The sequence below is a fragment of the Lemur catta genome, chromosome 19 (genome assembly GCF_020740605.2).
Source record: "Lemur catta isolate mLemCat1 chromosome 19, mLemCat1.pri, whole genome shotgun sequence".
NCBI lineage: Eukaryota > Metazoa > Chordata > Mammalia > Primates > Lemuridae > Lemur > Lemur catta.
In genome coordinates this window covers 21,899,531-22,036,498 of record NC_059146.1, presented here as the reverse complement: position 1 = coordinate 22,036,498, position 136,968 = coordinate 21,899,531, and the positions used below count along the sequence as shown (strand labels likewise).

Here is a 136,968-nt window from a genome sequence, read left to right as displayed (position 1 = left end):
TATATTCCTTTGGAGGTGGTCAGTAGCTAGGTAGATGAAAAACAAGAAAGCAAATACACAGGCAACAATGTTCTGGAAAGGGAGAAGTACTGGAAAGAAAATTAAAGAAATCAATATGGAGAAATAAAGAGAGGAGAGGTATGTGCTACTTCAGACAGGGTAGGGAGGGTCAGGGCAGTGTGATAATCCAGCTGAGACCTGAAGTGTGAGCAGGAGTTCCAGGCAGAGGGAACAGCATGTCCAAAGGCCGTGAGGTGGGAAGGAGCTTGGTGTGTTCAAGAAAGTGATGGGAGACTGACCATGTGGTTGGGTGGAGTGAGCTTGGAACAGCATGGAAGGCAGGGATGGGCTGGGTCACACCATGTCTATGTGCCAGACACTCACACAACGAGAGTAAGTAGTAAAACCTGATGTGTATCAATGGTCTTGTCCCCTCCGCTCTGTCCCCATGGCATCTGCCTTGGTTCAGAACCTCACTTCCTGGATGTTGGCCCCAACTTTCTAAGTGGTCTTCCTACCTCCTGTCTCTCTCCCTCATGTCCAGCCTCTGCATCCATCACAGAGTGACCCGGTACCCACTGCTTAAAACCCTTGATCATTAGGATGACAGGGGTGCCAGATTTGGTTCAAAACCACTTCTCTGCCCTAATACCCCCCAGGGCTGTTAGCAACTGGCTTATGATAGCAGGGCTTGGGAATGGGGAGATACCCCTCCCAGGGCTGGCTTCCCTGGACTCTAGATCTGCACTGTCTGGTATGGTAGCCATTAGCTACGGGTGGTGATTTCGATTTAAATATATTAAGTCTAAAACTCAGTTATTTTTTTGTTTGTTTGTTTGTTTAGACAGAGCCTCACTCTGTTGCCTGGGCTAGAGTGCCGTGGCGTCAGCCTAGCTCACAGCAACCTCAAACTCCTGGGCTCAAGTGATCCTACTGCCTCAGCCTCCCGAGTAGCTGGGGCTACAGGCATGCACCACCATGCCCGGCTAATTTTTTCTATGTATTTTTAGTTGTCCAACTAATTTCTTTCTTTCTTTTCTTTTCTTTTTTTTTTAAGTAGAGACGGGGTCTCACTCTTGCTCAGGCTGGTCTCAAACTCCTGAGCTCAAACAATCCGCCCACCTTAGCCTCCCAGAGTGCTAGGATTACAGGCGGTGAGCCACCGCGCCCAGCCAAAAACTCAGTTCTTTAGTCACACTAGCCACATTTCAGGTGCTCCATAGCCGCAGGTGGCTAGTGGCTACCCAATTGAACAGTGCAGATAGGGACCATTCGCATCACTGCAGAAGTTCTTTTGGACAGTTTTGCTCTAAATGGTTCAACATTGACTTTGAAAAGCCACTTTCCACTCCAGGGGATTATGAAAGCTCCTCTCCACCTCCCCCAATATACACTGGTTTAGAGGACAACAGTCAGACACCACAGAAATATTGGTTAATAGCAATTTTAATTTCCATGAATTGAGTAGTTATTTTGTGATGGTTTCCACCCTATTCCCACAGCAATACTGTGGGATGGCCCATCTTATTGTGCCCATTTTGCAGAGAAGAAAAGCAGAGGCCAGAGACGCAAAGTCACTTGCCCAGGCTTTCACAAAGAGTAGAAGGCAGAGCTGGGATTTGAACCCAGGTCTGCCAGTGCCCAGAGCCCTTGTCTTTAACTACTCTCCCAGTGAGTCACAGTCCCCAGGCAGACTTGTTGAAAATGAGTGTTAGCCAGGAAGAGTGGGAGGAAGAGTTTCCCAGCCTGAGGGAACAGCATTTGCAAAGGTTCTCAGGCTGGCAGGGACTTGGCCTTTTTGAGAACTGAGAGGATGCCAGTGTGGCCCAAAACAGAGAGCCAGAGTGTGAGGGTTTCAGCCAGATCATGGCCCTGTCACTGGGACCGCATCCCTTTGGGAGTACAGTAATCTGTTGTGTAGGCTCGATGCTCACCCCTGATGCTGTCTCTTCCTCCCGCACTCCCAGGTCGTCCACACTGGCGAGAAGCCCTACTGCTGCCTGGTCTGTGAGCTCCGCTTCTCCTCGCGCTCCAGCCTGGGCCGCCACCTCAAGCGTCAGCACCGCGGGGTGCTCCCGTCTCCGCTGCAGCCCGGCCCGGGCCTGCCCGCCTTGAGCGCACCCTGCTCAGTCTGCTGCAACGTAGGGCCCTGCTCGGTGTGCGGGGGCGCGGGGACCGGCGGTGGAGAGGGTCCAGAGGGGGCAGGCGCTGGCCCGGGCAGCTGGGGGCTGGCAGAGGCTGCAGCTGCAGCGGCGGCCTCATTGCCCCCGTTTGCCTGCGGCGCCTGCGCACGGCGCTTCGACCACGGCCGGGAGCTGGCAGCCCACTGGGCCGCGCACACCGACGTGAAGCCCTTCAAGTGCCCGCGCTGCGAGCGCGACTTCAACGCGCCGGCACTGCTGGAGCGGCACAAGCTGACGCACGATCTGCAGGGCGCGGGCGCGCCCCCAGCGCAGGCCTGGGTCCCTGGGGCAGGCGCTGGGCCCGAGTCGGCCCGCGACGCTGGCGCTGCGGAGGCCGGCGACGATCCACCGCCTTGGGACGGCGGGCTGCTCCTGGGCCCCACGGGGGGCGGTGTGCCCGAGCTGGGGGGGCTGCTCCCCGAGGGCGGCGGGGAGGCCCCTGCGCCTGCGGCGGCGGCCGAACCGTCGGAAGACACCCTGTACCAGTGCGACTGCGGGACCTTCTTCGCGTCGGCAGCGGCCCTGGCCAGCCACCTGGAAGCGCATTCGGGGCCTGCCACCTATGGCTGCGGCCACTGCGGAGCGCTGTACGCGGCGCTGGCGGCCCTGGAGGAGCACCGGCGGGTCAGCCACGGTGAGGGTGGCGGGGAGGAGGCGGCCGCCGCGGCCCCGGAGGGGGAACCGGCGTCCGGGGAGCCCGCGTCTGGCTCGGGCCGCGGCAAGAAGATCTTCGGCTGCTCCGAGTGCGAGAAGCTGTTCCGCTCGCCACGCGACCTGGAGCGGCACGTGCTCGTGCACACCGGCGAGAAGCCGTTCCCGTGCCTCGAGTGCGGCAAGTTCTTCCGCCACGAGTGCTACCTCAAGCGCCACCGGCTGCTGCACGGCACCGAGCGGCCCTTCCCCTGCCACATCTGTGGCAAGGGCTTCATCACGCTCAGCAACCTCTCGCGGCACCTGAAGCTGCACCGGGGCATGGACTGACAGAGCCGGGCCGCACCCTGCCCTCCACCCGACGCCTGGACTCAGGGCCTGGGCCAAGGGACCTCAGGCCTCCAAATCCAGACACAGGCCCTGAAATGAGGGGATCCTGACTGGAGAGATGGGGGCCACCAAAAACCCACACAGGCCCCTGAGCTGGGGGACCACAAACAAACGGAGAGACTCCTCAGCTGGGGGGGTGTCCAAGAATAAAATAGTTGGAGGTCCCAAATCTAGGGAGAGACTTCAGAGCTTGGGGCCCCTGGAATAGTATGGGCACCCCCCAAATCAACAGGCCCCTAAGATGCTGGGACCTAGGAATGAGAAATGGGTCTCACAAGTACCTCTCATTTTGAGGGCCCCAATAATAAAAGATGGGCACCCCCCCAAGGGAAGACTGCCCCACTCCCTGAGAGCCATCATTCCCTCCCATCTGGAGGATGTAGAGGGACCATGTCCCTGAATTTTCCTAGATCCCCTCCAAATGCTACCCAGCAGAGTCACTGGTGCCCCCAGAAATGGATATAACCGATATCTGCCTTTCCCCCATTTCATTCCCTATGCTGAAAGAGGACCAGGGTAGATGCCCCCTGCCCTCAACTACCCCCCCCAATTAGGTCTTTCTCCCCTACTGCAGAATGGATAGACCCTAATGATCTTCCCCACCCCCAAACACTAGAATAGACTGGTCTGAAATCCCCCTGCCCAGTAGGATGGACTGATCCATATGCGCACACCCCTGTCCACACGGAATGGGCTGGTCCAGGTTGTGGATGCACCCCACCCTCCTTAGAGTGAATAGGGCAGACACTCCTCCTTCTTCCTGTAGAGTGGACTGGTCCACCTCATACCCCATCCTGTGAATTCAGTGGAAGGTGGTGGACACTGGGGCTTCCCTCCCCCTCTACTGTAGCACCTGTTGGTCTTTCTCTCCATCTCTGTTGGTTTGTCTGTCTCTGTGTTCCAACCCCAAAGGGAAGGGGGGACTTGGCTAGGGGGTTCTCCCCCTTAAGCCTCGACCTCACCCCCTCATCTCACTCCCCAACGTCTCCAGGACCCCAATAAACCTCGTCCTGTCAGTCACTGCCGTCTCATTTTCTGATCCTTGGTTCCAGGGATGGGGTGGGGATCTCTTCCACAGAGACTTAGGACAGGCCTCCTAAATAGAGACACATCCTTGCTCCTTCCTGAGTTTTGAATCCTTTAGATCTGCAGTCCCCAATCCCCAGGCCACCAGCCAGTATGGGTCTGCAGGGCTGTTAGAGACTGGGCCACAGAGCTCCGCCGTCCCCACCCCCAATGGTGGAAAAATTGTCTTCCATGAAACTTAGAAAATGGGGACAGCACAGCAGGAGGTGAGCAGGGAGCGAAGCTTCATCTGCATTTACAGCTGCTCCCCATCACTGGCATCTCCACCTGTGCTCCACATCCCTCACTCCTTCCTCTGGAAAAACCGTCTTCCATGCTACTGGTCCTTGGTGCCAAAAAGGCTGGGGATCACTGCTTTAGATAGTACACAACCCTGTCCCTTAAATGTCAGATCCACCTCCAACAGACAGACAAACCCCCTAGAAACAAGACACCCTTTGGAAGCCTTCAGTCTCATAGGACACACCCTTTGGAAACAAAATTGTCTCCTTAAGGACACATGTAGGAAGAGGCCCTGCCCCTTAGACTCTGCCCCTGCCACCCCCAACCAAATTTGTGCCTTAGACCAGGGTATGCCCTTCAAATAGTCTTCTACAAAGTTCATGCCTGTAATCCTAGCACTTTGGGAGGCCCAGGCAGGAGGATTACTTGAGGCCAGAAGTTCCTTCAAGATCAGCCTGAGCAAGAGCGAGACCCGTCTCTACAAAAAAATAAAAAATTAGCTGGGCATGGTGGCACATGCCTGTAGTCCCAGCTACTCAGGAGGCTGAGGCAGGTGGATCACTTGAGCCCAGGAGTTTGAGGTTGCAGTGAACTGTGATGACACCACTGCACTCTAGCCCTGGCAACAGAGCAAGACCCTGTCTAAAATAAAATAATCCCAAACAAAAACATTGGAAATCACCAGCGAGGAAAAGAGACCTAAGAGCTTGGGATGAGGAAAAGGGGTAAAAACCTCTCAGTGAGATGCTTTGATCACTACCCATGATCAATCATCATTTCCTTAACTACAGAATGCCGCCGGTAGAACCTGCTAGACACCTGGGACAGAGTGGAGGACAAAGAGCAAGGGGGGTAGTGAAAATCAGAAACTTAGACTTTGGGGCAAGAATTTCACCCTTTTATAAGTAATCTAGAAATAAAACAAATTGTCTCCTACACACTAGATTACTTTCCTGTGCCCAGTGCTCATTCTGTGCCAGGCCAACGTAACCAGCCCCCTCAGAGGATCCAACAGCCAACAGAATAGATAATCCCGGCCTTCATGGAGTTTATATTCTAGTATGTGGGCGATGGCGGTGGGGAAAAGAGGCATCAGAGAAATGAAGAAGGCAGTTTCGTTCAGATGGATATGAGTACTCTGAAAGCAATAGGGAAGAGTTAAGAAAGTGAGTGGCTAGGCTACACCACCTCAGATGGGGTGGTCCAGGTGGGCAGAGGTGACATTTGATCTGATCATAGCCCAGAAGGATACCTGAGAGGGAGCCCGGGGTGGGAAGGATGAGATGAGGTTGAGACGTCGGCAGGGGTCAGATCATGCAGAGCCAGGTAAGCCAAGATGAGCATTTGACTGTGTTCTCTGGCAATGGGAAGCAAGGTCTCAAGCAGGGAGGGATGCGACCACCTTGGGCTTTTCCAAGATCTGACTGCTGAGTGGGGAAGACACTGGAGGATGCAGTGTCAAAGCAGTACAGGGTCCTTGCAGTCTGCCAGGAGAGAGGTGTGGGGACCTGGACCAGAGCGGTGAAGAGAAATGGGTGGATTTGAGATGAATTCTGGAGGTCAAATGCGCAGGACTGGTTGTGTGCACGTGTGTGTTGAATGTGTGTAAGTGGGGTGGGGGTGGGGTGTAAATCAAGAGTAAATTGTTGGGTGGGGGCACTTTGTATTAAGACCAGGAAACTGGGGGGAGGAGACACCTTTAGGCAGGTGTTTAGGGGAATCAAGGGTTCCTCTTGAGCTGCTTAGAATCAATATGCTAAATAATAGGTTGCATTCATACGTATATCTTCCCATGCAGTAATTCTGGTAGGCACAAATCCTAACTCACATCCACTTGCACCAGGAGGCATATAAGACCGCTCACAGCAGCAACATTTTCAGCCCCAAACTCAGGAACCAAAATGCCCATCAACAATACAATCGATAAATATTGATGGTATATTACACAATTGAATACTATACAGTAATGGAGAATGAAACACAATATCATGAATGAAAATTACAAAGATACCGGATGCAAGAAGCCAGATACATAGAGCGTGATTCCATTTATGTAACCTTCAAAACCAAACAAAACAAAACTGTAATATTGTTTAGGATGCATTTTGGGTAGTAAAGCAAGGAAAACACTTTTCTGTGAAACTCAGATTGGTGGATTAGACGATTTAAGCTCAGGAGGGGACATCTGGAAAGCTTCTTTGCTGACAGCTGACAATGTTCTATTTCTTAATCTAGTGATCGTTTCATAACTATTTCTTCAATTGTGCACTTTTTACCTGTGTATCTTACATTTCACCAGGAAACGTAATTAAAGGGGGGAAGACCTATTCTGGGGGCAGAAAACAAGTAAAAGTTTAGCACTCAAGGAAGACTTCTTGACTGGAGATCCACAATTGCCACTTGGAAAAGGCTTCGCCCCCTTGGGAACAAAGTCAGCTCCCCAGGACGCTAAACCTTAGAGATATTCCTCTCCACTCCGCAACTGCCACACCCAGGAACCAGACACTCCTTCGGGCGAAAAGAAAAGAAAGAAAGAAATCATCTCCCTTTGGGAAAACAGGCCCGCCCCCTCCGCTACGGGCACCGCCCCCAGGGACAAGACCAGTCCACTCTGAGACCAGCTCGACCTGGAAAGGCGCCAGGGTTGTCATGGAGATGGCCACAGGCTGGGGACTAATGAATACGGACCTCAGGAGACTGGGGCTCCCACTCACCTCACCTCCACCGCAATCCCTTTTCTGAGACTGTAGCGAAAGGGACTCACCCCATTTTTTGAGTGTCTCCCAAAGGCCACGTGCTGGATGGACGCTGTACCTAATTCGTCTTACTGTGACCCCATTTTATAGATGAGCTAATTGAAGAGGGGGCGCGAGGGGTGGAGAAGTTTACCCTGAGGAGGATCTCAACGGATCCAAAGCATTAATTACCAGCCAGACGCTGGCGACTCCCACGCCTCTGTTGGAGGCGCTGACTCCTGCCCGCGAACCGCTGGAGCCAGCCACCTGCCGCTCACCTGACCTCCGCACCTCCCCGCCCCCACCTCAGCCTGCTCCCTTCCAGGGGCGGCTTCTCTTCCCCTCCCATCCGAGTACCCAAAACTGAGTCCGCCTCATCCTCCCCACCCTTCATCCTTCTTTATTCACCCACAAATATTTGTTGAGCCCGTTATCTGTGCGAGGCACGGTGCTACCTACGGACAGAGCAGTTAAGCAAACAGGTAAAACAAGCCCCTGCCCTCGTGGAGTTTTTATTCTGGTGGAAGGAGAGATAGGCAATCAATGGGTAATTCCCAAGTTGTCTAATGTTTGTTCAAGACAAGTACAATGTCGAAAATTAAGTCAGGGTAAGGACTGGAGAAGGCAAGGGGGAGTTATTTTAGCTACGGAGGACAGGACCTGAGTCTCTGGGGGGTATCAAAGGAGGGAGGGACGGAAGGGGAAGTTGTATGGAAATCTAGGGAAGGGCATTCCAGGCAAGGTGAACAGCAAGTGCAAAGGCCCTGTTGAGTCCGGAAATACATGGCCGTGTGAAGCAGAAGGGAGGAAAAACATGAGGTGAAGGAGGCCCCAGGGGCCTAGACAAATGGAGCCTTGTGGGCGGGGTCAGGGGTGGGTGTAGGGGTTAGAGGAGGAAGGTTTGGTTTTTATTCCCATGAAGATGGAGAGCCAACGGAGGGTGTTCAGCTCAGGGGTGACATAATGTGATTTCTGGGAGCTGGAGACTGAACAGGAGGGAGGGGGGCTGAGAGCGGAAGAGCCAATGAGGAGGCGTTTGCAGTGGGACTGGCATCCAGGAGTAGAGCCCTGAGCCAATCAGGGCCAGGTCCCGTCCCCCTGCCTGGGGCCCCGCCTTCCCAGCCAGAGGTCGGTGGGGCCCAGGCCCCCTCTCACCTGGGCGGGCGCCCCGCCTCCTCCCTGCTCCGCGCTTCGGTCTCCCTCGCATCCGGCTCGGCCTCCGCGCAGGTCCCACAGGAATTTCTCTAAAACACTAATCGGATCATGTGACTCTCCTGCTTAAAACCTTTTCAATGGCTTCTCAGTGCACTCGGAAAGAGTCCAAGTTCAGCCTGGACTAGAAGGCCTGCCACGGTTGCTCCGTGCGGCTCTCTGGTCTCTCTCCGCCACACTGGCCGCCTTTGATGCCCCAGTCCAAGACCCCCCCCAAGTCACAACCCCTCTTCCACGTGCTGTTCCCTCTGCTTAAAATTTTCTTTCTTGTCACCTACACTGCCGGATTCGTTTTTTCTTTAAAAAACAAAACAAAACAAAAAAGGCTTTCAGGACTTCAAAATATAAATGATAAAATAACACACACATCCCAGATACATACCCAAAAGAATTGAAAACAGCTCTTCAAACAAAAACTTATACACGAATGCTATAACAACACTACTCACAATAGCCTAAAGATAGAAACAACCCACATGTCCATCCACAGATGAATACATAAACAAAATGTAGTGTACAGGGGCCCCTTCCTATCTGTGGGTTCTGCATTCGTGGATACAGAGGGCTTACTGTAAGGGACTAGAGCATCCAAGGATTTGGTGTCCGTGGGGGTCCTGGATTAATCCCCTGTGGATACCGAGGGCAGGCTGTACTCCTACAATGGAATATTATTCAGTCACAAAAAGGAATGAAGCACTGATACATCCTAAACATGGATGAACCTTAAAATCATTATGCTAAGTGAAAGAACTAGTCACAAAAGACCACACATTGTATGATTCCATTGATATGAAATGTCCACAAGAGGCAGATCCATAGAGACAGAAAGCTGATTATTGGTTGACGGGGGCTGAAGGGAAAGGGAGTGGGGAGTGACTGCTAATGGGGACAGGGTTTCTGTTTCTGCTGATGAAAAGGTCTGGAACTAGATAGTGGGGACAGTTGTAAAATATCACGATGTACTTAATGCTACTGAATTGTATGCCTCAAAATTGTAAATTTTGTTACGTGTGTTTTACCAAATAAAAATAAAGTTAAAGCGCACACACCCATATTCTGACTGTCAGCTTTGAAATATTAGAGATACACCTGACTCCTCACGGACCCACCTCTGAGATCTGGCTTTTTCCCATCTCAGACATCACCCCTACCCTAAATTTGGCGCCTGTTATTTCCGTGGATGTTTTTAGACTTCTATTCCACATCTATATATCCCTTAAAATATAGTATCCAACCACATGTTTTTAAAAATCATGCTCCTGATCTACTATAATTTTTCCTCTCCCTTTGTAAAATCACAATTCTTACCTAAGATTCACGAACTTTGAGACCTCTGGTACCTCACTTTCATCCTATTTAAGAGGGAAAAATAATAAGTTACCTGCTTCATAAGGTAAGGAGGAGTAAATGGGTTCTTATTTGTAAAACACAAGAGCAAGCTATTATTTATTTTTATTATCCCCGTTTGTTTCTTTTTCCTTTACTTTTTTGAGCATATAATACATTCACATGCTTTCAAATTCAAAAGTATAGAAGGCTAGAGTATGGTAAGTTTCAGTCCTGGAAGTGAGACTATGTTGCCAGTTTCTTCTTTCAGTTTTTCAGACACAATCCGCTGATAAACAAGAACAGATTTTTAGAACAGGCTGCAGGCTGTTCTCCACCTTCCTCCCCGCTCCCCCACCTTCACATTATCACTTGGAGACTTTCCATATTTTTACACAGTGAACTTCTTGGTTCTTTTTTGCGGACACATAGTATTCCACTGGGTGAAGCAATCATGATTTATTACTCAAATCTCCTACTGACGGGCATTTAGATTGTTTTCAGCCATTTGCGGTGATGTGCAAGGCTGGACCGGTTAACCTGGTACAGACGTCGTTTTGCGCATTTCTGAGTAGATCTCTCTGAAGGAGAAATTCCTAGAATTGCTGGCTCGTTAAGACCGCTCCAGATTCTTTGTACACCCCAGCCATGGACAAAAGGACCTGTTTGCCCACACTCCAACCAACAATGTTTGGCATGAATTTAACCTTAAACAAACAGCGTCAAGCTGCATTTACACTCCTGTGAAATGCCTTTTCTGCTCCATATAGGTTTTTGAGATGTTGCTTTCACCCTGCAGGTTTCAGCTGAAACATTGTTGCCTCCAGGAAGACTTCAGGGATCACCCCCCTCCCAGTGTGACGGCAGCTCAGTGCCTTCTCTATGTTCTGCATTCCCACAACACTTTCCTGCACAGGAGCACACATTCCTCCTCCCCCACCCAGCGTAATTGATCCCTGTCTGCTTCCCTCATCACAGCGTGAGCTCCGTGGGGACAGGGAAACAATGGCCTCTGTTTTTGCCACACTCGTTCCAGCACCAAGGACAGAGCTAGCCCATAGTAGGTGCTCAGTAAATATTGTTTGCGTAGGATCAAGTGAACGCACGTATACGTGGCAAAGTATATGCAGAGCTGGCCTGTCCTAGGTGTTCAGTAAATGTTGGTCGCTTAGGATGGAATGAATATATTCAGGGGTTTATCACAAAGTGGGAAACTGAGGCTCAAGAGTGGATGCGTCGCTTGCCCAGGCAGCCAAGTGAAGCCTGGAGCCAGGTTCTAATCCAGAGTGTCGGTACTTTCTGAAGCCTCTGTCACTGCTTCATTCATCTCCCTCCCCGGCCACCCCCTCACCCAACACAGTGCCTGGCACAGACAGGACTTGATAAATGTGTATTTGTTGAAGGAATGAATGAATATGTGTGTCTGCTGGGAAGCGGGGGAAGCGGGCAGCTGGACCCAGCGTCCCAGGCCCCCAACCCCCTCCTCCGTCTGGGAGCCCAGAGGACAGACCCCCCAGCCCCCTCGCCTTGCAGGACTCAGGAGTCCAGCCGCCCTCCCTCCCCGCCCCTGAGTCCCCCGGTCCTCCCGCTTCCGGCTTCCCAGCCAGTCTTTCCTCTTTCAGGCTCCGACGAAAGGCCGGGTTTCCGGGGGGAAGGCTTAGGCGGTGACACCGAGCCCAGCCTCCTCCTCCACCCCCCACCACGCTCGGGCCCCCTCCCTCCCCGCCACCACCGTCCGCGTTCGGCCGGCCGCGGGGAAGGAAGAAAGGAGCGAAGGAGGCGGAGGTAAGAGCCCGGCGCCGGCGACAGGGCCGAGCCCCAGGCCGCGGGCTGAGAGAGCCCCAAGGCCTTGACCCGCGGCCCCAATTCTGCTGATCAAGACCGCGGGGAACCGCAGGCTCGCCCGGAGATCGACCCCCCTCGGGGACCCAGGCCCCCCGAACCCCGGCGGCCTTCCTCCCCGGCCCAGGGTCCGGCGCTCTGCCTCTCCTCCCTGGAGAGTTCTAGCAGCTGAGTCCCCAGCCCCCTCCTCTCCCTTGTCTTAGGAGCCCAGCCCCCTCCCCAGCCCCTTCGTCCTCTGGGACCCAGGAATCCACAGCTCCTACACGGCGGAGTCTAGCTTCCCCCATCCCGTCAAGTCCCAGACCCGCGGGTCCTAATCCCCAGCCCCCTCCTCCCTCAACCCCAGGGGCCCTGCCCGGCCCCCAGCCCCCTCCCCGCTCAGAACAGGAGTCTGAACCCTCCTGCTCCCTGGCCTCTCCCAGCCCCTGGCGTCTGGGCACACACTCCATTTCCCGGCCTCCCGGCTCCACTCCCACCCCCTCCGCTCGGGCCCCATGGGCTGGTTCCCAGCCTCTCCCAAACGTTCAACTCCGGGGGCCCTGGAGCAAAAGCACTTGGCTGACTTTGTCTCCCTCTGTCTCCTCCTCTGTTTGTATCTCTGTCCTGTTTCCTCCGTGTGTGTGCCTCTCCGTCTTTCTCTACTGCTACCCACCACGGTTTTCATTATCTCTGCCTCTGGGACTCTAAATCTCTGTCTCCTCCGTGTCTCTGTCTCTGCTGGGTGTTGCCCCCCTACCCTCCACCTTTCACCATCCTGTCATCATCCTGTTTCTCTGTCTCTGCATCTTACTTCTGTGTGTCTCTTCTCTCTGTCTTTTCCTGTCTCTGTTCCCTTCTATGTCTCTGATCTCTCTCTCTCCACTTGTCTCTCCATCTCTCATCTCTGCTTCTCTGTGTCTCTCATCTTTGTCTCTCATCTCTCTGTGTCCCCTTTCCCTGGTGGAGTATCTGACCCTCTGTCTCTCCATCCCTGCCTCTGTCTGTCTGTTTCTCTCTGCCACACCCAACACACCTCCCTTTATTTCTGCACGCCCCCATCTCTCCCCTTTCTCCCCACAGGCATGGATCCGCAGCCCCCTCCACCTGCCCAGGGCAGCCCACCGCACCGTGGGCGAGGCCGGGGCCGTGGGCGAGGCCGTGGGCGAGGCCGTGGCCGTGGCAGGGGGGGCGCTGGAGCCCCTCGGGCACCCCTGCCCTGCCCCACCTGTGGCCGCCTCTTCCGCTTCCCCTACTACCTCTCCCGGCACCGGCTGAGCCACTCGGGCCTGCGGCCCCACGCCTGCCCGCTGTGCCCCAAGGCTTTCCGCCGGCCTGCGCACCTTTCCCGCCACCTGCGTGGCCACGGGCCCCAGCCCCCGCTGCGCTGCGCTGCCTGCCCCCGAACCTTCCCGGAGCCAGCCCAGCTCAGGCGCCACCTGGCCCAGGAGCACGCAGGTGGAGAGGTGGAGTTGGCCATCGAGAGGGTGGCCAAGGAGACTGCCGAGTGCAGCTGGGGCTCGCAGAACGAGGGCGTGGAGCAGCCCACCACGGCAGCAGCAGGGGCAGCGGAGGAGGAGGGGGCAGCGTCGGCGTGGCCGGAGACGTGGCCTCCAGGGGAGCCGGCCGCGCTGGCTGCCCCCACAAGCGCCACCGAGCCCCGGGAGTCGGAGTCAGAGGAGGCCGAGGCCGGGGCGGCGGAGCTGAGGGCCGAGCTGGCGCTGGCCGCCGGGCGGCAGGAGGAGAAGCAGGTCTTGCTCCAGGCCGACTGGACGCTGCTGTGTCTCCGCTGCCGCGAAGCCTTCGCCACCAAAGGCGAGCTCAAAGCGCACCCGTGTCTGCGCCCCGAGGGCGAACAGGAGGGTGAAGGGGGGCCACCGCCACGCCCCAAGCGACACCAGTGCTCCATCTGCCTCAAGGCCTTCGCCAGGCCCTGGTCCCTGTCCCGCCATCGGCTGGTCCACTCGACGGACCGCCCTTTCGTGTGCCCGGACTGCGGCCTGGCCTTCCGCCTCGCCTCCTACCTCCGCCAGCACCGTCGCGTCCACGGCGCGCTCAGCCTGCTGGCTCCGCTGCCCACAGCGGGCAAGAAGGACGACAAAGCTTCGGGTGCACGGAACTCAGGGAAGGGGCCGGATGGGGGCGACGGGGCCGAATGTGGGGGTGCCTCGGAAGGGGGAGAAGGCGGGCAGAACGGAGGGGACAACGCCCCGGCCAGGCCCCCTGCCGGGGAGCCCCGCTTCTGGTGCCCCGAGTGCGGCAAAGGCTTCCGGCGCCGGGCACACCTGCGGCAGCACGGGGTCACCCACTCGGGGGCGCGCCCGTTCCAGTGCGTGCGCTGCCAGCGGGAGTTCAAGCGGCTGGCCGACCTGGCCCGCCATGCGCAGGTGCACGCCGGGGGCCCTGCCCCACACCCGTGTCCGCGCTGCCCGCGACGCTTCTCTCGCGCCTACAGCCTCCTGCGCCACCAGCGCTGCCACCGCGCCGAGCTGGAGAGGGCCGCAGCCCTACAGGCGCTCCAGGCCCAGGCCCAGCCGTCGCCGCCACCACCACCACCGCCCCAGCAGGCAGAGCAGGGGGAAGAAGGGCTTCCATTGCCTGTCCTACACATCAAGGAAGAGCCGCCCTCTCCGGGAACCCCACCCCAGTCCCCGCCTGCTCCCCCTGTCTTCCTCAGCGCCTCCTGTTTCGATAGCCAAGACCACTCAGCCTTCGAGATGGAGGAAGAAGAGGTAGACAGCAAAGCTCACCTGCGTGGTCTGGGGGGCCTGGCCTCCTGACCCTCCACCCACCCTCTGCCGCTATTTGAGACCCCCAGTTTCCAATATGGAGGAGGGAAGTTGAAGGAGAGGCACCTTCTCTGTCTACCCACCCCTCCCCTTCAAGCCCTTGACACTAAGGAGAGGGAGGCCCTGGGCCGCCCCTCCCTCCCCGTGGTCCCTCCCCTGACCCCCTGATGCTGGTTAGGAACCTCTCACCCCAACACGTGTCTTAAGGCAGGACGACTTGGAAAAGGAGGCACAGGACAGAGGGACAGAGCCTGGTGGGGGTTCCCCCACCTGCCTGTCCCCATTATACACACTGGACACCATCACCTCTTTGGAACTGCCAGACCCTGGGGGTCCCCAGTGAGCAAAGGTCTGTCCTTGTCCCTTTGTCTGTCTGTGAATAAATGTGAGTTCGTGAAACCTGAGAGAGTGGCTGTCTGTGGAGATGGGGGGGCTGGCTGAGGGGGTCTGGGGTGAGTCTGGATTTGTTCAACAGGCTCTGAGCTTGGGTTCAGAGAAGGAAGGGTGCAGTTCCCCACATTAGGGACCACAGGGCCCTCAACCAGGTGAGAAGCTAATGAACCTTGGGTTGAGAAGAAACAGGAGTGTGAGAAGATACATTACCTTTACCACTCTCCTGTGGAATCTGGGTGCGCTCATTGAGTACAGCCCACCATGCCCTTACTCTGTGTCCTGCGTGGTGCTGGGACCCCGCGAATACTGAGGAGAAGGAAGTCATTCCTTTTTCCCCTGGAGAAGCTGGAGTTCTGGCGCTGCACTGTCCAGCAGAACTTTTTGTGATGATGGAATGTTCTAGATCTTGGCTACCCAATTCGATATCCACCAGCCATACCTGGCTGTTTCCATGTAAATCTAGAATAAGTCAAAAAATTTCAAATAATTAAAAACAAAAGTTTGGTTCCTCGGTAATGCTGTTTCAAGGGCCTCACCTGGCTGGTGGCTGCCATATTGGACTGAAGATCTAGAACGTTGCATCAACAGTTGTGTGGGACAGTGCCGCCCCAGATAAACCACTATGCAACATGGCATCGGTATTGAAAGGGTTACCTAGAGAAAACCATGGGACACTATGATGGCAGAGCAAGAGTGGGAGGACAGGGTTTCTCTGGTGATGTGACATTTGACTTGAATGAAGACAGAAGAATCCAGATGTAAGAGGAGTACGCCAGGCAGAGGGAATAACAGGGGCAAAGACGGGGAGGCAGGAGGGTGCTACACATTTGAAAAACCACAAGCAATTGAGGGTAGCTTGGGAAGTTTCACTTTCTACAAATCGTCTGGGTGCTGGGTTTTGTTTTGTTTTGTTTTGACACATTTTTTAGTGGAGGGGGAAGGATATCTCCCAGCCAATCTTCCTTAAACCCTGTTCTCTCCTTTTGACATCCTGCCTTCCTGCCTTCCCCTAGTACCTTTCCTGGCTCTCTGTCACCCTAGGTAAGTAATGACATTGACCACTTAGATGTCTTTGCACCTGCAAGAATAGACAAGGGAAAGGTGAGAGCATCCCCGTTTTCCAGGGCAACAAGCTGAGGCTCAGAAAGGGAAGGTGGTTTCCCAGGTGTGACAACAACACCAGATGGATCAAAGGAGGGAGGGAGGCTGGGAAGATAGTGCTTGAGGGTCAAGGCCAGAGATGATGACCAGCCAGAGCTGCAGAGTATTCTCCCACTGATGAGTTAAGACGTCCTGGCTGAGTGCTTGGAACAGTGCCAGCAGGTAGTTAGGCGTCAATACGTGTTAGCTAATTTGATCATCACTGAGTATGATTCCGGCGCTAAATGTTGGGAATAGAGTGTGGAATGAGACCACCTGGGTACCTGCCCTTGTGAAGCTGACATACCAGCTCAGGAGATGGACTATAATCAAATATTGGCACAAATAAATCAGGGCTACCAAATGAGACGGGTTCCCCAAAGAACTAGGTCTTCTGAGAAGCTGTCACCAAACCTCGCATGTCAGGGAGATGGGAGGCTGCGGTATGCTTTTATTACTTCAAAGCCACTTCCTCTACAGGCACTTCCAGGGGTTCCCTATTAGCATGTCGAAATGTGGGCCCCTATTTTTTTTTTCTTTCTTTTTTTTTTTTTTTGAGACACAGTCTCGCTCTGTTGCCTGGGCTACAGTGCCGTGGCATCAGCCTAGCTCACAGCAACCTCAAACTCCTAGGCTCAAGCGATCCTTCTGCCTTAGCCTCCTGAGTAGCTGGGACTACAGGCATGTGCCACCATGCCCAGCTAATTTTTTCTATATATTTTTAGCTGTCCATATCATTTCTTTCTATTTTTAGTAGAGACGTGGTCTCACTCTTGCTCACGCTGGTCTCGAACTCTGGACCTCGAGCAATCCTCCTGCCTCGGCCTCCCAGAGTGCTCAGATTACAGGCGTGAGCCACTGCGCCCGGCCAGTGGGCCCCTATTTAATGAAAGCCAGACACCTGATCAGTACAATGTCAGGGACAAAACCTGTCAAGGGAGGGAATGATAAGGTCCCATTTATAGAAGGGACAAATGGAGGCTTAAAGTGAAGTTATTTGTCCTACTTCGGTATCACTACCACACATCGAGCCCTTCCTATTACAAGAGTTAGTTCGTGGAAAGAGCTAATGACAGAGTTTGGCATCGGTCAGAAGTTGTTGCTGTTGTTGCTCTGGTATTAGTCTCACAACACGGTATATACATGCTCTTGGCGACGCCTTGCTGCCTCCCCATTCTCCAGGGGCAGAAGTAGAACCCAGAGAGGTCTCTTGTTCCAGATCTCACAACTACGAAATGGCAGACCTGGGATTCAAACCCAGGCTCGACTGGCTCCACACCGAGTCCTTAGCCAGGCGATATAACCCTCACGATTAGCTCCCACCACACAACCCACCTTCAAGCTCCCTTCCTACACGCATCCTGGTCTCCAGGCCCAGAAGCCCCCACCCCTGCTCTGTGGGTTTGCCCACCGCCTTCCCCCTACTCTGTGTGACCTGCTGCCTTGGGAGAGAAACGTTCCCAGAACAAAATACGGAACTGACAAAAAGAAAAGGGCCTTAGAGATGGAGGCTGGCTCTCCCATGTGTAGGTGAAAAAACTGAGGCCCAGGTTCATGGGACAGACACAAGGACATGATAAAGTAATCAAACAATGATGATTATTGAATTGGCAGCAGTTGTGTATAGAACCCTATCATTTGTCTTCGATATATTTTACATATTGCCACCACATTTGTTAATAAAAAATACATTTCTTGAGTATTTACCCTATGTCTGTTTTTAAGGAGATCGCACGGATTAGCTCATTGAATCCCCACAACAGCCCCGTAAGATAGATACTATTATGGGCTCTGTTTTTTGTTTTCATTTTTGTTTTTCTTACACATTTTTATTGCGGTATCATTGACATACAGAATTCATCTGTTTTAAGTGTGCAATTAAATGATTTTTAACAAACAGAGTTGTGCAACTACCCCACAAACCAATTTTAGAACAGTTCTGTTACCCCAAAAAGGTATCTCATGCCCATTACTAATCATTTCCCATTCCCACCTCCTGCTGCAGGCAATCACTAATCTACTTTCTATCTCTACGGGTTTACCTCTTCTGGACAGTTTATGTAAATGGAATCATGCAATATGTGGCCTTGGTGACTGCCTTCTTTCACTTGGTATAATGTCTTCAAGGTTCATGCACACTGTAAAGTGTATCAGTACAGTATTTCATTCCTCTTTATAGCTGAATAATAGTCCAGTGTATGGACAGACCACATTCTGCTCATTCATTCATCAGTCGATGGGTGTTTGGATTGTTTCCACTCTTTGGCTGTTTGAGTAATGCTGCTATGAACATGCATGTACCAGTCTTTGTGTGGGCATATGTTTTCATTTCCTTGGGGAAGATTTCTAGGAGCGGAATTGTTGGGCTGTGTGGGAAGTCTGTGGTTCACATTTTAAGAAAGTGCCAGACTGTTTCCCAAAGTGGCTGTACCATTTACAGCCTCACTAACAATGAAGAGGGTTCCCTCCAGGCCCCGTTTTTCTCAGGAGGAAACTCAGGGGTGGAGATACGAACTGACTTGGCCAAGGCCACACAGCTGGTAAGCAGCATAGCTGGACATGACCCCAGGCGTCATGACGCCAAAGCCTGTGCTCTTAACCCTAACATGATTCATCCTTACCCCACTCATTCATTCACTCACTCACTCTCCCTAAAACTATTTACTGAGCCTCTACTATGTGCCGGGCACTGTCCTACGTGCTGCTCACTCATCGGTTAACAAAGCAGACAGATTCCTCCCCATGTGGGTCTTCCATTCTAGTGAGAGAAATCAGATGAGAAGACATCAAGCAAGTAACTTAGAAAGCATCTTACTAGGGGCTAAATGCTGGGGAGAAAGATGGTGCAGGACAAGGGAGGTGGAACTGCACATCTGCAGGAGAGAGCCTGAGTCCGAGGGGCAGGGCCCCGCTGGTGCAAAGATTCTGAGGCAGGGATGCCACCAGTGTGTTCAAGGAGCAGTGAAGCCAGCGAGGCTGGAGGGAAGCGAAAAAGGGAAGAAGGGAATGAGAGGAGAGGTGCCCAGGGAGGCGAGGGGTGCAAGGTCAGGTAGGGACTCCTAAGGACTGTGGTTGCTACTCCAAGGGCGATGGGGACCCTTGGAAGGGGTCCTGCAGAGGCTGCCAGAGAGACTGGAGGTGCAATTTCAGCCAGGGTGACTGCGGAGGGCCTCTGCACTGGGGGAGACTTGATCCCAATGAGTCATGGAGTTGAGCATGGGAAGTGCTGAGCTGGGGCACCCCTACTTTCCAGGGGGGATCTGAGGGGACCCTCACGTGCCCGCAGACACCCAGTGATGAAGAGCTGGGCCTGCAACCCCAGCGCCCAGCCATCCGCTCCGTGAGCCAGACCAGGAGGCCACCGCCTCCCACTGCCCTGCTTCCAGCCTCCCTCTGGGCTTGGAATTCAGCCTCAGAGGCCAAGTCCTGGCACCTCCTCCAGCTCCTTATCTCACCACGCCCAGCACTGTGCCTGGCACAGACCCGGGCTCCATAAATATTTGCTGCCACTCACCCGGCTGCTTCCAGCTTCCCCAGCCCCCACCACCCTCCCTTCGCACCGAGGGACCTTTGTCCAAGCTGTGCCCTGCCTTAGCAAATCAGCTCTGTGGTCTCAAGGAGGGAGGGGGATGTTCGTGGAAACAGATGTGGACCCAGGAAGAGGGAAGGGACCCACCTAAGGTCACCAGGAGATGGAGGGATTGGGAAGGAGAGAGAGAGGCAGAGAAGGAGGGGGGAGGAGAGAGAGAGGAGAGAGAGGAATCTGGGCCGCCTCCAGACTTCTAATAGTGGGATAATAACTATAGCCACTATTTATTATCTAACTCATTCGCCAGTGCCAGGCACTTCACACACATTATTAACTTGTTTAATCTCTACAACTCTGTCGGTTCCTAGCACAGGCCATGCTCTCTCCTCTCACGGCCTTGGCAGGTGATTCCCCTCACCCAGAATAACCCCTTAGCCTTCCCTTCAGGCCCCCCTTTAAATACCCAACCCAAGACCTTCCCCACTCTCTTCTTCTACACCTCATCCCTCTCTGTCAATCCCAGCTGTGGGCAGAATTCTAAAACGGCCCCCAAGGTCCCCGCTCCCGAGGTGGACACATCTCTTCTCCCAGTTCCTCAATCAGACGCTGACCTGGGTGCTGCTGTGCAGGGTTATGGCAGGTGGAGTTAGGATTGCAGATCAGCTGACTTTAGGATAGGGGAGAGGCTCTTTGGTGGGCCTGGACTAATCAGGTGACTCCTCAAAAGGAACAAGGCTTTTTCCTGATGTGTGTATGAGGCAGGACTCAACACAGAGGGATTCTCCATTGCTGGCGTTGAAGGTGGAGGGGACCACGTGGCAGGCCATGCAGGCAGCCTCTGAAAACCGAGTGGCTTTTGGCCAACAGACAGCAAGGAAATGGGAGCCTCGGTCCTATGGCCACAAGGAACTGAATGAATTTGGAAGAGGACTGTGGGCTCCAGAAGAGAGCGTAGCCCAGTCAGCACCTTCATTTCAGTCTGGTGAGACCCCAAACAGAGAACTGTCATGCCGTACCACTGCAGTCCCCAAGCCCCGGGCCGTGGACTGGTACCAGTCCGTGCCCTGTTAGGAACTGGCCAACACAGCAGGAGGTGAGCAGCGGCAGGTGAGTGAGCAAGGCTTCATCTGTATTTATAGCCGCTCCCCTTCGCTCACTATCCCGCCCCCCCACACACACCAGTCGGTGGAAAAATTATCTTCCATGAAACCGGTCCCTGATGCCAAAAAGGTTGGGGACTGCGGCCAGACCCCTGACCCACAAAAACTGTGAGCTAACAAATGGGTGCTGTTTGAAACTGCTACATTTGTGCAAATCTGTTATGCAGCATAGAAAATGAACGCAGTCTTCCTGTTTTGTTTCTTTCCTTCCTGGTGCATACCATCAAAGCTGGCTTCTTTATTTGTTTAAAGCGTTTCAAATCCATCAATCTGTGTTAGTTTCCTAGGGCTGCTACAACAAAGTAACACAAGTCAGGTGGCTTAGAACAACAGAAATCGTCTCACAGTTTTGGAAGCCAGAAGTCTGAGGTAGAGGTGTCCGTGGGGCTGCGCTCCCTCTGAAACCTGTAGGGAAATCCTTCCTTGCCTTGTCTGAGCTTCTGGTGGTTGCCAGCAATCTTTGGCCTGCGTGGGCTTGCAGCTGCCTCCCGTCAACCTCTGCCTTCGTCGTCACATGCATCCTCCCTGTGTGCATGTCTGTGTTCAAATTTCCCCTTCCTGTGTGCACACCAGTCATATTGGAGCGGGGCTCATCCTACTCCAGGATGACCTCATCTTAATTATATCTGCAACAGCACTATTTCAAACAAGGTCACATTCTGCAATACTGAGGGTTAGGCCTGCAACATATCTTTTGGGGGGTGGTGCAAAATTCAACCCATAACACCATCCTACCTGCACGTGCAACTTGCCAGGGTGCAAACATTGGCAGAGTTTTACCACTGGGTTCCCAGAGCCTGGAACATAACAGATGTTCAAAAAAAAATTTTTTTTGGTTACATTATTTGATGAATTATTTATCTGGGCTGCTTTCCTCACTGTCTCCTTCTCATTTGCTCTTCATTTTAGTTTATCCACTGGCCATCCCTCAGCCCCCACCAGAGCGTAAGGGTCACCATCGTGTCCCCAGCACCTGATGCTTGGGAAATACACAGCACAACATTGTTCAACAAATGAGTGGGGTGAGAATTATAACCTATCCCACCCCCATTTTACAGAGGAGGAAACTGAGGTTCAGAAAGGTCAAGTGACTTGTTCAAGGTCACAAAGGGAAGTAGCAGAGAAGCTTTCAGTCAAGACTGACTTAATTATCAGTGCCTGTTCCAATAATAATAATAATGCCCAATAGCTAACACTTACATAGTACTTATTATGTCAAAGTCCTTTATATGCTGCGGTGGGCAGCGTCTGACACAGCCCCAATGACCCCTGCCTCCTGGTGTTCACACTCTTGAGTAATCCCTTTCCCCTGAACGTGGGCTGGACCCAGTGACTCCTAATAAATAGAATAGGGGAAAAGCAATGGATGTCACTCTCAAGATTAGGTTATAAAGGACTGTGACTTCTGTCTCTTGCTTCTCTCTCCCACCCCGAACCCCTCCCTCTCACCTGTTTGGCTTCCTTGCTTTGATGGAACCAGCTGCCATGCTGTGGGCTGCCCTATGGAGAAGCCCTTGTGGCACAGAACCAAGGGCAGCCTCCATCCAACAGCCAGAGAGGAAGTGAGACCCTCAGTACAACAGCCTGTTAGAAGCTGACTCTAGACATGAGTGAGCTTGGAAGCAGATCTCTCCCCAATCGAGCCTTCAGATGAGACCTCAGCCCTGCTGCTACCTTGATGGCAGGCTTGTGAGAATCCCTGAAGCACAGGACCCAGCTAAGCTGTGCCCAGCCTCCTGACCCAGAGAAATCATGAGATGCAAAATGTGTGTTGTTTTGAGTCACTAAGTTTTGGGCATAAATGAATACTCATATATTAAACCCATTTAATTTCCATAGCAAGCCTATGTAATTTATACTATTATTATCTTCATTTTACAGAGAAGGAAACTGAGGCACAGAGAGGCATAAATGTTTGTCCAAGGGTAGTAAGTGGCAGGGCTGGGGTGTAAAAGCAGCTAGCCTGGCTCCAGGGTTCACATTCTTAGTCACTGCACTGTTGTTGTTAAATAATGACTGCCGTTTGTTAAAGGCTTTCCCTTAACTAGTTCCTTTGCAAGGTTCTCTCCATGTGTCTAGTCTTCATAGTCGCTCAGTGTGATATATCTTCATTTTCCTAGAATTATTTATATTTTTGAATGTCAGTTACAGAGGGTGGTGTTGATGGCACATTGACATCATTGGTCCTTGCCGCTGCCAAACTGCAGCCTGGCCAGGAGAGAGCTGGACCACCTGATACCTGCCCTTTCACATCTTCAGATGTGAGAAATTCTCACGGGGGTGTGTGCCCAGAAGAGGAATCAGACTCAGGGGTCAGGTCTCACTTCCACTGAATCTTCCATCTCATTCACCGGTCTATGCTCCCCCAGCAATGCCTCTGGGTCCCCATTTTCCCATGCCCCCAACCACTTCCTAATGTCTGCCTATCAGATGAGTATCGAATGGAATCTCCCCGCAGTGGCTTACCAGGTTGCGGGCAAAGGTGGGCGCGGTCTGCCCCAGATGCAAGCAATGAAGGAGACATTGACAGAGGATGTAACAACAGCAATTAAACTGACCAAAACTTTGGGCTGCTTTGCACTTTCACCAAGTGCTGGCAACTGTAAACAACGTCCGTGATACAATATTCCTCCCTGAAAAACACCCTTGTTGGTCTAAAAACACCCTTGTTGGTCTAAACATTTGCTACTGCCTCTGCTGCTGTTATCATGAAGTTTTAAATATATACAGATATGTTTGCATGTATATATGTGCACATATACACAAATATACATATACACGAATGTGAATATATACATAATTAGTACATTTTTATTATTTTTAATTACTTATCCTTTAATAAGCATTTTATTACACATGGAAGTTAATTCAGATTCCAGTTTTACAGTTGGCCCCAACAGCAAGGACATGCATTCATTTTGGGAGGAAGTTCCTGATGGTTAGAATCATTCAAGTTCAATACATATGCAATTTTTGCCTCCAGTACTCATGGTGCTACACATTCCTGCTTTGTTGAAAATGGCCATTTTGAAATAAACATTGACAACACAGTGATTGTAAAGACAAAAACACAGTGATTGTAAAAACAAAGATACAGAGCTAGAGTAACTTCCATTCTGCCCTTCCACAAGGTCCCTGGAATTTGTATTTGTGTATAAAGTTTATAACATCAAAACAGAATGCCAACTGCAAGGTGCAATTTTTTTAATGTGATAAGTGAAAATGTTAGCTCATACCTGAGATATTTACTGAATTTGAGTTAATACCTCTAAAATTGAAAAATATTCTTCTTTTTCCATCTCTAATTGTTTCAAACTAAAAAACAAATCTGGACAAAGATGACAAATGATGACTGGAAATAGTTTTGTTACATGTAGGAGAGTTTTTTATGAAACTAAACATACTCTTAGCAAACAGTTCAACAATCGAATTTCTTAATATTGGCTCAAATGAGTTGAAAACTTATGTCCACACAAAATCCCACCTGTGAATGTTTATAGCAACCCTATTCATAATTGTCAAAACTTGGAAGTAACCCAGATGTCCTTCAACATGTGAATGCATGAATCAACTGGGACATGTCCATGCAATGGAATACTATCAAGCAATGCAAAGAAAGGAGTTATCAAGCCATGAAAGATATGGAAGAACCTTAAATGCATATGACTGCAAGAAAGAAGCCGACCTGAGGAGGCTACATACTGCATGATTCCAACTCTATGACATTCTAGAAAAGGCAAAACTATGGGGACAGTGAAAAGATCAGTGATTGATTACTGGGGGAGGGAAGGATGAAGACGGGGCGAACAGAGGATTTGGGGGCAGTGAAATATGACACTATAATAGTGGATGTATGTCATTAAACACTTGTCAAAAACCACAGCATGTACAACAGCAGGAGTGAACCCTCATGTAGACTATGCACTGTGGGTGGTAATGATGTGTCCATGTAGGTTGGCCGATTGTAACAAATGCACCGCTCTGGTGGGAAGGGAATGTTGACGGCAGGGGAGGCTGCACCTGTGTGTGTGGCAGAGTGGATGTGTAGGAACACTCTGTACCTTCTGCTCAATGGTGCTGTGAACCTACATCTGCTCTGAAAAATAAAGTCTGATAACTTGAAAGAAAGAAAAAGAAAACCCACAAGTCAAGAAAGAGATGCTATTGATTATTACATGATTATTACTGAAAATAGTTCTGTTATATACAGGAGGAGGGGTGTTAAAATTAAAAGCAATCTGGGTGTCCAACAGGCCGCCTTCGCCGTGGCCTCTCCCTTACTAGAATGCAGGCTCTGCCAGGCCAGGTACTTTTTTTCAGAGCTTTATTGAGATGTAATTCACATACCATACAATTTACCCACTTAAAGTGTACAAATCCGGCGGGGTGTGATGTGCACCTGTAGTCCCAGCTATAGGGAGACTGAGGCAGGAGGATTGCTTGAGCCCAGCAATTCCAGGCTGCAATGAGCTATGATTGATTTATTACTTATAAATATTAATAAAGTGTACAAATCAATGGTTTTTGGTGTAGTCACTGAGTTGTGCAACTCTCATCAATTTTAAAACATTTTCATCACCCCAAAAAGGAACATTGCACCCCTTAGCTGTCACCCCAATACCACACTCCCTGCCCCTCAAACCTGAAGCAGCCACCAATCTGCTTCCTGTCTCTATACATCTGCCTGCCAGAGCTGGGTGTTGTTAGCTTTGCTCTCTGCTCTGTCCCAGAACCTGCAACACCGCTTGATATATGGTAGCAGGGTAGGCGTTCAATGGTTATTTAATTAATCTCCTTGTTTTAATTGGAATCCCAGGCATGGCTGGACTGGCCTCTCTTGTTTACTCATCCGCTGGGTCTCTGTCCAGAGGCCCCTTCCTCTCCCCCACCCATTATCCCATCAAGACCATTGGGAGCCACTTCTGGGCTCCCCACTGTCACCTCTGTTCAAACAGGTACACCCCATTTTATAACTGCCTGCATCCCGGTCGGTGGTACCTTCCAGACGCGCCCAGGGCAGGGATAGATTCTGTCTGCCTGTCTCCCAGGGCCCAGCCCCAGCTCAGGAAATGTGTGTTGAATTTGAACTGAAACGAGAGAAGTCAGCAACCTTGACCTACTTCTGCCCCCAGCTCCTGGCCCACAAACATCGACAAATAGCAGAGAGGCCGAGGGTGTGAAAGGCAAGAGTCTGACTGAGCATGTGAGTTCCCTCCGCTGCTGACCTGCGGCAGGACCCTGGGAGGAGGCGTAATCTCCGCCAGTCTCCCTTTCCTCAACTATGAAACCGCGCTAATAATAGGACCACCTCCCTGGGGTGCTGTGAGGATTATCACCGGGGCTGGTATTACCCGGTGTTCAGTCAGTGCTCGATATAATTATTGTTAATCACATGGGATTTACCAAGCCATTACACACCCACTGCCTTTGGCCGGCCGGCCGGCCCCTCGTGCCTCGCACATTTCCCGAGAAAAGAATCCAGTGTGTGCTGGACACTCTGAGTCCTTCCGTGTGACCGAGGTTGGGGGGAGATGGGGTGGGTGGGAAATAAGGTGGAGCAGGCACCAGCTCCAGAAGGGCTCAGGGGCCCGGCTGGGGAGCTTGGACTCTATCCCGAGGGCAGTGGGGAGCCATGGGAGGCTGTTGAGAATCGGAGGGACCAGGTCAGAAGCCAAGTGTTATTAACAGAAAGATACCTTTAGGGTGGTGAGCGGGGCGCTCCAGGGGAGAGACTGGAGGCCGGGAAGCGGCCGGGGCAATGGTCCACACGGGAAAGGAGAGCATGAGGCCTGGAGAGCAGCTGCTGGGGGTGGAGAGTGAGATGATTCTTAGCCTGTGGTCTCCAGGCTTTCAGAGAGATCGATGATGGATGGACTTCAGCGGGGTCTTTAATCCCCAGTGTTGTCGGCCAAACTGAGTGTTTCCATTTCTACAAAAGTAAATAGAAACAAGGCAAAAATAGTCTTGATGACATGTTTTCTTTCGCTCAACACAGTTGATTCTCCTTGTTTATGGCAGTTGTGTTCCATAAAGTTGCTGATAACATCAAATTGCCAAATACAGAGCCTCTGCCCCTGGGGGAAGTACAGGGTTGTGTTCCCGAAAGTCTCTGGTCACAACATTTTCATCGACCAATCAATACATAACTTTGTTTATTTGTGTGTTTCTGTTTAAAGACAACTTTTAGGCTGGGCATGGTGGCTCATGCCTGTAATCGCAGTACTTTGGGAAGCTGAGGTAGGAGGATCCCTTGAGGCCAGGAAGGAGTTGGAGACCAGCCTGGGCAACATAGCAAGACTCCGTCTCTACAAAAAATTTAAAAAATTAGCCGGGTGTGGTGGTGGCACCTGTAGTCACAGCCACTTGGGAGGCTGAGGCAGGAGGATTGCTTGAGCCCGGGACTGAGGTTGCAGTGAGCTATGATCAGGCCACTGCACTCCAGCTGGGGTGACAGAGTGAGACCCTGTCTCTTGAAAAACAATTTAAAAAAAAGACACGTTTTAAATATGTATGTTGTTGATTCACTGACGTGGAACTCAGGGCCACCAGCAGTATAACTCACGCCCGAAAACAGCTCATTTAACACACACATTTTCTCTGTAAGGCACATCCCATCCTCCCTGGAGCACTCAAGGAAACTTTGACAGCACTTTGGCACTAAGCTTAAACTACAGAATCACCAAAAATGAGAACATCATGGCACTAACATGAAAATGACCCTTGTTTATAGGATGGGCTGAAATAAGAAGCCAGAATGTCACCTTGTTCACCTCAGCTAGGGACGTGTACATCCTCAGATTTTTTCACAGTTCTGTGAATGCCACAAAAGCACTATGCTTTTGTTGTTGTTGTTTCCCCTTATTATTGTTTATTTTAAATTGGCAAATAAAGATCATATATATTTATCATGTACAGCATGATTTCTTTTTAGAGATAGGGTCTCGCTCTGGCTGGAGTGCAGTGAGCTATTAATATGGTGGCACAATCACAGCTCACTGCAGCCTTGAACTGCTGGGCTCACCATCCCAAGTACCTGGGACTACAGGCTCGCATCACTGCACCCCAATAACATGATTTTATGTATATGTATGTATATGTACACACACACATACACACACCGTGGATTGGCTAAATCAAGCCAATTAACATCCATTACCTCACGTACATATCATTTGTCTGCAGTGAGAACACTTGAAATCTACTCTCTTAGCAATTTTTAAGTATATAATACATTGTTATTCATTACAGCACCATATTGATTTGGGGGCTACCAATAAATTTTAGGGTGTGGTCAAATATGCACATAATGAGATCGACTGTATACCCCCAACGTTATCCTATCAACATGTAATTGGTATAAAGATTATCAAGGAGAAAGTCCACATTCTCTTTTCCAAACTTGGAGTCTATTTCATGCTGACAGCACATCTCAATTCAGAACAGCCGTGTTCCAAGTACGTAAGAGCCACACATGGCCAGGTTTCGGTAGGAGACAGTGCAGACTCTAGCTTTCCTAAGATACTCACAGGGTTCTATGAATTCAAACAAATAAAAATAAAAAACGGATGCCAGATGCAACCACCCTGGAGAGCCATGTGACCTCATCTAAGAAAGCTGCACATTCTCCTATCCTCTGACCCAGGAATTCCACTTTAAGGCCAATGCCCCAGAAAAAAAAAAAAAAATGTGCCACTTAGCACAAAGCAACATGTATAAGAATATTCTTTGCTCCCCTGCTCATAGGAATACAATACTGGAGAACCCTAAAGCCCAGCATCAGAAGAATGGATCCACTGAAGACCGTGTGTCCACACCCTAGAATCTTGTGAACATCTTTGCAAAGGAAATAACCTGAGCTACATGTAACAACCCCGGGGAAACTCACAAGCTCAGTGTGGAGCTGGAGAGGACAAAAGCAAGCTGCGGAAGGTCGCAGACGTGATACTATTTATACAACATTAAAAACATGCAAGGCGATACTCTCCAGCAATGATGGATTTATACATATGTAGCAAAAGTCTTTATTTATTTATTTATTTTTAATTTTTTTTTTTTTAAGGTGAAACAGTGGGAGTGGAGAAGGAACAAAGAAATCTGAAACTGGTTGTGATCAATTTGTTGTAAACAACACTGCCCGGACCAGCTGCAAAAAGTCTTTTTTATCAAAGAATAACAAACACCTCATTTGGGAGAGTGGTTACTTTGGGGAGGGAAGGGAAGGATTTGGGAAGGAGAGCTTTCACCAGGGATTTCAATTATCTTTGGAAAGTTATATTTCTTAATCAGGGTGGTGGATATGTGCACGGATGCTCGTTATATTTGGGGGGATATTTTTAGTGTGTGTATGCCTGAAATATTTCGTTGTATGGAGAATCACAGCGAGGTTTTGTGCTGTGTGTGAGCAGGTCAGAGATGATAACAGCCAGCCTGTGTGGCCTGTCTGTGCCTTGGAAAATAATAATTCCTATATCATAGGTAGATAGATGATGAGGATTAAATGAGATTATTGTACAGGTGTGTAAAGCTCCCAGGAAAGTGCCTGGCCCGTAGTGACAGCCATAAGAGGATTTGTTAATGGTAATAATAATAATATGGAGCACCCAGGTATACTCAGTGCTATGGTTTGTATTTTCATCCATTATTGTATTTAACAATATTTGTTCAAAGTGTGTATGGTGTAGTAGAGAGAAAACAGCATTACTGTCTTTTGTTTGTTTGTTTGTTTGTTTTTTGGGACAGAATCTCACTCTGTTGCCCAGGCTAGAATGAGTGCCATGGCGTCAGCCTAGCTCACAGCAATCTCAAACTCCTGGGCTCAAGCGATCCTACTGCCTCAGCCTCCAGAGTAACTGGGACTACAGGCATGTGCCACCATGCCCAGCTAATTTTTTCTACATATTTTTAGTTGTCCGACTAATTTCTTTCTATTTTTAGTAGAGATGGGGTCTTGCTCTTCCTCAGGCTGGTCTCAAACTCCTGACCTCGAGCGATCCTCCCGCCTAGGCCTCCCAGAGTGCTAGGATTACAGGCATGAGGCACCGTGCCTGGCCAGCATTGCTGTCTCAAAACGGGAGCAAAGGTTAACTGCACCACGATGATTGTTAAAGGCCAAGATTTTGATTTACTGGTTTATAATTGTATTTGTTCTAGCACAAAACAAATTAATTTAATGTTACAGCTTCTTTTCTCTTCTCTTTCTTTTTTTCTTTTTTGGCCTGAGGATGGGATGGGATGGTGGGTGGGGTAACTCAACAGGTTTTTGAACTGTAAATTAATTTTTTACGTGTTCTTTCAGTATATATTTTATTCATTGGATTTACTTGAAAATATATGTAATATATAACATATTATATATGAGATATACTACAGTTTATATAATTTACTATATATGGTAGTATATCTAATATGATTGTACTAAATATAATATTGTAATGTACATTATATTATGCATTATAAATATTAAATTTTTTTAACAGTATTGCTCTGGGTAGGAGCTGCGATTACCTTCACTTCATACAGGAGGAAACTGAGGCACAGAGGCAGTTGGACACTTGTCAGCATGCACTGGCCTGGCCAGGAGTAGGCAAAGTGGACAAAGCCCAGAGAGGGTCACAGAAGGAGCCCTTAGGGTCGGGGGGCAGGAGGGGTGGGGTGCGGGAGAGGTGTGAGCTGGAGGCCAGCTTTAAAGAGGGGTGTGTATGTGCCCTGAGGCCAGGACTGGAACCTCCCCCACCCACACCTGCACACTGAGGTCACTCCGGGTGACCCCGCAGAGTGGCGTTACTAAATGGAGAGGTGCAAAGCTCCCTGGATCATCGGTGAGCCTCTGGGGGAGGGCTGGGGAGGGCTGGAGGCCTGCAGCGTCCCCTCTCACTCTCCTCCCAGGGGACCCAGGTGGCCGGCCCTCCAGCCTGACCTTTCAGCTTCAGCGTAGCAGATGCCTCTGCAGTCGCTGCAGGCCCGTGCCGTGCACAGCCAACCCCAGGGCCAAGGGGGAGGACGTCAGCTGGAGTGGGCACCTGAGGTCTGTCTCCCAGAAGCTGACGGGCAGGGGGCAGAGAGGAGCCCTGAGACCCTAGACCCTCGCTGATCCCCAGCTCTGCCTCTCCCTGGCTGTATCTCTGTGGCCAGTGACTCTGTTTCTTCATGCCTCAAGTTTCCCAATCAGTACATTGGACACCACCATTCTACTCACCCAGGGCATTGGGAGGACTCCACGAAGTCTTGGATGAATGAGGGAGGGAGGAGCCCTGGCACCTCGCAGCCATCAAGTAAATAGTCATCACTGTATTATTCTATTTTAAATTTTTGAATAAGTAACACACACGCATGGGAAAAATTCAAATAATGCAAACGGCACAGTGATTAAAAAGTTCCCTGAAAGCCATGTAGGATATTGATTCCTAACTCAAGGAACGTAAATAAGGACTTAAAAAAAGGAGAGAGAAATTGAATACAGACTGGTTGTTAGCCAATTTTAATAAATTATTGTTAATGTCATTAAATATGATACCTGCAGTTGAGATGGAAATTTTCCTTACTTCTACGGAGAGATGTGCACCTAATGTCTTGGGACAATTTATCCTGATGCCTGCAGTTTATTTTATAACTTGCAGTTTTTTATGGGGGAAAATTTCAAACATAACCAAAAATAAAGACAGCAATGAAATGAGCCCCTGGTTCTCGAATAGTAACACTTACCTGCCCCCCCCCACCCCCAACACACTTTTATTTTCTTTTGCTGGAGTATTTAAAAGCAAATACATGTCATTTCCACCCAAGAAGATTTCAACAGGTTATAATTTCCTTTAAAATAATTTATGTCCCTCCCAGCATTCTTCCTACTTTTCTGTAGGTTTGCAACTTTTCCCAAGCTACGCTTGGAAAATCCAAAGAGCAAAGGAAGTTCCACCTCTGCCCCCACTCGAGCCCTGTCCAGCTCCCCCGCGGCTAGCGGCAGGGCCAGTTTCCTGTGGATCCTTCCAGAGCCTCCGCAAAGCTGTTGTTGCTGCGTCTTTATTAATAGCAGGGTTGTAGTAGTGGTGGAAACGCGAGTGGGGCAGGCGTCAGGCCTCTGAGTCACACAGACCTGGCCCGGGGCCTGCTCCCCTCTTGACCTGTGTAAGGCGATCGCCTCTCGGAACCTCAGTTTCCTGCTCTGTGAACTGGGGATGAATACTGACCCCTCAGGCAGCTGGGAGGATCCAGGGCGAAGCCCCCGAGTAGGGCCAGGCTCGGGCAGGTGCTGAGACATGAGAGTACCTCCGTTCCCAGTGCAGCTCACGGCTATCTGAGCTCCCAGGTCTGGGGGAGGAGGGGGCTGGGGGCCTGGATCCCTGGGTGTGAGGGAGGAGGCGCTGGGGGGCCGGACTGCCAGGTCTGAGGGAGGAGGCCCTGGGACCTGGCCCCTGGTGTTAAGGAGCAGGGCTTTGGGAACACTCCCCTGGTTCCTGGACACCAGCACTCCGGGCCCCTGAAGGAAGACAGAAGCGCTCAGCCCCAGGCCTGTCGTCCCAGCTCAGGTGTGTGAAGGGGTCTTTGCCACCTTTCTCCTCTGTCCTCAGGCCTGGACCTTGGGGGTTCACAATATGTTTTGTCCCCTCTGTCCTGGGACCAGAGCCCAGAGTCCAAGCCGGTCTAAGTTTGGAAGGGAGAGGGAGGGGGCAGCGGCCAGACTGGGTGAGGGAGGGGTGTGGGGGGACAGGATGTCTCTGTCTCTGAGCTGTCACACACACCCCTGTCCTGGGCCCAGAGAAAGGGAGGGACAAAGGCTTTGACAGAGTCGGGAACAAAGCAAGGAGGAGAGAGACACAGAGACACGGGGGACAGTGAGATGCCCAGAGGGAGGCAGAGAGAGGGGCAAACGCAGGCGGAAAGAGGGAAAGAGGGAGGCAGAAAACAGAGTGTGGGGACCCCCCCGATAGGCAGAGTCAGTGGTCAAAGAGTGGGCGGAGTGTGGGGGCAAGAGAGGGCTGGGAACCAACAGAGACAGGACAGGGAGAGGGAGTCCAGCCCGAGACCCACGGGTGGGCTGGAGACAGGGAAGGTGGAGAGAGAGATTCACGTAGAAGGAAAGAGATTGAGGCTGGTTAAAGAGGGGTGAGAGGGAGGAAGGGAAGTAAACAGGCAGTACAGAGAGGGACACGAACCCAGAGGGAGACAGAGTCGGAGAGACACGGGGCTTCCGGCCCTTGGCTCTGCGCAGCAAGGACCTGTGGGTGCGGGGAGCCCGGGGGGCTGCTTGCTTTCTGGGGAGCCCAGACAAGGGGTGACTGCCCAAGGGCCAGCCAACACCAGGCGACCCTGAGATGGAGCCCAGGGCCCCCGAGACCCCCAAGGATGGGGACCCAGAGGTGAGAGACGGGAGACAGGGGAGGAAGCGGGGGCAGGGAGGCCACACAGGGAGACAGACTGGGGGAAACGGGAAGATCTTAGAGACTCGACACAGGGAGGCAGAATAATGGAGACCCAAGGAGACGCAGCGAGACTGAGGCCCCAGAAAAATAGCCTCAGAAACAAATGACAGGATGCACCGGGGAGAAGACCATGGAGAGAGAGAGATGCGGGTGGAGGGGGAGGTGTGTAGGCTGAGGGTGCAGCCCCTGCTGGGGCTGGGGGCTTCTGACCCACTCCTACGGATGGGGACAGGCGGGGCCTCTGAGACAATGACCCCTAACCCTGCCAGGACACAAAAACAGGTGGCCTGAGGCTGGGTGAGTCATTGTGACTCATCCTCCTCTCTGGGGACAGTGACCCCTGTCTCCTGCCCCCACCCCCATCCCTGGGCTGGGCCTCCAACCTCCTCCCCTGCCACTCTCAGCAGACCCCAGACTCACCCCCTCCCCTCCCCTGCCCCTCTCCCGTAGGAGGACACAGCCACGGCCCTCCAACGGCTGGTGGAGCTGACGGCCACCAGGGTGACCCCGGTGAGGAGTCTGCAGGTCCAGTATCGCCTCATCCGAAAGCTGGGCTCCGGCTCCTACGGCCGTGTGCTCCTCGCCCAGCCCCGCCAAGGGGGTGAGTCCGGCCACCCAAGGGCAGACTCCCAAACTTCCCCTTAACAAGGGCTCCTGGAAGCCTCCCAGACAGGGGCCATTCCCAGGAGGAGCTGATGGGGACCCTTCTTGATGGGGACTCTCAGAAAACTAGGATCTCTGTGATCTTCTGGGAAACAGAGGTGACCCAGAGAGGGTAAGTGTCTGCTGCCTAGGGTCCACAGAGGGCAGGCACGCAACTTGGAACCCAAGTCACCACCATGTCCCTTACTTTATGCAAGAGGAAACAGGCCCAGACAGGGTGAGGCAGCTGTGCAAGGCCACACAGCAGTCAGAGGCAGAGCGGGAGGGACCCTCGGGGAAGGTCTCCTCCAACCCACACTTCACAGGTGAAGAAACTTGCTTTGCCCACAAGAAGCCCAAGGCTCAGAGGGGTTAAGCAGCTTGCCTGAGGTCTCACAGCAAGGCCAGAGCCGCCTGAGTTCCCCTCTGGCCCCATCTCCCCGGCAGGTCCAGCCGTGGCTCTGAAGCTCCTACGTCGGGACTCCGTCCTGAGAACCACCTTCCTGAGAGAGTTCTGCGTGGGCCGCTGCGTCTCCTCACATCCAGGCCTGCTGCAGACCCTGGCGGGACCCCTGCAGACCCCCCGATATTTTGCCTTTGCCCAGGAGTATGCGCCCTGTGGGGACCTCAGCGGGATGCTCCAGGAAAGGGTGAGGCGGGTGGGAGACAGAGGCTGGGACTGCTTCTCCCAGGTCCAGCTCTGTTCCAAACCCCAGTTCTAGCTCCAACCCTGACCCCAAATGACTTCCCCATTTCTAATTCTCAATGCAATTCCATGCCTGACCCCACCCTAATCCACCCAATCACCAAACACAAGCTGGATGAGCAGGGAGCTGGGGGTGGGATCGGATGGACTGGGGCTGATGCAGGAGGTGGGGATGGACACAGAGCTGGGATTTTAGTTGGCACTGGGATTAGGGATGTGGACGGAGGTGGGTGGGTTGGGTTTAGGGCTGATTATAGATTGGTAATTCATGGGTATGGAGAAAAGCATGAATAGGGTTGCCAAGGGAGGCAGAGATGGCTGAAGATGTTATACAGACTAAGTGCAGGTGGGCTGTAATGGGGTTTCCTCTGGAAAGGAGCGCAGGTCAGGACTGAAACCATGAAACTCTAGGGCCTCTTGACTTTGAAGATTAGGGGTGTGGATATTTCTAGAAATAGACTTTGGATTTCAGATAGGGTTGGGGGTAAACGGAAGGAAGGAAAGGACGAAGCTCGGGAGGAAGAAGTATCTATGGATGAATGGATGGATAATAGAGGGGTGGATGGGTGGGTGAGTGGATGGATGAATGGGTGGCTGGCTGGCTGGGTGGATGGGTGGCTGGATGGATGAATGGATGGATGTATAGGTGAATAATGAATGGATGGATGAAAGGAAGCAAGGAGGGATGAGTGGATGGATGGATGGGTAGCTGGCTGGTTGGATGGATGGGTGGGTGGATGGATGCATGTGTGCATGGATGGATGGAAGGATGGAGGGATAGGTGGATAGATGGGTGGATGAAAGGAAACAAGGAAGGATGAATGGATGGATGTTGGATATTAAACACTTGATTAAGTTATTGGATTGCTGACTGGTTGCATGTATGTTGAGCGGATGCATTGTTGAATATTGTTGGATGGATGGATGGTTTCATGGATGGATTGCTGGCAGCTGAGTGAATCAATTAATCAATCAATTGATGAAGTAAACTGGAGGGCTTTAGAACAGGCTCTGAGCTAGAGATGGGATCTAGATGAGTATGGGACTAGGATTAGGGTAAGTTTGGGATCAGAGTTCTTGGAGTTCTCACCAGAGATCTAGATGGTCATTTGAGAGGAGACATATAAAAAATGTTCAGAGTAGGTCTGAGTACTAGGGTTAGGAGAACCTTTGAAAGAAGCTCAAAGAAAGCGCTTCTGGTTAGAATTGGGGTTCCAGTAGGGAAAACAGCTGGGAGTTAGTCTGGGGGAGTACAGATATGGGTGCAGGCTGTGATCCATAGGAGAGTGATCCAGAGGAGGTCTTTGGGAGGGTGTGTGGAGACACTGCAGGGAGCCACTAGTTTGAGGCTCTAGATTCTCAAACCCTAAGAGTCAGAACCTTTAGGGCTCAGGAGTCTAGAGCCTCTTTCAAGGGCGATCAGGAAGAAGGAACCAAGACACCTTGACCTTTCTCCTCTCTCCTTGACCTCAGGGCCTCCCTGAGCTGCTGGTGAAGCGGGTGGTGGCCCAGCTGGCTGGAGCTCTGGACTTCCTCCACAGCCGGGGGCTGGTCCACGCAGATGTCAAGCCCGACAACGTGCTGGTCTTTGACCCCATGTGCAGCCGTGTAGCCCTAGGTGACCTGGGTCTGACCCGGCCAGAGGGCAGCCCAACCCCTGCACCCCCAGTCCCACTGCCCACCGCACCGCCCGAGCTCTGCCTCCTGCTGCCACCCGACACCCTGCCCCTGCGGCCGGCTGTGGACTCCTGGGGCCTGGGGGTGCTTCTCTTCTGTGCAGCTACTGCCTGTTTCCCTTGGGACGTGGCACTAGCCCCCGACCCCGAGTTCGAAGCCTTTGCTGGCTGGGTGACCACCAGGCCCCAGCCACCTCAGCCACCACCACCCTGGGACCAGTTTGCACCCCCAGCTCTGGCCTTGCTCCAGGGGCTTCTGGACCTGGATCCTGACACTAGGAGCCCTGCATTGGCTGTCCTTGAGTTCCTGGGGGACAACTGGGGGTTAGAGGGGAACAGAGAGGGACCCGGGGGATTGGGAAATGAGTCCTATGAGGGTGGTGAGGAGGGGGAAGAGGGAGGGTCGAGCTTGGAGGAGTGGACAGATGAGGAGGATGACGACAGAAGTGGCAGGAAGACAGGGACAGATGCGGGAGCGCCCTTACCAGGTGACTGAGACAGGTGGCCAGAGCCTGGGCCAAAGGCCCTTCCCCCAACCCCCATGGCCACCTGGATGGGGAGACAGCTGCTCCCAGGACAATGGAGGGAACACACTGCACCTCTCCCTACTGAGTGTTTCACTTGAATGTGCAATTCCCCTTCCAACTGAGGACCCAGGGGTCCCCCCGCCCCTCCTCCCTCAGACCCAGAGTCCAGCCCCAGCCCCTCCTCCCTCGAGGACCCTTCCTGTTCCGTCTGTCCTCATTGTGTGTTCTTGAATGTGGTTACCCCCCATAGATACATGTCTGTGCTCTGCGGACGTGCTGAATGCACAGCATGGAGTTCTAAAGGGATCACTCCTCTCCTCTAAGACCTTGGGTGACTCCCACTGTCCATGGCAGAAAGTCTGAACTTTCGGGATCCGACACCATGTGAATCTCAGCCTCCACCGCTCCCATTTCCCTGGGGTCTGGGTATTGCCATGTGAGTCACTCATCCATCTGGACCCGGCTACACACACACACGTTGCTGCTGGCACACACTGGCACATCCTGTCCCCTCCACCGAGAGCACCTTTCCCCCAGCCCACGGCTCCAGAAAGCGGCCCCCACCCCCAGCTCTCTCTCGCTTTCTGGGGAACTTATATCAGAGCAATCCCTTTTTCTTTTTCTGTCTCCCATCTCTGACTGTCCAGGATGGACCTCTTTCATTTCTAGATCCTTCCAAGTTTTGCTCCCTCAGAGCAAAACCACAGTTCGTGATTGTCCAAGCGCCGTCCCTCTTTCTCAGGCCCATCCATCCTAAGAGCCAGGCCTAGTTCTGACGGGCCTTGTCATTTCCCCCGGCCGGCCTGGGGCCCCCATTTTCCCGAACCACCTCCCTGATGGTACACGGACCTCTGGCTTGGTTCGTGCCTGCAGGACAGGGGCTGAAGAGATCCGATTCTGTGTCCCCAGCACCCAGTGGAGGCTCAGGAACAGGAAACTGTGTTTCCCCCATCAGAACGTATGCTTTCTGGATTGAAAAGTGAGTTCGCTAAGTGCAACATGGCACCCTGGGCTGGACCCTGGGACAGAAAAAGGATGTCCGTGGAAGCGCTGATGGGATAAGATCAGGCTGGTACTTGCCTAATCATTAAGTTTTTGGTTTCCACAAACATACCCTGGGTTGTGTTCATGTGCCAGTGTTGGGGAAGCTGAGTGAGGGGCACGTGGGAAGTGCACAATCTTTGCAACCGTACTGTAAATCCACAATTATTCCAGAATAAACAGTTTGTTTTAAAAAATAAAGTGAGTTCACGTTGGTCATGATGCTATCAACCTGAGGGGCAGGTGCAGTCGTCCCAGAAAAAGAAGGGAGCCCTCTGGAGCCCCACTGTCGACCAAGCGCTGGTGACTTCAGGGAGCGGCTGGATCACCCTGTGCTTAGAGCAGGGAAGCCGGCGCTCAGTGGCCCTTGTTCCTGTTGTACTATTTCAAATTATTTTTATTGTTACCTCTCTCTTTGGCATGGTGGGGGTGCCCAGCCCCTTCTCCCTCAGGCCCAGGGGTCCAGACCTGAGCTTCCCCCACCCATTTGAAGTGTTGAGGCACAGAGCACAGACCTCCCCCCATCCCCCCTCGGGGCCCCTCTCCTCCCAGTTGCTCCACCACCTGCTTCCCGCCCCCCTAGGCCTGAGGTCATCTCTCACTGCATCGTTCTGGAATCTCGTTGTCTCATTTTTTCCCCAAACAGCACCCTAGTGTCTGATCCCCGGGACACCCCTCTCCAAACACTTGTGTCTGACCTGTCAATGCAGCATTGATGGGGGCAGCTGGGATGGGGGTCAAGGCAGGGGTTGGTTGCAGAGATGGTTTCATTCTCTGTAGAGTCCTGGACCCCTGGGCCTAGGAGAGGAGGGCTGAGCCCGGCGGGGCATTTGTCTGACCACAGCCAGTTCTAGGAGTCAACGCACGATGTCGCTCTGCCCCCAGTGGGGGCAGAAGGGGCGGGGCTGGGGCAGAGCAGGGGCAGGGCTTTACAGACCCCCGAGGTGGGGGCGGGTCTTGCTCCAGGCAGGCCTCTGCTGGCATGGGTCCTGAGTGCCGGGCGCTGACCACAGCAGGCCGCAGAAGGGTCAGGCGGGCCTTGGAGAAGGTATGGTCTGGAGGTCTGCACCCAGGTCAGGAGGAGGGCGAGGTTGAATGGTGTGAGGTGGGCAGCACCTGAGAGCGAAAACAACCAGGTGGCCAGGGGCCTGGGTCCCTCAGGGGAGCGCAGGCTGCATCTGGCGCTGCAAAGTGGCCGAATGTCAGGGAAACAGATTTTGGGGGGCCCCAGCTGTGTGAGTTGCACACGTTTCCAGGAGAGGGGCGGGCTGGGAGCCTGGGTCTGAGAGAGGCAGGCTGGGCTGTGAGAGGTGGACCCAAGGCCTGCAAAGGTCTTAGGGACCCATCCCAAGTGCCTGCTCCCGCGCAGGACCCAGGCGTCCCAGGCCCTCCAGTGCAGCCCCGCCTCCCCGGCCCCTGGGGGCAGACAGCAGCTGTTTGTTCTCTCATCCACCCCCAGGGCCCAAGTCTGTTTGCTTTGGAAACAAGGTGGGGGTGTCTCCAGTTATGTGGTTCATCTTTCAACTTCAGGCCATCAGGTGGTGCAGGAGTGTGGGGGCAGGGGACATCTGTGACCTCGGGCTCGAATTCCCCTTACACGAGGGACTGCTGTCCCTGTTCCTCAGAGACCTCTCAGCAGGGGAAACTGAGTCACAATAAGAAGAGGCAATGAGCCCCTAGGCCCTCCTCTCTCAGACCCAGGGGTCCAGCCTGGCGAGACCTGAGCCTGGGTCACCCTCGCTGGGCCTGTCCTTGCAGAGATGCCGGGCAAACGGTCTGACGAGGAGCCGGTGGAGGCGGAGGCTGGGGAGGACGACGGTGAGCAGAGCCGGGGCGGCCTGACCGAGGAGGAGCTCCGGCAGGGCCAGGAGGCTGCCCTGGCGCTGGAGGACATGATGGCGCTGAGTGCCCAGACCCTGGTCCGAGCCGAGGTGGACGAGCTCTACCAGGAAGTGCGTCCCCTGGGCCAGGGCCGCTTCGGCCGCGTCCTGCTGGTCACCCATCGTCAGAAAGGTACCAGGTCCGGGGATGGGGGCGGTGGGGTGCAGCTGGGGGCAGGGCCACAGGCCCAGGCTTAGGTGTGTCTGGTAGACCTGAATCAAGTCTTACCTCCACCCCTCCCAAGCTGTGTGTTTTGGGGAACACCCTAGACCTCTCTGAGCCTCAGCTTCTTTCTTTGGAAATGTGGAGGATTTCCTATTTGAGAGAACTGTTGATTGCCTGAGCACATAGCTGTTGCTCTAGTTGCTGGGGACAGTGTTGACGAGACGGAGTCCCCACCCTCATGGATCTCACACATGGCTGGTTCAGTGGTTGTGTGGGATGATTCAGAGTGATGCTGTTAGCCAAGCGTGTAGTAAGGCCACCCCCGGCGTGTGCAGGACAGCTAGTACCAGGTCTTCTGGTACCTTTCTGCCAAGCATATGCCCAGCCCCTGTCCTTGCATGAAACGGATACCGTGGATGAAACTTGGAGTCAATCTCAGTTCAGGGCACACCTCCAGAGGCCACTGGGGGGGCTCAGCCCTGTGCCAGGTGGTTCTAGGGCCCCTGAGATGAATCAGAGCCAGCTGTCCCTTCAAGGAGCTCCCAGCACGGATGAGGAGTAAGAGTGTGTATCAGTCTGCTCCGGCCGCCGTAGCCAAGTACAACGGACCGGGCGGCTTCAACAACAGAACTGTATTTCCTCCTGGTTCCAGAGGCTGGAAGTTCGAGACCAGTGTCAGCAGGGGTGGCTTCTTTGTTTGGCTTGTGGACAGCCATCTTCTTTCTGTGTCACCACGTGTGTCTGTGTCCTAACCTCTTCTTCTTATAAGGACCCCAGTCGTATGGGGTTAGGGCCCACCCCAAAGCCCTCATTTTACCTCTTTAAAGACCCCCTGTCCAAATACAGTCACTTGCTGTGGTTCTGGGGGTTAGAACTCCAACATATGAATTTTGTGGGGACACATCAGCCCATAACAGAGAGAGATGCAGAGAGGAGGGACCCGGACCTGGATCCGTATGGAACAGGGAGACATGGGACACACCATGGGACGGAGGCATCGTAAATGAGGCTCCTGTACTTGGGGGCATTGAATGTCCACTGTGAGGCCTCCTGGTGGCCCACCCTGGGCTGGGTGATGCAGGGGACATGAACACGCAACCGTCATGGAGAAGCTCATGGCCCAGTGGGGAGCACGGACGGGCAGATGTGATCCAGGACACAGTGACCACGTACACACACTTTGCTGCGTCCAGCTGGGGAGTGGAAGGGGAGTGGTTGGCTGCTTAGTAGGGGGTAACCCACCTCGGTCACCCACTGCCTCCAGACGGGCCAGGCTGGGCCCTGGCAGCTGATGGCTATAAAAAAAAAAAAAAAAGAAGAAGAAGAAGAAACCAGAAGTTCCCGCCTTCAGGAGTTTCCATTCTAGGAAGTCGTTTCCATCTGTGACAAAGGCCGTGATTCCTAATTGGATCCACTCCCCAGGGCAGGCTATCTTTCCCCCAGTTGCCTCAAAAATGCCTTTTTGCCTCAAACATGGGTTTGCTCTTCTGAGAGTCCACAAGAGGTCACTGGAGGTATTTCACGGGGTCCTTCCATCTGCTCCGACAGCAGACTTGTAAGAGGGGAGAGTAGAAACTCGCCACGTGCTCATTCTTTTTTTATTTCTTTTTAGAGACGAGGTCTCACCATGTTGCCCAGGCTGGTCTCGAACTCCTGGGCTCAAAGAATCCTCCAACTTGCAGGGATTACAGGCGTGAGCCACCGTGCCCGGTCTTGTGTTGTCATTATTAGTACCGCCAGTGATATTCTGGTGGCCATGCCATTAGGGTGGGAACTGGAGGAGGCAGGGGTGGCACATGGCAAAGCGAGTCCGGGCTCAGGGGCCAGCAAGGGTGAGCACAGGGGGGGCTACTGGCTCCCGCACACTTGTCAAGCCTGTCCCTGCTTCCCCAGGCACGCCCTTGGCACTGAAGCAACTCCCGAAGCCCACCACCTCCCTCCGTGGCTTCCTGTATGAGTTCTGCGTGGGCCTCTCGCTGGGCGAGCATTCGGGAGTCGTAACCGCCTACGGCATCGGCCTCGAGTCAGCCGACTCCTACAGCTTCCTGACGGAGCCCATTTTGCACGGGGACCTCATGGCCTTCATCCAGCCTAAGGTGGGTAGGCGGACCTCGAGCGTGCCTGCGAGAGCCTCACCCCCCTCACAGAAATGCCCCTGAACAGCCTGGACCACGAGGAATCACATCGCTGCATTGGCCTCCCTGGCCTCACCTAGCGCCCCGGACGCCCTCATTGGGCCCAGGGGACTCATGGAACTGTTAGGCCTCCTTGGAGTTCATTGACATCACAGAAGTGCCACTATACCCTACTGAGTTCACCAGTCATCACGGGGCCACACTGTGCTTCACAGGGCCACATTAGGCCTCATGGGGCCACACTAGGCCTCGTGTGGCCATATTGAGCCTCATGGGGTCACATTGGGCCTCATGGGGCCACACTAGGCCTCGTGTGGCCATATTGAGCCTCATGGGGTCACATTGGGCCTCATAGGGCCACACTAGGCCTCATGTGGCCATACTGAGCCTCATGGGGTCACATTGGGCCTCATAGGGCCACACTAGGCTTCGTGTGGCCATATTGAGCCTCATGGGGTCACATTGGGCCTCATGGGGCCACACTAGGCTTCATGTGGCCATACTGAGCCTCATGGGGTCACATTGAGCCTCATAGGGTCACACTGAGCCTCACGGGGCCACACTGGGCCTCACGGGGCCCCGATAGGCCATCCTGGGGCCAACCTCTTTGAAGTCCTTCTTACAGCCTCCGTAGCTCTCCCTGGGCCTGCCTCCTGGGCCGAGGAGAAGCTCCATGGTCTCAGTCCCCTTCCTGACAGCCTCATCCCCGCAGGTGGGCCTCCCACAGCCAGCCGTCCAGCGCTGCGCAGCCCAGCTGGCCTCGGCCCTGGAACACATTCACTCCCTCGGCCTGGTGTACCGGGACCTCAAGCCGGAGAACGTGCTGGTGTGTGACCCCGACTGCCAGCACTTCAAGCTGACCGACTTCGGCCACACACGGCCCCGCGGGACCCTGCTCCGCCTGACGGGGCCGCCCATCCCCTACACGGCCCCCGAGCTCTGTGCGCCCCCGCCGCTCCCGGAGGGGCTGCCCATTCAGCCTGCCCTGGACGCCTGGGCGCTGGGGGTCCTGGTCTTCTGCCTCCTCACTGGCTACTTCCCCTGGGACCAGCCCCTGGCCGAGGCCGACCCCTTCTATGAGGACTTCCTCATCTGGCAGGCCTCGGGCCAGCCCCAGGACCGCCCTCAGCCCTGGTTCGGCCTGGCCCCCGAGGCGGACACTCTTCTGTGGGGGCTGCTGGACCCTCATCCCCGCAGGAGGAGCCCTGTGAGCGCTATCAGGGGCTACCTGGGGCGCCCCTGGAGGCAGCAGGCCGGGGAGGCTGGGGAGGAGGCAGGGGAGTGAGAGGGCGAGAGGCAGAGGGAGGCCGGTCCCAGACCCTGAGGCCGGCTCAGCCTGCGCTGGGCTGTTCTTGGTTTCTCCTCTGCCTGTGTCCATCCCTGTCTCTCGTGATTTCCCCACTGTGTCCTCCTGTCTCTCTTGTCTGTGGTGGTCTCTGAGCCCTCCCGTGTCTTTCTGTGTCTGTCCCCACTTCGATAGGGCCTTTGCACTGGCTGTGGCCTTTGCCTGTGACACTCTGGGCTCACCCCTCACCTCCTGCCCGCCTTGGCGTTCCAAATGCCACACTCTGCCCTGAGCCCCACCTTTTCTGTGACTCGCAACCTGTTCCTTTTTTTTTTTTTTGAGACAAAGTCTTGCTCTGTTGCCCAGGCTAGGGTGCAGTGGCCGTCATCATAGCTCACAGCAACCTCTAACTCCTGGGCTCAAGCGATCCTCCTGCCTCAGCCTCTGGAGTAACTGGGACTACAGGCCACACCACCATGCCTGGCTAATTGTTTCTATTTTTAGTAGAGATGGGGTCTCGCTCTTGCTCAGGCTGGTCTCGAACTCCTGACCTCAAGTGATCCTCCTGCCTCGGCCTCCCAGAGTGCTAGGATTACAGGAATGACCCACTGTACACGGCCATGCATCCTCTTCTAACCATGTCATTTATTTACTGGGGTTATTTTGTGAGCTCTTGGGGGGCAGGGGTCTTTGCCTGTCCTGTTTGCTGATGGCCCGTCATCATCGGGGGCCAGTAAACATGTGGTTTGGTGAGGCCTCCTCTCTAGGGCCTCCCACACTCTTCGTCCCTGTCCTCTTTGTCCCTGTTCTTCTGCCTTCGTCTCTCTCCTGCCCTTTTCTGGGTTTTCCTCCCTCCTGAATCCTGCCGACCATTCACTGGGGACACTGCCCTCCCCGTGGTGGGCTTTGCCTTCTCCCACCCCAGCCACCCTCTGCAAATAAAGTCCATCTGGCACTCAAATCCCAGTGATGCTGTGAGTGTGTCAGCCTGGGACAGCAGAGAGTGTGCACGTGAGTGCGCTGGAGAGCGTGTTGCAGAGGAGAGAGAAACAGAGACAGACAGAGAGAGAGAGAAACAGAGAGGGAGAGAGACAGAGAGACACACTCACAGAGACACAAGCACAGAGACAGAGAGAGGGGAGAGGCTGAGTGTCCGACTGTGCCAGTCCTGGGGGAGGCTCCCGCTGTCCATCTGTTGGAGCCGATCCTGCAGGGGGTTGCCAAGGGCGGATCTCTGAGCACCAGGGAGTGAACTGTTTACTGCTAAGAATCCTTCTTCACCAAACAAAGTTTGTGCGGCACACTTTGTGATGAAAAATACGATCCCCAAAGATTCTACCAAGGAATCCTATGTACGTGTGTGTGTGTGTGTGTGTGTGTGTGTGTGTGTAAGGGAGACAGAATGGGGGCTGGAACGTTCCTCACTACACGTGGGTGAGACTATGACTTTGTGCGTGTGTGTGTCCACGAGCATCTGACCCGTGCATGCCGACCTGTGTGTATGTGGGGTGGGGGTGAGAGTTTGAATGCAGCTCGCTCTGTGTGTGGACATCAGATCTGTGTGTGTGTGTGGCTGCGTATCCAGGGTAAGGAAGGTCATGCAGGCGTCGCAGGCTGTGGCCACCTGGCCCCCTCCCCTTCACACCTTCTCCTATCACCCGGCCCCTTCTTGGCAGCCGGCTTGTTTGCAGACACTCTCTCTTCCTCTCAGAGTCCTCCTTGGCTGCGGGCCCAGAGCAAGGCTACCACTCAGGGCTGGATCATGTGTCACGCGCCCTGCGGCCCCCCAGCCCCCCCCCCCAGGGCCCCTGCTGTGTCCACCGAGGTGTTGCCTGGGGAGGGGCAATGGTGGCAGAGCTTGTGCCCGTGTGGAGTGACCCCAAGGACCCTCTGGATCTAGGTTCAAACCAGAGAGCTGGGGACATGAGCCCCCATCCTGGTCCACCGTGTGAGCCTGCCGGAGTAGCAGGCTGCCGGAGAGAACAGGACGGGGCTGGTGCGGGGAGCACGTGTCAAGACCTCCCCCACCTCATGAATCTGAAACAGCCTGAGCAGTCAGGCCAAGAATGTGTCCCCACTAGCCGGAGGTGGCGGGGATGTGGGTGCTGGGTGGGGGTGGAGACCCCGCAGGGGCTGGGGGGGTGCACAGGTGTTGATGAGTGGCAGCAGCTGAGGATTAACCGAAAGGTGATAATGACCCAGGGGAGCAGAGCCCCAGGGGCGAGGACAGAAGATGCCCGGGAAGGGCCTGGCCCTGGCAGTGGGGACAGCACTAATGGAGCCGTGTTTGGCCCTAACGGTGATGCTGGATGCTGACCCAGCAGCTTGCAGGCTGCGGCTGCTCACGACCATCCCCAGAGCACACTGCATGGTCCCCAGGACTCTCCCCACTGCTCATAGTGGGCAGTGGTGGCTCAGGGCAGACCTGTCCCTGTAGAGCCCACAAGTGGGTCGGGGGGCCAGGCCGAGACTCGAGCCCAACCGTGCTCCTGTGTGGCAGGCGGGTGAGAGAGGGGGCTCGGGTGAGAATGGGTGTGCACGAACGTGCATGAGTGTGAAGTTGTGGGAGTGAACGTGTGAGTGTGAGAGTGAGAAAGCGTTAGTGATAGCATGTGAGTGCACGAGTGAGCATGAGTATGTGAGACTGTGGGTATGAATGGGTAAGAAAGTGTGCAAATGAGTGAGACGGGATGTGCCTGCGAGACCATGAGAGTGCATTAGGGAGTGGGTAAGTAGTGGATGAGTGTGAAAGCAGAGTATTATGAGGGTGAGTGTGACAGTGTGAGTGTGAGAGAGTGTGAGCGTGTATGAGGGAGGGAGGGGAGCGTGATCGTGTGAGTGAGCATCGTGAGTTTGTGGAAACGTGCTTGAGCATGTGGTATTTGTGAGTGTGTGCAAGAGTGTGTCTGTGTGTTGGTGAGGTGGTCGTCCCCCCTTGCACAAGAGAGCTGGGGTACCTGAATGGTGAAGGCAGAAAAGTGAGGTGGTGACAGCCTTCAGAGCCACCAAGAAGGCTATAATCAAAAGACAACAGCAGCCAGGCGCGGTGGCTCACGCCTGTAATCCTAGCACTATGGGAGGCCGAGGCGGGAGGATTGCTCGAGGTCAGGAGTTCGAGACCAGCCTGAGTAAGAGCGAGATCCCGTCTCTACTAAAAAAATAGAAATTATCTGGACAACTAAAAATATATAGAAAAAATTATTTGGGCATGATGGTACATGCCTGTAGTCCCAGCTACTTGGGAGGCTGAGGCAGAAGGATTGCTTGAGCCCAGGAAGGTTGCTGTGAGCTAGGCTGACGCCATGGTACTATAGCCTGGGAAAGAGAGCGAGACTCTCCCTCCAAAAAAAAAAAAAGACAACAGCAAGTGTTGGTGAGGATGTGGGAGTTTGGAACCCTCGCACGCAGCTTGGGGGACGCTCTGGCAGTTCCTCAACAACATTGTGTTACCACTCGATCCAGCAATTCCACTCCCAGGTATGTACCCAAGAGGAACAAAAACATACTTCTACACAGAAAGTTGCACACGAGTGTTCCCAGCAACACCGTTCCTGATAGCCAGAGAGTGCCGACGACTCACACGTCCGTCAGCAGATGAACAGAACAATAAAATGTGGCACCATCCCTACAATGCAATAAAAAAGAATGAAACACTGATATATGCTACAGCGTGGATGGCCCTTGAAGTCATTATGCCTGGTGAAAGATGCCAGTCAGCAAGAACCACTTGCTGTAGGATCTCGTGTGTATGAAGTGTCCGTACACACAGACAAATCTGTATAGACTGAAACATGTCAGCATGTGCCAGGGCCTGGGGCCACAGGGGGAACATGGGGAGCCACTCTTAGTGGGTATAGGTTTTCTTTTGGGGGAGTGGCAGTAAAAATGTTCTAGAATGCAGTGAATGTTACACAATCCTCTGAATATACTAAACACCATTGCATTCATTGTACACTTGAAACAGGTGAGTTTTACAGTATGTAAATTGCATCTTAATAAAGCTTTAAAAAAAAAAAAGGCTCCAGGACAGGCACTGGCAGCTCAGCATTTCCAACAGCTTTCTTCTCTGACCTTGGTCAAGCTCCTTTCCTTTTCCATCGGAGGAAAAGGAAGAGAAGAAAAGGAAAGGACAGGGAAGGACCTACCTCCCTTCTGACAGCTCTGAATTCAGGACCTATTCATCATAATCTAAGCTCTTAAATGCAGACACTCAAAATTCCTCTCCCTATTTTACAGCCGAGACCATCGAGACCCAGATAGGGAACCTGCTTTCCAAAGGTCATAATGCCAAAAGTGGGCAGAGGCTGGACTTGGACCCATCTCTGACCGGGTTCTCATGTATTTGCTCTTAGCCCCTGACTCAACACCTCTAAAATGTACCTGGGCCAGTGATCACCAAGGACGTTCTGGGTTCCCCCAGCTGAGGAACCCCGAGCTTGCACTCAGTACTGTGCAGAAAATTTGTGGGTGTCCACTGCAAGATGTAAATGTGGGTCTTTTGTTCAAAAAAAAGGACAAAACACTCTCACTTCTCTCTCTGTCTCTGTCTCTGTCTATACCCCACACCCACCAGAACCCATCCAGGGAAGCATGAGCCAAAGCTCAAACCTGCCCTGGGTCATGTTCCATTGGCCCATCGGACCTCACTTACAAAATGCAAAATAAAAAGCTACAAAATGCACTTACAAAATGAAAAGAAAAACGTCAAGATGGCCACAAAGAGCATTAAACCCGCACAGCTGCACTCAACCCTGCTCTGCTGGCAGGAAGGAGTTTGCCCAAGATCCAGTCAGGACTTGAAGGCCTCTGTAAACCATATCTTTGAAAAGAGTTCATTTGCAGTTTGGAGCTAGTATAGACAGACCTCACTTTATTGCACTTTGCTTTATTGCACTTTGCAGATATTGTGTTTTTTTACAAATTGAAAGTCTGTGGCAACCCTGTGTTGAGCAAGCCTGTTGGTTCCATTTTTCCAACAGCAGGTGCTCACTTCTGTGTCACATTTTGGTAATTTTCACAATATTTCAAATATTTTCATCATTGTTATACCTGTTACAATGATCTGTGATCAGTGATCTTTGATGTTACGATTGTAATTGTTTTATGATGCCACAAACTACCCACTGAAGACATCAAACTTAATTGATAAATGTGTGTGTTCTGACTGCTCAATTCTCCCATCTCTCTACCTCGCCTCAAGCCCCTATTCCCTGAGAGAGACACAAGAATATTGAAATTAGGCTAATTAATAATCCTACAATGGCTTCTAAGTGTTCAAGTGAAAGGAAGAGTCATACGTCTCTCCCTTTAAATCAAAAACTAGAAATACTTAAGCTTAGAGAGGAAGGCATGTCGAAAGCCAAGACAGGCCAAAAGCTCAGCCTCTTGCACCAAACAGTTAGCCAAGCTGTAATTGCAAAGGAAAAGTTCTTGGAGGAAATTGAAGTGCCATTCGAGAACACACAAATAAGAAGAAAGGGAAATGGCCTTATTGCTGAGACGGAGACAGTCTGAATGGTCTGGGTAGATCAAAGCAGCCACAACATTCCCTTAAGCCAAAGCTGATGAAGGTGGCTGCACTAAACAACAGATTTTCAATGTAGATAGAACAGTCTTCCATTGGAAGAAGATGCCATCTTGGACTTTCATAGCGAGAGAGGAGAAGACAATGCCTGGCTTCAAAGCTTCAAAGGACACGCTGACTCTCTTACTAGGGGCTAATGCAGCTGGTGACTTTACGTTGAAGCCAATGCTCATCCCCTAAATCCTAGGGCCCTTAGAAATGATGCTAAATCTACTCTGCCTGTGCTCTAGAAATGGAACAACAAAGCCTGGATGACAGCACATGTGTTTACAACATGATTTACTGAATATTTTAAGCCCAGGAAAAAAGATTCTTTTCAAAGTATTACTGCTCACTGACAATGCACCCGGCTACCCAAGAGCTCTGAGGAAGATGTACCAGGAGATGTTGTTTTCGTGTCTCCTAACAAAACATCCATTCTGCCGTCCATGGATCAAGCAGTAATTTCGATTTTCAAGTCTTATTATTTAAGAAATACGTTTTGTAAGGCCATAGCTGCCACAGATAATGGTTCTTCTGATGGTTTGGGGCAAAGCAAACAGAAATTTCTGGAAAGGATTCACCATTCTAAATGCCATTAAGAGCATTTGTGATTCATGGGAGGAGGTCAACATCTCAACATTAACAAGAGTTTGGAAGAAGGTGATTCCAACCCTCATGGATGACTTTGAGGGGTTCAAGACTTCGGTGGAGGAGGTAATTGCAGATGTTGTGGAAATAGCAAGAGAACTAGAATTAAAAGTGGAGCCTGAGGCTGTGACTGAATTGCAGCAATCTCGCGTTAAAACTTAAATAGATGAGAACTTGCTTCTTAAGGATGAGTGGAGAAAGTGGTTTCTTGAGATGAATCTATTCCTTGGGAAGATGCTGTGAACACTGTTGAAATGACAACAAGGGGTTTAGAACATTATATGAACTTAGTTGAGAAAGCAGCTGCAGGATTTGAGAGGACTGACTCCAATTTCGAAAGAGGTTCTACTGTGAGTAAAATGCTATCAAACAGCATTTCATGCTACAGAGAAATCCTCCGGGAAAGGAAGAATTAATCCATGCAGCAAACTTCATTGCTTTAGAAATTGCCACAGCCCACCGGGTGAAGTGGCTCACACCTGTAATCCTAGCACTCTGGGAGGCCGAGGGGGGTGGATTGTTTGAGCTCAGGAGTTCGAGACCAGCCTGAGCAAGAGTGAGACCCCCGTCTCTACTAAAAATAGAAAGAAATTATATGGACAACTAAAAGTATATATAGAAAAAATTAGCTGGCATGGTGATGCATGCCTGTAGTAGCAGCTACTTGGGAGGCTGAGGCAGGAGAATCGCTTGAGCCCAGGAGTTGGAGGTTGCTGTGAGCTAGGCTGACGCCATGGCATTGTAGCCCGGATAACAGAGTGAGACTCTGTCTCAAAAAAAAAAAAAAGAAAGAAATTGCCACAGCCACCCCACCTCGATCAGTCACTAGCCATCAACATCAAAACAAGACCCTCCACCAGCAAAAAAGATTATGACCTGAAGGCTCAGATGATTACTAGCATTTTTTAGCAAAAAAGTTTTTTTTTTTTTTTTTTGGTGGTTGTTGTTCAAGACAAGGTCTCACTCTGTTGCCCAGGCTGGAGTGCAGTGGTGTCATCATAGCTCACTGCAACCTCAAACTCCTCGGCTCAAGCAGTCCTCCCACCACAGCCTTCCAAGTAGCTGGCCACACACCACCACACTCAGCTAATTTTTATATTTTTTGTAGAGACAGGGTCTCGCTATGTAGCTCAGGCTGGTCTCGAACTCCTTGCCTCAAGGAATCCTCCCGCCTCAGCCTTAAAGTATTTTTTAATTAAGGTATGTCTATTTTTTTTTTTTTTTGGACATAATGCTATTGCACACTTAACAGACTACAGTGTAATGTAAACACAACTTTTTTTTTTTTTTGAGAGTCTCACTCTGTCACCCCTGGTAGAGTGCAGGTCATTGTAGCTCACTGCAACCGCAAACTCCTGGGCTCGAGTGATCCTGGCGCGTCAGCCTCCTGAGTAGCTAGAACTACATGCGTGCATCATGACACTCAGCTAATTTTTCTATTTTTAGTAAAGATAGGGTCTCACTTTTTGCTCAGGCTGGTCGGAACTCCTGAGCTCAAGCAATCGTCCAGCCTTGGCCTCCCAGAATGTTGGGATTACAGGTGTGAGCTACTGTGCATGGCCTGTAAACACAACTTTTATATGCACCAGGAACCCAAAAAGTTTGTGTGAGTTACTTTACTGCAATATAGGCTTATTTGAAGTGGTCTGGAAGTAACCTGGAAGTATCCACAAGGCATGCCTGTATATATAGATATGCAAATGGTCTGAGCACCGTTTCTCAGACTTGAAGAATTTTAACCAGATGGGCCGATGAATCACCAGTCCATCTTGGTAAAATGTCAATTCTGATTTGGCGGGTCTGGGGCGGGGCCTGAGATTCTGCATTCGCGTAGCCAGCTTCCAGGTAAGGCCAATGCCCTGGTCCATGGATCACGCTTTGAGGTGCAAGGACCGTGAGAACATGATTTTAGAGTACTGGTCCAGCATTCTGCCTAAACTCTCTTACTAATGCTAACCATTTATCTGCTCGGTTCTTCAGGGTTTTCTGTGTCAACAGTCACAGTACACAGCCCATAGATAACAATGGATACATGTCTTCCTTTGTACCCTTTAATCTGATTAAGAAAGTCCTCTCTGTGCCTACTTTGCTCCGTGTGTGCGCATGGGGTGTGTGTGTAAACTGCGAATGAGTGTTTTGTCAAATGTTTTGTTTTGGGTTTTTTTGCATCAGTTGCGCCTGCTGGGCCTGTGCAGCTACTGTTCTGGGCTTGTTGCAAGTTGGCAGGCGGAGGATCGAGCTCAGCTGTCCCGTGGGAGGTGTCCAGGGTCAGGGCCAGCAGCGGGAGGGGGCTGGCCACCCAGCCTGGCCGTGGGCTCTGGGGCCAGATGTTTGGGCTTAACTGCCTGGCCAAGCAGGGATAGAGTGACTGAGTAATTAAGCGCTCTCTTCTTCAGGGCTGGCAGAAGGTGGCAGGGGGTGGAGGAACCTGGGGCCAGAGTGCCCAACAGCCCCCCTTCACCTCTGGCTAGCAAAGGGGAGCCAAGAGCCTGAACCCCACGCTGGGCTCTCCATTACATTTAGAGGGGAGAACCCAGGGCCAGGCTTCACCTGCTCACACTTGGAAATAGAAAAGGAGCCTTTTTCTTCCAAGTTGGGGTGCCTTCCCGTGACCCCCAGGGCAGGAAGGGGAAGGCAGGCAGAAGCCCTCCCCTCAGCCCTCCCCAGGGTACCAGTCAGCAGTTATTTAAGTCTCGGGGCTTAAAGAGATCTGGGGAACAGAGAATTCTCCGCGTGCTCCTTCGCCTGTTGGCGGGAGCAGACAGTCCATGTATCAGGACCCCCAGACATTATCCCTCCCCCCCAAGCAAGTAACTGGACCCTGCTGGCCTTTGCAGTACTGTGGGGGCGCCAGCCTCCATCACCTTCCACGACCTCTGAGCCAGGGAGTGGAGGAGGAGGAGGGAATGGTTCCCAGACTGAGGCAGCAGGGACAAGAATCATAGTGGGGGGGATCTTCCGAGGCAGCCCATAATTTACAGACTGGCAAGCTAAACACAGAGACAGGACAGAGCCTGCCCAAGGTCACTCATAGAGGAGCGGTCATGGAAGCCCTAATCTGGAACCCCAGGCCATGGTCAAATCACAGGAATTGGCATCACATTATTCTGGGTTCAAATCTCAGCTCTGCTGTGTGGTCTTAGGCAAGGGGCCTGCCCTCTCTGAGTCTCAGAGTCCTTTCTGAAACAAGGATCAAAGTTTTTCCCTTGAAGGACTGTGGGGAAGACTGGATATATATTACGAGTCCCCACACTGTCAGGCACAGAGAAGGGCATTTAGGTGTGGTCATGGTCACTCTTGTTAACTGAGCACATACTATGTGCCCAGCTCTGTTCTTATTTGCACTACCTCATTTCATGCTCAAAACAACCCCATCAGGCAGGTGCTATGACTAGCCCCACTTTACAGGTAGAAAAACTGAGGCTCAGAGAAGGAAGAAAAACTGCCAGAGTTTCACAGCCAGGACACAGCCCAGCCAGGCCTTGAACTCAGGTCAGTCTTATGTGGGCATGTAATGTTTTCTTAATAGTAAGGGCCCTGGGAGCCAACCATGGCCCCACCAGATGTTCACTGAGTGATCTGGGGCACGTGACCAAACCTTCCTGTGCCTCAGTGCCCAGATCTGTAAAATGGGGGTAAATACAACAGTCACTCTCACATGAAGAGCACTTATCATTGCCAAGCCCCATCCTAAGCACACTTCTAGGTATTAACTTATCATTTAGTCATCACAGCAACCCCATGAGGTATGTGTACTATTATTATCCCCCTTTTATAGTGCGAGAAACTAGACCAAGAGGTTAAGTAACTCACTCATGTTCACTCCCAGTGAGAACTCTAACTCAGGAATCCGGTCTCCACAGCTCACCTCCTTATGTGCTGAGCTGTGGAAACAGTACCCTCCTCGGCAGGCACTCGCTAAGATAAAATGACATCATCCATGAAAAGCCCTTAAGACAGCCTGCCACATAGGAAGCACCCAACAAATATTAGTCATTATTATAATGATGGTACACTCATTCATTCAAAAGATATTTCATGAGTGAGTGCTCTGTATCAGCCTGTTCTAAATGCTGGGCATATAGTCACGAACAAGGCAGAGTTTTCTGTCCACATGAAACTTCATCATCATCACCACCACCATCATGATCATCACCACCATGATCATCTTTAACACCATCGTCGCCATCATATCACCACCATCACCACCATGTTCACCACAATCACCATCCTCATCACCATCACCACCATGATCACCATCCTCATCACACTATGATCACTACCATCACCACCATGATCACCACAATCACCATCCTCATCACCACCACCATGATCACCAGTCATGATCCTCATCACCACCACCACCATCATCACCATGATCACCACAATCACCATCCTCATCACCACCACCATCATCACCACCATGATCACCATCATCATCACCACCACCACCATCATTGCCTCATCACCATGACCATTCCCTCATGATCATCACCATCATAATCATCATGTTCACTATCATAATCACCATCACCATCATGATCATCACTATTATCATCGTCACCATCATGATCATCACCATACTCACCACTATCATCACCACCACCTTGCATGGCACCTGTGGTATTCAGAAATCAAGATCAATCTTGTGGTCCTATCTCTCCAGGGTTCCACTAGACCCCAAGAAACACCATTTACGCCTTGTTTTAATTAATAATCTGTTTGGTTTTGGTTTTGGTTGGGAGTGTCTTAAGCCCCCCAAATCCGGAAGAGGATCACACATCTCCTCTCAGAGGCCTCTCCTCCTCCTCTGGGGTGGTGGTGGTTGGCACAAGTGTGCTGGGGGGCCAGGCCACCTCTGCCAGTCTCTTTATAGCCTCGCCCAGCTGCCCTAGACCCTGGGCAGCTTCTACCAGCTGAGTCAGCCCCAGCCCCAGGGCTTGGCGCTCCTGCCGGTCCTGCTCCAGGACCTGGGTCAGCCTCTGCAGCTGACCACCCACATCCCTCATAGCAGCCACCAGCTCCACCAGGGCAGGTGGCTCACAAGCCATGACCCTTATAGGTGGGGTTGGAGCCACACATGGGCCAAGGGGGCCTGGGCTCTGACTAGGGGGTAGCCCTCGGTCAGGGGGAGGTTGATCCAAGGGGTGGGCCATGGAGGAGAGGTGGAGGTCAGGAATAACAGTGGGGTCAGAGGCTGAGTGTGGGGTCTGGGTAGGTGGAGGAGTTAGTTTGGGGCTCTGGCCTTTAGATGGTTTGAAATCCTCAGTGGACAGCGGGTCTGTGCTTGGAGTTCTGGAGGACCTGGAGGTGCTGGACTCCAAGGTTGGAGAGGGCTCTAGGGTTGGCATCTGAGATGTGGAGGTGTGAGGGGCAGATGCCATGAAGGTCACCTGGGGGTGCGGGCTGGGCTTGGCTGTTGGTGCTAGAGTGAGTGAGGAAAGTTCTGTCACCAAGGAGGTTGGAAGGGACTTAGCAGTGATGATAGGGGTTGAGGTGAGGTCAGGAGCTGTGATGAGGTGAGTAGCTGTGGTGGGTTGAGGGGTCGTGGTAGGTTGAAGAGTTGTGGGAGAGTCAGGAGTCACGGTGGGGTAAATGGTGGTGGTGGGTTGGGGGGTCGTGGTGGGTTGAGGGGTCATCATGGGGTGAGGAGTTGTGGAGGGACGAGGGGTTGTGGTGGGACGAGGGGTAGTGGTGGGGTGAGGGGTCGTGGTGGGTTGAAGGGTCGTCATAGGGTGAGGGGTTGTGGAGGGGCGAGGGGTCGTGGTGGGTTGAGGGGTAGTGGTGGGGTGAGGGGTCGTGGTGGGTTGAAGGGTTGTCATGGAGTGAGGGGTCGTGGTGGGTTGAGGGGTTATGGGGGGTTGAGGGGTAGTGGTGGGGTGAGGGGTCGTGGTGGGTTGAAGGGTCGTCGTGGGGCGAGGGGTTGTGGAGGGGTGAGGGGTCGTGGTGGGTTGAGGGGTCGTCATGGGGTGAGGGGTTGTGGTGGGTTGAGGAGTAGTGGCAGGATGAGGGGTTGTGGCAGGGTGAGGGGTTATGGTGGAGTGCGGGGTGGTAGTGTGACAAGGGGTTGTGGAAGGGTGTGGGGAGCCAGAAGATTCTGGGACTGTATTTGGGTATGGGGCTGTGTCCAAGTCTGGGGTTGTGTCAGATTCTGGGGTCAGCTCTGAGGTCGGGGGAAGGCTGGTCACCTCTGACTGTGCAGAGGAGTCAGAGGTCAGCCCTTTGGGCAGTGTGGGTGATAGAGGGGGTGAGAGTTCTGGAGTCAGCGTTGGAATCACACTGGAGTCAGGGGTGGACAAAGGACGGTCAGGGGTTGTGAAGACGAAGTCAGGGTTCCCCGGGTCTGGGGTGGGTGGCGAAGTGTCAGGAGGGCCAGAGGTCGTTGAAGCTGAGTCGGCGATGAGCTGTGGCCCAGAGGTCAGCAGTGGGCCTGGGGGCTCCACCGAGGCGGAGGGAGCTGGGGATGGGGTGGGGGGCGCTGTCCGGGTCGCAGTGGGTCGCAGCAGCCGGCGCTCGGGCCACGGTTTCCTCGGGGAACCTGGAGGAGGAGAAAGAGACAGACGGGCTGAGGTCAGTCTGCCCCACCCCTCCCCGCCCCCCGGGAGCCGACCAATGGGAAGGCGCAAGGCCTCGTGACGTCACGGATCACCAGCCAACTTCACCTGGCCCTAGTGCCCCTCCTCCGATGTTTCCGGGCGCCACCTGGCGGCCTGCGCCGCGGAGGACGCGGGGAGCGGGGCGCAGCGGGGTACTGGGATGCGGGAGGGGACCCGGATGGCGGCACCGGGATATGGGGGCAAGGCGGAGGCAGGGAGATGCGAGAGGGTGCCGGAGGGCAATCTTAGTAATCAAGACAAATATTTTTATGCAATGTTTTTAAACAATCAAAATTAATGCAAAATATCCACGATGAACGAAAAGTTATCATTTTACCAAAGACAGGATCCGACAGGGCTGGAACTAGGATGAGTCCAGTGATTCTGTCTTCAGTTGAAATTTTGATATTTAGTTCATCAGTGGATTTTTCTGCATTAATTTTGATTTTTAAAAATATTGTATTATGATTAACGTTACTGTCACTAACGTTGCCATACAACCCCCACCCCCACTGCTAAATTTGACTGGCTTTAAAAAAAATAAAACTATTTTATTATGATAGCATTTCTCTTGATTACTGCGTTTTTGGCACCCCCTTAAATTTGAGGTCTGACTGGAGTGAGGAGCCTCACCCTCTTCCTGGCCTGGCTTCCAGGTGAGTGCAAATTGTATCCCTTTTTACAGATGACAGAAATTAGGCCAAGAGGGTAGGTAACTTGCCCCAAGTGTTGCAGACACAGTTTGCAAGTTGCAGGGACGTGATCTGAACCCAAGTTGTTTGCATCCAGAGTTTAGGTGATTAAATACCACATGATGGAAATGTTCCATGATCTGCACAGTCTAATACGGTAGCCACTCACCACATGTGGCTACTGTGAATGAGGAACTGAATGCTTTGTTTTCCAATGTGTTGATTCATTTAAATTTAAATAATCACCTGTGTTAGTAGCTACCATATGGAACTGAAGGGCACAGCTCTAGAGATTTCCACTTGTTCCTGTAGGGTCCTTGCAGTGCATCCCTTTCTCCTGTCCTTTGTAGGGTTGAAGAAGCATTAAGTAAAAGGCTTGGCCTCAAGGCAGGCTGTTGGGGTGTAAGCCCCAGCTCTTCTTAGCTGGGTGACCATGGGCAAGTTACTTAACTGCTGGAATCACAGTTTCATCCCCACCTATAAACCATGATGATCAGTTTATCTCTCTTGTAGAGCTGTCACAGGATTCAAGGAGGTCACAGCTGTGCAAAGCACTTAGCACAATGTCTAGCATGTAATAAGCTCATGATTATTGATGTTGTCAAAGTCATTGATGTATGTGCCTCAATTTCTCTCATGTGTGAAATGGGCATAATTATAGACCTGCATGATGGGGCTCAGGTAGATATGAGGATTAAAGGACTAATATATATAAAGTGCTTAGAATAATGCCTGACATGGGGTAGTTGCTTGATAAATGTTTTGAGTTATTATTTCAAGAATCTCAACTTAATTGGATATTGTAGGAGCTCAGATACCTACAGTGGTGATGGTTTTTAATTTTTCAGACCCAAGGTGTAGAGACCTACAGTAATCATACTCCTTGGCACATTGTCATCAATAGCCTCTCTCTGCAATGTCTCCTCTTGTTTTATTTCATTTTAATTTGAATACTCTTTATCCTCAATCTCTGTCCTCACCACCCTCTCCCATAAATAACTCCATATGTTTGACATATGGCCTTAAACATGCATGTGTCCTTATAAAATATAATGTGCTTTATAAGTGTATGCACTTACTTGTGTGTGTGTGCTTTTAACTTTTGCAAATAACGTTGGGCTGGAAGTCTCATTCTGTTTCTGACTTTTCCACTCAATGTTATGTTGCTGTGTATACATCTAGTCACTGCTTCAGCTGTTGCATAGAATTCCATTGTGTGCGCCTATTGCATTTCTTTTATCCATTCCCCTAATGTTGGCCATTTAACTTGCCTACCACTCCCTGACATCCCAGAGTTCCAAAGAACATCCTCATATATGTTCTCTTATAAGCCTGTGTAAGAATTTCTTTGGAATATGTATCTAGGAGCATGTTTTGTGGGTCATAATTTAGAATCATACTTTACTAAATACTGCTAGATTGTTTTTATCAAACAGCTATACCCAGTGGGGATGCCTGTCTCCCCATATCCTCACGCACACTTGGTATTATCTACCTTTCTAATCCTTTTCCATGCTTGTCATTGTTTTAATTCGCGTTTTCTGATTCTGATGAATGTGAGAATTTCCACATAAAATTGGCCATTTGGGCTTCCCTTTCTGTGAATCACCTGTTTGTATCTTTTTTTCACTCTGATTTAGGGTTTCCCATCAGTTTCTTATTTGTCAGAGTGACTTGTGTAGTATAGATTAGGGTTTCTCAACCTCAACCTTTGGCATTTTGGGCTGGATGATTCTTTGTTGCGGGGGCCATAGCCTGTGCATTATACAGTGTTTAATGCCATCCCTGGCCTCTGCCCATTTAGGTGCCAATGGGTAGCCTCTCTGCTTCCAGTCAGGACAACCCAAAACATCTTCAGACATTGCCAAATGCCCCTTGGGAACAAAATCACCCCTAGTTGGGGACCATCAGTCTAGATAATAACTTTGTTTTAGGATATATTTCTGTTGGGTTTTTCTCGGGCAAGAGTTGGGAGTTTGAAGTCCATCTCTCTACCCTACCACACACACTCCCCCAGTCCCCTCACCCAGCCACATGCCTCACCTGTGTCCTCGTGGACCCTTGGAGCTAGAGGAGGGCTTCCTGGACTCCTGGTGGTGCCAGTGGCACGAGTGGGTGCAGGTCTGCCTGTGGTAGGGGCACCCTTAGCCAGGCCCCTTCTCATAGGTGTGTCCCACGTCCAGGGAGGCTCGTAACCATCCTTGTCACCTTGAGAGATATGGGGAAGAGGGTTGAGTCTACCACTGTCCTTTGAGAGTGATGCCCCTTCCTGCTCCCTGGGAATATAATTATAATATATATTTTATATATATATATACACACACACACACACCATTTTATTTAGGGAGAATAGAAAGATAATCGTCTTCTACCTTGGTTGATCAAAAAGCTTATTTTAACAACAGCTTTCTTGAGATATAACTCACATAACGTACAATCCAGCAACTTAGTGTGTGATTCAACAGTTTTTTAGTATATTCACAAGGTTGTGCGACCATCGCCACAATTAAAATGAAGAACATTTTCATCACCCCAACAAAACATTCCAGACCCATTACCATGGTCATTCTTACTCACCTGAATCATCAAACCAACTTCTTCTGTGACCCTGTCTCCCTACACTGATCTTAGAGGCCACTTTATAACCCAGAGACCTGGCCCTGCCCCTCCCCGACCCTAAACCTTCCCAGGAGTCCCCGCTGCCCTCGGTGTAAAGTCCACACGCCTGGTCCTCCTTCACGCGCTGCCCTGGCCACCTCCCCGGCATCCTCCATCCTCCACTGTCTCATCCACACGATGCTCTGCCCACGTCGGACCCCTAAACCTGGCGTATTCACAACACGTAGCCTTTCATACTTCTGAGCCTCTGCTGTGCTGTTGCCCTGCCTGGAATTCCCTGCCCCGCCATTTCCTTTCCAAGTGAGCTCCTAGGGTATTTTCTCATTCTGCACACAAAGCCAGGCAGAAGAAGGACAGTGTCCAAGACCTCAGGCAAGTTCTTCGAAGTCACCTTGAGCTCTGTGGCTAGCTGTCCCGATTACAGAAGTCCTTTGCTCTGTCATCTGCTAATGTATCACATACTCATAGAACAAGAATCGATTTCCACCCTGATGCCAGGCATTTCGGACACCTGAGTCATGCCTTCATACTATTAACCTTTCTTAATGAAATACCTTTCCCATTCCTATTAAATACCTTAAGAGGGTAGCCATAAAATCCTAATGGATAGCCATATTCAGAAACTTAAAACACCATTGGCAGTGCTATTAATTTGTTTAAAAACACAAAAAATGAGAAAAGCTTAGGGGGAAAACCCATTAGTGGTGCATCACTAAAGATTTCTTTCCAAGATGCTAGGTTTTAGGAAGACTCTACTAAGAACACAAATTTGGGGCAGGCACAGTGGCTCAAGCCTGTAATGTCAGCACTTTGGGAGGCCAAAGTGGGAGGATTGCTTGAGGCCAGGAGTTTGAGATCAGCCTGGACAACATGGCAAGACACTGTCTCTACCAAAAAAAAAATAAATAGATAAAAATAAAAAAAGATAACCAGGTGTGGTGGTGCGCATCTGTAGTCCCAGTTACTACTTGGGAGGCTGAGGCAGGAGGATCGTTTGAGCCCAGGAGTTTGATGCTCCAGTGAACTACGATTGTGCCACTGCAGTCCAGTCTGGGTGACAGAGTGAGACTCTGTCTCTAAAAAAATAAACACAAATTGAAGCTGTCTTCCTGTTAAAATGTCAGCCCACCAATTACAGATATATTCCTTTGTGTGCTCAAAACATACTGTCCAAAATTTGTCTTACCATTCCCACACATGTATTTACACCTTAACTACAAATGCATGACTCCTAAACACCATGTGTCTCCATGCTTTTGCTTCCTAAAGCTAGTTTAACACTGTGCACGGAGACCTAAGTGCTGTATACATCCTTTTGAAGCTTGCTTTTCTCATCTACCCTCATGTTTCTGAGCCTGTACGCCTGGCTCTATCCCTTCCTAGCTGGGTGAGCAACTAACTTAACTTCTCCATGACTCAGTTTCCTCATCTGTAAAATGGTAATCATTATGGCACCCACTTTGTGGGGTCACAGGCCCAGGCACATGATAAGCTATTCTTTGCATTAAAATACGTATAACTCTGCTCCATCCTTTTTAACCTCTGTATAATATGCCATGTGTGAATACACAACCAGGGATTTACTTACATTCCTGTTGCTGGGTGTTTAGATCGTTGCCAACGTTTTGCTGTTACAAGTACAGCTCCAATGAATTCTTTGTGCCTGTGCCCTCGGGCTTATGAGTGACGATTTCTCCACACCTAATTGTGGGGTGGCTGTGTGGGAGGCAGGTGTGTCTCCCTAGATATTGCCAAACTGCCCTCCTAAGTGGATGTAGATTCTCACTCCCACATTTATCTATGTCCTTGGTGCTGTCAGATATTGTAATTTTCCTTGGTTTTATTAGGAGAGGGTGGCTGAGGAAGCTGCTGATTTGCTACAATAACCAAACTGAAGACCAGAGAGGGCAAGGAACTTCCCTGAGGTAACACAGCTAAGGGGCAGCATCAAGCTCCAGACCCCAGCAGGTCTACCTGGTCCTAAATGGGGGCCTCTTTCCCTCTGGGTACAGATCCCTCCAAGTCTCACCCCATTCTTCCCTGGCAAGCTTTTGTTCATCCTTTAGGATTTGGTTCAAAGGCCACATGCTGAGGAGGTCTCCCCTGTCCCCTTCTGCATGAGGTCAATCCCTGCTCTATGTTCCCCGGATTCTTCATAGCTAATTCTGTCCTTCCCACTCTCCGCTGCTGGAGCGTTTAAGGGTGTGAATCTGGAGTATGAATCCAAGCCCTGCCTTTTGCTATCCTGACCTCAATGTCCTTATCTGTAAAATGGGGCTAAGGACAGTACTCATCTCACAAGGTTGCCTGGGGAAGAAAGGAGTTAAACCACGTGCTGTGCTTGCAACGGTGCCTGGGACGTGAAGAACATTCGCTAAATATTAGCCATTATTATTCTTATCCTCCTCATCATCTAACCTCTAAATGTAATTTCCCATTTAAGCTGGGATCCTCTTCTTTCTGCACGACCTCCTACAGTGGTAACCTCCAGCGATACCCCAAATGCATGCATCTCCCACCTTCCCAGCTGGGTGTGGTGGGAACTGCATTAGACACGGCTATCTGTCTGTCTGCATGGCCACATCCATCCCCACAGTTTCGGATTCCATCTCGCTAAGTTATGCCCCCAGCCCAGGCACTCCTCGGAGCTCCGAGATTGCACCGCTAACATCTTCTGATATTCCCACTCTGGTTCCTGTGCACACATCCCAGTGTTCCCTGACCCAGTGAAAGGTGGGTCCCTGCCCCCTGCCTCTCTCTCCTCATTGCCCCCAACCCATCACCCAACCCCATCAGCTCAACCCCTAGAATATGGCTTGAATATGTCCACATCTCTCTCAGTCTCCACTGTCACCGTGACTGGGGCCACTGTCACCTCCCCACTGGACCACCCAGTCTCCCTGCATTCACTCTTTCCCCTACAGTTCATTTCCCATCTCATCCCCTGCCATCATCCCACCTACTACTCCACTGCAGCCACCAACCTTATTGCTATTTCTCCAACCAGCTGAGCATGCTCCCTCCCACCCCAGGGCCTTTGCACATGCTGTTCTCTCTGCAGGGAACACTCTTCAAGTAGATATTTGGATGGGTTTCCCCTTGAAGTTTTCACTTAAATGGCACCATCTTAGTAAGATGATTCTTAATCATCCTGTTTTAAATTGCAACCCTCAGCCTCCTGTTCCCCTTCCCTTGCTTTGTTCTTTAGTGCTATGTCCCCAGTGGCTTGTGCACACGTCTGCCACATAGCAGGCATTGGACACGTGAATTGATGTCTGTGTCTCCAAATTCTATCATGTAGGAAGCCTCAAGAAATGTTGCTTCAATGAAGCGGAAAGTAAAACTCCAAACTCCATAAGCCTCTGTTCCATCTCCTGTACACTCTCTCTAGACTTACACTGTGGTCTTTCGTTCATTCGCTTACACATTCATTCATTCAACAAATATGTAAAAAGTCTCTACTGAGTTTCAAGCACTGTCCTAGACACTGGGCATACAAGACAGATCTGTGTTAGACAGAATAATGCCCTCCACAAAGATGTGCATGCCCTAATCCACAGAACGGATGTTACTTTACTTGGCAAAAGGGACTTTGCAGATGTGACCAAGAGTCCAGACCTTGAAATGGGGAAATTATCCTGGATTAGCCAAGTGGGCCCAATCTAATCACATATGTCCTTAAAAATCAGAGAACTTTTCACAGCTGCAGTGAGAGAAAAAAATTAAATTTAGAGAGAGGAGGGTCAGAGAGATGCAGTGTTGCTGGCTTTGAAGATGGATGAAGGGACTCCAAGCCAAGGAATGAAGGCAGCCTCTCCAAGCTGGAAAAAGCAAGGAAATGGATTCTCCCTTAGAGCCTTCAGAAGGGAACAGCGTGCTGACACCTTGATCTTAGCCCAGTGAGACCCATGTCTGACTTCTGACCTACAAAACTGCAAGACAGTAAGTTTGTGTTGTTTTCAGCCACTAAATTTGTGAAGATGTGTTATGGCAGCAATAGAAACTGATACAGATCATTCACAGGGCTTAAAGTCTAGCAGAGATTGACACATTCATTGCAGATTTCTGGCAATGCAAATTTCTTCCCTCCCTTGCTCCTCTGAGAACCCTCTTCTTCCTTGTGTCTGCTGGTGAAATAATACTATCTCCCCTGCGAGGTTTTCCTTGATTACTATAAATAATCACTCATTCCCTGGAAGCCTGCAGCTGTTGTCTTCAGCAAATAACTGGAGCAACCAATATTTTGTGGTTTTAAACAATTTCACACACATTGTGCTCGCTGGATTGGGACCTGAGGTTAGCCAGTTAGTTCTAATCCCCACGTGGTCACAATTGGAACCTGGTAAGGGTGTCAGACTCCAGAATTCGTGCTTCTAAATATTTCAGCATACATTGTTCCCAACCCAAGGAGCAAAATGTGTGTGAAATCGTTTCAAAGAGACTCCAATCATGGCTCCTGAGTTTAACTTCCCTGAGCCTCACATTTTCTGCCCATCTGAAACATAGGTATAGCAATAGGACCTATGGCACCCAGTTGCTGGAATCATGCATGCCTAGCACAGAGTAAGCGAGCGCTCCTTGAGTTTTTCCAACAGCCCTGGAGTCGCATTTCCCCCCGCCCCTCGCAGGGGAAGAAGCGGGGATTCAGAGGCGAAGTCATTTTTCAAGGTTACATTGCTACTGAAGATACGAATTCATGCCTGTCGTTTCTCTCATTCCCTCCCACCACCCGCACGCCTCCCCGCGAGTCTTCCTATTGTTAAGTTTGTACATACGACTGTCTTCAGATTTCCCCTGCACAGTTTGTAATTCTGCATTTATCTGTTCTCATTTACTGCTTTCTCTCCCACTGGGAGGGGTCTCCCAGGCGGGACCCGGCTGTCTCCTGGCTGCCGAGCCCAGTCTTTGCCCGTCTCCGCCGCGAGGGGGCGCTGTGGGATAGGGCGGTAGCGCAGGGCTGCAAGGCACAAAGGCTCTGGAACCCCGGCCACATATGAACAGGGAGCATCGCCTGTCGGAGCTCCAGTTCCCCGTTCTGTAAACTGGGGATGAGACTCACAACTTGAGTCCACCCACCCTAAGTCACAGTGCCCTCGGGGCCTGCTCCCACCCACCGTTTCCTCCCGGGGCAAGGCCGGCTCTAGAGACTCAGTGGCTCCGCTAGCTATTACCGCGGGAGATGAGCCAGCTGGCCAATCAGGAGGCGCAGCGCGCCCGTGACGTCACGAGGTGCAAGGCAGATGAATGCCTGCCACTCCCACCGCTCCGTCCCCGGCCCCGCCCTGCAGGCGCATGCGTGCTGAGCGCAAGAAAAAAACGCGGGAAAGGGCGCGAGCGGCGAGGGCCACCTGAGGGGACGAAAAGGGGTGAGCCTCTCAGGAGGGCACAGGCAGAGGGGCGCAAGGCGATAGGGGCAAAAACCGGTACAGCCCGAGAGGGCAAGCACGACGAGAGAGTGACATGGAGGCAGAGGACAGTGCGACGGGCAGAGAGGGAGGGCAGAAATGGCGACGCTCGCGGGACGGAGGGAAACCGCCCGTGAGGGAAACGGGCGGGGCGGCGGCAGCGGCGGGGAGAGTGAGCCCGCGGAGGAGCTGGAGAGAGGCAGGAACGAGGGAACGATGCGGACGGTGAGAGAAAAGCGACAGAGGGTGGGGACGAGAGACGAGAGCAGTGGGAGAGACAGGAGGCAGAGGAACAATGGTTAGGGACAGAAAGGAAGAAGCTAACGGAGACACGAGCCGGAGGATACAGTGAGAAATGGAGGTGACCAGTGTGGAAGTGATGACGAGGGTGAGAAACTGAACGTGAAAGAAAAGAGAAAGACACAGAGGGGAAAAGATAGAGAAACTGATCGTGAAAAACAGGAGTGAGAAATAGAGATGATGAGAGTGTGAAATTGATTAGGAAAGAAAAAAATACAGAAAGACACTGGAGAAAAGACAGACAGAAAAATGACCCATGAAAAATGGAGTGAGGAACAGATGTGGTGAGGGTGAGAAACTGAAAGAGAAAGACACCGAGGGAAAAAGAAATGATGGGAATGTGAAACTGACAGTGGAAGAAAAAATGGAAAAGATGGTGAAAGAACAAGGGAAATGACCATGGATGAAGAAGGAGTGAGAAATAGACACGATGAGGGGGAGAAATTGATAATGAAAGAAGAAAAAGCAACAGCGTGTGCAAAGAGGAGCAGAGTGGACCAAGGGAGGCCCTGAGACACAGGGACCGAGGAAGACAGAGGCAGAGAAGGGGGTGCGGAAGTGCCAGGCAGGGCAGCAACATGGGGGCCTGGCAGGTCAAGGCCCTGGGTGTGGTGGCAGAGGTGGAAGGAGACGGGACAATGAGACAGAGGCCCCAGAGCAGAGCGGGATAGAGTTGTGCTGGAGGCTGACCCGGCTGGCCAGTGTCAGGCCCAGGGCAGGAGACAGACAGGTAGGCTGAGCAACCCATGCTCCAGGGGTCCTCACCCTGTCTGAGCCATACCAGACACGGACCAGAGCAGGAGCTGTGACATCAGGTAAGGTTTCACTTGCTTTGGGGGAGCTGGGATGGGGATGATGACGTACGGGCCCTTGGCTAAGGGCTCTGGATCCAAGGACCCAGGCTCTTGTATTATGCAGTTTACATGAGGATTGCTGAGCCTGGCCTGATCTCTTACGTGGCCTCCTCTTCTAGGCTCTGGGGGAGAGTGTCACCATCGAGCCCAAGGAGGGAATGGTTTTAGGATCTCTGGAGCCAAGGAAAACCTGTCCAGGGTCCCTGAGATCTCGGCCAGCTCATTTAGAAGGGTCTAGTCTTTCTGGAAACCCTGCAATGAGGCTAATGGAGGTTTATGGAGGCCCTGATGGCCACCTCAGTCATGCCCCTCACCTGTGACCGGCAGGTGCCATGTTGCCAGGGAGGAGAGCCCTGGGCGCCTGGTGGTGCCCCAAGAGAGAGTGTGTCCAGGTACCCCTGCCGTGGTGGTCCCCTTGGCCAGGTCCTCTCCTGAGGTAGGATCCCAGGTCCAGGGGGGATAATCATCTTCGTCTGTGTAGCCTTGGGAGAAATTGGGGAAACGGTTGACCCTGTCTCAGAGGTCCTGGAATCTTCTGGAGCAATTCTCGGATCCCCCTGCCCTGACCCCCTCATGCCTAGTTCTACAGATTCCACCATGATGTAGTCACCTGCCCACCCCCCGACTCCATTCATTTTGCTGTTCTCCCCCACCCCCCACCCCCATCCCCTGGTACCAGTGCAGGTGAGCCCCACGTCTTCCTCATGGTCACAGTTGTGCTTCCCCCACGGCCCTGAGGGGCAGTCGCTCAGCGAGGCCTCGCTTCCCTTACAGCCCATGTCATCCAACCAGATGGGCCCAGTCCCGGGGCCATAGTGGGTTTTGCCCACCCGGGGCCGGACCTTTCCACAGCCCAGTTCCCAGCAGGCCACAGTGGCATCCCGCAGGTCCCAGTTGTCATCACACACTGTCCCCCAGCGTCCAGCGTGCCACACTTCTAGCCGGCCAGCACATCGGTTAGGCCCATCGGCCAGACGAACCCGGAACAAGCCTGTGTGGATGGCCTCAGGTCAGGAGGGAGGGGGCAGCCTCTCCCCTTCACTCCCCGCTTCCCTTCAAGGCCACTCACCTGGTTCCTCAGTGATGCCAGCAGTGGGGGAGGAGGATGGTTCTTTGGGTGACTCTGGAGACCCTTCTGCTGGGATCTCGGCAGATGGCTCCAGGGAAGCCTGAGGGATTCTCTTGATGGTGGCCTCAGAGGTCATTTCTTGGGGGCCTTGAGTGGTCAGCATTGCCATGGTCTTAGAAGTTCGTTCTCGGGGGGCCTGAGAAGTCAGTGTGGCAGTTGTGTGTGAGGTCTGTCTTCTGGAGGCTTCAGTGGTCAGGGTTGTAGTGGTCCTTGAGGTCAGTGCTGGGAGGCCTTGGGTGCCCAGGCCCCTGGAGTGTTTAGTGGTTGGTGTTACTAGGGGTTGAGTGGTTGGTCTCTTTGCATTTTTTGTCACCCACTTCTTAGTACTCTTAGGCATTTTCCCTGGGGCTTTCATGGTAGTTTTCTCTGGAACACTAGAGGTCAGACTTGCAGAGGGCTTGGTCACCATCTCTCCTGGGAGCCAGGCATCCCGATCTCTACCCAGTCCAGGGATCCAGCTCCAGCTGAAGGGGTCTGAGACAGAGTCCAGGCCAGGAGGGCCTAGAAGGTGGGTGGGGAAGAAAGAAGATGGAGACACCATAATGACAAGATCATCCATCTATCCAGGCTTCTCCTTCTATCTAGTCAGTCATCAAGTTCGCATTCGTTCATCATTTATTCATTCATTCATTCATGCCACAGATAGTTACTGAGCACCTCCTATGTGCCACCCTTTGTGTTAGACCCTGGGAATACTGTGGCAAGACAAACCTGACACTGCCCCCTGCCTCCTTGTCACTTTACAGTATAGATGTGACTGATCCCTTCCACCCCTTCACACCTGACCCCTCCTCTCCATTTCCTCAGCTTCTGCTTCAAATCAAGGCCTCACTTCCTGTACCTTCTAATTCTAACAGGTCTCCCTACCTCCTCAGCAATTCTCATTGACCATTAGATTGGTACCCAGGTCTGACAAGCCACTCCTCACCTCAAATCCCTTCTGTGGTTCCCCATGGCTCTTAGGAAGAGGGGGAAAGGGGAAAGGGCCTCAGCTTCAAGCAGAATTGATGACTCCATCCTTTGAGTCACCACTATTCATCTTACATCTTTCTCATGTAAGCTTAGCTTTTGTGTGCAGTAGAGGATTAACCTTGCCCAAAGAAAGGTTTGCCCATTTGCCCCTGGCTCCTGGGCAATGGCTTCTAAGCCTTTGGAATGTCTTGTCTGATAAAAGATTTTTGTCTACCTGCTGGATTTAGGCCATGCCAGATAGTCTATGCTAACAATATGATTTACGGACAGCCACATAGGTGGTCAACCACACCTAAGTGACCAAACCCCTATAAAAACTCTGGACACTAAGGCTTGGTGGAGCTTCTCTGGTTGGCAATACTTCAAGTGTGTTGTCACACATCACTGCAGGAAGAATTAAGTGCTGTCTGCACAACTTCACTGGAAGAGGACAATTGGAAGTGCACACCTGGCCTCTCCTGAATCCTGCCCCATGGGCCTCTCCCCTTGGCTGATTTCAGTCTGTAGGCTTTCACTATAATAGACCACAACCCTGAGTAGAACAGCTTCTCTGATTTCTGTGAGTCCTTCTAGCAAATTACTGAACCTGAGTGTGGTCTTGGTGACCTCCCAAATGATAACATGTCACATGGGTTTGCAATGATTTGTTTGTGCATCTCTTTCTCTCAATGAGCGATGGGCTCTTTGAAGACCAGGACCATGCTGATTCCATTGTGAGGTCCCAACACCTAGCTCAGTGTCTGGCACTTAATAATACGACTCAATAAATGGCAATGAATGAACAAACAAATGCATTGCCTGAGTTTATGTTAACTGGCCCTCAGTTTGGCTTATTTCCTTCTCCCAATGCCCTGTCTGCTTCCTTTCATCTTAGGGAGGATAAAGCTCCCTTCTTTCTGGGAGATTTCCTTGATTCCTGGAAGGAGGAGGAGGAGGAAGAAGCTTCTCTGCATGAGAATCCCAGCTCTGCCACTTTGTTGCTGTGTGACCTGTTGCTGGGTAAGTTACTTAACTTTTCTGTGCCTCAGCTTCTTCATCAGTAAAATGGGTATAACATCCACCAACCTAGACTTACTATGTGGTTTGAATTTGGTCACACGTGTGAAAACACCCAGCACAGGGGTGGGACTTAGGAGGCACTCAATCTATGTTAGTGTCAATGTTAGTTACTGTTCCCTCCTCCAGAAAGCCCTCCTGGAGTCAGCAGATGGCTAGGGCCTCCTTACCGGTGCAGGTGACGCCAACATCCTCATTGTGAGCACAGTTGTGCTTCCCCCAGGGAGCGGCAGGGCAGTCAGACAGCGAAGCCTCGGTCCCCACACAGCCCACATCGTCTAGCCAGATGGGGCCTGCACCCCAGCCAAAGCGGCCAGCAGCAGGGTCTGGCTGCCGAGGTCCACCACAGCCCAGCTCCCGGCAGACCACAGCTGAGTCCCGCATGTCCCAGCTATCATCACACACCGTCCCCCAGCGCCCATCATGCCACACCTCCAGCCGACCTGAGCACCTGCTGGGCCCAGCCACCAGGCGCAGCTGGGGGGACCCTGGGGTAGAAGAGACCCAAAGAATTAGAAAATCAGGGAAGCCATCCAGCCTCCTGACTCTTCATCCACCTTTCCCTCCCTCCGTCTTCCTTTCCATGCATCCATGCATTCCTTCATCTTCCTTTCCAACCATCCATGCATTCCTCTATCTAGGCTTTCCCTCATTCATCCATCCTTCCAGGGAGCAAGTATTTACTGAGCCCTTTTCTGTGCCATCTTCTGCATTAGGCACAAGAGATAAAGAGTCAGGCACAGTTTGGTGGTTCCTCAAAAAGCTAAGCACAGAATTAATATATGATTCTTAGGCTGGGCATGATGGCTCCTGCCTGTAATCCTAGCACTCTGGAAGGCCAAGGCGGGAGGACTGCTTGAGGTCAGGAGTTCAAGACCAGCCTGAGCAAGAGTGAGACCTCGTCTCTACTAAAAATAGAAAAAATTAGCCAGGCATAGTGGCATGTGCCTATCATCACAGCTACTCGGAAGGCTGAGGCAGGAGGATCGCTTGAGCCCAGAAGTTGGAGGCTACAGTGAGCTGTGGTTGTGCCACTGCACTCCAGCCTGGGTGACAGAGCGAGACCCTGTCTCTAAAAAGTAAATAAATAGATACAATTTAAAAGTTTTAAAAATAAAAATGAGCTAAGGACTTGAATAGACATTTTTCCAAAGATAATATACAAATGGCCAACATGTATATGAAAAATGATTGTCACTAACCATCAGGGACATTCAAATCAAAAGCCCAATGAGATATCACCTCACACCTGTCAGAATGTCTGTTACCAAAAATCAAAAGGCAACCAGTGTTGGTGAGGATGTGGAGAAATTGGAAACTTTGTACACTGTTGGTGGGAATCCAAAAGGGTGCAGTGGCTATGGAAAACAGCATGGAGGTTCCTCAAAAAATTAAAAATACAACTACCATATGATCCAGTAACCCCACTTCTGGATATATATCCAAAGGAATTGAAATCAGGATTTTTTTTATAAACAGGGTCTTGCTCTGTCTCTGCCATCCAGGCTGAAGTGTGCAGTGGCACAATCATAGCTCACTGCAGCCTCGGACACCTGGGCTCAAGCAATTCTCCTGCCTCAGCTTCCCAAGTAGTTGGGACTATAGGCACGTGCCACCATGCCCTGAAATCAGGATCTTGAAGAGATATTAGCAATTCTAGGTTCATTGCAGCACTATTCGCAATTGCAAAGATGTGGAAATAACCTTAGTGTCTGCTGACAGATGAATAGATAAAGGAAATGTGGTATTACACATACAATGAAATACTATTTAGCCTTAAAAAAGAAGGGAACTCTGAAATATACAACAATATAGATGAAACTTGAGGACATATGCTAAGTGAAATAAGCCAGACACAGAAAGACAAATACTGCATGATCCCACCTATACGAGATATCTGAAATAGTTAAATTCATGGAATCAAAGAGTAGGATGGTAGTTGCCAGGGGCTGGGGGGAGGAGAAAATGGGGAGTTACTGATCAGTGGATGTAAAGTTTCAGTCAAGCAAAATGAATAAGCTCTAGAGATCTGCTATATAACATTGTACCTATAGTCAACAATAATGTACTGTATGCTTTAAAATTTTTTAAGAGAGTAGATCTCATGTTAAGTGTTCTCACCACAAAAAAATTTTAAAAACTAAAAGTAGTCTACCTATACAATGGAATATTAAATATCCAGAATAGGTAAATCTGTAAAGGCAGAAAGCAGATTAGTGGTTGTCGGGGCTGAGGGGAAGGGAGAATGGGAGTGACTGCTTAATAGACACGGGTTTTCTCCTGGACTGATGAAAATGGTCTGGAACTAGATAGAGGTGGTTGTACAATATTCTGAATGTACTACATACCACTGAGTTGTACACTTTAAAATGGTTGATTTTATGTTATAGGAATTTCACCTCAATTAAAAGAAAAAAATTTTCTGGGTCCAGAGACTTTTTCCATGCATTTGTTCAACAGCTTTCATTTTCTCTTATAATTATTGGTTTAATCAGGTTTTTTGTTACTGTTGTAAGAGTCAGGCACAGCCTCTGCACTGAAAAGCTCATGGTTTTTAGGGAAAGGAGCATGCACACAATTACGACTCAGTCAACTAACTGGAGTAATGGAAGTATGGATAAGGCAAGGTAGAAACAGTGAAGAGGAGAGAAAAATTCTGGGTCTCTGGTTGGGATGTTGAATCCTGGCTTTTCCATTTTTGAGCTGTGCTGCCTTGTTTGTGACATGGAGACTAGTCAGTACCTACACATAAGTGGTTGCAAGCATTGCCTGGGTTTAGACCTGTAGAGAAGGTGGAACAGCATCAGTCACCATGAGCCAGGAAGTGCTCAATAAATGTTAGCTACGATTATTATTCACAAAGAGGGAGAGAGGCTGCCAGGCATAGTGATCATAGTGAAAACAAGTTGCCACTTATGTTCAACCTTTTCCAACCTTGAGGGGATAGCTGTATTAGCCAGGCCTTTTTATTTTCTGTGTGTCTAATGCTTTGACATCTTGGGGCTGATGCTGAAAGACTGCCAGGGTGAGCTAAGTTTCTAGAGATAGTGAATGACTTGAGTGTGCCTTTCATATGAAAACCAACCAGTCCAGCGCACCCCAACCACCTCCCCTATTGGGATCTTACACTCTGGGCCACTATCCACCTGCCCTTGTCCCCCTAGAGCCAGGTACCAGACAACTAAGGATAAGCCTTATGGCCCATGGCCTGCTGGAAGGATTCAGACTAGCCGATCCTAAGCCTGCCCACCTGCTCCCTCCCACAGACTCCACGGTAAGGGCTGCTGCACACACTCCCCCTTACTCCCTCTGCCCCCTGACCCGCCCTGGTGCTTCCCCGTGTGGCCCTGGGTGGCATTTGCCCCCATCTCAGGAACTGTGAGTAACCAACTATCTTTTCAGTGGCGTCTCTCCTGATCAGTTGGCCTCACCATACCTGAAAAATAATTAGACCTATATCTTAAAACGACAGCCATCACTGATCCAGTCCTTTCAGTACTCATGGGAGGGAAGCAAGTAGAACTATTAATCCCCATTTGCCTAAGAACCAGAGGCTCCAAAAGGACAGGGAATGCTTGAGCAGGGCTGTGACTCGGAGCTGGCCAGAGTACCCTGTGAAGGATCCCACAGCCATGCCGTGTGCCTTGGGAATAGAGTAGACTCTCAGCCCACCTTTCGTTTCTCCTATCCAGGACCAGCTACAGAATTTCTGGGTCCAGTAAATAATGAAAAGGTGGGGCCCCTTCTTCCAGATGTGCCAACAGAGCATGAAACCAAGCACAGTGTCCTTCAGAGCGAGGGCCCCCATGAGACAGTCTCAGAGCTTGGGGGAGGAAACAGAAGCAAGGACCCTGTTTTCTTAGGGGGTAGCAAGGGACTCACCGGCCTCTGGTCCAGGCTCCCGAGGCGCGGTAGGAGAGGCTGGAGGAGGTGAAATGCCTGCTGTCCCTGGGGCCTGGCTCACTGTGGGGGACAGAGGCCTGGAGACTGCCTGCCTGGACGTTGAGGTGTTGCTGTCCACTGCAGGGGCCGTGGGAGGGACATATCCGAGGGGCATGCCTGGCAGGGGGAGAAGTATAACCACCCACCCACCCCATGCCACTGGTCTGCCCCCACCTCCCACCTCATTGTGACTCAGCCTTCCCAGCTGCAGGTGGGAGTCCCTTCCTGCTGAACCCCTTCCCCAGACATAGCCAGAGCTTTCCACATCCCTGATCTGGGGAGGGGAGGGTGTGAATGGCGGGGAGGGAGGGAGTAGATAGAGCAGACAGTGGAGGTAGCTTGGGGGTGACAGACAAAAGGGGAGGTGTCCTTATACAGAGGAGAAGATTGGCTCCCCCTAGGTGAGGAGGCAGAGCCCAGGAGGGCAGCTCTGGGGCTGAGGCTCAACCTCTCACTTTTCCACTTGGGGCCATCCTGTGCATGCCAGGGTGTTGAGCAGCCTCCTTGGCCTCTACCCACAGGTTACCAGAAACTCCCCTACCCCCAGCTGTGACAACCAAAAAATGTCTCCAGATGTCACTTAATGTCCCCCTGAGGGGCAAAATCACCCAAGTTGAGAGCCCTGATGTAGGATGGGGTTTCACAGAGCAGGAGAAGATGGGGAAAGTAGGAAGTTTAGCCAGAGGGAGTGAAGGGCACATAGCGACACTCCCCTTCTTGACCCTCCACTCCAGGTGCCACCATGCCCACCCCCCTGCCCTGCCCCACACCCCTCACCATCACACACGGCCCCAGCGTCCTCGCGGTGGTGACAGTCATGCTGGCCCCAGGGCCGCGCTGGGCAGAATCGCAAGGCCGTCTCATTTCCGCGACACCGAAGATCGTCCAGGATGATGGGTCCAGACCCCTCCCCAAAGAAGGCGCCCCCAGGGGCGGCCAGCGCCCCCCCACAGCCCAGCTCCCGGCAGGCCACTGCGGCGTCACGCAGGTCCCAGGCGTCGTCGCACACTGACCCCCAGCGCCCACCATGCCAGACCTCCAGGCGGCCGGCACAGCCGTGGGGGCCATCGGCCAGGCGCAGCCTGGGGGCCGGGCCTGGACAGGGAGACAGAGAGGACAGAGCACCAGGCAGCTGGGTGGGTGAGCAGGGACTGAGCTACACTCGCAGGAAACTGGGACAGCCGGGCTGGGACTACGTTAAGCACAGGAAGGCTGCATCCCCAAGATGACGCTGGAAACAGATACTCCCTTCAGTTGGCAAATGAGGAAAAGGCTCTGAGATGGGAAGTCACTGGCTGAGCGTTCAACTCTGGTGCATCCCCCTGTGCGCCTGCCTCCCGGGGGCTGGGACCCTGACTCCGACCCTGGGTGCCCCTCCCGTGCCCGGCTCCCCTCTTCTCCCAACTCTCAGCTGTGGCTTCCCTGGTCCCGTAAAGCAGGGTTCCCAAACCTCAGCACCATGGACATTTGGGGACGCATCATTCTTTGTCATGGGGGACTGTCCTATGCAGCACCCACCAGATGCCAGTGGCACCCCCCAGTTGTGACAGCCAAAGAGGGGGGAGGTTGCTGGGTCCCAGGAAGCCCCGACGTACCGGTGCAGACCAGCCCAGCGTCCTCGCTGTGGTCGCAGTTGCTGCGGCCCCAGGGACTCCGGGGACAGTCCCGGAGGGCCTGCTCTCCTCCTCCGCACCCCACGTCGTCCATCCACACCGGCCCTGAACCTGGCCCAAATCGGGCACCCCCCGGGGCGGCCAGCGCCCCTCCGCAGCCCAGCTCCCGGCAGGCCACGGCAGCGTCGCGCAGGTCCCAGCCATCGTCGCAAACAGTGCCCCAGCGCCCACCGTGCCAGACCTCCAGGCGGCCGGCGCAGCCGTGAGGGCCTGAGACCAGGCGTAGCCGCTCTGGGGCAGGGAAGGAGGGAGGCAGTGCAGCTGGTGAGAGGCAGAATCAAACACCCCTTCCTCGGTTTTCACCTGGGGAAACTGAGGCCCAGGGGGAACAGGGGCCTGAGATCCACCTGCCAGTGGTCCATTAAGGGAAGAGAGCCACGACCTGAGTGGGGCAGGACACCTGGTTGTCCTGAGGGCTGGGGCAGGAAGAAGAGGGGGGACCAGGCCTGACTTTCTGAATCCCCAGGGAGGGATGTGGTGAATGCTGGGATCCTTCCAGGGCCCTGGGTGAAGGAGAGGGCACCCATGGGTCTCCAGTTTGGCCGGGCCTAGGATCGCACAACATCCAGACTTGGGGGTTGGGGGGAAGGCCGTAGTCACCTTGGCGGGGGGCTCCAGTAGTCAGCAAAGGAGCCCGGGTGGACTTGGGCTGCTTGGGCGGCCGGGGGCTCTTCTTCCGGGGGCTGTTCTGGGGGCTCCCCGCTGGGCGGGGAGCTGGGAGAGAAGACAGCCAGAGGTCAGGAGTTCATCCTTCCTCCCACCTGGGGGGCCAGGCTTCCCTCTCCAAGCGTCTGAAGTGGTGGAGAACACGCAGGTTGTAAAGGAGACAGTGTGGACACATCTGTCCCTAGGGGGTCTTAGTGCCACATGTCCCTCTCCACATGGCTGAAGCAGGAGGGAGAATTCTGGGCAAGGGGTGGGCAGCCAAGTCCTTTGGGCTCACCAGGAGTAACGGGGGGCTCCTCCGAGCTGGGGCTCAGCTCCCCAGACAGCCCTGGCCACAAATCCCCATCCAGCGGGGAAGTGGGATTGTCCCTCGAGTTAGCCACACGCTGACCTACAGGAGAGAACAGAAGCTAAGAAGAGGGTTCAGGGAGTAGAGAGGTCATTTGGGTCCCTGGGAGAGGCACAGGGCTGGGATACAGGGGCTCTGAGTGGTTGTAAATTGGGGGTCCCAGAGGGAAGGAGACACGTGGCTTTGGATGGGAGCAGAGGCAGGGTGTCTCTAGAGTGCTGGATGCTCAGATTTACTGGGGCTAAGGACTTTCAGTTGCCAAAGGAGCTGCCCCTGAAAGAGGGGTAGGGGTCCCCTCACCTGCACAGACGACGCCTGCGTCCTCCTCATGGGAGCAGATATGGGCCTTCCAGCCCCGGTGGGGACAGAGGCCCAGCTGCCCCTCGCTGCCCCGGCAGGCCAGCTCGCTGAGCCATACTGGCCCCGCGCCCTCCCCGAAGAAGGCGCCCCCTGGGGCAGCCAGCGCCCCCCCGCAGCCCAGCTGCCGGCAGGCCACAGCGGCATCACGCAGGTCCCATCCATCGTCGCACACGGTGCCCCAGCGCCCGCTGTGCCAGACCTCCAGGCGGCCGGCACACCCGTGGGGGCCGTCAGCCAGGCGCAGTCGCTCTGGGGGAGGGGGGCGGAGGAAAGGCTGTGACTCTGAGGCCCCAGGGCCAGGGTGACAGTAGGAGCTGGGGGCTGTCCCATAGGGTGCCATTAGGAGGCCAGCATCCTGGCCACTGGACCCTGGACCCAGATTCCTGGGTGCTCAGGATGTGGCTGGACTCCTGGGGGATTCTAGCGGGGAGCAGTGGCAGAGGCCATAGCCATAGCGGAATGGGGGGCGGCCAGGGACCCAGCAGGAGTAGGGCACAATGGGGCGGCTGGGGGCTGGGAGAGGCCAGACAGGAGGAGTGTCTGGGACACTTACCAACAGCCTGGATCCCCACCAGTGCCGCTGGAAGGGAGGTTGGAGGGTGGGACAGAGTGAGGGGCAGGCCCAAGGTGGGTCCCTTCTCCAGCACAGGCCCCTCATCTTGAATGCCCCAAGACACACACACACAGAATTCTCACACCTCTGAGCCAGAAACCCCATAGCTGGGAAGCAGGACTCCGGGCAGAGGGTCTGGGTGGGACACAGGTCCCTGAGATGGGTGGGGCTCCAGATGCCTGGCCCCTGAAGTCAGGGCTGGGACAGAGCCTTTGTGCTCCCACAGGGACTTGGCTAAAAGTCAGATGGCTGGGGACCCCCACAGGGGCAGGTGGGGTAGGGAGGCCAGGTCTGGGCTTCTACTGGGGGAGGGCTGGGTGTGCAGAAGGCTGGGTCCCTGAGGGGTCAGGCAGGGCCAGCCAGATGTCAGGATATCCTGGAGCACCAGGAACTGGGTCCTGGAAGTCTGAGTCCCTAAATTGGATGAGCTAAGGGGTCGGAGGTGGAGGCCTAGGCCCCTGAGTCCCCAAGGAGAAGGGATCACTCACCAAGGAGGCAGGCCAAGACCCTCATGTTTGCAGAGTCCAGGGCAGGGCCAGGGTGAAAGGGGAAGAGCAGGAGAGGGAGGCGGAGGCGCCCCGGAGGGAGGGAGGGAGGGAAGCGCCTGCCCGAGGCGCTCAGGGCCCAGGACAGAGAAGGAGCAGGCAGGGGCTGGATGCTTTGCCAGGAGGAAGAGAGAGGCTGCAGGGAGGCGGCAGGGGACCGGAGGGGGAGGGCTGGCCAGCGGCTAAGGCTGAGGCTGGGGAGGAGGGGGGTGGCAGGCAAGAGGGAGGGTGTCCAACTGCAAACACCCACACGGGAGGCGGCCAGGCAGGATCCAGCCAGCGGAGGAGCGCTGTGCTCACAGATGCTTGGGGGGGTGGCAGGCTGCAGAGAAGGGGCAGGATAGGGGTGGAGGGAAGCGTGTGTGGGGGCCTACCTCTTGCCTCCTCTGTTGTCCAGCCAGGGAAGCCTGGTCAGACCACTGCTGCGGTTGGGGGAAGGGCAGACCTGGGGCTCTTGGTGCAGCAGCAAGAGGGCTTGCAGCCAGACACCAGGAAGGACTTCCTGGATTAGGAAAAGACTATGCAACCCTTTTCTCCATTTCCCCCCTCACTGGTGGATTTCAGTGTGAAGCCCCAGTTCCTCATCTGTGGGGGAAGTGGTTGAACTTCAGTGTCCCCAGAGGGAAATGGGGTAAGGGGGATGGGAAGTCCAAGGGTCAAGGCTTGAAAAAGGGAGGGGGCTCTACACACACCCATTCACACACTCACACTCGCACACACACTCCCTCCACACCAGGCAGCTATGAGGCGGAAAAAATTCGGTAATGGGGAGTGTGACTCAGAGGGCTGGCAGGGGCTGGGGCTGCTGGAGCTCACTGCCTCCCCTTCTCCCAGTCCAGCACCCCCCCAACAATTAATGTCAACTTGGGGAAAGGAGGAGCCACACAGAAGCAGGCGGGAGTTGAGACAGACTGGAAAAGGCATCAGAGATGAAACAGGCACACAGCAGTTTCAGGCTTTATTAACAAACAGTGTAAAAAGGCAGATGGATCTGGAGGAAGGGACAGGGCTGCCCCTCAGCTCGGATCTTCCCAGACAGGCCAGGCCCAGCAGCCCTGTGCCCCACCCCCACCCCTGGCTCTCTCTAAGTGGTTAACCTAGACTCCTCCAAGGAAAGCATCCAACCCCGCTCCAGTCCCAGGGAGGCTGTGTCCCCTCAGGGGTGCCTCTGTGCAAATCCTAACTCAGCCCCCTTCCCCCCTCCCCTCTCCCAGGCCTGAAGTGCAAACAGCACAGCCCCTGCAGACAGACAGACCAGGGGGTTCTCAGTGCAGGAAGAATCTGAGGTAGGGGGTTGAACAGGCTGACTTCTGGCAGCCCCCAGAGCCAGGAAGGGAAAGAGGGATTCAATCCACTCGGAGAAATTCAAACACTACACACTTCACACTTCAGAAGGACAGACAGAGGTCAGGCTCCTGCCCTCTGCAGGCCTCCGGTTCCTGGCCCTGGCTGGGCTGGGGATTCACTGAGGAAGTGGACATGAGAGTGCCTGGCACACTGTGGGCACACAGGTGCTGGCCTCCCTCCCAGAGGGCTGTGGGAAAGGGACGCCCCCTTCCCTAGCTCAGGGGTTGCAGTCCTCACAGGTCTTTGCTGAACTCTCTCACCAGTGTGTAGCCCATGCAGCCCCAGCCCCCCTCGGCCTGATAGCCACAGCCCTCCAGCATCCCTGCCACCCCCCAAGCAGCCACAGCCACTGGGACCACAAGCCGGGCCCGCGGCTCCCCCATTCCCCCGGCCCAGGCTCGAGCCCGGGACTCTGCAAAGGCCAGCAGCCTCCTTCCCACGCCCTTGCGGCGGTGCCAGCGAGAGACAGAGAGGCGGGTGACCCGGGCCCCGTCCCCCACGTTCGTGCCGGGGGCCAGGGCCAGGATCCCACACACGTCACCAGAGCCACGCACGGCCACCCAGGGGCCCCCGAGGCCACCTGGTGGAGGCAGCGAGCCCCACCGGGCCCGCAGGCCCAGCTTTACAGCCGCCACAGCCAGAAACACAGGTAGAAGGAGGGCCAGGGCGAAGGAGGCCAGAACGAAGCGCAGGCCACTGCTGGCCGCTGCCAGGAGGAGCAGGGCTGGTGGCCGAGTCAGAGCATGGAGTGCCACACGGTTTTCCGTGTCCTTCACGCTGGCCTGTGGGCAGGAGGGGGGTCCTCAGCCATCCATCCTGCTAGGGCCCCTGCCCGGGGCAGCGGTGGGGGCTCCCAAGTGGGAAGGGAAGGCAGCAAGACCAGGTAGTCGCCAGTCTGGCACACTGGTCTTGAGTGAATGAGTCAATGACGGATAAATAAGCTAGGAGCTGTGAGGGGACCCAATTCAGTGGAGGTGCCACAGTGAGCCACTAGGGACATGGCCTTGAGGGTGAGGAGGTGGGAACAGGACGAGGAAAGTGGCCCCAGACCGGAGTGGGGGCTTGTTGGGGAGGGCAGGGCCAGGCTAAAGCACCAAGCTGTGTTTTGAAGAGTTTGAGCGGGATGCTGGCAGAGGGGGCAGATTTTGGAGGCAGGACACTAGGGAGGGGACTGGAGCTGAGAGATGAACACCCAGCCCCCACACCCCTCCCGCTGCTGAAAACCTGGCCTCCAGAGTGGCTGAGGCTCAGGTAGGGAGAAAGCATTAGAGAGAGAAGTGGCCAAGCAAGTAGCTTAGGAGGAAACGCTCCCCCTCCAGGGGCCCTGGCTGGCTCAGGTGTGTGGGAGGCCCCACTGTGACAGCCCCCAGGCTCACTGGGGCCCCGCTGCTCACCTTCAGCATCTCCAGCACCAGGGGCCTCTCATCTTCCCTCATCTCCCGCACTGACAGGTGGCTGGGGGCCATGGCAGCCCCCACGCCCCCGCCCCCCAGAAGGGAGCTGGTGTGGTGCACCTGGTGAAAACACAAGTAGGTCAGCGTCAGGTGGGCACCTCTATTCCCAAGGGCCCCCAATGGGTGGGGAGCAACAGCAGCATTTTCCAGATCAGGGCACTGAGGACCCTCGGGACACCCAAGCGAAGACCGTGGCATGACAGGCATCCCCTTCATACCCAGCGACCTTTCTGAAGTTTCCTGGGATCCCCCCACCCCGGCGGTATTCAGCCATCTGCCCCTAAACGCGCTGTGGACGCCAACACGCGGCAGCACCGGGAACCGTCCCAGGCGTCGGGGCTGCCCTGGGGGGGTCAACGAACCCCCTCCCCACATGCTGGAGAACATGTCACACTCCCTCCGCCCGTTCTCAGCGCCCCGTCCCCCGCAGTTGTCCCTCTCCCGCGTCACAAGAGCGAGGACCCGCAAGCACCTCCACGGGTCGTTTCGATCCTTTGACAAGGTGTTGGGGGGAGCAGGGTCGAGAAGGGGTCGCCGGCGGAAGTGACGCGCAGACTCGCGCAGGGGGTTGGGGCGGGGCGCGCCTGCTCTAGGCCGTAGCAACTGTTGCCATGGTTCCCCGCGCGGGAGGCGGGAGCAGGAACGGCGTGGGATGGAGACGGACGGAGGCAGGGAACTGTGACCCTGCTGGGGGGGTGACCTCTCCGATTCCTAGAGCAGAAGGAACAATGGGGAAAAGGGGCCTGAGGAAAAACGGGAGCAGACGCTGGCGGGGGAGGGGGCTGTGGGATGCTCAGGAGGGGCGGCTAGCGGGGCTTACCCGGCCCGCGGAGGGTTAGCGCAGGCTCCCTGCCCGACGTTCCCTCGTTGCTAAGCAACCTGAGCGCGGGGCGGGGCGGGGATGCGAGCGGATCGATTCTCATTGGCGCCGAGGCCTGGCGGGAGGAGCCGGGAGCGGAGCTCTGCGCCCTCAGCCCACGAGCACCACGCTCCCGTCACTAGGGCCCTCCGCCTCCACCCATGGGGGCCCGGGCTCGCCGTGCGCTTCGGCACAATGCTTTCCCCGTACCCATTTTTCAGATGAGGGCAGGGGTGGGGTGACTTGCAGGGAACAAGTGGCCGAAACTGGATTCTGATTCCAACGCCTCCCTGCGTCCTCCCTTGTCTTAAAGGATAGGGAAACAGCCCCACATAGGAGTAGCTGGCCCCAAGACGCAAAACAAGTCATCTGCGTGAGCTAGGACTCCGGGTTCCCAGGCAGGGGCTATGACCATGACATTGCCCCCCTTTTCCCCCACCCAACCACCTCCCATGAGAACAAAACAAAGGAGTGGAGATTCTGGGTCTTTATTAGCAAGCCCAGCCTGCAGCCCCCCCCACCCAAGGCTGACAGTGAGTCGGGGTCTCTGTGTGGGGCGGGAAGAGCGGCTCTCCTCAAAACGTGTGCACCAGCTGGACCGCGGGTAGAGTCTGGACAATCTGGATGGAGGGCAGACCCTGCGGGGTCATGACACCAGGCCCAGCTCCTGCAGGGACCACTTGCACCATCTGGGAGGTGGGAGCAGGGGGGAGTCCCGCGGGGACAGAGGCTGGGCCAAGTGGCGGTGGGGCCAGGAGCTGCAGCGTGGCGGCGCCTCCTCCTACGCTGCCGTTCTCCAGCAGCTCAGCGGCTGGGGCGCTGCGGATGATGAGGAGTTTCTGTCCCGGCGGGCCGGGGGCAGGCGGCTCGCTCAGCCCAGGGGGAAGGGTTTCTACCTCCTGCACACACAGCCTGGTCTGCTCCCCATCGGCCCCGCTCAGCACCAGCACACTCTGCAAGCCCTCGTCTGTCTGCAGGGTCTCAAAGAGGACGTCCTGGACCACACCAGTGCTGGCCTCACCTTCCCCCGCCGCCCCCCGACCCTGGGCCCGTGAGCAAATCCTCGGCTGCCCCACTCTGAACAACCAGCAGGCTGGGGGCCTCGGCAGTCACAGCTCCCCCGCTGGAATTGGAGAGCTGGCCTGCCACAGGCTGGAGCTGAACTGTGGCCACCTCCTGTGCCGGCTGGAGCTGGACCGCGGTCACCTCCTGTGCGGGCTGGAGCTGGACTGTGGTCACTTCCTGTGCGGGCTGCAGCTGGACCGTGGTCACTTCCGGGGCTGCCCGGAGGGGCTGGAGCTGAACCCCACTCACTTCCTGCGGTCCTGCCTCCCCGCCCCCCACATTCTGCAGAACAATGAGGCTCTGCCCTCCACCACTAGCCCCCGCGCTGCTTCCTCCCTGCACCCCCAGACCCCCAGGGCCTGGCAGCCATACTACTCCTGCCCCCTGACCGGCTTTCCCTGCAGCCCGAGGGCCCTGCCTTGCACTGCCGCCCCCACCCCCCAGCACTGGAGGGGGGCAGCAGAATGAGCTTGGGAGGAGCAGGTGGGGGAGGAGGTGTAGGGGGCTGGACGCTGCTGGGGATCAGCTGGAGGCCCTGGGCGGTCTGCACCAGGAGGAACGTCTGGGAGTTGGGGGCTGCTGGGCCCAAGGTCGGGGCCTGGGCCGTGCCCCCGGCCACCTCGAGGGAGAGCGTGGCCTGCAGGTGGGGGAGCACGTGGACGTCTTGGGTGGCTGGTGGAGCCGGGGCAACAGCCAGTGGGGCAGGGGGCTGGGGGCCGGCAGCGGGGGCTGCGGTGCTGGGGGCCGTGTTGGCTGGGGCGTGCGTCCTCAGGTGCCGCTGCAGGTAGGCGGCCATGACAAAGCCGCGACCACAGATAGGACAAGCGAAGGGACGCTCGGCCGAATGCGTGCGCTGGTGCAGCAGCAGGTTGGAGGAGTGGGTGAAGGTCTTGGGGCAGAGCGGGCAGCGGAAGGGCCGCTCGCCCCGTGTGCACGCGCTGGTGCTGCCGCAGGTTGGAGGTCTGGGCGAAGCTCTTGCCGCAGACGCCGCAGGCGTGGGGCCGCTCGCCGGTGTGCACATGGCGGTGGCGCCGCAGGCACGAAGTGTTGCGGAAGGCCTTGCCACACTCCCCACAGGCGTAGGGCCGCTCGCCCGAGTGCAGCCGCAGGTGGTACTGGTAGTGGGACGACCACTTGAAGGTGAGGCCGCACTGGCCGCAGGTGAAGGCGCGCAGGCCCGTGTGCACGCGCTGGTGGATGGCCAGCAGCGAGGAGCGCTTGAAGGCCTTGCCGCACTCGCCGCACTGGTAGGGCCGCTCGCACCGTGTGGTCCCGCAGGTGGTAGCGCAGCCCCGAGGAGCCCTTGAAGGCCTTGCCGCACTCGGCACATTTGTAGGGCCGCTCTGTAGAAGCGGGGGCTGGCGGGGGCGGCGGAGGTGCGGGGGGCAGCAGGTGCCAGCGGCTCCTGGGGGCAGGTGACCTCGGCAGCCTCAGCCTGGGGAGGTGGGCGCCCGGCCGCCGCCTCTTCTACGTGGCACTGCTGGTGTGCCAGGAGGCTGGCCAGCTGCGGGAAGGAGCCGTCGCAACTGCCGCAGCGGAACGCCTGCCCGCCGGCCGCCCCGTGGCTGTGCTGGTGCCGGGAGAGGCCGGCCACGGTCCGGAAGGACTTCCCGCACGGGAGGCAGGCAAAACCCTGGGCGGGTGTGGCGGTGGCAGGCGGGGGGCTGTGGCAGAGGGGATGGCGGGGGGTCGGCCTTGGGCGTTTCTGCGGGTGTGTCCTGTGGCTGGGGCGCCACCTCTGGCCCGGGGCATGGCTGGTGCTCCACGAGCAGCTCCTCGCTACCGAAGCCCTGCTCGCAGCCGTCGCAGCGGTACACCAGCTCCACGGTGGTCTCCGCCGCAGCCAAAAAGAGCTCGGGGACCACGGGCGGGGGAGGGGGGCGGCGGGGCCGGGGGCGCAGGCGGGCTGTGGGACTGGAGGTGCCGCTGCAGGTAGGCTTCAGAGACCAAGACCTTGCCGCCGCCGCAGGGCTCCCGCTGCTGGGGGGGCGGGGCCGCGGGGGCGGGGCCCGGGGCGGGGGCAGCGCCGTGGGTGCGCTGGTGCAGCAGCAGGTTGGAGGAGTGGGTGAAGGTCTTGGGGCAGAGCGGGCAGCGGAAGGGCCGCTCGCCCGTGTGCACGCGCTGGTGCTGCCGCAGGTTGGTGCTCTGCGTGAAGCTCTTGCCGCAGATGCCGCAGGTATAGGGCCGCTCACCACCGTGTGCACGTGGCGGTGGCGCCGGAGGCTGGACGAGTTCTTGAAGGCCTTGGGGCAGTCTGGGCACGGGTAGGGCCGCTCGCCCGTGTGCTGCCTTAGGTGGTACTGGTAGTGGGACGACCACTTGAAGGCCAGGCCACACTGGCCGCAGATAAAGGCTCGCAGGCCCGTGTGGACACTGCGGTGGATCTGCAGCAGAGAGGAGCGCTTGAAGGCCTTAGGGCAGTCGGGGCACTGGTAGGGCCGCTCGCCCCGTGTGGCCCCGCTGGTGGTAGAGCAGGGCCGAAGAACCCTTGAAGGCCTTGGGGCAGTCTGGGCACTTGTAGGGCCGCTCCCCTGTATGCGTGCGCTGGTGATGCAGGAGTCGGGACGACCACCGGAATGACTTGCCGCACTCCCCGCACTCATACTGGGCCGTCGGGGCAGGGGCCGCGGGGCCGGGCTTCTCCCCGGCCCCCTCAGCAGTGGAGGCAGGCGCCATGTCCCCGTGGGAGCCGACCATCACACCTGGCGGGGGGATTCTGGGTCAGAGGCAGTCAGGCACGCCCCTCTCCTTGCCCACGCACTGAATCATCCCAACCCCAAACCCACACTCTGGCCCTTTAAGGGGCAGAGGCCACCTCCCCAGGTCACCCCACTCTGCAGGGGACCTCCCTTAGGATTAGAGAGTCCAACGGTCCAGGTTTGCTCAGATTTGCTCGGGACTGAGCAGGGATGTGAGACTTTCCCAGCTAAAATGCAAACTTCCCAGCAAACTGGGACACGCTGGTCATCCTCCTTAGGAGGTCACCCTCCTGTTCATCTCCAGGAGGCTGGACAGGTCTGAGAAGGCTGGGCAAGGTCTTTAAGAGGCCAAGCACAGCCTTTAGGACTATGCTCATTTCCTCTAAAGACAGGCAGTGTCTTTGAAGGAGACATGCAGGGCATGGCTTCATTCTTTGCTGCTGTCCTGGGAAGACCTTATCTCCTACTCCCCCACCATAGTCCCCTCCCCTCAACAGTCCTCCCACTGCCACACCCTAAATCTTTATGCTCTAAAGCCTCTTCCTGATCTGAGCCTGAGTGTCCCACTCATCACCACACAGCCTTGATGCCCCAAGTCCCCAGATCCCCTAGGCTCCCCCAGATCTGCCATCCATGAGGGCTCTGCACTATCCGCCCCAGCCATGTCCTCACCTTGCCCAGCATAAACGCTGCAGGCAACCATTACAGTCACTCCTGCACACACACCCCTGAGCCTGCCTGTCCTCATCTCACTTTCCATTTGTGCCCAGGAATCCAAAGGCCCCTCACTGTGGCCCTGCGGGACTCCTGCACTTCTCTGGTTCATGCTCCCCCAGGTGACTACTTGGCACGTTTCTTTTCTCCTCAAACCTCCAGCTCCTCCTTTCCCTTTGTGTTCTTAGCAGATGACCTTGCCATTGATCATGTCACTAAGAAAATGAAAGCAATCAGAAGAGAATGCTCTCGAATTCCAACCACTACACCAGAGATTCTCAACTGGGGCAACTGTGCCTCCTTCCCTGGCAATGCCTGGAAACATTCTTGGTTGTATGATTGTCAACTAGAGAGGCAGGTGCTATTGGCATCTGGTCAGTGAAGGCCAGGGACGCTTCTCAATACCCTGCAATGCACAGGACAACCCCCCACAACAAAGAATGGTCTAGTCCTAGATGTTAGCAAGGCCAAGGTTGAGACACCCTGCACTGTCCCTTCCCACCTGCCTAGCCCTGTGCCCCCAGACTCTGTCCCACCCACATCCTCAATTTTCCCTGGCCCATTCCCATCAGCATACCAACAGCTATGTCTCCCATCTTTTAAAAATACAACTCTTTACTCCACTTCCCCCTCCTGCTATAGACTTGTTTCTCTCCACTCCTTTACAACAAAGCAACTCACAACTGTCAATCTGCCCTTTCCATCCCAAACCACTTCAATCACCCGCCCATGTCCTCCAGGGCGCTCAGTCCACAATGGCTCACTTAGTCACTCTCTTTAACCTACCTCCCTTTGGGTCGGGATACCTCAGCCACCTCATTTTCCCCTCCTCCACTGCCACTCTTTCTCAGTCTGCAGTCTGGTTCCTTCTCATCTCCCTGACTTCTGAACATGGGAGACAAGACTTCTGTTTACTGTTGTACCCCATCCCCAGCCTACAATAATGTCTGGCAGAGTGTGTGTTCAGCAAACATATTTTGAATGAACAAAAGCTGGGCATCCCCTCTGGACAAGCTGCAAGAATTTCCTTTTAAAAAGATGAGTGTCCCCTTTAAAATGTAAGTCCTTTTAAGAGACATGATCCCAAGAAGCTGCTTGTGCCTTTGAGAAAGCCAGGCATCACCTTGGTCCTCTTCTTTGCCTACACTCTCTCCCTGGGAGCTCTCACCCACTCTCAGGGCCTTACACCCTATGAACAGGCTGACCCCAGACATGTAGCTCTGCCTGAGACCTGTCGTTTGAACACCTAACCACCTGCTCGGCTGTGCCATTTGGACGCCTGACAGACACCTCAAACCTAACGTGCCCAAAACCTAACTCTGGTGTTATGCTCCTGCTCCTCATCCTCCTCGCCCCCCTCCCTCCTCCATGGATAGCTGTCTCCATCTCTGAAAAGGGCGGCTCTGTTCCTCAGGCCACAGGCCTCGGTGCTCCCCGCCCCCTGTCTTACTCTGTTACCAATCTGTCAGCAGATTCCCCGTTCCAGCAGGAACAGATCCAGAGTCTAGCCACTTCCCACAAGGCCCCCACCTTTGTCCCAGGCACCACCATCTCTCTCCTGGGCTGGGTGGCTGCAACAGCCTCCTAACAGATCTCTGTGTTTCCACCCCTTGTCCTTCCCACCCCAGTCTGTTCCCAACACAGTGGCTAAAGTGAACCTGTCAACAGAGAGGGCAGGGCACTTCATTCCTTTACTCAAAAGCCTTCCACAACTCCCATTTTGGAACCTGGTGACTTCCCACAGCCCTGCACCTTGTCCCCTCCCTGACTTGTCCTCCTGTTGGCCTCACTGGCCTCCCATCATCCTCAAACTCAAGGTCACCATCACTTTCGCAAAAAGAAAATCAAAGTCTCAGGGCTACTTCCTTATGCAAAAGAGAAAGTCAGAGCCTCTGGTACCTGTGAAGAATAGGCCCCACAGATTACTCATTAAGGAAATTTCTTGCTAACCTCCCATAACCAAGGACATGCAAATTATACCTATGTCTAGCACCCAAAACTAAAGCCTGTTCGATTCCACACTAATAATGAATTACATCTTATAGGCAACAGAACTGGAGACAAGACAGCATCAGACGTTCTCCCACCTACCCATGGGCGTCTACAGAATTGATGCTTCCTTCACTCCTTTATTTTATGTAAAATGTAGATTTCTTGGGCCTCACAAGAATGTAGCCACTACTTCACCAGCTCCCTCGCCTTTTTCCTTCTCTCTGGATGCCTTTAAAATGCTGAAGGTTCCAACCTCCCCTCCGCCCAGCTTGTCTGTGGTTCCTGTTTTTCCTGGGCATAACCTCAAAATCTTGGCTTAATAAACCTTCGTTGATTGAGATTTTTGCCTCTGTCATTTATTTGGGTTGACACCTTAAACTAGACATCAGAGCTTTGGAAGAGCGGGGACCCATTTGGCGAATAGCACCCCTTTAAAAGGCCAGACCACACCCTTCCCGCAGGCTGGACTTCCCCTTTAAGAGGATGCTCCTGCAGACCAAGCTCCACCTTCCCTGAGCTAACCTAGGGATCGCTTTGAAACCACCAAGATCCAGGAGTTTTTCCTTCAATGTCTGAGAAACTGTTACTGGCCTTTAATAAGATAATCACATTTTAGGACGGAAGGGTAAAAAAAAAAAAAAAAACAAAAACACCAGGAGGCAAAGCCTGCCCGCCTTCTAAATGCATCCTCCTTAAGAAGGCGGAGCCAGCCCAGTGAACAAAAGTCGGAGGTGAAATAGCTACCTCCCCTTTAAGGCATCCCTTCCGGTTTCACGCTCCTAAACGTCTCCGCCCTCCGGTCCCTCCCCCACCCCCACCCCTCCGGTCTCTCACCTGCGGCCCCGATCGGGGGAACGAGGAGGGGAGCCCCAGGACCTTCCCGCGGGGGCCGACGGGAAGGTGGGGCCTCGGCAGCGCCGGTGCAGGAGCGGGGACCAGGGAGGAGGGAGCGGGGGCGCGCTCCCTCCCAACGGCCCCCGGCGCGAGGCACCCAACCTTTATCGGCGGCCTCTCGCGCACACAAACCCCGACGTCGCCGTTGGCGCGTCGGGACGCACGTGCGCCGAGTCTCCGCCCCCGGCCCGTCCCACTGGCAGACCGAGGCTTCGGGGCGCGCGGGCGCTGTGGCGCGGGGCATGCTGGGAGTGGTAGTTCTCCGACGCGTCGCGTCCCGGCTGCCCGGGCCGAGTCGGCCCGAGGCTGGGACCACAGGGTGAAGAGGCGGGGTCGCTGTTCCCCCTTATTAGTCTCGATTCCCTCTCATCGGAAGAAAGACCCCTCCTGTGCAGCGCGGTTCAGAGCGGTCCCCGCCAACCAGGGAAACTGAGGCCTGTGGTGCTGCGCAGCCCAGCCCCCAGGACCCACGTGCTCGGGGTTCCGGGGAGTCTGCCGCGCGCACGCTCGTGCGGACGCCGCGGGAACCTGGTGCGGACGCCGCGGGAACCTGGTGCCGGCTGTGCAGGGTCCGCCCAGGGCACCCAGGATCCCGAGGCTCTTTGCAGGGGAAGACGCAGCCGCCCCAGATCCCTTTCCGCACTTGACCCGCGCCGACCTCGGCGTCCGAGCCACACTGGCTTTTCTGCGGTACCTCCCACCCAGAGTTTCTCAGCGGGAGCACTAGTGAGGATGGAGCATTCTTTGCTGCGGGGGCTGTTCTGTGCAGGGCAGGGTGGTCAGCAACATACCCACTAGATGCCAGCAGCACCACGCACACCCCCATACCCCTTATGAAAGCCCAGAATATCTCCAGACATTTCCAAATGTCCACTGCTGGAGAGCCACTATTTCAAGGCAATCCCCTCGACTTAAAGGCCATTGTGCATGCTGTTTCTCAGACCAAAAGGCCCTTCTACCCCTAACCCATCCCTGCCCAGCTCCTTCTGGAAAGCGTCCTGTGCTAGGTGGGTCCCTCTTACATGCTCCCCGGCATTTTCCATGACAGCAGGGACCCAGTCTGTCTTGCTACCCAAGTGTCCCAGACAACCATCGTGGGTCCTGATCCAGAAGCAGACGGTACTTTGATGAATGAGTGAATTTTTTACAGCCTCCCAGACAGTTTCTCAAGTCCCCCACAACAGCCCTCAAAATGGTGGGTGGAGGTGTAGATTTGGTCATTTATTGAGTACCTACTGTGTGCAAAGACTGAGGATGCAGCAGTGAGCAAGACAAGCAGAGTCTCCCTGCAGGAGCCTGGTAGGGAGATGCCCGGAAACAAATGAGAAAATAGCAGCCCTGCTATGACTAGACAGTAAGATGGAGGCTGGGCGGGCTGGGGCTGCTTCAGATGGGAAGCCCTCTCTGAGGTGACAATTGTTGCACAACCTGAATGGGAGAGGTGGTAGCCAGCGGCTCCCCAGCAGAGAGCACAGTGAAGAGGCATCAGCGAGCTGGAACGAAGTGGAGTGGGGTGAAGGAGGAGGTGAATCAGAGAAGTGGATGGAGGCCAGACAAGCAGGGCCCTGTGGGCCAGGCAGGAGTGAGGCTATGAGGGGAAGAGTAATGGGGAGCCATAGAGAGTTTGGGGCAAGGGTAGGGCCCAGACCTCAGTACCCGGCCTCCCACCTCCTTTGCAGGCCTTATTGCACCTGGAATGTGGAGACCCCACTCCTCAAGCCCCCTCCAGTCTTGGGAGGGGGTAACCGGCTTGTGGGCGATTCTTATCACAGAGGAGAAGGGCCACAAAGTCCAGGTCGCACACCTTGAGTGGGGCCTCCTGCACCAGTCAGGATATTGGCGCCCCCTGGTGGAGCATCCCGAGGCTGGAGCCTGCAGGCCCCTGCGTGTGCCCCCTGGCCTGGTTGGCCAGCACATGTTGCTCTTGGCTCCTGAGGTGTGGAATGCAAGTTTTGAAAGGAGGGCTACCAGCTGTGAAAACATATAATAAAGTGTGTATTGGGGCTAGCAAAGGCCATGCCCCAGCCATGCAATGGCAGCCCCTTGTCTGCCTGGCAGTAAGTCCTGCCCTCAAATCTTCCAGAGACCTTGGAGTCCAAGGCTTGCACCCTCCCCTCTGGGCCTGAGAACTGGAGGGGAATAAGACAGGAAAATCTCCAGACCATCCCCCAACCACAGGCACGTCCCAGACTCCAGGTCATCACACACACATGTGTGCGCTCAAACACACACCCACTCACTCAGGACCTGCCCTGGCCAAGACAGGTTGAAAAAGAGAAGCTGAGAGACAGAGGGTGATGAGCATTCAGAGCCCAAGAGACAAACACAAAGAGACTCCAGAGATGGTGACAGAGCTAGAGACGGTCGGTGAGAGGAGCAGAGAAGGGCACAAATGGTGGGAGATGGGCAGAGAGACGATAAGGAAGAGAGAATCATCAACAAAGCAGGGAGGGGCAGAGGAGGAGAAGGCGAGGGCCAGGGAGGTGGGGAGACAGCAGCGGAGCTCAAGAGAATCGAGCTGGCAGTGAGGGGGACCACGGGGCAGAGTGCATGAGGCCATCGAGGGGGCTGGAGACCCTTGGAGACACTCAAGAGAAACAGGGGAAGCCCGTGATGTCCCCAGCACGGATGCCTGCCACACCAGACCCCTAGCCCTGCCTGTGCCCAGTGCCACCCCTGCAGTGGCACTGGGCATGGGAAGGGTAGCAATCAGTGTGTGTGAGCTGTGGCTGGTGAGGAGGACGCCGGGCATCTGGCTGTCCTGCGGCAGCTGCTCTGACCAAGCTTTTCTGCCTGCCGCTTGCTCACGGGTGCCTGGACCTCTGGCAACACCACCAGCTGCACTCGGCACCGGCCACCAGTGTCTCCGCCTGCCTGCCGGCCCCCTTCCTGGGCCCAGCCAGGCCTCTGCTGCTGCCGCTGCCCGTGGCACTTAGTCCTTTCGGGCTGCCATAACAAAAATACCATAAGCAAGGAGGTCGTAAACCACAGACATTTATTCCTCGCAGTTCTGGAAGCTGGGAAATCCAAGATCAAGGCACCAGCAGATTCAGTGTCTGGTGAGGGCCACTTCTTGGTTCACAGATGGCACCTTTTCGCCGTCCTCGTGTGGTGGAAGAGGAGAGGGAGCTCTCCAGCCTCTCTTACAAAGGCACGAATCCCATTGACGAGGGCTCCACCCTCGCAGCCTAATCATCTCCCAAAGTCCTCGCCGCCTGATGCCGTCACCCTGAGGGTGAAGATTTTGACGTATGAATCTGGGAGAACACAAACACTGAGAACACAGGAGCCTGCGGTGACTCACACCTGTAATCCCAGCTACTCGGGAGGCTGAGGCAGGAAGATCCCTTCAGGCCAGGAGTTCCAGACCAGCCTGGGCAACATCATGAGACCCCCATCTCAAAAAAAACAAAAAAAAAAAAAACAAAAAAAACCCCCTGGAGCATAGTATTTCTTATCCTAATTTTTTCCAGTAAGGAAACTGATGCTCACATCAGGATACGGAATCTCACATATGGTGGCATTGCATTTCATAACATTACAGTTTATTGTGTGTATTCACATCTGGTAGCCCTCATTTCTAAAGAAATCAGCTGTGTACTCTCTTGTTCCAGCCAGATGGGATGGTCTGCCATCGTCTTTCATAATTCCTTGCTGCTGATTTTATCAGGGTATCATTTGGGGGAAAAAAAAGAAAATGTATTTATAAAGATTCTCAGAAATAATACCTTAATATTTAATGAGTGATTATAGCTTTTGGAAAGTTCTTAGTGTTTGTACTGTTTATTTTTTCTGCTTTTTTATCAACGTGAAATTCACATAACGTAAAATTAACCATTTTAAATACATTCAAAATGTTGTGCACCTATCGCTTCCGTCTGGTTCCAGAACATTTTCATCACCCCGAAAGACGACCCTGTGCCCATTAGGCAATTTGGATCTGGGATTTGAAACCGGGATTGTTCTGAGTCCCAGACTGAGAGATCAGACATGTGATAACTGCCCACACCTGCTAAGCGCTGTCTCTGTGGGAGTCACTGTTATATACCTTTTCCCATAGAAACTAATTTAATCACCACAACTAGCAGGGAATGCTTCTACTATTCCCACTTCACAGATGGGAAAACTGAGGCACAGAGAGGTGCCATTACTTGCCCAAGGTCACATAACCAGTGAGTAGCTGTATTAGTTTCCTACAGCTTCCCTAACAAATTACCTCAAACTCAGGGGCTTGACACAACAGAGATTATTCTTTCGCAGTCTGGAGGACACACGTGCAACATGGGTGTTCCTGGGCTAAATTCTTGGTGTTGGCAGGACCACGTGCCCCTGAGGGCTTCAGGGGAGAGCGCTTTCCTTGCCCTCCCAGCTTCTGGCGGCAACAGGAGTCCCTTGGCTTGTGGCTGCATCACTCCAATCTCTGCCTCTGTCTTCAGATGATCGCCTTCACTTCTCTCTGTGGCTTTTGTAAGGATACTGGACACAGTGGTGTTTACAACTCATTGATCACAACCGGTATGGGTGTCTTGTTCCTTCTCTACTCCCACTGTTTCACATGACTAGCCTTAAAAAAAAAAAAAAAGATACTTGTCATTGGATTTAGGGCCCACCCAGACAAGCCAGGTGCCCCCTGCCCAAATTCATATGTTGAAGCCCTAACCCCCAATGTGACTGTAACTGGAGATAAGGTCTTTAGGAAGTAATTAGGGTTAAATGAGGTCATAAGTGTGGGACCCTAATCCAATAGGACTGTGGCCTTAAAAGATGAGGAAGATCAATCTCTCTCCCTCCACCATGTGAGGGACAGTGAGAAGGTGGCTGTCTGCAAACCAAGAAGAGAGCCCTCACCAGGAACCAAATTGACTGGGACCTTGATCTTGGACATCCCAGCCTCCAGAACTGTGAGAAATAAATTGCTGTTGTTGAAGCCAGTCTATGGCATTTTGTTATGGCAGCCCCAAACTAATACACCAGGATAGTCTCATCTCGAGACCCTTCGTTTAATGATATCTGCAAAGAATATTGTCACAGGCTGGATTACACCCCCCTTACTCATATCATGAAGTCATAAACCCAAGTAGCTCAGAATGTGCCTGTAATTGGAGATGGGGTCTTGAAAGTATTAATAATTAAGTTAAAAATGAGGTCATATAGGTGGGCCCTCATTTAGTGCAACTAGCGTCCTTATAACAAGAGGCTATTATGACACAGACGTGCACAGAGAGATGACCCTGTTAGGTTGGGACAAGGAGGAAGGGGAACAGATGCTTTGTCTAGGGGGTTTCCATTGAGAAACAGATGGCACTAGGGGACGCTTTGTCTACAATAGGAGGAACAAATTGACCAGAGGGGGGTTCTAAGAAAGAACAGATGACATGTCAAGGGGACTTCCAAGGACTGAACAGATGTTTGGTCAGGACTGATCGACCAGAAGGAGGTAGAAAGGCCACAAAGTGGAGAATAACAAGGCCACAAATGAGGGTCTTTGGAGCATGCGTACAAGCAAGGTGACAGTATCCTCAAGTGACCTAGCCTCATTAACATAGTTACAAATCACACCCACCAGCACCATGACAGTTTACAAATACCATGGCAACCCCTGGAAATTGCCTTACAAGGTTAAATAGAGTGAGGGTTCCCAGTTCAAGGAATTTTCCACCCCTTTCCAAGAAAATTCATGAATATTCCACCCCCAACTTAACATATTCTTAGGGATTAGCATAAAAAGCAGACCGTAACCTTGGGGTGACATTGTTCCTCGTTGGAGCAGTCCACTGTCTACTGACTTTGAGAGTGAACTGTACTTTCCATACTGTCTATACTCTGTCTTTAAATTCAGGGTCTCCACTCACGGGGGCTGACCCATTCCTTCTCTGGAACCTACTGTGCTTTAATAAACGCTGGCACTTTGCTCGCATCTGGTTGGTCTGCTCATTTGCTCCATTGACTCGGTACCGGTAGCCATTCTTCAGTACTGGACACCAACAATCAGGGAACACAGACGTGACACCTGGTCCCCGCTCCTGAGAAGCCTGTGAGGACACAGGGGGAAGGTGGCATCTGCAAGCCAGGGACAGAGGCTCCAGGAGAACTCACCCTGCCAACACCTTGATCTCAACTTCCAGCCTCCAGAACTGTGACAAAACAATTTTCTGTGGGTAAAGCCCCCGGTCTGTGGAATTTTGTTATGGCCACCTGGCCAGGCCCACACCCTCATTTTTCCAAATAAGATCACACTCACGGGTTCCACCGTAGTAGCAGAGCCGGGGGTTGAACCCAGGCGCCTGGTTCCAGAGTCACACTGTTACCCACTAGGTCCAGACCCACTGTGTGCACGTAAACCCACACAGCAGGCCATCGAAAAGCAGGTGAGGAAACTGAGGCACAGGGCAGGGCCCAGCTGGCCAGCACCTGTCCGCAGTGACATTCACTAATCTGGTCCCATCTGTCCCCATTTCTCAGATGGGGAAGCCACAGCCCAGGGCGGAGGAGACCTTGTCTGGGCTCAGGCGGCAGAGACCCTCACCCTGCCCCTCTAAGAGCTGCCACCCTACGTTCCACTTCTGCCCCACACCGCCCTCCCTTCACAGAGCAGGACTGAGAACCGCTGGGGATTCAGCTGACGCAGGAGGTGCCCCAGTGACAGGAGGAAAGCCCCCCGAACTCGCCAACTGTCTTGCAGAAAGTTGATTGAGACAGAGGGCGGATCCTGCTGAGCAGACAGAGCAGGGGTCCTTTCCGGCAGGAGGGGGACCCTTATGGGACAATAGTAACATTTTTCTGTGTCCAAAATCCCCGTTAGGAAACAGCCGCACGTGACCAGCCTTGTCTCGTGGTCAGGCCATAAGTGTTAATCCAAAGCTATGGTCACAGAAAGATGACCGAAAGCAGATTGTAGGGCATGCAGCTTGGTGAATCATCCTGGGCTGGGGACGTCAGGGTGGTCAGGGTCCAGTATCGGCCAACGTGGCTGTGCGCAGGCTCCGTCGACCTTCCTTTCCTGCCTTGTGCCTACATTAAAATCCCAGCTCTGGCTGAGCACGTGCCCTGACTCCAGTTTAGTTCCTTCCTCTCAGCGCTGGGGTTGGGATGGGGACATCAGGGAGCTGGGCTCTGGGCAGGACGTCCTCACTGCTCTGTGTCCCTCCCTGCCCAGGTGCTGGGGGCCACCCTGGGAGCCCCAGGCCCTGCCTCAGTGAATGGTGCCCTTGAGGGAAGCCAGGAAGGATCCAGCGCCGGCCCGAGTCTCTGCTCAGCTGAGTGACGCCCCAAAGATGTCCAGGTCCTAGTCCCTGGACCCTGCGGCCATGGAACCCCACATGCCAAAAGGGACTCTGCAGAGGGGATTGAGGATCCTGAGATGGGGAGATGATCCTGGGTTACCTGGGGGGCCCCATGTAATTGTCGGTCTTTATAAAGGAGCCTGGAGGGCCAGAGCCGCAGCAGGAGCTGGGGAGAGGGAAGGGGAGGTGAGTGATGCCCAGAAAGGGGGAGACAGGGCCGGGCGGGGCTGCAGCGGCCACCCCAGGAGCTGGAGCAGGCAGGGGGTGGATTCCCCGCCGCCACCACCACCACCAGCACCCCGCCCCCGCCACCCCCCCCCCCCAACCTCCAGAAAGAACACCTTGATGTGAGCCTGGGAGACCCACTTTGAACTTCTCACCTCCAGGACAGCAAGAGAATAAACTCTGCTGTTTCTGGGGTCATTTGTTCCAGCAGTTCTGGGAACCTCGCGGCACCCGGGCTCAGTCCCAGGGGTGCAAGTGGAGCTGAGCTGGAGTCATGTACGCTGTCCAACGCCCTCCCAGAGACAATGGGACCCTGCCTGTTCTCTGCCCCGGACAATGCCCGGGACACTGAGTCCCTCAATAAAATGCCTTGGGGGAAACTGCCCCTGTCCTCCCCTCCTCTCCCGCCTCCCCACCACCTCTGCCCTCCCCTGCTCACTCCGCTGCTCCGTGACACCCAGGATAATGGGGTCGACCCCCCCACCAGGCAAGGCTTCCCATTGGCTGAAGGCCCCTCCCGGAGCCTCAGTTTCCCCTGAAGATGCTGGGCCTGGAGCAGAGGGGAGGGCAGGAGGCTTGGGCAGGTGTTGAGGGGGGTAGAGGTGGGCCCAGGCCTGTCTCCCCCCACTTCCCACCCTCCCCGACTCCAATTAAGGGTCCTCAACGCTAATCGCTGCGGTTGACTCGCTCCTGGCCTCGCCTCCCCAGCGCGGCCTTTGTCCCCTTAATTGGCTATCTCCAGGCGCTTTTCTCTGCTCCCACCTCCGTGCCCATCCCATATCCCAGGTCCAACTATGTGCTAATTGGGCACTTGGGGGGCTTGGAAAGCCCCCTCCGCTCCCTGCCTCCCTATATCAGCCCCCACCTGCCGCCCCCTCAAACCTCAGGTCCAGCGCCTGGGAGGTGGAGACAGCTCAGGGCCCAGAGGGAATCCTCGGCCTAATTCCGGGGCCACCACCCCCCACACAGCCCACAGCCCCTCCCTTCTCACAGATTTGGGGTCACTTTCTAGACCACCAGGCAATGCACCCTGGGGCCCCCACAGGCCCTGGGGTCTCCGAGCCCGGCCCCCAGGAGCTGTGTGCCTTCGTGAGCGGGGCGGCCGTGCACCTGCTGCGGGCCCTGCAGCCCCGGCGCACGCGGCCCCCCAAGAGGAGGCCCAACCACAGAAGGTTTCTGCACAACCAGATCTGCAGGTGAGGGGTTGGCGGGCCCATGGGCAGGGGGGCGGGGAGAGAAGCCAGAGCCCTTGGTTTGGGGGAGACCCGGCTCAGACAGAACAGAGAGGAGCAGACCCCAGGACAGGACACTAGCAACGTTCAACATGCATTTATGGAGCTCCTGCTGTGTGCCAGGCCTGTGCCAGGCCCTGGAGCTCCATCCTTGAGCAAAGCAGATAAAATTCCCGGCCTTCCTGGAGCTTGTATTCAGTGGGGGGGGGGAGGGGGGACAAACAGGAAGGAATGACCAAAATAAATAAGTAAACAGCACAGTGTGCAGCAGCCACGGTGGTGCCCCTTAAACACAAGATGCTAAGGGAAAGAAGCCAGACACGAAAGGCCACCCCGTGTAGGATTCCAAGTACTCAGAATTTCTAGAACAGGGAAATCCATAGAGACAAAAATTGATTAGAGGCTGCAGGGCTTCCTCACAAGGACCACTGTAAAAAAGAAAGAAAAAAAAAAAAAACACTTAAAGAAGAAAAAATTATAATATTTAAAAAAAAAAAGAGGTTGCAGGGCTGGGGAGGGGGAACGGGGAGTGGTTGTTAATAGGTGAGGGGTTTCCTTTGGGGGTGATGGAAAGTTCTGGAGTTGCGGGTGGTGGTCGCACAACATTGTGAATATTCTAAATGCCACTGAATCGCACACATTAAAATGGTAGATTTTATGCTATGTACGTTTTACCTCAATTTTTAAAAATTGTGTAGTACAATGGAAGGTGATGAGCGCTATGGAGAGAAAATAGAGCCGGGAGGGGGTGTCCAGGAGACACCCGGGAAGGCCTCATGGAGAAGGTGACCTCTGAGCAAAGACCCAAAGGAAGTGAGGGCAGTAGCCCCGTGGGAGTCTGAGGGAACAGCAAGCACAAAGGCCCTGAGGCACAGCATGCCTAGTGTGCTCGAGGACCATAAGGAAGCCGGCAGCATGGTTGGAGAAGGGTGAGACAGGGAAGGGGAGGCAATTAGATTCAAGAAGAAACGGGCCCAATCGTGGAGACCATGTGGGTCTCTGGAGGGACTTGGGCTCCGAGCGGGTTGGTGGTGGGATCTGAAGGGCTCTCTCTGGCTGCTCTGTGGAGCACAGGCTGTGAAGGGGCTGGGGTAGGATGTGAGACAGCAGGCAGGACACTACTGTAATAGTCCAGGCAAAGGACAAGGAAGGGGCAGACCAGGTTGCGGGGATGGGGGTGGGGAGCTGGGATCGACTCTGGGGCTTAACAGAGCCAGGGCTGGCAGTGGCTGCTCCCAGGCAGGCCTTTCTAACCCACACACCACACTAGGTCCCTCTCCTGCTCAAGTACTTCCCATGGCTCCCTATCGCCCTCAGGAGAAAGGCTTTGCCACATCAGCCCCTGTTCCCCTTGCCAGCCTCAGCTCCCCATCTAACACTTCACCACTCAGCGTCTGGGCCTTTGGATGTGCTGTTCCCTTTGCCTGACAATGCCCTTCCCCATCTCTGTCAGCCTGAAGACCTCTGTTTCTTCAAGTTAGGGCCCAATCCAGGACCGTACGTTGCATTTGGTTCTTATGAATTTTAAGTCAGTTTCTCTCTCTCCCTCCGCACCACCCCCCCAACATTTAACTTGACCTCCCAAGTCTGAAAGTTGTCCTTGGAGCACTCAAAGCAAACTTATCTTCCTTGGCATCAAAGATAGTATCAGCGTGTCAGGTTTCCCTGATTTATTTAAGAGCCAGAAATATATTTTTTATTATGGTAAAATACACATAGCATACGATTCACCATTTTAACCATTTTAAAGTGTACAATTCAGTGGCCTGTGATATTCACAATGTATTGCAGCCATCACCTCTATCTAGTTGCAGAAAATTGTCATCACCCCTAGAGGAGACCCAATATCCCTCAAGCAATCACTCCCCGTTTCCCCACACCCCCCCACCCCCAGCCCTGGGAAACCACTCATCTGCTGTCTCTAGGGATTTGCCTGTTCTGGATATTTCATACAAACAGAATCATATGATATTAGATATATTTTTAAATAAACCTTTTCGTGGATGTTTAACATACATACAGAAAAAAAAATACATACCCATCATCAATGTATTTGACCTTTAAAAGGGAGGAAAAAAAGAAAAGAAAAAAAAACATCGTCAATATAGAGCTCGATGAATTTTCCCAGTGGGAACCCCTTAGTGTAACTAACACTCACATCCAGATCAGAGCATTTCTTGTCCCCAGAGGCCCTCCTGGTAGCTCCTTCCCATCAACCACCATCCTGATTTCTCTCCCCAAAGATCGGTTCAGCCTGTTTTTGAACTTTAAATATTTAAACAGAGTCACGCAGCCAGTACTTGCAGGTGGCACCGCTTCCGATCAACCTTCGGTCTGTGTGTAAGTTTGCTCGGGCTGCCACAGCCAAGTTCCACTGGGAGCTTGGAACACAACAGACATTTATTTTCTCACCGTTCTGGAGCTAGAAGTTGAAGATCAAATTGTCGGAAGAGTTGGTTGCTTCTGAGGCCTCCCTCCTTGGCTTGCAGATGGCCATCTTCTCCCTGTGTCCGCATATGGTTGTCCCTCTGTGTGTGTGCCTGTGTCCTAACCTCCTCTTCTTATAAGGACACCAGTCAGACTGGATTAGGGCCCACCCTAATGACCTCATTTCAACTTCATCTCCTCTCTAAAGACCCCATGTCCAAATACAGCCACATTATTAGGTATGGGGGTGGGTAGGACATCAACATATGATGGGGGTGGGACACAGTTCCGCCCACAACAGTTTGTGAGATCTATCCATATTGTTAGTGAGGGGTTAAGAATACTAATGGGGAGACCAGTGTGGTGGCTATTGCAGTCATCCAGGTGGGGGATGCTGGACATTCCAACCAAGGGTTAGTGGAGACCCTGAAAGGTGGGCAGAGTCAAGGGCTGTTTCAGAAGTAGACTCCACAGGGCATCAATATATCATAGGTCCACCATTAGCCCATAGTGCACGTTTATGCAAATATTTTTTAAAAGGCATCCCTTCCTTAAGACATTTCTTACTTTTATATGTTGGAACATGGTCCTAATAAATCTAAAATGTCAAAAACGTGCCTAGAGCTGGGCTTGATGTGCTGCCTGCGCAGTGCACAACCTCAACAACTGTTCAGAGCTTCTCTATGAATGCAGTCAGAAAGACTGACTTGTCAAACTCAAGAAAATGGAGCTAGGGGCAGGGAGATCAGCGTAAAGAAGAAAGATGGGAAGGAATAGAAGGGACAATCCTCTCCTGGGATGGCAGACAGGAGACAAGTCCTTTGTGGTCACCCAGCTAATGTCTGTCTTGCAGGCAGTTCACCAAGATTGAGGCTGCCACCCAGCGCCTGGCCCTGTCCATCCTGTCCCAGGAGGCACCTCCCCAGAGACCACCACTGCAGAAGCCGCCCCTGCCACCACCATCCCCCTTCCTGGGGGTGGCCTGCGCTGTGGCCCCCACCGAGGCACCCCATGCCAGTGCCAGCCTGAGCCTCGCTGCCCTGGACGCCTCCACCCTCGACCTCTTTGATGACATTGCACCTCCCCCAGAGTGTTCCCCAATGCCATCTCACCCCTCCTTGTGTCCTCTGACCACTGGTGCACCCCTGCTAACATCAGATCTGTCCCATCTCGCTCTGGACCAGCCGGACCTGAGGCAGGCCCCATATTTCTGCGATCCCCTGTCCCTTCCCCAGCATGCCCTGGGCGGAGGGGCAGGGCTCCTGGCTCAGGACTGGGGCTGCGGGGACAGGCAGGAGGTGCCCTGTGCCTGGGATTCTCAGGGGATCCCTGAGGGCTGGGGGCCCTACTTCCTGTGACACTCAACCACAACCCAGCCCAGGCTCCAGACAGACCAGAGGCCCCTCCATGATGGCTCTCCAGCCCCCTCCCTGGGGGTCCCCTGACCCTTCCTGGTAGCCCCTGAGAAAATAAACCAAGCCCAGACCCCACCGCAGACCACCACCTCAGAGGTCTTCTCCCAGGGCCAGCGCCCCCACCTCTGCCTCTCCTGGGGCCCTTCGCTCTTGGCCCCCCCCCCCCCCCCCCCCCGCTTCTCCTTCCTTCTTCCCAGCCCGGTCCAGCATCTTTCTGTTCCTCTCCCTGGCCTATTCCTGCCTAACATCTGATCTCGACTAATTTATTCTCAAAGATTTATTGAACACTTACTGTGGGCCAGGCCTAGGTCTAGGGGTTGAGGATTCAGCAGTGAACAAGGCAGACAAGATTCCTGCTCTCACAGAACTCACTTTTGTGTGTGCATGTGTGTTGGGGGTACGGGGTGAGGGTTGACAATAAATGAGCACCCCCATACATTTTTTCAAAAAACAAGATAAATTTCCAATTTCAGATAGGAGTTAGTGCTGTGAAGAAAATAAAACAGTGGCCTGATCCAGTGGCTGCTTGACATCTGGTGGTCAGGGAAGGCCTTGAATGCCAGGAGCAGAGGCCATGGGAAGAGCTGGGGGGATGCGGGCCGCTGCAGTGGCACATGCAAAAGCCCTGAGGTAGGATGTCGGGGAACAGCAAGGGAGGCCAGCGTGGCTGCAGTGGGGTGAGCAGGGGGAGAGTAGTAATAGGTGAGATCTGAAGGGTCCACGGAGGCAGACCATGAATCGGGAGGAGTTTGGATTTTATTCCAAGGCAGAATTCTTTCAAGCCCCATTTCCAAGCGCAGAGTTACAAACACCACCTGAGCAGACCAGAGCTGTACGGACCGGAAACCAAGGGGGCGTCAAATTCTCACATAATCGCTCCCTTAACCCTTTCCTGGCAGGTGCCTGGATGTCTTGGTAAGCCTCTGACTCTTGACAAAAGGGCCAAGGTTCGAGCCCCAGGCCTGCCCCTGGTCTGGGCACGGCCTCTCGCTGTCTCCCTGGGCCTCACCGATCTAGCCTGCTTCACCGCGCCAGCGGAGACCCACTTTTTTCAGCTAGAATCTGAGGTCTCCACGACCCCCGCGCCGTTCCGCCCCGTCGCCCGCCACTCAGACACTCCGTGGCTCTCCATTGGTCACATATGCTGCCTCCCCGCCCCTGATGCGCTGTTGCGGGCCAATCATGCTCTCAGAACTGACAGCCTTGCTCGTGCAGTACCGCCACCAAGGGAAACAGCGGAGTGTGCGGATTGGTCGAATGGAGGGCGGGGCAAAATTCGTGAGCACCGATTGGGCTTCTTGGCCCGGGTGGGCGGGACGAGGTTGCTCGGAGAGGTGGGAGGGGCGCAAAGACAGCGGCGCGTGTGGATTGGCCGGAAGGAAGGCGGAGGGGAACGCAGAGCTGGGCGAGCATCGATTGGGTGGCTCGTCGCGGGTGAGCGGGACGGGGACGGTGCCAGGGACGGGCCACGTGCCGCGATAGAGCGAAACGGTGACTCTGCCTGGGAACCCGGCGAGAGGGCCTGACCGGAGGAAGTCCGAGCGCCGAGAGGTGAGTGACCCCCGGGCCCCACCTGCGGAGGGGCCGGCCTGGGCTCCAGCCTGCCACTTCCGGGTAAGTCCCCGTTGCTACCTGCGCTGCTTGGAGACCGATCTTCCCGTCTTACAAATGGGGAAACTGAGGCTCTGCCCAGGCGTCCTGGGCCAAGATCACACAGCCAGAATTGGCTGGCCAGGGACTCGAACCCTCCCCGGGGCGAACCCACCGCCTCTGTATCGTATCAGCCCCGTGGGGTAAGTGGGTTTAATCTCCATTTCTCTGAGGAGGAAACTGAGGCTCAAATACTGAGTTGCCCAAGGTCACACAGCCAGAAAGCCCGGGCTCCAGGTCTGGGTCCCCCCAGGCCAGGTGGGGAAATAACCAGTCCCACACCCCCTTCCCCAGGTTGCCGCCCACCTCCAGCCACGCCTCCTTTGGCCTTGGATACCCTCCACCCAGGGCTGAACTTTCTTTTCACTCCCTATGACGCCCCCAAACCGGTCTCCAGCCCAGACCTCCCTCCACATCTCGTACACACAGCCCCTCCCCCCCCACACACACTCTCGCTTAAGTTTTTCATGTTCTCCCCAAAACCAGTTCCCTCCCCAGGTTCCCCAGTCAGTCTTCATGTCATGCCCCTCACTGCACCAGAAGCCTGAGGGGCGTCCTCCTCCCCTTACCTCCGACCCCCCTACCCCCAGTCTCTCTGTCCTGCCCCCTCCCGTCTGTCTCCCCTGTCCCTGGGCCCTTAGGCCCAGCCTCCTCTCTGGACTCTGCCTCCAGGCCAGCCCCACCTGGGGCTATGGAGACCTCTGCATTGTATCTTCTATGTTGAAAACCTTTTATGGAAGGGTAGCACACATACAGAGGACACAGTGAAAATCATCTCCTTCACACTCTGTTCCCCAGCGATCTAGTTCACCCACTGGAGTCTCTGTTCCTGGCGTTTTTGCCAATGATAGCAGATATAGATATAAGCGATACACACTTTTTCCTTCCCCTTTTTTGGCACAAATGGGAGCATTTCATACACGCTGTTCTACTTTTTCACTTAACTTCTCTTGAAAATGGTTCCATGTTATTACTTAAAGAGCTTCCTGGTAATTTTTTCTGGCTGCAAGGAATTCCAGAGTATGGCTATACCACGATTTATATAACCAATACCCTAACCATGGACATTGAGATTTATTTTGGCTCCTTTGCTCTCCCGGAGTCCTGTAATGAATACTCTTGTGTCATTCACAGGAATATCTGAAGGAGAAATACTTAGGAATGAGTTTGCTGGGTCAGAGGGTTTGTGTATTTTTTTTTTTTTTTTTTTGAGACAGAGTCTCACTTTGTTGCCCGGGCTACAGTGAGTGCCGTGGCGTCAGCCTAGCTCACAGCAACCTCAAACTCCTGGGCTTAAGCGATCCTCCTGCCTCAGCCTCCCGAGTAGCTGGGACTACAGGCATGCACCACCATGCCCGGCTAATTTTTTCTATATATACTTTTAGTTGTCCAGATAATTTGTTTCTATTTTTAGTAGAGACGGGGTCTCGCTGAGGCTGGTCTCGAACTCCTGACCTCGAGCGATCCACCTGCCTCGGCCTCCCAGAGGCCTAGGATTACGGGCGTGAGCCACCTCGTCCCAGCCGAGTTTGTGTATTTTGAGAAATGTGGCCTCACAGCTCTCCCTGGGAGTTGTGACTGGGGGGCGGGCAGTGCGTCTTAGTCCTGAGGACAGAGAGAAGCCATGGGGGACTGGGAGTGGCATTTGAGACAGGGGAGTAGCAGAGTCAGCTTTGTGTTTTCACAAAGATCATTTTTCTCTCTTCGCTTCCTCCGGGAGAACTTTGCAGAACTGCCAAGACAGATCCAGCTCCCTTGAAATCTGGCACTTATCACAGTTGTAATTATGTGATTAATTAATTCACTGTGGTTTTGTTTTAGAGGGAGTTTCCATTCAATCTTTTTTTTTTAATTGAGATAAAATTTACTATTTTAACCATCTACTGGTTTTAAATTTTGAGGTACAGTACACACAGGAAATATTTTCTATGATAGCTGCTGGATTGCGTTTAAAAAATAATAATAAACAGCAAGTGCACTCACCACCAGCTTTCAAAATAGCAGTGCACCCTTTAGTGCCGCCTGCCTCAGCTTCAGACTTCGCTGGGCCCCCCAGGGTCTCCCGGTTCCAGAATGAATTAACAAGTGAATGAGTGAGCACGGACAGAGGCAGAGGGAGAGAGAGCTGCAGACAATAGCCCAGCCAGGATGCCCAGTTATACAACAACCTGGGGACCCAGAAACTCAAGCCTCCCAGGGACACAGGCTGGGACATGCCACTCAGGTGTCCTGGGTCGCTGTGGAGCCTTGCACAGGTTATGGGCCCCTCTTGGATCTCAGTTTCCTCCTCTGTGAAAGAATTGCTGTCCAGGTGGCCTCCAGCCAATTCCTTTCTTGTTCTTTTTCTTTTTTATTGTGGTAAGATACACACCTAAAACTTACCCTTTGAACCTTTTTTTGTTTTGTTTTGTTTTCGTGCTGTGGCACCATCATAGCTCACTGCAGCCTTGAACTCCTGGACTCAAGCAATCTCACCACCTTGCCAGCTTTTTTTTTTTCTTTTTTCAGGGTCTTACTCTGTTGCCCAGGCTGGTCTCAAGCTCCTGGCCTCAAGCAGTCCTCCTGCCTTGGCCTCCCAAAGTGCTGGGATTGCAGGTGTGAGCCACCTCACCCAGCCCCTTTTAACTATTTTAAAGTACATGGTTAAGTGGCACTTAGTACATTCATGGTGCTGTGTAACCATCACTACTGTCTAGTTCCAGAGCATTTCATCACCCCAAACAGAAACCGTATGACCATTTGCAGTCACCCCGAATTCCTCCCTCCTAAGCCCCTGGTAGCCACCAATCCACTTTCTGTCTCTGTGATTTTGCCTGTTCTGGACATTTCATACAAATGGAATCCTGCACTACGTGGCCTTTTGTGTCTGGCCTCTCCCTGAGCACCATGTTTTCCAGGTTCTTCATGTCACAGCATGTGTCAGGGCTTTGTTCCTTTCTATGGCTGAATGGTTACTCCATTGGATGGGATACCGTCCTTACTTTCCAAGACCTGGGAGGGGGTTCAGCCAGTTTTTATGTTTTTCACATGGGTAAACTGAGCTTCAGAGAGGAGTCAGTGGCCACGCTGGCCACGTGGGACTTGAAGAATCTCAAAGCGCTGCAGCTCCCACAGGCCGTGGAGGAAGGAGGTGGCAGAGCCCAGGATGACATCTGGGCTCCACGGTGCTGGCTCTGAGCCCTTGGGCTGGTCCCTTCACTGCTTGGGCCTCAGTTTCTTCTTGGGGTGGGGTGAGGATCAGAGTTGGACCCTCATCTGGGAGACCCTGGGCAGTGGGCTGGGTACACCACACAGAAGGATAGAGCCCCCGACAGGGGCACATAGTGACTGGGATCACAGAAGTACTCCTTGATGCTGCGCACAGTCTCCAGGAAGGAGAAGGCCGGGGCTGGGGGATGACACTGGGAGCCCCGTGTGGACATGGCCCAGAAGGCTTCCCAGGGAAGGGGCCTCCCCACTGACTGGGACAGAAATAAGCAAGAAGCATGTTCCAGGCCCAGGGAACAGCAGGCGCAGAGACCTGGAGGTGGGAAGAAGGTATGCAAAGTGCCCTGGAGCCCACAAGGCTCTGAGCCCATGGACGCTGGACACCCTGAGAGAACTCCCCTCTGGCCTGACCTGCCCCATGGCCCCTCTGCCCACCCCCAGGAAATGGCAGCTGCCAGGCTCAGCCTGGGCCGAGTATTCCCAGAATCATCTATCCTGTTCCTGTGCGACATGCAGGAGAGGTTTCGCCACCACATCGCCTACTTCCCGCAGATCGTCTCGGTGGCCGCTCGCATGCTCAGGGTATGATGCCAGTCCCTCTGCCCTCGAACCCAGGGGTCCCCACAGCCCCTCCTCCTTCAGACCCAGGGGTCCAGGCCCCCAATCCCTTTGCCCTCAGACCCAGGGGTCCCCCCCAGCCTTTCTTCCTTCAGACCCAGGGGTCCTGTCCCCAGCCCCTCCTCCCTTAGACCCAGGGGTCCCATCCCCTGTCCCTCCTCCCTCAGACCCTGGCCTCTCTTCCCCTTCCCTAACACAGGTGGCCCGGCTGCTGGAGGTGCCAGCCGTGCTGACGGAGCAGTACCCAGAAGGCCTGGGCCCCACAGTGGCTGAGCTGAGGGCTGAGGACCTGCAGCCGCTGGCCAAGACCTGCTTCAGCATGGTGCCCGCCCTGCAGCGGGAGCTGGACAGCCGGCCTCAGCTGCGCTCTGTGCTGCTCTGCGGCATCGAGACACAGGCCTGCATTTTGGTGAGATCCTGCCTGACCTCTGGGATGGGATCCCCATTCTCCCCTGGGATCCCCATCCTAAATAAAACATCCTTCCCTCACCCAGAACCCTCTCTCTCCCTGCAGGGCCCCCATCCTGACCCAGGCCCTTCATCCTTACTTGTGGGTCCCATCCTATCTTAGGACCCCATCCTGACCTGGGGTCCCCACTCTGATCTGAGCCCCCATCATCCCCATTCTGGGTCCCTAATCCTGACCTATGATCCCCAATCCCTCACCTGGGACCCCTGTTCTTGTCTGGGGTTAGGGCTGACCTCTCTGTGCCCCCAGAACACAGCCCTGGACCTCCTGGACCAGGGACTGCAGGTCCACCTGGTGGTGGACGCCTGCTCCTCACGCAGGTAAGAGGGCCTCTCCCAGGGGTGAGTGCAGGTTGGGGGCGACCAGGGGCACCCAGGAAGGGCCACAGGGCAGCATTCCTGCCAGGTGTGTCAAAGTGTCCGGGTGTCCCAGTGAGGCGTCCACACCTCCCTTCCCTCCCTCCTGCTTGCAGCCAGGTGGACCGGCTGGTGGCGCTGGCCCGATTGCGGCAGAGCGGTGTCTTCCTCTCCACCAGCGAGGGGCTCATTCTGCAGCTAGTGCAAGATGCCACCCACCCCCACTTCAAGGAGGTAATGCCCACCCCCCGGCCACCCACGCGGTGCATCCCACTGATGCCTAGTCTTTGGGCTCCCGGCTCGCTCACGCAGGCTGCTGCCTCCAGGGGGCGCTAAGTTCTTGCATGGGAGACTGCCCAGCACTGCCAGAAATCCGTGAGAGGAGCCGGCCGATGGCCATGAGGACTGTAGGGAAAGATAAAACAGGGAGGCAATCCTGGGAGTGTCAGGGTGCAGAGGAGAGGCTTGTACTGGGTGGCCTGGGAGGCTTCCTGGAGTGGGTGGCTTTAGAATGAAGTGAGGGAGGGAGCCAGGTGGCCCTGGGGCAGGACAGTCCAGCAGAGACCCTATGGGTGGAAGCCCCTGGACCCCCAATATCCCTCCCTCACTCTTCATCCCCTCAGCCTCTGCCCTGTCAGGCAATGTCGCCCCCTACTCCAGTTTCTCAGCCTCCACACCCACCACTGGAGTGGCCTTCCTAGTACTGGGGTCTCCCCAGGTACTAGGCCCCCCGCTTCCAACCCTTGGCTGTCAGGATGCTGGGGAAATGCCAGAACGTGACAGTCCTGGGTCCTCCAAGGTCTGCCCCTCGCCCTCCTCCTAGCTGAGTTCTGTGGGGCGTTCATCAGGCACCTACTGCAGCCACTGTGGCAACAGGAAGGTTTGCCTCTTGGAGTCTCTGTGACAGTGCAGAGATAAAAAGCCAGACCATGTTCGGTCACACATTGTGACCTGCAGCTGGGAAAGGAATGTGCAGAGGGAGTGAGCCAGAATGGGGGTGGCCCTGGAGCCGGAGCCTAGAGGGGAGGAGCAGCCGACATTCACAGACTGATCCCGGGAGAGATGGGACTGTGCTTGCCTTACTCAAGGACTCATAGCAGGGCGTGGTGAGTGTTGCGGGGCACAGGAGCCAGAGCCCCCTCTCCACAAGATTTGGGATTTCAGCTATGGGCAGCCATTGGGGTTTGTGCAGAGGAGCTGGCCACGTGGGCTCAGCAGCTTACAAGCTGTCTCTGGCGCTGTGTGGCCAGTGGATTAGGGAGGGTCACATGGAGGGTGGAGGGAGACTAGTGAAGAGCTACTTTGGGCATCCAGGCAAACAGTGATGGGGTGTGACCAGGGTGAAGGCAGTGAGGATGCAGGCTTTGGTTTTTTACTGTCCTTGTGTATCTTTTCTTTATTTTTTCGTATTTTCTGGAGATAAACTTGCTGAGACTTGCTGATGGATGGAATGTGGTTGGTTGCTCACGCCTATGTGAGAAGCAGTTGGATAAATGAGCCTGGAGTTCAGGGGCAAAGTCTAAGCTGGATGTAGGAGTTGGGGGTCCAGAAGAGGGATGGGAAAGATGAGGTTACTTAGGAAGAGGAAGGTGTCGACAAGAAGCCCCAGGACAGAGTCATTCACCCTTAGTGGCACAAGCCAGAAAAACAGACCAAGTTGGCGCAGTTAGGAGCTAAACCAGGCATGTGTGGTGGAAGGGAAGCCCTAGGAAAACTTTTGAGAAGAGGGAGAGGCTGGCTTGGTCAGCTGCTGCCAAGAGGGTCGTGGAGATGAAGATGGGGAAGTGTCCCTTAGATCTGTCATCATGGAGATGGGGACCCTTGACTCTTCCTAACCCACCCACTCCCTACCCCTGCAGATCATGAAGATCATCAAGGAGCCTGCCCCGGACAGCGGGCTGCTGGGCCTCTTCCAAGGCCAGAACCCCCTTTTCCACTGAACTCCCGCCTTCTTGAGGAAAGACCACCCTCCTATCACTCGGACCTCAGGGGAAGCGCTCCCCCCGCCCCCCAATCCCCCGTTCCTGGATCCCAAGAGTGGTGTAGTCCACCAGGAGTGCCGCCCTCTTGGGAGGGGAGGCCCGATGCCACGTTCCCATTGGGCGGCTGCTTCCGGAAATGCAAATGAGTCTCCTGGAAACTGGGCGGGAGTTGGCTGAGCGGAGATGAAGGCGGGGCTCGGCCCCTGGGCCACTTCACTAGGCGGGAAGGGGAGGGGGAAGGAGTGTCACAGACTGTGGGACACGGACTTGCGGAATAAACATTGATGTGACTGTGGACTGAACCATTCTTGGGTTTTGGGGGTGTCCCGGGGGCGACTGGGGGCTGCAGGCGGGAGAAAGCAGGGTCCCCAGCAGGTGGGGAGGGGGAGGGGCCTCTTCTCCGCGCAAAGCCGGCGCGAGGCAGCGGCGAGGGCTGGCCACAGCCACATCTGCGCGGAGCCGGCGCGCGTCTGCACGGAAGCGAGCCGCCGGCCCCGGGGTCGCCAACACGCCGCCGGCCGCCCCCAGCGCGCGCACGCCCAGCCCCGTCGGCCGGCAGACACGCGCTCGTTCGGCAGCCCCCCACGCGCCGCCGCCCCCGACTCCCCAAGGGTCCCGCATCCGGAACGCGAGGTGAGCATGACCGCACCCCGGTACGGAAGGGGAAACTGAGGCATGGGGGACATGGGAACGGGGAGGAAGGGAGAGACCGTCATGTGGATGGATGGATGAATGGATGGAAGGACGGACAGACAGCTTCAGCCTAGCGGTCCCTGCGCTCAGACGCAGGAGTTTGGGGTTTCCACATGGGGGCTCCAAGATTTCTGCAGCCCCCTTGGAGATCTGGGAGTTGGAACTCTACAGACCCCCTAGGGAGAGCCACCTCCCTCCCCAAGATTCGCAGCCATTACCTCCTCCCCAACCTTGGGGACCTAAGAAGGCAACCTCTGAGTCCTCCGGGGACACAGGCGTCAGAGCTCTCAGCCAGCCCGTCCCCCACCGCAGCCCCTGGGAGCCCAGACCCCTCCCAGCAGGCCCTGTCCCGGGACCCCGGTGTCAGAGCCCCCAGCACCCCCTCTCCCCAGGAACCTAGGAGGAGCCCCTGGTCCCAGGCGTCGGCGCCCCCGGCCCCCGCCTTCCGGATCCAGGTGTCCCCGCTCCTCACCCCCCAGCCCGAGGCTTCGCGTCTCGGAGGCCCCGCTCGCGTCGCCATGGCAACGAGAGTCTATTTTGCGCTGGGAACACACAGCTCCCGCCGCAGCGCCCCCCACCCCAGCCCGACCTGGGTGAGAGTGGGGGGACCAAGGAGAAGGCTCAGGGGTCCGGGGGTTCAGGGTCCTGGGGATCCAGGGGTCTGGGGTGGGGCGAGGGGGGACGCAGAGACGCTCATAGGGACAGTGATCTATAGACAGCAAACCCGGGACAGAGACATGGAGCCAGGGAGGCAGAGACAGTGGGAACGTGGAGACCGAGGGTGCAGACGGAGAAGGGATGTAGAGGCAGAGACCGGTCGGGGAAGGAGGGAAATGGAGGCCTGGAGAGGGGGACAGCTGAGACACAGACGCTGGGACGGACAGAAATAGAAGCCCGGCCAGTAGCAGAGACTCAAAGAGAGACGCTGGCTGACAGAGACCGTGACCCAAGGGCAGATCCCGCTAGAGACAGAGACGGGCGAGTGGCCCAGGGAGGAGACGGAGGGAGGCGGCTGTCCCTGGAGGAAGGAGTGACAGGGACGCCCCGGGACCCGGAGACGCAGAGACACCCGGAGACAGAGACACGTGAGACGGGGAGGCGCAGGGACTGGGCGGGGGTGCAGAGACCAGGTCCGGTCCTCCCTGGCTTGGTCCCTGTCGTCCCCGCCTTCCCGTGGCAAGCGAGGGACTGCGCCGTCTCGCAGCCTCCTAGGATCTCCCGCTCTGCCGCCCCGGGGCTCGGAACGGGGGTCCCCCCGCCCTCCACCCGGAACCCTCTCCTCCTCCCTCCGCTCTCCCCCACCTGCCCGGCCCGCCTCCTCCTGAACCCACGTCCCCGCCCCAAACCGACCTGGCAACCCCAGACGCTCCTAGAAGCCCTTCCCTTCGCCCTCGGACCCGCAGCCTCCCCTCCCACCACTGCGCCCCTGGGCCCCGCCCTGGCCCTGCGGCCGGCTCCAGCCCGGCTCCCTGAGAAGGCAGAGGCCTGACTTTTCCTGGATTGCTGCCCTCTCTATAGGTCACGACCTCCCCTCTCTGGCACTCTCTCCCTCCCTGGGCTCTGAACCCCACATCTCTAGGTCTCTGCCCACCTTCTTTATTTGCCTCCATGCCCCTCACTTGTCCCCCTCTGTGTCCCTGCTTGGCTCTCTCCAGGTCTCTCTCCCACCACCACCCACCCCGTCCTGCACCCCCCTTCTGTGGGTTTCTGTCTCCTCTCTGGGTCTCTCTCTTTGTCTTTGTCCCCCACCCCCAGCCTCTTTACATCCGCCTTTCGCTGGGTCCCAGTCCTCTCTGTGGGTATCTGTTCCCCTCCCCCCACCCTCCTCTGGTTCTCTGTCCCCCTGTCCCTGGGCCTGTGTTTCCCTTTCAGTATCCCTGTCCCTTTCTCTGGGTCTCTGGGCACCCCCTACATGTCCCCACCTCCACATGCTCTCTCTTCCTGTTCCTCTCCCCAAGTCCTGCCCCATCTCCTATACTCACCCTGACAGCACCCAGCCCACCCCCACTCCTGCCTTCCCAGCTCTGCCCCCACCCCCAGCTGGCAGGGCTGGGAGAGACAGAGGAGGGCGGATTGTGCAGCGGGATAGGCGTGGGTGGGGGGCTTCTCCAGGAGCCCAACAATATGGCCCAGCTCAGAGCCCCCTCCCCAGACTGTTCCTGACTGTGTCCCCACCTCTGTCTTTGAAGTCCTGAGCTGGGATGGAGCAGGGCATGCAAGGGGCAGGAATGGGGAGACTGGGGTTCGAGGTCCCCATTCCTCCCTGGCTGTGGCAGAGGAAAGTGCTCTGTGTGGGGGTGAGAACCAGGTGGGGGCACGAGTGGGCGTGTGTGTGGCTGTGGGGTAGAGGGTGTCACATGCCACTGGGGGAGGGTGTGTTTGCACACGTGTGTGTGTGCGCGCACCCATGGGGGTTGCATGGCTGTGATATGTGCAGGTGTGTGTCCACGTGTCACTGGGCTGGGCAGGTCCCTGGTCATGTTCTGGAGCTGTGTGTGGTCCAGTGTGTCATCATGTCTCGGTCTTATGTACTGTGGGTCAAAATGTGCAGAAATCCATGGTTGTGTGTGTCTATGCGTTGGGAGGAGGCTACAGGTGTGCCACCAGGATGACATTGGGTGTCCTTGCATGTGTGTCTGAGGCACTAAGTGTCCTGTGCTCTGTGTCATTGTTTTTGTATAAGTTCTGTTGTGTGTCTGCGGGGAAGGGAAGGGAAGTGTAAGGGAGGGAAGAACTAGTCCCCTGCGTCTGGACCAGCCGCTGCGTCTGCGGAGATGCATCCTCGCTCCACCCACCTATAGCTGCTGCCCTGCATCAGGAGGGCTAGAGAAGCCCTGTGTGCGCGTGTTGTGTTTGGGTGTGTCGCTGGGTTTGGGGGGGTTGTGCCGCTGCTCTCGCTCTCCCTCCCCCTCCTCCTGCTGGAGTTGTCAATGGCCTGGAGCTGCGTCTCCCAGGGTGCGTGCATGTGTGTGCAGTTGGAGGAGCCCGTGAGACTCTGTTCGCAAAGGGAGAAATCATGTCCATGGAGCCCAGCTGGAGGCTTGGCACAGAATGGGGAGTGAGCGAGAGAACTGCCAGCCCATACAGCTGCCTTTGTGCAGATGAGACAAAGGCGCATTGCCCCCTTCCCATGCCCAATCACTTCCCCAGTGTCTATGGCTTGGCAGGCAGATGGCACCTTTGTGTGAGTTTGAGAAGGGCACTCCCTACTCCAGGATGCAGCCCTGACAGTGCATACCTTGGGAAGGAGAGCTCGGCTAGATTTCAGCCTCTCAGCCAGACCCCCTTATGCAGTGCACAACCTGCCCACCTGTACATGGCAGCGCTCAGTGAATGAAGGAGTCCATATCACTTTGTTTTGTGCCACTCCCAGAAGGGGTGTGTCTGTATGTGTGTCAACCCACATCTCTGTGTATGAGATACAGGCATCCATGTTCTACAGGTTGCATTGCTCAGAGATGTGAGTTCAAACCCAGCCCCTCTACTTGGGCACTATGGGGCTCAGGCAAATGATGGGACCACTTGGAACCTTGACTTGATGTTCTCATCTGAGATGTGTATGTGCATGAGACAGAGAAGGAGACAGAGAAAACCCACCTCATACTTCTTTCAACATTTATCCACAAAATATTTATTGAGCACCTACTATGTGTCAGGCACTTGAGCTGGGTGCTGTAGACAGAATGGTGAACAACACAGGCAAAAATATCTGCCTTCATGGAGTCTATAGCCGAGTGGGGGAAAATGGACACTAAATCAATACACATATGTGGCAATCTGTGGCAGGTAGAGATCAGAGCCGTGAAAAGATGGGAAAGGAGTGAGGAAGCCAGAGTGTCTGGGCTGCTGTTACAGATCCGGCAGGGAGAGTGGCTGGGATGACATGTGAGGGACGCCCTGGAGGAAGGAAGAAAGGCGGCGGGCCAGACCAAGATCTGTGGGAAGCGGGGGTCCCCAGTGAAGGGGGAGGCAGGAAAGTGGGAATCTCTTGGGCATGAACCTGGAAAGACATGAAGGAAACAGGGAAGGGAGGAAAGGAGGAGCTCCTGGCGCAGAGTTAGGGTTTATTACCAGGGTGACAGGAAGCTAAAGCAGTCTCACCGGGGAAGCGGTTGACGGCATCTGACTGACCTACGCTGTTTTTTTAAATTGTGGCAAAATACACAATTTTAACGCAAAATTTAACCATTTAGCCATTTTTAAATGTACAATTCAGTGGCATTTAGTATATTCACTATGTTGTGCAACCATCACCACTATCCAGTTCCAGAACATTCTCATCACCCCAAAAGGAAGCCCAGTATCCAGTCACTCCCATTCTCCTCCTCCAGCTAGCGCCAAGCAGTTCCCCACCGGCTTTCTGTCTGTGTGGATCTGACTATTGTGGACGTTTCATATACGTGAAGTCATATACTGTGTGATGTTTATGTCTGGCTTTGTTCACTGAACATAATGTCTTCAAGGTTCATGCGTGCTGTAGCATGTAGCAGAGCTCTGTTCCTTTTATGGCTGAATAATATTCCATTGTATAGATGTGCCACGTTTTGTTTATCCATTCCAAGTGAAGGTCACTTCGGTTGTTTCCACTTTTTGCCCGTTGTGCAACATGCTCCTATGAACATTCACATGTAAGTTTTTGTGTGAACTTATGTTTTGAATTCTTTAGGATAGATACCTAGGAGTGGAATTGCTGGGTCGTGTGGTAATTCTGTTTAACTTTTTAAGGAACCACCAAACTCTCTTCCACAGTGTGGGCCAAACCACTTCTTCTTTTCTTTCCCTTTTTTTTTGAGAAAGAGTCTCACTTTGTCGCCCTGGCTGGAGTGCAGTGAAGTCATCATAGCTCACTGCAACCTCAAAGTCCTGGCCTCAAGCAATCCTCCTGCCTCAGCCTCCCCAGTAGCTGGGACTACAGGTGCATGCCAAGACGCCCGGCTAATTTTTTCTATTTTTAATAGAAACGGGGTCTCACTGTTGCTCAGGCTGGTCTCAAACTCCTGACTTCAGGTGATCCTCCAGCCTTGGCCTCCCAGAGTGCTAGGATTACAGGTGTGAGTCACTGTGCCCGGCCAAAATCACTTCTAATATGCCTATTAACCACCCAAGTGGAGGCATTGAATAGGCACTGGAGTATTGTACAACAAGTTCAGGGGAGAGGTCCAAGCTAGAACTGAAAGGGAGAGTTTAGACTCCTGCGGGAGGGGATGAGCTGAGGCTTCAGGAGGCTTGGGGCCCCCGTAAGCCTCCCCCATCCCAACTACTAGCAATTTTGTTGGCAGTGGTGTGCTCCCTAGACACACACAAATGGCAAGGGACAAATAATAAAAGTAATACTGAATTATAGTTAGCAAATTAATTCCATCCCGCATCCCTTTAGGTTGCTTTCATTTCTTCACAGCTTCCTTCATAATTGCTCAATATTTCTTCACAATCATCTTCAACATGTATCACATTCATTTGTGTCTGCTTGGTGACTCTCCCCTCACTAGAGCATAAAGCCCCCCAAAGGCAGGGACCTTGTGGGTTCACTCACCGCTGCATCCTCAGTGCGCACAACAGCTTTCAGTCCAGCAAAGATGCTCAGTAGACATTTATCAGGTGCATATTTGCAGAAGGAATCCGTGTCTCTCACTGCTGGCCCCTGGGCTAAGCTTCGTGGAAGTCCCCTTCAGGGCTATGCGAATCATCATCTTGCAGAGGGGAAAAGTGGGGCTTGGTGGGGGCTGTCACCCCAGAGCCTGCCTTTAACCCCTAGGTCATTCCTCCTGGGGGGGTCAGACCTCCCTATCCTTGACCCTGGCATCCTCCCCACTGCCATCATCCCTCTGTGTCCATCCGGTCTACTGGACGTGTCTGGGACATGGCTGGACTGCTGCCGTAGAAGCAGCTGAAAGACCTGTCCCATCTGGCCCCTGACTCCCACACCTCTCTTCTGCATCATCCCTCCTTACCCTGTATCTCCCTTCTGAAATAGTAGCAGCAGCACCAAACGCTTCCACCTGCAACATGCCAGGCATTGTTCTAGGCTCTTTACACATGTTCGCTCTCCCGACCACCAGTGATAAGGATAACCATCCTTACCCCATTTTACAGATGGGGAAACTGAGGGACGGGGGCTTAGGTAAAAGCCTGTCAGTGTCAGGCAGCTGGGAGATAAACCACTCTGCTACGCTGCCCGCCAGCTGTGGACGGAGACATTTCAGACCTGACGCTGTAAGAATGTGGGGTGTGTGTGTGTGTGAGAGAGGCCTGGGGTCCTTCGGTTACTAGCCCTAAATAAAGGAGAGACATGGGCACTGGGGGGTGGCTGAGGAGCATATGGTGTAAGCCAGTGGTTCTCAACGAGGCGAGGGCAATTGTGCCTGTCCCACCAGGGGGACATTTGACAGTGCCTGTCGCAAGCTGGGGGGATGTGGACGCTCCCAGCGTCCGGTGGATGCTGCTAAACATCCTGTGATGCACAGGACCGGCTCCCACAAAAGTGGGATTCTGCCCCAATCTCAGCAGCGCGCAGGCTGGAAACCCAGCGCTACCTCTTCCCGCTGCCTGGTCTCTACGCTCAAATTCTCAACTTCAATCTCTCTCTGCCTCCCTTCCTCCCCCCCTCCTCCTCCCTTTCTTTTCTCCCTTCTCCCACCCACCCCTCATCTGTCTCCCTTCCTGCCCTCCTCGGCCCCCACTTCCCCGCCCCCCCGCCCCTCCCGCACCGGTTCCGTCGCCTTCCGTCACGCGTCTCTGCTTTTTGCCCTTCCCTCTGATTTCTGCACACCCCCTGATGTCTCGTCGGTCCTCCCAATCTCTTTCCCCCATTCATCACCCGTCTGATCCTTTTTCCGTCCGCACATTGCCATTTTCCTCTCCTCCGGCGCGTCCGGGCGCGCCTCCTCCGCTCTCTCGCGCCGCCCGCCGCCGCGTGGGGCGCAACTCTGGCCCACGCGCCCCCATCCTTGCTGACGCTCTCCGCCCCTCTACCTCCCCTGGCCCGCCTCCCCCAGCCTCTCTGCCCACCCCGCTGCACGTCCCCTCCTCTGGCCATCTCTCTCCCGCCCACCGCTCCCACCTCTGCAGCCTGGCGGCCGGGTCCGACCTCCTGCGCGCCCCATGCCGGCCCTCCTGCTCCTCGCACTCCTGGCGGCCACCTCGGGCCTGGCCGGGGCGCGCCCGTCCAACACCACGAGCGCCGAGCCCCCGGGCCCGCTGCCCGCCCTGCTGGCGCACCTGCGGCGCCTGACCGGGGCGCTGACCGGCAGCGGGGGCGCGGCGGGCCCGGGCGCCAACGGCACCAGGACCGGCTCCGCAGGTGGGACGGGTGCCGCGGCGCGGGCGCCCCCTCCCGCCGAGCTCTGCCATGGCTACTACGATGTCATGGGCCAGTACGACGCCACCTTCAACTGCAGCACCGGCTCCTACCGCTTCTGCTGTGGCACCTGCCACTACCGCTTCTGCTGCGAGCACCGCCACATGCGCCTGGCTCAGGCTTCCTGCTCCAACTACGACACGCCACGCTGGGCCACCACGCCGCCGCCGCTGGCCGGGGGCGCCGGGGGCGCCGGGGGTGCGGGCGGGGGGCCAGGGCCCGGCCAGGCCGGGTGGCTGGAAGGCGGCCGGGCGGGGGGACCCGGGGGACGCGGGGGCGAAGGCCCCGGGGGCAGCACGGCCTATGTGGTGTGCGGGGTCATCAGCTTTGCCCTGGCCGTGGGTGTCGGCGCCAAAGTGGCCTTCAGCAAGGCGTCCCGTGCGCCCAGGGCGCACCGTGAGATCAACGTGCCCAGGTGGGTGTGTGCTCGAGTTGGACCGAAGGGAGCCTGGGGGCGGGGTCTGGACAGTGGAGGTGAGGCCATCTGAGGGGCGGGGCTACAGTGATGGGGGCGTGGTGAGAGGCCGAGGTGGCAGCCACCGGCAGCAGCGGAAGACGGGCAGGGCCTGAGGATAGATGTGTCAGAACCGACTGAGTGATGGCGGGAGCAGGGGAAGCTTGGGTCCTCATTCACTGGACAAATATTTCTTGAGCAACTCCTGTGGGCCAGAAGCTGGAGACACCACAGCGGACAAAATAAGGTCTCTGCCCTGATAAGCCAGGCTTCCAAACCCAGGTTCGCTGCCTGCAGGCCGTGTGACCCTGGACAATTTGCTTAACCTCTCTGTGCCTCAGTTTCCTGTCTATGCAATGAAGCAAATAGTCCGCACGTATTCAGATTGTAATGAATATTAACTGGGTTGATTCATGTAGAGTCCTGGCACATGGCAGGTGTTCACTACATGTTAGTGGTGGAGTCAGTACGTATATGCATATGCAATATAATTTTAGATCTTGGTAGTTGCTGTGAAGAAGATAAAACAGCACACAGTTTTGGAGGAGTGGGTGCTGGTTTATATCAAATGGTCAGAAAAGGCCTTTCAGAGCAGAGACCTGATGAATGGAGAAGCAGGTATCTGTGGGAGGGACATTCCCGGTGGAGGGAATGGCACCTGCAAAGCCCCCAGGTGACTTGTTTGCAGGACGGGAAAGGGGCCAGTGCAGCTGGAGTGCGGTGGGCGGGAGGAGGTGAGGAGAGGCAGGCAGGGTGTTTATGCTGAGTGTGATGGGGTGATGCCCTCTGACAATTTTTAAAAGTCACTGAGCTGTGCGTGTGTGACTGGACTGTAGAGGCAGGGGCGGACCTGGGCAGACCCGTGAGGAGGCCGTTGTGATGGTGCAGGTCAGAGAGGGTGCTGGGGGCAGCAGAGGTGGTGAGAAGTGGTTCGCTTCGGGCTGTACTTTGGAGGTTGAATCCACGGCATTGCTGAAAGGCGTGAAGGAAAAAAAGGGAGTCAAGGGTGATTCTAAGATTTGGGGTCCACATACCAGGGTGAATGGGGCACCCCTTAGTGTCATGGGGAAGGCTGCAACAGGAGCAGAAATAGGGCCCCAGATTCAGGATGGGGAGGGCCTACAGGGAGGAGGATATGGGAGGGACCACAGAAGGAGTGGGGTCCAAATGAATTGGGGAAGGCCCATGAAAATGGGCCAAAGTATCACATTGGGAGGTGGCGTGGCCAGTGAGGAGGGGGCGTGGCCAGTGAGGAGGGGGCGTGGCCAAAGGCGAGAAGCAAGTCTGAGTGGACTGATTCCCCCCCCCGCCCCCGCCCCCCCATCCCCAGGCCCCAGGCCGCTGACCGTCTCTCTACCACCTTTAGGGCTCTGGTGGACATTCTGAGGCATCAGGGAGGGCCTGGGACCCGCCCAGACCGGGCCCGAAGCAGCTCCCTGACCCCTGGGCTCGGGGGTTCCGACAGCATAGCCCCCAGGACGCCCAAGAGCCTCTACAATACCGTGAAGTCCTCCAACCTCGGTGAGTGGGACGTGGGTGTGGCGGCTGCAGCATCCGTCTCGGGCCACGCCCTTCGTCCCTGTAGCTCCGCCCCCCGGATGGCCCCACCCCCATTGCCCAGGCCCTGCCCCACCTCTGCCCGCCCTGAACCGTTCTGTCCTTCATCCTGGCGATGGGGGGCGGGGCTGGGGACTCCATAGTGAGTCAGGCCCCCTCCTTGCCCTCCGGTGGACGGCCTGGATGGGCGCCACGGACACCTCGGTTGGTGATTTAGATTTAGACATTCTCAGCCCCTGAGCTCGGTATCAGGCCACCCGACAGCCAGTTACACATAAGGACACTCTTAACTATTGAATTAGAATTCGTGGGGAGCCAGACTGCTTGGGTTTGAATCCTGGCTCTGCCACTGTGTGACCTGGGACAAGTGACTTCACCTCTCTGGGTCTCAGTTTTCTCATCTGTAAAATACGAAACACAACACCACTCACCTCATAGGGTTACTGTGAAGATCAAATGAGTTAATGAGTCAGATACTTAGATCAATGTGTAAGACAAGGAAAAGAAATACTACCTAAGTGTGAGCTCTTATAATTGTTAAATATAATTATTATGTATTCATTATATAACATTTTAAATATGCTATAATAAATGTAATATATTTATTATATAATTATTATCTAAAATATAATACAATATTTTTATATTATATTTCATGATGAGGGCATCAGTGGAGAAGTCCAAGGAGCTCTAAGTGGGAATTGAGAAAAGTCTTGTCTGGTTCGAGGGGCAGGAGGGCTTCCCCCAGGGAGTACTGTCTGAGCCAAGGCCTGAAGGATGAGGGGAATTACTGGGGCTAGGGGAGCTTGTGAGGCAGCCAGACCTAAGGCCAGGGAGAGGGTGGACAGAGACCTCAAGAAGGACCATGAGTGCCTGGCTGAGCTGAGGAGCTCTGCCTTTATCCTGGGGGTGATGGGGAGCCACAGAGAAGTTAGAGCAGGGGAGCAGCACAGTCAGAAGTGGGTGGAAGAACTATTTCTCTGAAGCCCATGTGAAGGGCAGAGATGAGAGGAAAGAGGCTCAGGAGGAGGCTGAGATGATGCCAGGCAGGAAGAGGATGAGGACTGAGCTGGAGCCAGGGGTGGAGGAGAAGAGACATTCAAGTTGGATCTTGAAGGATAAGTAGGAGTCTTCAGGCAAAGATGGGAAGAAGGAATTCAAGGCAGCAAGAAAAGCACAGTAGCACGTGCAAAGGGTCTGTGGCAGAACCATGCTGGGCTCATTTGAGAATCAGAGAGCAGTGTGGTTGAGGGAAGGGATGGTGGAAGAGGCTGCAGACATCAGCAAGTGGATGTGAGTGGGGAGGTGGAGGGAGGAGGCAAGGAGAGCCCCAGATCTCCAGACTTGGTATTGGGTTGGGCGGTAGAGACTGGGGATAGCCCACTTACCAAGCCATGAGCCTGTGCCCACACTTTCCACCCTCAAGTGCCCAGTCTCAGTTTCCCCCACGTGGCCAATAGCATGGGTTGATCTGTGGGGCTCTAACAAGCTTGGGCCAGGATCCTTCTGAGACAGCAGAGCAGCGGTGCCAGCTGGGAGCAGGCAATGGCAGTAATATCGGCTTCCTTCTCGGTCCTCCCAGATAATTTACACCACAACTACCTGCACCTCAACGTCGGCAGCCCCAAGCACCATGGCGGCACAATGGGTATGGATGAGGGCCTGGGCTGCGAGGAGGAGCAGGGCTCCTTCCCCTCCCACCCTTGTGTCGGGCCAGCCCGGGCCAGGTGCCCAGTAAAGAGCAGGAGTGAGACCCTGTGAGCCCGGCCCTCACGGCACTCACAGTCTGGCCAGGTCACCAAGTGAGCCTCAGGTTCCTTATATGGACACCAAAAGTGGTCATCTCACTCCCACCCAGTTGTGGAGAAAATGCATGGAGTGCACCCCCTAGCCTGGGGCCAGGCATTCAGTGGGTACTGACAAATGACAGGTGCTCCCTCCTGGGCCATGTCCCCTCCCCAGCAACAAGTCTGTCTCCTGTGGGGGGAGTGAGGGAGACTGAACTGCTGGAGTTTTGAGGGGCTGGAATCTGAGATTTCTAACACCCTGAGGATCAGCTGAGTCTGAGGGAGGAGGGGCTGGGGATGGGACCCCTGGGTCTGAGGGAGGAGGGGCTGGGGACCAGCCCCCTGGGTCTGAGGGAGGAGGGGCTGGGGATGGGACCCCTGGGCCTGAGGGAGGAGGGGCTGGGGACCGGCCCCCTGGGTCTGAGGGCAGAGGCGCTGACTGACCCTGGCCCTGCCCCCTTTGCCCCAGATTGGCGCGCCATGCCACCGCCCAGCCCCTCCTTGCACTACTCCACGCTGTCCTGCTCTCGGTCCTTCCACAACCTGTCGCATCTGCCCCCATCCTACGAAGCCGCTATGAAATCCGAGCTGAACCGCTACTCCTCCCTCAAGAGGCTGGGTGAGTTCTGGGAAGGGCAGCGGGGGTTGTGACCGGGCGGGAACAGGGACAGAGTCCAGGTTCAGAACCATGGATAGTGGCCTGCGCGCCCAGGCTTTACTACCAAGTTTGTTCCAGAATTACCTGGGGTGTTTTTTTTTTAATGCAAATTCACGGTCCCCCTCCATCTGCAAGACTTATTGTGTTCATTAGGACTTGTACTTGCACTTAACAGAAGTACAATTTAAGCGAACAACAACAACAACAACAACTAAACGTTGGCTTGATAATGGAAAGTCTACAGGGCACTTGCTTGCAGCATGGCTGGTCTGGGAGCTCAAAAGCTGTCTCCAGGATTCCACATCTCTCAGCTCTGCTGAGCAGTCAGCTGGCCTCATTTGCAGACACATTCTCCCCTTATTGGGGCAAAGATAGCCATGACAATTTTCAGACTGCCATTCTACCAGCTTAGCGACCCTGGCAGAAAAGAGCCTCTCCCAAGGATTCCAGCAAAAATCCCAGGCCTGGATCCCATTGGCCCAAATTGAGTTACATGCCCATCCCTGAACCAATCCCTGTGACTCTGACTGGACATTTCCCAGTCTGTGGCCCACCCCTGGCAGTGGAGCAGCCTTCAAACATTTTAAACTATGAGCCACACTCAGAAACACTTTTTATATCGTGACCCATGCGATTCACATATATACATTTTTTTTTAATTACAGGAAAGGTTTGAAACATATTGTGGACATTTTAAACATACACAGGAATAGAGAAAATTATAAAATGAGCCCCATGTTCCCATCACCCAGCCTTCACAGAGAGCACCATTTTGTTAATCTATACTCTGTCTGCCCCAACTTTTGGTAGATTCTTTTAAAATAAATCCCAGATATTATGTCATTTCATCCTTTAATGTTCCGATCGCACACATATCTGAAATAAAAATTTTATGAAACTGCACTTACCCTTATTCCCCTATTATATGGACACCTTCTGATAATTTTCTGTTCTGTCTTTCTTTCATTTTTCAAAATGCTGGTCATTACCCACAAAATTGTCTTCACAATCCACCCATGGGTCACAGCTCCAAGTTTGAAAATCACTGCTATAGGATAGAAAGGAAGGGACAGCAGTTCCCCCAAAGCAAGAGTTGCGTTGTACCCAAAAGAAGGGCTACTTGGAGGCCAGGAAAGAAAAAAGGAAGAGTCCCCCGCATCTACTGGCCCAGCACTGCGGGCTGGGCCCCGGGAACCTGCATGTTGGCCATATAGCTAGCCTGGCGGTTCTGATTGATTAAAATTTGGGGATCACTGCTCCATACCCAGGCTGATGACCAGGGCGTCCTGGGTGATGCCTGGGGTCCTTGCGGGGATGGTACAGGATGGGAGGAGGCATAAGGAAGTCAGGAGGGCAGGAAGGCTCTGGGCCGGCAGGGGACCCACTTCTGTGGCTTCTTCCCTTCTTCCCCCAGCCGAGAAGGATCTGGACGAGGCCTACCTCAAGCGCCGGCACCTGGCGGAGGGGCCCCGCGGAACCCTGCCCCTGCACACGCTGCGGCGACCCGGCACCGGGGGCGGCTACCGAATGGATGCCTGGGGCGGCCCGGAGGAGCTGGGCCTGACGCCCGCGCCCAACCCGCGGCGGGTCATGTCCCAGGAGCACCTGCTGGGCGACGGGGGCCGGGCCTCGCGCTACGAGTTCACGCTGCCGCGCGCGCGCCTGGTGTCGCAGGAGCACCTGCTGCTGTCCTCTCCTGAGGCCCTGCGCCAGAGTCGCGAGCACCTCCTGTCGCCCCCGCGCAGCCCTGCGCTGCCCCCCGAGCCCACCACCCGGGCCAGCCTGGCCGCCTCACATTCCAACCTGCTGCTGGGGCCCGGGGGGCCCCCCACGCCGCTGCACGGGCTGCCATCGTCCGGCCTGCACGCCCACCACCACCATGCCCTGCACGGCTCGCCGCAGCCCGCCTGGATGTCCGACGCCGGCGGGGGCGGGGGCACGCTGGCGCGCAGGCCGCCCTTCCAGCGCCAGGGCACGCTGGAGCAGCTGCAGTTCATCCCCGGCCACCACCTGCCCCAGCACCTGCGCACTGCCAGCAAGAACGAAGTGACGGTCTGAGGCCAGGGCCGGGGACTGGGGGGCTGCGGCCTCCCCGGGACCCCCATCCCAGCCTGGACCCCCCGACACAGGTTCACACGCCGCAGGGGCCTGAGACCAGATCCGCCCTTGGATGGGAGGCAAAGCCTCCTTCGGTATGTCACGGTGGACAAGATTCCTCTCCCATTATTCACTGTTTGAGCCAAGGCCTCCTTCCCGTGATGTCATTACAGAAGAGGCCCACCCATGAGGGCATCGCTAGCAGAAATGTCTGTGTTCTGTGATGTCATCACAGGGACAAAACCTCCTTCCCATGAGGTCATCACAGAGGAAGAGGTCTGCCTACAAGGTCATTGCTGAAGGCCATGTCTGTGTTCTCTGGCATTATCACAAAGACTTCCTTCCTGTGAGGTAACAGCAGAGATGATGCCTTGTCCCATGACATCATTCCTAGAGACAAAGATTCCTTCCCATGATGTCACTGAAGAGACAAGTCTCACCCCTGCGTTGTCTTCTTTAGCTCTAAGGCCTCTTTTGGCATCATAGTCATGGAGGAAATACTTTCTTCCTGTATCTTCACTGCAGAGAAGATGCATCTGTCCTATGATGTCATCGCTACAGAAAAAGCCATCTTGCTGGGACACACGCAGGGGAGAATACCTCATTGACTGTGTCCTCACTAGAGAGAAAGCCCTTTCCCCATCATTATCACGGGGACCCTGGCTCCCTCCTGTGATGCCATCACCAGAGAAGGTGCCTTGCCCTATGACGTCATCAGAGGGACCATGCCTCTTCTTGTGATGTCATCACCAGAGATGACAATCCCCTCTGGGACCTCCAGGATGAAACCCCTTCTGTGATGTCACCACCAGATGCCACATGCTCTGAGATGACACAAGGAGACATTTCCACTGCTGCTGCCATGTCCTAAGAAGACAGGGCGTCCCCACCCTGGGGAAGATGCCAGAGAGAGTGCCCTGGGCTGAGATGTCATCTGAGGGGTGCATCACTGAGGAGGCCACCCCCATGGAGAGGCCTACTCCAGAGATGAGGGTCTGTGTGTGGATTGGTGGTGGTGGTGCCTCTGCCCCCAGTACTATGACTTCATCACCAAGCGCTTCCTCCTCGGAGGCAGTGCCCATTCTGGCCACCATCACTGTCCGTGGTGTCCCAGTTTCTGCCTTGTCCCGCCATGACTCAGCTTTGTTGCTCCTTCCCCCGACCCCAGGGACAGGCCCAACAGAATCTCCATCAGACCCTCTGAAGGGGGATGGGGCCTTGGGTCCTGCCTCTGTGCAGCAATTCTGGAGGGACAGAACCCCCAGACAGGCTTCTGTTCCCAGGGGTCATGAGAGTCATGGGACTCCAGTTGGAGTCATGGGACTCATAGGTAGCCCAAAGCCTGGCCTCACTTCTTTCTGCCATATCTAGAGACAACATTGCCTCTGTCAACAAAGTCCTGGCCTCGTACTGGGGGGAGGGGGTTGGGGTGAGCCTGCTATTGACCTTGCTGATGGCATCAGTAGCACCATATTATGCCCACCACTCATGATGGCATTCCACCTGGGGTCAAATGTTACCCATGTCTGATGATGGCATCATTTCCAAGGATTCCCTATGACCCACCACAACTATGGTATCATCCTCTTCCAGCATAGACCATGACTAATATTGTCATAATCTCCCAACATTCCCCAAAGCCAATGTCACCATCTTCCATGATTCCCCATAGCCATGGTGTCATTGCCTCCCAGGATCCACCACAGCCATGGTGTCATCACCTCCCAGGATCCACCACAGCCATGGTGTCATCACCTCCCAGGATCTACCACAGCCATGGTGTCATCATCTCTCAGATTCTATCACAGCCTTGGTGTCATCACCTCCCAGGATCCACCACAGCCATGGTGTCATCATCTCTCAGATTCCTCCATGACCAATGATGTTATTATCTTTCAGAGTTCACTATGCCTGACGGTGACATCCTCTACTGAAATCCACTGGGACTGATGATGCTACCATTTTCCATAATCCCTCATGATTGTGGTGTCATCACCTGCCAAGATTGAACCATGCGTGATGTCATAACCTTCCAGGATACACTTCAACCATGGTGTCATCATCTCCCAAGATCCTCTTTAATCATGTGTCTCATGTCTCAGGATCTACCATAGCTTTGGTATCATAACTCCTAGGATCCACTTCAACCATGTGCCATCACCTGCCAGAATCCATGAGCGCCAATGATGTCTTCATCTCCTGGGACCCACTTCAACCATGGTGTCTTCATGTCCCAGGATCCATGAGAGCCATTGGTGTCATCACCTCTCAGAATCCACTTTAACCATGGTGTCATCATCTCCTGTGATCCATGAGAGCTGATGATGTCATCATCTACTAAGATTCACCATAACCATAGTGTCATCATCTCCCAGGGTCCACCGCAACCATGTGCCACCACCTTCCAGGATCCATCATCTTAGGGGCCAAGTATATCACGACAGGCTGTATGGCAGCTGTCGTCTGGGGTTGCAGTCGTCTGCCCTTACAGTTGTTCCCTTAGGGGCAGCCAGCACAACATGCCATTTTCTCATTTCTGCAAATGGACAGGGGAGGGCCCAGCTGTCCCCCTTTGATGACATCACCCCCACTCTGGCCCTTCTTGATTATGTCACTGCCTCACTCCCGACCTACAATGATGCCTGGATCAACCCCACCACAGACTTGGCCTCAGCCAGCCTCCTTCCCTCACCAGGTGAGGGCATCCAGATCCCTCCTGATAACATCACTGCCCCTCGCCCAGCCATCTGCTTGATGACAGGGTCAACCCATGACCTCCCATCATCACCAGAGGTGGGGCTTTCCAGTCCTTGGATGACATTACTGCCCCTTGCCCACTCCCTCTTAGCTGGACCCCTACCAGGATAAGCGCTGCCCCAGCTCAGGCCACACTCTCCTCGGAGATCCCTGAACGTTGCAGGAAGGGCCCACAGCTGGTGACTGATCTGGGGCCTTCAATGCTATTAATATCTTCTGCTGGTCTGATCCTGGGGCAGGCACACCTGGAGGGCAGTAGTCCCTTCCAGCACCCTCTGTGGGTGCCAGGGGTGCTCCTCATCTCTCTCCCTAACACCCTAACACACCAGGCACCTCCAGGGCCTTCGGGAGACCCTAACACACATTGTCCCCAATGCACAATCTGCCCTCAATTCTCTTTGTACATAGCCATGTTGCGGGGGGGCGGCCATTCCCCCACTCTTAAAGGGCTACGTGCCCCCCTCCCCCAGCCCCCAGGGCGAGGTGGGGGGGGGCCTCTTCTTCCTCCCCTGGGCCGTCCCCCTCCCTCTTATGTCTCCCCCAAAATACTAGCACCTCAGTTTATCCCTCCTTGTGCAGAGTCTGGGGCAGACAACTGGCTCCCACCACACTGAGGAAACTGGGGGGCTACCCCAGTCTACCTAGGCCCCGTGCCAGCTTTCTAACCCCATTGCTTCTAGCTGCTCTGAGGGGCTCCCCTCACCCCTTTTAGGGCCTCCCCGAGCCCAGCAGGGCTCAGGCAGACTGTGACATCCCTGAAAGGAGCCAGATCAAGCACCCACCCCCTCCTCTCTGCTCAACACCCCCAGGGAACACTCAGCTTTCTCCAGCCCCCGGAATGTGGAGGCTTGGGGCCTTTCAGCTTTTGTATGCCCCCCTCCACTTGCTCTCCCCGTCTGGATGCCAGGAGTACCCCACCCCACGCCACCCCCATTCACTTGGCACAGGCTGCCTGACCCTGGGGCCTTGATTTGATCTCAAATAAGCCATAGTGGGGTGAGGTCTCCAGTGGTGTGACAGCAGGCGTGTCCTGCCAGTCCCCCTCCATGTTTCCTGAGCTGGGATCTCGACATCTGAGTCTTCCTCTGCCCCCTCAGTAAATGCACACCCAGACATGCGTGCACACCCACACAGAAACACACACACGCTCGTGCAAGCATCTCCCCTTCATTTGGGGGCCGTGGGAGGGGGGCAGTTCTGAAAGAGAAGAGAAGCAGTTTGGGACCAGAAGACCCTCCACAGCTGTGCCTCCCCCTACAATCTCTCTCCGTCTCTCCAACACCAGCCCCTTCCCCCAATTCCCTGGTGAGGACAGCCGGAGGAGCTGCGACTTGGTATTTTTTGGAATAAATAGACGTTTTCCTGATCTGAAGTCTCAAGGTTTACTGCTGGGAGAGGACGGGTTTCCACCCTGCACATGTGGCTGAGTGTGGCAGGTGTTGCCAATGGCAGGTCTGTAGTTTGCCACAGGACGGGCTTCTAACTGTCTGTTCCCAGGTCAGGGTCCACCGCCAAGCTGAGGAGTTGGGGGTGGGGGTGTGCATTGTAAGGTGCTTTTAAATTCTGGGTTTCTTCCTAAGAAAGCCCTCCCCACTCCCAGCATGTAAGCATTTGTTTACAGATTCTAGAGGTCACCTCTGTATATTTGAATTCTTTGGTTGAATAATATTAAAGTGCCTGTGTCGGGGGTGGGGTGGGGTATATTGGTTTCTCAGGATTACAAATTGGGTGGCTTAAACTACAGAAATCTAGTGTCTCACAAGTCTGGAGGCCAGAAGTGGGAGATCAAGGTGTCAGCAAGATTGGTCCCTTCAGAGTTGGTCCCTCCTTCTTGTGAGGTGGTCTGTTCCAGGCCTCTCTCTCACTCCTGGTGGTTTGCTTGGCATTTCTTGGCTTGTAGATGTAGTCTTCCCTGTGTCTATATGTCGTCTTCCCTCTGTGTGTGTCCAAATCCCCCCTTTTTATAAAGAGATGGTTCATGTTATATTAGGGCCCTCCCTAATGACCTCATCTTAACTGCCCATCTGCAGAGACTCTCTTCCCAGACAAGCTCACAGGTCACGGCCACAGGTGGGTGGTTAGACTGGGTGATTAGGACTCCAACATCTTTTTTTTTTTTTTTTTTTTGAGAAGGAGTCTCCCTCTGTGGCCCAGGGTAGAGAGGGCAGTGGTATCATCATAGCTCACAGCAACCTCAAATTCCTGGGCTCAATCAATCCTCCTGCCTCAGCCTCTGGAGAAGCTGGGACTAGAGGCATGAACTATCATGCTCGGCTAATTTTTTTCTATTTTTAGTAGAGACGGGGGTCTCACTCTTGCTCAGGCTGGTCTCGAACTCCTGAGCTCAAGGGATCCTCCTGCCTTAGCCTCCCAGAGTGCTAGGATTACAGGCGTGAGCCACTGTACCTGGCCTCCAATATCTTTTTTGAGGGGCACTATTCAACCTATAACGGAGATGAGAAATGGTGCAGCCCACTTAAGTGTCAGTTTTTGTTTGTTTGTTTGTTTGTTTTTTTGAGACAGAGTCTCACTTTGTTGCCCAGGCTAGAATGAGTGCTGTGGCCTCAGCCTAGCTCACAGCAACCTCAAACTCCTGGGCTTAAGCGATCCTTCTGCCTCAGCCTCCCAAGTAGCTGGGACTACAGGCATGCGCCACCATGCCCGGCTAATTTTTTCTATATATATTTTTAGCTGTCCATATAATTTCTTTCTATTTTTAGTAGAGATGGGGTCTTGCTCTTGCTCAGGCTGGTCTCGAACTCCTGAGCTCAAACAATCCGCCCGCCTCGGCCTCCCAGAGTGCTAGGATTACAGGCGTGAGCCACCGCGCCTGGCCAAGTGTCAGTTTTACGATAATAGCAAGTGTTTTCCCTATTACTTCCCCCTCTGGCCCAGTGCATTAGAATATTCACACAGTTCTGGCTGGAGCGGCTTCCTGCCTTACTGCTTGGCAGGAAGAGAAGGGGCCTCTACCTATTCATTTTATGAACTTCAGGAAAGTTCTCCTCTAGATGCAACTAAGTGTTTGTCTCTTTCACCTAGCATCTAAATGTTCATTGCACATCACTCTGGAAAGACAATTGGAGAGATGGAAATAAAAGAGCTAGAGGTAGAAAAAGAACCACCGGGGCCTGGGTGACTGAGCGGCAGTGACTACTCATCCCTAGGTTGAGACTCCAAGGGGCCTGGTTGATTTTTTATTTTATGTTCATTTATTCAACAAAATAGAGTGAATGAATGGCACAAGCAAGGTCCCTGTTCTTGAGGCACAAATGGACCCACGGAAGTCTCCGGGTTCTCCCACAAACCTCTCTTGATTGGGCTTCTGTTCCCAGTAGCCAAATGCACCCTGACAATGACAGTGATAGTTATGAAAAAATTAGAAAACCCGAAGACGTGAGGACAGAGCAAAATGAAGATCCTCCCTGCTCAGAGTCAAATGCGATTCGGATTAGCTATGTTTTCTTCCAGAATTTTCTCACGCAAATAAATTTTTTTCACAAACAAGCCTTCCTATATATAGACTGCTCTCTAACTTGCTTTCTTCATCTAATTAATACAACGGTGTCACGTCATACATATTTTAACTTATGTGCACCCAACAGTATGTAGTTGCTGTAGAAAGAGAGAAATAGGAGTACTGCAAGTGAGCTGTTTGAAAGAGAACGAGCATGCCTTCGTGCTGTCCATATTGCCCGGTATGAAACAATCTCCAAGATTGATTAAGTAAGAAAGCAAGACACAGGACAGTGTGCATCCTGTATGCTATTGTTTGTGTAAAAGGAGGGAAGGGCAGACTCTGTATATAAATTTCCCGCACCAAGTATTTCTAGTTCTCCTCCTGGGCACATGGTAAAATTCTATTTCCCTGCCCCCTTAAAGTTAGCTGTGCCCACGAGCCTTGCCTTGGCCAGTGAAGCGTGAGCAGAACTACCTTCCCAGGTCGAGCTGGTGTGTTCTCCCATGCCCTGGCTTTTCCCTCTGCCGTGGCCACTGGTAACATTTCAGGTCACAGCAACTCTGTTGCCCCAGGTCCCAGACAGATCAGCCAGGGCCCCAGAGCAAGGATGATGCCAGATAGGGGCTTCCGCCAGCCCCAATGCACATGTAGCATGAGTAAGAAATAAACCCTTGTTGATTTAACACCCAGGGCCTTGGGGCTACTTGTTACTGCAGCATGGCATGGCCTGCTCTGGCTGAGACAGGTTGCTTGTGGAGAGAGGAATGAGATGGCTGGGGGCTTTGCACTTCTGAATTTTTGTATCAGCAAGTGTATTATCTATTTTTTTTAAATGAACAAAATTTAGATTTAAACATAAACGGTGCAGGCTTTGCCTGCCATTCCCCTCACTGGGCGTACGCCCAGGAGTGAGAGTGAGATGGGAGGTACCAGTCCCAGTCCTCTCCCGCGTAGGGTGATTAACTTCCCACTCCGAGTTGTAATTCCAGTGCTTAAATGCATGTATTTTCATTCAACATGGACTCTACATGCCAGCCAATGACTTCATTTATGCTCAACAAGAAAAGAGCAATCTGCTTCACACACGCTGTGTTAGATGGGTAAGTCAGGGATAAGATCTGACAGAAGCATTCTGCCTCGTATCTTTGCCTTTGTAACCTAACACTTGCTCAATTCGCAACTCTCGTGTCAATAAATACAAGCCTCTGAGCAGCTATTCTTAACCTGCGTTTCACAGGGTGGGCTTGCCAACTTCTAAAATCTACACCAGACGTTGTGTGCATGTGCTTTTTTATTTCGCTTCTTTTTAACTTTATATTTTGAAATAACTTTAAACGTACGGGAACAGTTAAGAATAAGTCAAAGAACTCTTGTATCACTTTTACCAACTCGCCAATTGTTAACGTTTTACTGCATCACTTTATAGTTTTCTTTCCATATAAATATTTATGTTTTTTTCTTTGGAGGCATTTGAGAGTAGGTTTCATACATCATACCCCTTTACCCCTAGGGAACAGTTCTGAAGAACAAGGATATTCTCTTACACATCCATGGTATAATTATTACAATCAAGAATTTAACATTGATAAAGTCCACGTATTGAGTTTTACCAATTGTCCTGATATTGTCTTTTTTTTTTTTGAGACAGAGTCTCACTCTGTTGCCCAGACTAGAGTGAGTGCTGTGGCATCAGCCTAGCTCACAGCAACCTCAAACTCCTGGGCTCAAGCAATCCTTCTGCCTCAGCCTCCTGAGTAGCTGGGACTACAGGCATGTGCCACCATGCCCGGCTAATTTTTTCTATATATATTTTTAGTTGACAGATAATTTCTATTTTTGGTAGAGATGGGGTCTTGCTCTTGCTCAGGCTGGTCTCGAACTCCTGAGCTCAAAGGATCCTCCCGCCTCGGCCTCCCAGAGTGCTAGGATTACAGGCATAAGCCACTGTGTCCAACCCTGATATTGTCTTTTAGAGTAATTCTTTTCAGTTCATGACATTCCAGGATTAGGTGTTGCATCCATTTATCGTGCCTTTTGAGGTATCTTAAATCTTGAACAGTTCCTTGGTCTTTGTCTTTCTTGCCCACTGATTTTTGAAGCATTTAGGCAGGCCATTTTGTAGATCTGTCTGATGTTTCCTTGTTATTAGATCCAGACTACCTATGTTAGGCAGGAAAACCACAGAAGTGATGCTGATGTCTCAGCACCTCAGCTTCAGGAAGCATGTGCCCTTGATGAGTGCTGTTACTGGGGCCACGACCGGTAATACTGACTTTGACTCCTTGCTATGGACTGAACTGTATCCCCTCAAAATTCTTATGTTGAAGCCCTAATCCCCAATGTGACTATATTTGTAGATAGCGCCTGTAAAGAGGTAATTAAGGTTAAACGAGGTCATAAGGGTGGGGCCCTGATCTGATAGGATTAGTGTCCTTATTAGAAGAGATACCAAAGAGCTCCCTCCGCCACATGAGGACACAGCAAGAAGGCTGACATCTGCAAGGCAGGAAGAGAGCCCTCACCAAGACTCGAATCAGCTGGCACCTTGATCTTGGACTTCCCAGCCTCCAGAACTGTAAGAAAATACATTTCTGCTGTTGAAGCCAGTGTGTGCTACACTGTTATAGCAGCCCGAGCTGACTATACACCCCATGGCCAGGGCACCAAAAATGTACTATTTTCCCCTTCCCCTGGAGACACTTTCATGCTATGTAGATATCTTATTTCTCCTTAGACTTTCACCTGCTGCTTTGAGCCTCCACTGGTGATTCTCTTGCCTGAGTCAATTATTAGACTGATGTTTAAATATCAGCAATCTTCAAAACGTTTGAATATTAATCTTCAAAAGATTAAACAGCAATCTTCAGATAATTTTCCAACTTCATTATTCCTCTGACATTTACTAATTAGCATTTGTGCATGCTTTTTTCAGGGAAAATGATCCAGTGCTTTCATCAGATTATTTGAGACATCAATGATTCAAACAACAACAACAAAATTTTCAGTGGCTACAGTATATTGTTGTGTGGATGCAGCATAATTTTTTCCCCAGTCCCTACCAATAGACATTTGGGTTTTTGCTAGTTTTCATTACCATAAACAATACTTTAAGAAACATTTTTTTTCTTTTTTTTCAGTTTTTTTTTAAATTTTAAATTTTAATTTTTTTTTTTTTTTTTTTAATGTAGAGATGGGGTCTTGCTCTTGCTCAGGCTGGCCTCGAACTCCTGGCCTCAAGCAATCCTTCCACCTCAGCCTCCCATAGTGTTAGGATTACAGGCTGAGGAACGTCTTTTTGCATACCACTTAGTGCATTCACTTAACTTCCTTTAGGATAAGCTCCCAGGAGGTGAGTGGCTGGGTTGAGGGGGCAGGTGTGTTCTGAAGACTTTGCTAGACAATGCTAACTATAACCCAGAAAGCCTGTGCCAAGTCCACATATGTGAGAATGTCTGTTTGCTCCCACCCTCACCAGTACTGTGTGCTTTTGTGTTTAATCTTGGTATGCATCAGAGGTGTTGGTGTTACAGTCAGTAAAGGAAGCTCCCGGTGCACTGAAGTCTCTGTCTTGACTTCTGGGGGTTGCAGAGTGCGACCGAGCCTGGCAATTTAAGTGCTGGTGTATCTGTCACCGGAAGGAGTACCCTGTCCATTCAAGGACATATTTGCAAATCACAAGGGCCCCTCCCACCCAGGAGCGCTCTAAATTCAGCTCTGAAGGAACCAAGGAGAGTGGCTCTTACCAATTACCTCCCCCAGCCTGTGCAGACACCTCAAGTTGGAAAGGTCACAAGTGACTGTTCAGAAGTCCTAAGGCTACTAAGGAGCAGAGAACCTGCTAGAACCACAGACAGTGAACTCAGAAGCCCATGATAGGACACCCAACCTCACTGGGAAGACAAGAAATGCAAATAAGACTAGAGACTTTTATTTGCCTATGATTGTCAAACATTTTGAAGACTGCTAATATTTAGGCTCCCTCCTAGGTCAGGACTTGGACACTGGCTGTTTCCCCTGCCTGGAATGGTTTTCCTCCGGATTCCTACAAGTCACCTTCTCAATGAGTCCTACTCTCTCTAAAACTGCCTCCAGAATTCCTGAACCCTGTTAGCCTACACTAATTTTTACAGCAATTAATATCTTTTAACACACAAACTTGACTTACCTGTTAGCCCAGAACCTCCCCAGTGTGAGCACAGCAAGTCCTGCATCCTGGGTCACCCCTCAGTTCCAGGAAAACCGAATGGTTGCCTCCCTATTTTCAGTCCTGATTGTTTATCTATCTCCCCAGTGGAATGGGAGTCCCGGAGCGCAGGGATTTTTGTTTGTTTGTTTCGTATGTTGTGCTCTGATGTATCCCAAGCACCCAGAAGAGTGTCTGGTGTATAGTTGGTGCTAAATAAATATGGGTTGAAGGAGCAGGTCACATCCCATGGTGGGGAGCCAAAGAAGGAAAACCCTGCCGAGGGCCACGTGGCAGAATTGCAAACCTATGTGCTCTTTCGTCCCTCGGTCCCTCGAATTTCTAGGAATTTCTCTAAGAGTTTCTCCTTCACTAATGCGCACAGCTGTACTCACAGAAACATGGACAAGGACGCTCACTGTGAACTGCAGGCAGCTGAGCAACGCAAACTGCAGGAGCAGATGTGTTTGTGTGTGGATAATTGTGCCTCTACGGAAATGCTCAGGAATTGCAGGGAAGAACACACGGTGACATGTGAACAGCGGCTTCCGGAGAGGGATGTGGAGGGAAGGAGAGTAGGGAAGGCTAGAGCAGCACCTCCAGCTGTTACCTCCTGCGCCTCAGTGACTGTGTGGATGCCCCTCCAAGCATGTATGTCTTTTGTAATTTATAATAATACAGATAGAGTGAAGATTAATTTCTGAAGCCAAAGGGACAATTTAGGGTTCACTGAACAAAAGTAAATTTATGGGTCACCAGTGTCAGCACGGAAAATGCTCCCCTTCCCCAACACATCGTCTGACAGTTCCTGTCTCCCAAAGGACTGGGAAGGCTGCCCACTGCTAGACCACCTGCTAAGGAGTTCCCAGGTCTGCCCCTTTCCTCCATCCTCTTCCCCCGACGGCCCACGCCCTAGCCCGAGCCACAGTCAACACACTGGGCCCCTCCAATCCAGTCTCAACCCAGCAGCGCTGAGCTAGAGTCTCAATACAAGCACCAAATCTAGGCACACCTCCGGATCAAAACTCCTCGGTGGCTCCGTAGGGCTCTCCCAAGCTCTTCACCGTGGCCTTGCGAGGCCCTGCCTGGCCACCTCTCCCGGCTGGGAACATCCTTCCCTCAGATGTCTCTTTTTCTCCCCACCCCTCTGGCCTTCTTTCAATTCCTCCCATCAGAGTAATTTTTTAAAATTCTTTTTAAATGCTGGACTTTCCAGAGTTGAAAGTCCCGTTGAATCATTCTCAGAATTATCTCTCCCTTCTGAATGGCCTTCTCAAAGACTTGGAACACCTAAGTCTGTGGGCAAAGCTGTGTCCCAGAACAGGGATACGGTGGTCCTCCTAAGACAAACATCATCACCAGAGAATCCTGATCCTCAGAACACCAACATGAACATCATGATGGGAAGACTTTGTTTTCAAGTATTCCTGAAAGCAGGAACAGCATAGTAGAAGAGGCTCAGTGTCCTGGATTACAAGATTTAATTGAAGTGAACCATGATGAAAATAAGATAAACTTTGAAATGGATTGTTTATCCAGTGAAGCAATGAGTTTGCCTCTTCTTGCTGGTGGAGTAGCAGATGAGATTATTACTAACAAAAAAGAAGAAATTTCAGATGTCACAAAAGGAACGGAAAAGGAACTAAATTCTTCAATGACATCACACCATATTTTGATGAGTAGTCCTGAAAAAATATATACCATCACAAGGTAACATCTCACAAGAAGAAGAAGATAAAATTTCTCAGTCAATACTATTCTTTTTTTTTTTTTAGACAGAGTCTTGGTCTGTTGCCCGGGCTAGAGTGAGTGCCATGGCGTCAGCCTAGCTCACAGCAACCTCAGACTCCGGGACTCAAGCAATCCTTCTGCCTCAGCCTCCTGAGTAGCTGGGACTACAGGCATGCGCCACCATGCCCGGGTAAATGTTTCTGTATGTTTTTAGATGTCCAGCTAATTTCTTTCTTTCTTTCTTTCTTTCTTTCTTTCTTTCTTTCTTTTTTTTTTTTTTTAGTAGAGACGGGGTCTCACTCTTGCTCAGGCTGGTCTCAAACTCCTGAGCTTAAACAATCCACCCTCCTCGGCCTCCCAAAGTGCTAGGATTACAGGCGTGAGCCACCGCGCGATTACAGGTGTGAGCCACCACGCCTGGCCCAGTCAATACTATTTGATAATAAAAGTCCCCCTACTGAATGTCACTTCTTTGATTCACCAGGCCTAAAACTGCAGTAATCTGTTCACTCACCTGGAAGGGAGACATCAAGAACGTTCCAGACAGTCTTCCTTTGGCAGTAACTTGATTACACTTTCACCTCTAAGGCCTCCCTGTGGAGAACAACCTGAAGAATTTTGAATTTAAAAATGAATCTAGGCCGGGCATGGTGGGTCATGCCTGTAATCCTAGCACTCTGGGAGGCCGAGGCGGGTGGATCGCTCAAGGTCAGGAGTTCGAGACCAGCCTAAGCAAGAGCGAGACCCTGTCTCTACTAAAAATAGAAAGAAATTATCTGGCCAACTAAAAATACATATATAGAAAAAATTAGCCGGGCATGGTGGCGCATGCCTGTAGTCCCAGCTACTCAGGAGGCTGACACAGTAGGATCGCTTAAGCGGAGGAGTTTGAGGTTGCTGTGAGCTGGGCTGACGCCATGGCACTCACTCTAGCCCGGGCAACAAAGTGAGACTCTGTCTCAAAAAAATAAATAAATAAATAAATCTAGGCCGGGTGTGGTGGCTCACGCCTGTAATCTTAGCACTCTGGGAGGCTGAGGCAGGAGGATCGCTTGAACCCAGGAGTTTGAGGTTACTGTGAGCTAGACTGATGCCATGGCACTCTAGCCTGGGCAACAGAGTGAGATTCTGTCTCAAAAAAAAAAAAGAAAAGAAAATCTATACCCATTAGCTATCACTGCCCTATCTCCCAACCCCACTCCCAACTGCAACAACTAATCTACGTCTGTATGGATTTGACTATTTTGGACTTT

General features: G+C 53.7%; 10 protein-coding genes, 1 long non-coding RNA gene and 1 pseudogene across 12 annotated transcripts in view; 8 read left to right on the top strand and 4 right to left on the bottom strand.

Annotated features, from left to right (window-relative positions):
* Window positions 1-4,244, top strand: part of FIZ1 (FLT3 interacting zinc finger 1) — a 6,626-nt gene extending 2,382 nt beyond the window's left edge. Inside the window, exon 3 of the mRNA XM_045532454.1 lies at window positions 1,968-4,244. Coding sequence (XP_045388410.1) covers window positions 1,968-3,164 — 1,197 coding nt within the window. The 3' untranslated portion in view covers window positions 3,165-4,244. The remainder of the gene's footprint in view (window positions 1-1,967) is intronic.
* A 7,266-nt stretch (window positions 4,245-11,510) lies between these two features.
* Window positions 11,511-14,816, top strand: ZNF579 (zinc finger protein 579). Its single transcript, XM_045531642.1, has 2 exons — window positions 11,511-11,590; window positions 12,707-14,816. The coding sequence occupies exon 2, from the start codon at window positions 12,709-12,711 to the stop codon at window positions 14,401-14,403; it is 1,695 nt and encodes a 564-aa protein (XP_045387598.1). The 5' UTR covers window positions 11,511-11,590; window positions 12,707-12,708; the 3' UTR covers window positions 14,404-14,816.
* A 618-nt stretch (window positions 14,817-15,434) lies between these two features.
* On the top strand, window positions 15,435-37,843 carry SBK3 (SH3 domain binding kinase family member 3). Its single transcript, XM_045531830.1, has 10 exons — window positions 15,435-15,443; window positions 15,847-15,906; window positions 19,199-19,285; window positions 19,879-20,114; window positions 23,004-23,116; window positions 30,520-30,645; window positions 32,932-32,987; window positions 33,501-33,651; window positions 34,140-34,342; window positions 35,872-37,843. Exons 1-10 carry the CDS (start codon window positions 15,435-15,437, stop codon window positions 36,568-36,570), a joined length of 1,740 nt encoding a protein of 579 aa, XP_045387786.1. The 3' UTR covers window positions 36,571-37,843.
* Window positions 37,844-38,613: 770 nt separating this feature from the next.
* On the top strand, window positions 38,614-43,108 carry SBK2 (SH3 domain binding kinase family member 2). Its single transcript, XM_045531829.1, has 4 exons — window positions 38,614-38,690; window positions 39,401-39,655; window positions 41,582-41,784; window positions 42,536-43,108. The coding sequence occupies exons 2-4, from the start codon at window positions 39,403-39,405 to the stop codon at window positions 43,106-43,108; spliced, it is 1,029 nt and encodes a 342-aa protein (XP_045387785.1). The 5' UTR covers window positions 38,614-38,690; window positions 39,401-39,402.
* Window positions 43,109-54,011: 10,903 nt separating this feature from the next.
* On the bottom strand, window positions 54,012-77,678 carry SSC5D (scavenger receptor cysteine rich family member with 5 domains). Its single transcript, XM_045531827.1, has 16 exons — window positions 77,645-77,678; window positions 77,468-77,546; window positions 77,037-77,287; window positions 76,489-76,515; window positions 75,876-76,304; window positions 75,504-75,617; window positions 75,161-75,274; window positions 74,483-74,791; window positions 73,665-73,982; window positions 72,828-73,004; window positions 69,116-69,433; window positions 66,858-67,418; window positions 66,465-66,779; window positions 66,103-66,270; window positions 58,654-58,818; window positions 54,012-55,860 (listed from the first exon to the last, which is right to left on the bottom strand). The coding sequence occupies exons 1-16, from the start codon at window positions 77,676-77,678 to the stop codon at window positions 54,098-54,100; spliced, it is 5,142 nt and encodes a 1,713-aa protein (XP_045387783.1). The 3' UTR covers window positions 54,012-54,097.
* Window positions 77,679-78,034: 356 nt separating this feature from the next.
* Window positions 78,035-80,749, bottom strand: NAT14 (N-acetyltransferase 14 (putative)). Its single transcript, XM_045531648.1, has 4 exons — window positions 80,715-80,749; window positions 80,367-80,605; window positions 79,835-79,954; window positions 78,035-79,222 (listed from the first exon to the last, which is right to left on the bottom strand). Exons 3-4 carry the CDS (start codon window positions 79,904-79,906, stop codon window positions 78,674-78,676), a joined length of 621 nt encoding a protein of 206 aa, XP_045387604.1. The 5' UTR covers window positions 79,907-79,954; window positions 80,367-80,605; window positions 80,715-80,749; the 3' UTR covers window positions 78,035-78,673.
* Window positions 80,750-81,221: 472 nt separating this feature from the next.
* Window positions 81,222-88,267, bottom strand: ZNF628 (zinc finger protein 628). The gene is given in 11 exon segments (XM_045532456.1): window positions 81,222-81,790; window positions 81,792-82,254; window positions 82,256-82,743; window positions 82,745-83,080; window positions 83,082-83,199; window positions 83,201-83,481; window positions 83,483-83,698; window positions 83,700-84,011; window positions 84,014-84,265; window positions 84,267-84,520; window positions 88,058-88,267. Coding segments are annotated over 10 exon segments (3,177 nt in total). The 5' UTR covers window positions 84,516-84,520; window positions 88,058-88,267; the 3' UTR covers window positions 81,222-81,328.
* Window positions 88,268-92,283: 4,016 nt separating this feature from the next.
* LOC123624266 lies at window positions 92,284-99,091 on the bottom strand. Its single transcript, XR_006730097.1, has 5 exons — window positions 99,016-99,091; window positions 98,896-98,915; window positions 95,501-95,566; window positions 94,002-94,149; window positions 92,284-92,681 (listed from the first exon to the last, which is right to left on the bottom strand). It is a non-coding gene; the product is annotated as an uncharacterized LOC123624266 (long non-coding RNA).
* Window positions 96,649-100,682, top strand: C19H19orf85 (chromosome 19 C19orf85 homolog). The gene is made up of 2 exons (XM_045531894.1): window positions 96,649-96,821; window positions 100,138-100,682. Exons 1-2 carry the CDS (start codon window positions 96,649-96,651, stop codon window positions 100,640-100,642), a joined length of 678 nt encoding a protein of 225 aa, XP_045387850.1. The 3' UTR covers window positions 100,643-100,682.
* A 1,381-nt stretch (window positions 100,683-102,063) lies between these two features.
* On the top strand, window positions 102,064-109,276 carry ISOC2 (isochorismatase domain containing 2). 2 transcript variants are annotated; one of them, XM_045532802.1, is made up of 7 exons: window positions 102,064-102,250; window positions 105,714-105,886; window positions 105,998-106,138; window positions 106,374-106,583; window positions 106,893-106,963; window positions 107,116-107,233; window positions 108,859-109,276. In XM_045532802.1, the coding sequence occupies exons 2-7, from the start codon at window positions 105,770-105,772 to the stop codon at window positions 108,937-108,939; spliced, it is 738 nt and encodes a 245-aa protein (XP_045388758.1). In that variant the 5' UTR covers window positions 102,064-102,250; window positions 105,714-105,769; the 3' UTR covers window positions 108,940-109,276. The 2 variants fall into 2 exon arrangements, with proteins under 2 accessions (XP_045388758.1, XP_045388759.1); XM_045532803.1 differs by lacking the exon at window positions 105,714-105,886 and having other exon boundaries at window positions 102,065-102,250.
* A 7,499-nt stretch (window positions 109,277-116,775) lies between these two features.
* On the top strand, window positions 116,776-123,545 carry SHISA7 (shisa family member 7). Its single transcript, XM_045532800.1, has 4 exons — window positions 116,776-117,446; window positions 118,852-119,006; window positions 121,299-121,448; window positions 122,902-123,545. The coding sequence occupies exons 1-4, from the start codon at window positions 116,776-116,778 to the stop codon at window positions 123,543-123,545; spliced, it is 1,620 nt and encodes a 539-aa protein (XP_045388756.1).
* Window positions 123,546-123,807: 262 nt separating this feature from the next.
* On the top strand, window positions 123,808-124,510 carry LOC123624193 (annotated as a pseudogene).
* Window positions 124,511-136,968: the final 12,458 nt, after the last annotated feature.

Coding starts and splice junctions, on each gene's coding strand:
- ZNF579 (XM_045531642.1), top strand. CDS start 12,709: ATGGATCCGCAGCCCCCTCCACCTGCCCAGGGCAGCCCACCGCACCGT.
- SBK3 (XM_045531830.1), top strand. Junction 23,117..30,519: donor TTACCAGGTTGCGGGCAAAG/GTGGGCGCGGTC, acceptor CTCTCCTCCCAG/GGGACCCAGGTGGCCGGCCC. Junction 33,652..34,139: donor CGCCCAGCCCCGCCAAGGGG/GTGAGTCCGGCC, acceptor TCTCCCCGGCAG/GTCCAGCCGTGGCTCTGAAG.
- SBK2 (XM_045531829.1), top strand. CDS start 39,403: ATGCCGGGCAAACGGTCTGACGAGGAGCCGGTGGAGGCGGAGGCTGGG. Junction 39,656..41,581: donor GGTCACCCATCGTCAGAAAG/GTACCAGGTCCG, acceptor CTGCTTCCCCAG/GCACGCCCTTGGCACTGAAG. Junction 41,785..42,535: donor TGGCCTTCATCCAGCCTAAG/GTGGGTAGGCGG, acceptor TCATCCCCGCAG/GTGGGCCTCCCACAGCCAGC.
- SSC5D (XM_045531827.1), bottom strand. CDS start 77,678: ATGAGGAACTGGGGCTTCACACTGAAATCCACCA. Junction 76,516..77,036: donor GGTCTTGGCCTGCCTCCTTG/GTGAGTGATCCC, acceptor CCTCCCTTCCAG/CGGCACTGGTGGGGATCCAG. Junction 69,434..72,827: donor GGAGCCTGGACCAGAGGCCG/GTGAGTCCCTTG, acceptor CTTCTACCCCAG/GGTCCCCCCAGCTGCGCCTG.
- NAT14 (XM_045531648.1), bottom strand. CDS start 79,906: ATGGCCCCCAGCCACCTGTCAGTGCGGGAGATGAGGGAAGATGAGAGG. Junction 79,223..79,834: donor TGGTGCTGGAGATGCTGAAG/GTGAGCAGCGGG, acceptor TCCTGCCCACAG/GCCAGCGTGAAGGACACGGA.
- C19H19orf85 (XM_045531894.1), top strand. CDS start 96,649: ATGCACCCTGGGGCCCCCACAGGCCCTGGGGTCTCCGAGCCCGGCCCC. Junction 96,822..100,137: donor CTGCACAACCAGATCTGCAG/GTGAGGGGTTGG, acceptor TCTGTCTTGCAG/GCAGTTCACCAAGATTGAGG.
- ISOC2 (XM_045532802.1), top strand. CDS start 105,770: ATGGCCCAGAAGGCTTCCCAGGGAAGGGGCCTCCCCACTGACTGGGAC. Junction 105,887..105,997: donor GACCTGGAGGTGGGAAGAAG/GTATGCAAAGTG, acceptor GCCCACCCCCAG/GAAATGGCAGCTGCCAGGCT. Junction 106,964..107,115: donor GACGCCTGCTCCTCACGCAG/GTAAGAGGGCCT, acceptor TCCTGCTTGCAG/CCAGGTGGACCGGCTGGTGG.
- SHISA7 (XM_045532800.1), top strand. CDS start 116,776: ATGCCGGCCCTCCTGCTCCTCGCACTCCTGGCGGCCACCTCGGGCCTG. Junction 117,447..118,851: donor CGTGAGATCAACGTGCCCAG/GTGGGTGTGTGC, acceptor TACCACCTTTAG/GGCTCTGGTGGACATTCTGA. Junction 119,007..121,298: donor CGTGAAGTCCTCCAACCTCG/GTGAGTGGGACG, acceptor CCTTTGCCCCAG/ATTGGCGCGCCATGCCACCG.